Source organism: Dendropsophus ebraccatus, chromosome 4 (assembly GCF_027789765.1).
Source record: "Dendropsophus ebraccatus isolate aDenEbr1 chromosome 4, aDenEbr1.pat, whole genome shotgun sequence".
Classification (NCBI taxonomy): domain Eukaryota; kingdom Metazoa; phylum Chordata; class Amphibia; order Anura; family Hylidae; genus Dendropsophus; species Dendropsophus ebraccatus.
Genome location: NC_091457.1, coordinates 34,585,513 through 34,708,280, shown reverse-complemented (window position 1 = coordinate 34,708,280; position 122,768 = coordinate 34,585,513). Strand labels below are relative to the sequence as shown.

At 42.7% G+C, this 122,768-nt stretch overlaps 1 long non-coding RNA gene across 1 annotated transcript; it reads left to right on the top strand.

The window, feature by feature from the left end:
* The first annotated feature begins 7,455 nt into the window (after positions 1-7,455).
* Positions 7,456-79,165, top strand: LOC138788044 (uncharacterized). The gene is made up of 3 exons (XR_011362548.1): positions 7,456-7,519; positions 11,805-11,898; positions 78,348-79,165. It is a non-coding gene; the product is annotated as an uncharacterized lncRNA (long non-coding RNA).
* The last annotated feature ends 43,603 nt before the right edge of the window (positions 79,166-122,768 follow it).

Below are 122,768 nucleotides of genomic sequence, written 5' to 3'. Positions count from 1 at the left end.
CAGGTGTATTGTAAACCTTTAACCTGAACAAACTTTAATGGAGTAGGTTAACAGGCACTTTAATGTATACTGTGCCCAACTACCTTGAAGTAACATTAGAATACTAATTTTTTTTTTTTTTTTTACCAGTCAGTAGGTGCATTCGCAGTGGGAAGATGGTTTTCTAGCACCTATGCGAGTAGTACTTCACTTGCCAGGCTCCTCTTCTTTCAGGGTTCTGCTTGACCCAATTATTGCAGGTGTTGATCTGTGCATTCTTAGGTCCCCATTTTCTAAGGCGTAATGTGTAACACTGATGTCTATCCACATCAGACAGGACCTAATACATGAAAATGTAACTGCACAAAAACCTTTGTGGTCAGGTTTTCTGTGTCACCATCAGGACAATCATTAGAAGTAGTGCAGACACTATTGTAGGAAATTGTCTAGCTCAGGGATGTGGAACCTTCGACCCTCCAGCTGTTGCAAAACTACAATTCCCATCATGCCTGGACAGCCAAAGCTAAAGCTTCTACTGTCCAAATATGATGGGAATTGTAGTTTTGCAAAGGCTGAAGGATCCCCATCCCTGGTCTAGCTATATAAAATTGTTAAAGGGTAACTATCAGCAGGTTAGACTAATTAGAAGGTGTGCTCTGGTCAGGGGCAGACTGGCGCTCTGGGGGCTGGGAAGTGCTCCAAAGCCTTATTGGACAAAGCATTTCATGGGAACTGTGCCAAGTATGAAGGTAAGAGACACTTTCAACTCCCTCTGCACAATAGGGAGCTAACTTAGTTTATGTTGAGCACAAAAAAAAACCTCAAGTTAACGGACTCTCTCTAAGGGTGCGTTCACACCTACAGGATCCGCAGCGGATTTTCTGCTGCGGATCCGCAGCAGATTTCATTTAAATAACTGAACACAGCATCAAATCTGCACCATCAAATCTGCTGCGGATCCTGTAGGTGTGAACGCACCCTAAGCAAGGTTTACCCATCCCATCTGAGTATGGCTTTGAAGCTTGACTTTCCTACAAAGACATGCACTCCTAACTGTATTACCTTATGTTATGGTGATTTATCAGTTGAAATGGATGCAAAATGAAGTGCTGCCTCTTCATGGGTGAAAGCTGCACCAGGATTCTCGAGTATAAATGCCAAATGTTCTGAAACTTGGGAAATATACAAACAGTATGCATCTTGTGATGTTTAGAACTTTCTTTTGGCAGGCAGTTGTGTTCCTATGAGGGCTGAATACAATGGGCTGATACATAACTTAGAGGGCTTTTAAAGTTGGGGTTGATCACAATTGCCCCAAATTATTTTTTGCCACTCATAGTTCATAGTGTATACCAGATACAAGTAGCAGCAAGACTGTGGGTCCAATGACCTAAACTAAAAGCAACTATGCCCATCCCTTATGCTGCTGCCAGTTCATGACAGTAACCGCACTGGCATATTTCTGCTTATCTGAAACTTATCTGATCCCAACATGCAATAGCATTTATTTAAATATAGTATGGATATATTTCTCACCCATTCATATACATCAAGAAAGAATTTAATGGTCAGCCCTCCCATTTACAAAGAAAACTTAATTTTGCATAAATTCTATGGCAAAACTATCTAATATACACATTACCCATAACCCAGTTTATTCCAACTTCTATAGGGGCCACAGCACGTCAAATCCTCCTGCACTATATGGTACTATAATGCCAACCAAGATGAAGCACAAGAGCATACCTTTCCAGTGCTGCTAACACATAATAGCAAGATGCCCAGACATCATACCATTTGGTGATGACCAATCTTACTTGTAAAAGTTCCTGATAAGCCAGGACAGGAAACTTGGCTATGTCTCTGAACACCATTTCCGAGCATGGAGAGACCACAAAAAGACAAGAAATTGCATGATTATGGTAAACTGTTAAGTTGGTTGTTATGTATAAAGTAATTATCAATATGGTGTAGCTTGTGCTGAACAGAAACTAAAATTATAGAAACCTGAAAAATTAAGGTGGCAGTGGCAAGCATACGGGGATGATTTCCAACATTAAAAAAAACTTTTTTTTTTTTTTTTTTTTTTAAAACATAGCACCTGTCCTCATACATATGTAACGGCGCTGCAATACTGAGGACTTGTCCTGCCATTGGCAAAAATTCTAAATAGAAAAATATTCTTGCTGCCAGTTACAATAAAAAGCTAAACATGAAGCTGGAGATCATGATATGTTCCTTTTTTAGCTTTAGAAAAAATAAGGGCCGACTGTGGCAATGTATGGTAACACTACATGCACAGTAGTTGGCAAAAAAATATTGATGTGTGTAAATCATGCAAGTTTGTCAACCTTTTAATAGACTTATCTGCTAAAGATGCTGCTGACTTTAGTAGTGTCACTTGACATCTCCTTCACTGACGGAATGTATCCTGATCAGTAACCTGTCTGAGGAAACGAAACCAAAGAAATCTTTCAGAGAGCTAAGAGTCTCATTAATGGACATTCAACCTTGGAACATAAACTACTGAGAAATGTTAATCCAAGACCTGCATGTTTTGGTCATATTACCAAATGTAACCAACATGTAGTGGACTTGGCATCCCCAGGAAGGTAGGACCAGGATTGCTTGGAACCAATATGACCTACACCATGTTCACTTCACTCCTGTCTGAAAAATATCATTTTCACCAAACCTTTAAAGAAAGAGACATTGATACAATACATTCATTTATTTTTATATTTAATATATCACTTGTCAAGTGTTCATGACACAACATACATTAAATTTACAACATTTATACCATGGAAACACCTTACTTGAATACACAGGATTATGAAAGTGTTTTCTTAAGGTCAGTCAACAGTAACATCAAAAAAGACACCCTAGGAGGAAGTGTAAAAAATACATCCACATAGGTTAATTATAACTCTAAGCATTGATACTAAATCAGTGGTTAGTCAGTCTGTACTAATTTAATGGCAACTTAATATACTTGATATTTAATTTAGATGGTCATGTGTCTAGTTTGACAAAAGGGAGAATGGACTATAGGCATCAAAATGGGGCATTAGGATATGGTTTAGAAAATGGATTGATTCCACATTAGCTAGTGGGTAGAGATTGTTGAAGAGTCAAGTAAATGTGAAGCTGCTCACAGCAACCAGCTAAATACATTTAGAAACAAGAGGCATTGCCTCTATCCTACTACAGGTCACATTGTTGGGACAGGGAGGGGGAAGGACAATACTTCATACCAACGTATGCTTACCAGGTAGAAGATGCTTGATTATCTCGACAGCCTAAAACTTTGGATGGATCTCCTGCTTACCCATTATCTATGACAGGCCACATATGGGTGAAGTATCTTCCCAGATGTGAATTCATGTTAGAGAAGCTACATACTGGTTAAAAGTAAAGGGGAAAAAAAATCTGTTCGGGTTTGCCTGTACAGGTGTCTGAAGCTTAGAGGCGCTAGTAGGCAAGGATCACGATAACAGGGCTCTGACAGCATCCTAAAGAACAAAAATTTAATTAACAAGAGTAACACAAATTTGAGTTGTGGTATCAGGCTTCATTCACAACTGCTTCATAGTTTCCAGATATAATACAAAACCCAGCACTATTTTATCAGGTAAATTATAATGACATTATGGAAATGGTACAGACACTATCAAAGTCCATCAGTGTCACTAAGTTATTTGAGGCCACCTTTACTTTTTTCAGCTTCAGACCAGATACAAGCACAGATGTGAATGAAACCTAAATCAACATAATTATTAAACTAGAAACGGCAAAAGCAAATACACATTAGGTTAACAAATAAACTTCCATTACATAATGAAACTTGAAAATTTAAATGCTTTGCTTAAATGTAACCTTCTCATGGTGTTACAGATTCCCGGACATGACACCACATGTCTTAACATTTATCCAATCAGTCCCAAATGGAAAAACGTGTTGGGTGTTTAATGTGATACTTAGCCCGCTAACATGGTAGCTGGGGTTGAGAGGCCATGTGGGGTAGGGGAGTCTGGTACAAACGAGTCTCTGGATGCTCATAATTGAAGTCGGCCACTTCAAGTGCCACCATACCAACACTGGCACAGTGCAGTCTTATCGTCCTTTCACGTTACAGATGAACTCAAAACAAAGTCTTTATATGCTGATGATCTTTTCCATCGATGCTTCTCTGTAGTATGCTGTAAGAAGTCTTCAGTGCAAATAAATGTGATACATTTTCATTTCTCAGCTATAAAAAGTGCTTCAGCCTCCCAAAGGTCAAATTTGACAAATGTTTTTGAACTTCTAAAATACCATTTTACCATGAATTTGATTAAAAACAAAACACTTTGTATAAATGTTACAAAGTTGGAATGCTCTAAAGAAATCCAGGTGTTAGGCTTTGTTCCCACAGAGCAAAACTAGCGGAATTCTGCGGCGGAATGCAGTTAGCCTCCCTCTCATAATGGGAGTCTATGGGAGGCATGTGCTCCTGCTCTGTCTGGGCTGAAGAACGAACATGTTCATTCTTCAGCGCGGACAGAGCAGGAGCGCACGCCTCCCATAGACTCCCATTATGAGAGGGAGGCTAATGGCATTCCGCGGTGGACAATTCAGCTAGTTTTGCTCAGTGGGAACGAAGCCTTAAGCTGATAAGGAAAAGAAGTGTAACTTTGTTTAGTGTATTCTGCATTTCCATTCCTGCTTACAAGTCAGACAGACTGCACAGCAAGATGCCTTCTTCCCCTGCTGCACAACTGATATGCTTGGCTCCAGGCTGGCAGCAGAGCAGAGGGGGCAGGACAGTGCAGCTTGGCCTGCCTCTCCAACCATTTAGCTGACACAAAAGTGTGGCGGGATGCAAGTATAGAAATGCTTAATGCAGTAAAAGGTACAATCCTGATAATTTTGTGTCCTAACTGCTGAACATTGCAGCTTTGTTTAATATACTGAGCAAACAGCCTCCCTCTAATAGTTTTTTTTTTTTTACAAGTTAAAATGTAAAGTGAATGAAGAGAAAGGGAAATCTGAATGTCAAGATTAGGGCTCCACTGGGACTGGATCATTATTTCTACGACTCCTCCTCCTTTAACCGCACACCCCCATTTCTGTGTTTGTGTGCATAGTTGAGTTGCTTGGCCTTTTTCCCACGCTGAGGACATGGTTTTCTTCCCTCAATACTCCCATGAAGACCACTCCTGGCCAGACTTCTCCTAACAGTAGATGGGTGTACCTGGGTGCCACTGGTTTCTGCCAGTTCTGTGCTGATGGCCCTGCTGGACATCTTAGGGTTTTGAAGGGAAGTAAGCATGATGTGTATCTGATCTGCTGCACTAAGTTTCCTTGGCCGACCACTGCGCCTAAGGTCCTCAACGTTTCCCATTTCTTTGTGTTTCTTTAAAAGAGCCTGAACAGCACATCTTGAAACCCCAGTCTGCTTTGATATCTTTGTCTGGGAGAGACCTTGCTGATGCAGAATAACTATCTTGTCTCTCGTTTCTATGCTCAGTCTTGCCATGTTGTGTGACCTGTGACATAAAACCTCACCTTGGCAGCAGTTTGGCAGTTCCTCAATCTGTTTTAAGCCTCTTAAAGCTGTTTCTGTTAATGACTTTCAACCTACATATGAAAATGATATCATCACCTGTTATAATCAGTAACTTTAACACCTGACTATAAGCCCTGGCTGTGTAAGTAACTAGAATTGCTGTTTTGAAGGTTGGTCACACTAAATATGTTAAGAATTCTCTTCTGTTCATTCACCTTGCATTGTTAATAAATTAACGCTACTATTTTTTTTAAGGTAATCTTAAAGTAAATGTACCATCAGGCTCAGACAGAATCCCTGGAGGCGAGCCAACCCACCCCTAAAGGGAGAAAAACCCTGCCCCTCTATGACGCAGCTCCATTAGAATCAAGAGCTGCATCATAGAGGGAGTTTCCTGCCACTGGGGGTGGGTCGGCCCACCTTCAGTGCTTCAGCCTAGGCCTGATGGTACAATCATTTTAACCTTTTGAAAAAAAATGTACACCAACTACTCACCTCTTGTTCTGTGTTTACATCAACTGTTCCCCCTTGCCCATTCTTGCCTACCATACCCCACTATCCCTTCAGTGAAGATCTGACCAAAAGAGTAAAGAGGAATGAACACATTCTGACACTAGGGGCAGAGCTCAGCTTATAAACAGAGATAAAAGGGTGCTCCAGCAGGGGGCAGTAGAGAACCATTAAGGGGAAGAAAAGCTACAGCTCTTTCATATTCATAGTAAAAACTACTCACCCAATTGGGGTGGGGGCATGACAAACCCCAGAAATAGATGTTAGCAGCCCGTAACATACGGCATAAATAACTGCGTCACAACCGTTAGCCCCGCCACTACTAGACAGACGGTCAGCGGCCATAACCATATATGGATAGCTCAAACAGCTGCGCCACTGATATAAGCCCCGCCCACCGAAACTAAGTCTGCTGCCTACGTCACACCACGCCCACGACCAGGAGGTCGGCGGCCATCTTTTACTAGCAAAACAGCTTACCCGTCCTATGACTACGAGAACGGCGGCCATGTTAATGACTAGGCAACCTCTTTATTTTGCCGCTTTTCCCAACCATACACTGGCCGTAACCGAGCGAACAGTTACAGCTTACACAATAAGGGCCAAAACCATCGACAATCCCGTCAAGGCAAAATACAATAAAATTACTGACTATAACCTCCCCCGGGACCCCTGCACACTGAGCACCTTAAACTAACTTAATATCCCTACATAACTTACGTGTCCCACTAAACGCTATAAGTACAGAGTATAAACCTGACCCCGCCTCATAGTATGGTAAAATGGTATCTTACAATTTATTAATGTCAAAGGGAACAAATACCTTACGCAGATTAAACGGAAGCCTTTAAAATAGCTGAGAAGTGCACATAAATAAAACAAAGGGTGTAAAGTAGAAGAACGCCGTCTGCTCTCCGCGCCGTCTCTTCCTCACGTCGTCCAGCGAAGCACTGAGCAGCGCGAGTAGGGGGCGGATACTTATAAACTCTTGATGTGACGTCATGAAAACTGTGACCTATCCAGTATCCCTCCGCCGTAAAGTTCCGCGGGGAAGGTTATCTAGTCCCTCGTTTACGGCACTATGTACTTTAGAGGGGGCTCGTATTAGGAAAGTTAATGTAATTTTATGAAAATAAACATTTTCTGTTAAAAGCCTGGCTATTATTTGTGACGTGAAACTACACCGCGGTCTAGATATACATAAACCGAGGGTGAAATATACTTTCTCTATATACAGTCTCTTTATCGACAGCATCGGTCATATTTAAGTGAGATACTAAAAAAACAAGAAAGGGTTATTTGCAAGCGAGACAAGCGCCATTTACAGATGACTCAGGCAACTTAAAATGGCGCTTGGCCTCAGCGCAGTGATACACATACTCATGAGAGAAGCACGTCTGTATGTAGTCCCGTCTTACAGCCAGTTCAGACCGGTTGGAAACTGGTGAATACCTGACTCAATTATAAACTGCGCATGAAGTGAGGAGGACTAAGTAACCATGGGGATGCTGACACGTACATAGAGGAAACAGTGGCTGCTATCCCTATAGACTGTATGGTTATGTCATATTTGGTCAGGGTTTTTAGTCAAAATTAGGAGTGGGTCTAAAACACAAAAATGGTGGAAACCTTCCCATTGTTATTTGATTCAGTGTTGGTTCCACTCCGGATTTTGGCAAAAAATACTGACCAAACCACCACATGTGAACACCATCCTCTGCTTTGTCACCACAACAGTTTGGGTTTTTAGTCCAAATGGCCACACAGAAAAAAAAACGGGAAACATAGCCTGCCTGCGGGTACGTTCAAATGTACGGGATCCGCAGTAGAGCTGATACTTCAGATATCAATGTAACTAAATAACAGCACAGCATCAAATCTGCTGCATGTGTGAATGCACCTCTAGGCAGGTTCAATCTATATTGTTTATACTAATGAAAGGAGTGAAAACACATACATTGAACTGCATGGTAAAGATGGAGGCTGGTGTACGCCACACAGCAGAATCCATTTCCCATTGATTTACGCTGACAGCTAGAGATGAGCAAATGTACAGTAGGAACAAAGCAAAGCGCTTTGTTCCTATCTACATTCGGCTCACCAGGCTGAGGGCTTTGAGGTCTGGTCTGCTCCGCTCCTCCCCAGGTGCTGGGAAAAGATGGATCCAGTCCTGGGAAAACATCCCAGGACCGGATCCATCTTTTCCCAGGACCCATGGAGGAGTAGCACAGAGCAGACCTCAAACCCCCCGCAGCCTGGTGAACCGAATGTAGATAGGAACAAAGCGCTTTGCTTCGTTCCTACTGTACATTTGCTCATCTCTACTTACAGCTACACTTTTATAAACAGAAAAATAATATAATGAAATGGAAACAGTTAAACAGAAACTGCAGTGTGAACCCAGGGGTACTTCCATTTCATGAAGATAAACAAACGATCTTTTCCAGCTCGCTAAAATTCAATCCTTTATTTGTATCATTTTTAAAAGGTAGACAGTAATAGTTATCACTGTGGAATGAAAAGTGATTGTTTCCCACCCTATGATAGGTGACGGCCTGTGAGTCTCAAATGACCCAACAAAACAGAGCCATGATTAAAGTGACTGTACCACCAGGCCCAGGCAGAAGCACTGAGGGCGGGCCACCCTTAGTGGGAGGAAACTCCAGCCCCTCTATGATAGGGTTCCATTGATTCTAATGGAGTCACATCATGGAGGGGCTGGGTTTTCTTCCCACTAAGGGTGGGTCAGCCCGCCTCCAGTGCTTCTGCCTGTGCCTGGTGGTACAGTCACTTTAAAGGGAACCTGTCACCCCCCGTGCCGGGGTGACAGGCTCCCGACCCCGTTAGAGCCCCCTATACTCACCTAATCCCACCGGGTCCCGCTTCTGGAGGTGGTCGGGTGAAGAAGATCTCAGCCGCTGCAGCCCGGCGCGCGCGCTGAGAGATGAGTCCAACACCCATAGAGAATGACAGGAGAGTCCAGCGCTCCGTCACCCGACCACCTCCAGAAGCGGGACCCGAGGGGATTAGGTAAGTATAGGGGGCTCTAACGGGGGGTCGGGAGCCTGTCACTCCGGCACGGGGGGTGACAGGTTCCCTTTAAGGGCGAGTGAGCCCAGAACGCGTCGGAATTTTTAGCGAGCTGGAGAGAATCGTTTGTTTATCTTCACTACTGGTTGCCCTTGGGTCCAGGGACTACTGTAACGCGCTGCCAAGAGTGGCATACAGCCAGAAAAACACTACACCTTATTCAAAAGGGATCTAAGCTGAGTGCTGACCACCTTCTGCTTCTTGGTCGTACTTCCATTTCAGCCTGTTATCCCCTCTTTATGCTGAATGTCAAGATTAGGGCTTCATTGGGGTCAGATAATTACTTCTATGACGCCTTCTTTATTAGTGCACCCCAGTTTGTGTGTTTATGTGCATAGTTGAGTTGCTTGGCCTTCCATGAAGACCACTCCTGGCCAGACTTCTAACAGTAGATGGGTGTACCTTAGTAAAACTGGTTTCTTCTGCCAGTTCTAAGGTCCTCAACGTTTTACATTTCTTTGTGCTTCTTTAAAAGAGCCTGAACAGCACATATCGAAACCCCAGTCTGCTTTGATGTCTGGGAGAGACCTTGCTGATGAATAAACTATCTTGTCTCTTGTTTCTATGCTCAGTCTTGCCATGTTGTATGACAAAAAAAGAAATATTTTGTTCACACCTGAAGTTACGCTGGTTTCACACATCAGTTTTCTGTTTTTTTAACCCCTTTAGGACCGGGCAAATTTTGGGTTTAAGGGGTTAATGACACGCGGCAGCGCGATCGTTGCAGCGTGTCATTACCAGTGAGGTCCCGGCTGCTCACTGCAGCCGGCCCCCACCTCCTATGAAGCGCGCTCCGCTCCGGAGCACGCTTCATAGCCGGAGAAACACCCAGGACGTAGAGTTACGTCATGGGTCGTCTGGGGACAGACTTCCATGACGTAACCCTACGTCCAGGGTCGTCTAGGGGTTAAAGGGGTTATCCAGTGCTACAAAAACATGGCCACTTTTCCCCCTACTGTTGGGGGGGGGATGTTACACCGTTTGCCCTATGGTAAAACTGACGTTATCGCTGTTCCTTAAGGCCCCATTCACACGTCCGTGTCAGTTTTTACTGTCAGGAAATCCTGATCAGGAGGCCTTAAATGTCATCAGGAAAGTATCAGGATTTCCTGACAGTAATCCGTTTTTACCTTCAGGAAACCATCAGGAAAAACCTTCAGGATTTCCTGATGAGAAGAAAAATAGAACATGTATTTCTGCAAACTGGATGGTCACAGCTTGCAGAATTACAACTCCCATCATGCTTGGCTGACAGGTCTTGATGGAAGTTGTACTTCTGCAGTCTGTGGTCACCCAGGTTGCAGTACATGATGGGAGTTGTACTTCTGCAACCTGGATGGCCACAGGCTGCAGAGGTACAACTCCCATCATGGCCTGTCAGCAAGGCATGGTGGGAGTTGTACTTCTGCAACCTGGATGGCCACAGGCTGCAGAAGTACAACTCCCATCATGACCTGTCAGCAAGGCATGGTGGGAGTTGTACTTCTGCACCCTGGATGGCCACAGGCTGCAGAACTACAACTCCCACCATGGCCTGTCAGCAAGGCATGGGGGGAGTTGTACTTCTGCAACCTGGATGGCCACAGGCTGCAGAACTACAACTCCCATCATGGCCTGTCAGCAAGGCATGGTGGGAGTTGTACTTCTGCAACCTGGATGGCCACAGGCTGCAGAACTACAACTCCCATCATGGCCTGTCAGCAAGGCATGGTGGGAGTTGTACTTCTGCAACCTGGATGGCCACAGGCTGCAGAAGTACAACTTCCATCATGACTTGTCAGCAGGGGCATAGTGGGAGTTGTACTTCTGCAACCTGGATGGCCACAGGCTGCAGAGGTACAACTCCCATCATGGCCTGTTTTAATCTCACCTGTCCTGGTCTCCTGGCCGCCGGGGGTGGGGGGGTGGGGGTGCCGCGAGTGGCCGTGGGAAGGGGGCGGGGGGAGGGTTCGGGGGTGCCGCGAGTGGCCGTGGGGGCGCGGGGGTACCGCGAGTGGCCGCGGGGGGGGGGGGGGGTGCGGGGGTGCTGCGAGTGGCGGCGGGGGAGGGGGGGTGCGACGGTGCTGCGAGTGGCCGTGGGGGGGGGGCCGCGAGTGGCCGCGGGGGTGCCGCGAGGGGGTGCGTGAGTGACGCGAGTGGCCGCCGGGGGTACCTGCAGAAAAGGATGCGGACGAAGAGGCAGCAGGAGGCCGGGGCAGAGGCGGAAGGTGAGTGGAACTCCGGACGCTTTCCTGATGTGCATCAGAAAAGCGTCCGGGGCCCGGGCGCTCCCATAGACTCCTATGGGGGCGTCCGGGCTGGATTTCCGGACGAAAATAGGACCGGTTCTAAAAAATCCGGTCCTATTTTCCGGAACGGACACCCTTCCGGAAAATTCCGGAAGGGTGTCCGTGTCCAATGAAAGTCTATGCGTCCGGAAATCCGGGTGGTTTTTCCGGACGTGTGAAGGGGGCCTAAGTCGTTTTGATTACAGTTGCAACATGTAAAACTTTTATTTTATTTGATGGTTTTTAAAAAGTAAAACTTTTTTAAAATTGCTCTATTACCATTGTTATAATGCTTGTTATAATTGTTATAATGTAATAATTGATGTAATGTGATAATTGTTATAATGACTTGTTGGTCTATGGGGCCTGAGGGACTTCTAACACAACTACACTAATCTATCATATAGATCATAATCGCGGCAGTTCAGAGCGGGGTCGTCGTGGCAGCGGCTTCAGACAGCGGAGCACACAGCAACAGGACACCGGGGGGAGCACGAAGAGGTAAGCTCTTTATAATATTCTCCAACAGGGCAGCATTATATATAAAATTTCCTTTATGCTGGATAACCCCTTTAAGGGTGGGTTCATACTGAGGAATTCTCGCAGATAATGTCCGCGGAATTCCACAGTATGTCCGGGCGCCTTTCCGTTGGCTCCATAGACACCATTCTATGGGCCAGCGTATTCTGCTATCCGCCGAAACAAGTGACATGTCACTTCTTTCGGCGGATAGCGGAATACGCCGTCCCATAGAATGGTGTTTATGGAGCCGGCGGAAAGGTGTGCGGCCAGCCAACGGAATTCCGCAGAGTTTATCCGCAAGAATTCCTCAGTATGAACCCATCCTAACAATTTACATAGACAATCTAATGTTATCAGTTTAACCCCTACACGACCCTGGACGTAGGGTTACGTCATGGAAGTCTGTCCCCAGACGACCCTGGACGTAACCCTACGTCCTGGGTGTTTCTCCGGCTATGAAGCACGCTCCGCTCCGCTCATAGGAGGTGGGGGCCGGCTGCAGTCAGCAGCCGGGACCTCACCGGTAATGACACGCTGTAGCGATCGCGCTGCCGCGTGTCATTAGCCCCTTAAACGCCGGCGCGACCACAGCGTTTAAGGGTAAGTGACAGGGGGAGTCCCCTGTCACTTACCGATCGGGACCCCCGCAGTGTGACTGCGGGGGTCCCGATCGTTGAAACGGACCACCGGAGGTCTCTCACCTGCCTCCGTGCGGTCCGATCGGCGATCTGCTACACTAAGCCTGCACAGTCAGGCTCACTTAACAGATCGCCGATAACACTGATCAATGCTATGCCTATGGCATAGCAATGGTCAGTGTAAAAATCAAAGTACTGTATGTAAAAGTCCCCCAAAGGGACTTCAAATGTGTAAAAAAAAAGTTCAAAACACAATTACACTACCCCAAAACCCCTCCCCCAATAAAAGTTGAAATCACCCCCCTGTCCCATTATATAAATAAAACATATAAAAATAAATAAACATATAATATACCGTAGCGTGCGTAATTGTCCGATCTATTAAAATATAACAAGCGTCATTGCGAACGGCGTACACGAAAAGAGGGGAAAAAGTGTGCAGATTACCGATTTTATGTTACATTATATATAAAAAAAAAATCAATAAAAAGTGATCAAAACGTCCGATCTTCACAAATATGGTATTAATAAAAACTAGAGATCATGGCGGAAAAAATTACACCCCATACAGCCCCGTAGGTGAAAAAAAACCAAACGTTATAAGTGTCACAATAGGCCCATTTTATTAATATTTAATTGCCAAAAAAAAAAGGATTTCATAAAAAAAATACATATATAACATTAGAGAATCTGTGTAACCTGCATATGGTTGTGTTCGGACTGACCTATAGAGTAATGGTATCATGTCGCTGTTACCATATAGTGCATTACGTAGACACAGGAACCCCCCAAACGTTACCATATTGCATTCTTTTTTACGATTTCACCTATTTATATCTTCATAAATAATATATTTGGAATTCCATCATACATGTTATGGTAAAATGAAAGACGCCATTACAAAGTACAACTATTCCTGTAACAAACAAGCACTTACATGGCTTGTAGATAGAAAACTGAGAGTGCTAGAGCTCTAAGAAGGGGAGGAGGGAAAAACGAAAACACTAAGATCAAAATTTGCGCGGTCCACTGGGTCATTTTGGGCCTGGTCCTCAAAGGGTTAATGTTTTCTCAGCAGTTTTCTGGGATCTCCCACTGGGGAACCAAGGATCTAACATGTTTAATTTCTACCTGATGAATGCTATTGCAGTTGAATTAAACAGAAACCTAAATCATACCACCATCTTTACCATAAGGTGGCACACAGAGGCACATGAAGTGGCTACAACACTGTAGTACACAGCCACAGTAAGTGCTTGTGTCTATATACAAGGTCAGTACACATGGCTATGACATGTGCAGAATTCCTTAAAATGTAAAAATGAAGAACACACAACTGAGTCAGACATGTTATTACCATAAAAAACATAATGTACACATAATACTATTGTTCTTATTGTTTAATCAACAATGGCATGACAGGAATTACATTTTTCATGTCCTAAACCTTTGTGTCACATCCTATTACTCACTATTATACTGTTGTAAACTACTACCTATAGCAATCAAGCACAGCTCAACTTTAATTTCACCAGAGCTGAAAGCTGAGCTGTGATTGGTTGCTATGGGAAGCTTACACCAGTCTCTATTATAAATACTTTGATAAATCTGAGGATTAAAAAAAAAAAAAAAAAAACTTTTTTAATTCTTTCAGTAAACATGCAACCCAAATATCAGTGGTGTAGCTATAGGGGTTTGAAAGGGATGCAGCTACGGCAGAGCACATAAATCAAGGGGGCCTGGAGACCCCCTCACCTCTTTAACAAAGACCTGCGCCCATTTTTAGGTGAATAATTGGATTTTTTTGGTCCTATTTATGTACCGCCCAGCCCAGTACGCCCCCTCCCCTCCCGTCCAGCCCACTCTGCATATTCATATATGCCTAGTAGTGGGTCTTGTAACAGTGTGTGTAGATCTGGTGTCCTTACAAGCATTCTATCCCCAACCCAGCGTGCCCGTCATCTGCCATCTCACCTCCAAGGATCTGTGCTGCCACAGAGGGGTCTGATGAGGCGTGTAATTCCAACCGAACACGGAAGAATCTTATTCAAGTGTTCGGTCGGGATTACAGGCCTCATCAGACCCCTCTGCGGCAGAAAAGATCCGGGAGGTAAGGTGGCATATGACAGGGACTCTGGGCTGGGGATCGAATGCCTGTAAGGACACCCGATCCACATGCGCCGTTACAAGACCCACTACTATGCATATATGAGTATGTATAGTGGGCGGAGCAGGCTGGGAGGGAGGGGGTGCAGGGGGCAGACTGGGCAGGAGGGAGTGGTGCTGCTGGACCCAGGCGACGCCCCAAATGCTCTCAAAGGGGTAGTGCGGCGCTAAACATTTATCCACAAAATGTTATGCTCAGCCAATCGCGGCTGAGCAGCTGATGATGCAGCAGAGGGGAGCCGGCATGAGGGACGGCTGAAGTGGTTCAGCCAGCCTCCCGAAGATTTCGTCATTGTCACAAGATGGTGGCCGGGGTCGACACGAATGCGGTGAGTATAATGCACCACAGTTCCGGGGTGGGGGGACACGGGGAAGGGGGCCATTCACATACATACCATACATTGCAAAGTTGTATAACTTTGTAATGTGTGTTATTTTGTGAATAAATGTTTAGCGCCGCACTACCCCTTTAAGCCCCAAATTTGCAGAAGAAGAATGCAGAGGCGCGTTTCTAACATCAATCAACTCCTAAGGTAAAGGACTTCTGTGGCATATTAGCAGGTTCTCTTGGCAGAACCTGCTGATAGTGCCGCTTTAAGTCCTTGGGCTGCCATAAAAATGTTGTTATTGTTAATTTTGAGATTGGCTTCCCTTGTCACATTGCAGGGTAGTAAATACAACCCCTGAACCACTAATGATGCAGCTTTAACTTTTTAAGTTTGGACAGCTAAACAGTTGATATCAGAGATTGCTCTAAGTTGGTTATTATTGGAGACTGTCATGGCAGCTGCATACATCCTTCAACACTGTCAGGACAATGCATATATGTCCTTTTGCTTGAAGGGATTAAAGAGGCAGCAAACTCAGCCGAAATGCAAAAAAAAGGCTTGAAAAGCAGCTGACATTTTCTGATGGTTTTAGCCTGGAAAAAAAATGAAAATAAAATTTGAGGTTGAACCTTAAAATCTGTGTAGGAACATATTCTGTACTTTAGGGACTTGATTATGAGAATCACCAAACATTTTTATAGCATTGTTTTGCTAATCTTAGCCTAAGACATACATTAATAAAGCTTTGTAATGAATGACACTGCAAGTTTATTTCAAAGATCTGCTCTCATGGATCCATGCATTATAAATGTAATTTCTTTGTTGCAAGCTTAAGCCAAGTGAAAGCAACAAGGATAAAAATCTGTTCATCAGAATTGTAATTGTTGGGTGTGCATGCAGACAGCTGGATTTGGCACAGTTTATCCCTGCAATGCAGAATTCTCTGTTAACTGGAAATTTCCAGAGGCACGATGAACATGTTTCTGCAGCAGAAAGAAACCACACCTTCTAATATAGTGGACTGTTTTTTTCTTTTATTTTTTAATGTAGACAAAATTTTCAATCTTACTGTTTAGATATTATATGTTAAGGCCAGGCCTGTATTTAGAGTTCATGCTGCCCTAGGCACCTTGCTTGCTGAGGCGCCCCCCCCCCCCCCCCCGGCACTGGCTGGTTACATGCATGGTATATACCCTGGCACTTGGGTGTCGCTCTGCTTGATGCCCGCTATTCTCATCAAACAGACGTGATGGAGGAAGGAAGGAGGCCGGGGACGTCTTAGTTCGGGGGCCGCTTCTGTCCAGTGTCGGACTGGGGCACCTGGGGCCCACCAATATAGAACCAGTGAGACACGACATGCTGACCCGCTCCTTTCCTGAATTCATCTGTATTTGTGACAAATCCCTACATTTATACAGCTCTCCGGCTATGCTGGGAGTTGTAGTCTCTGAGAGGACAACCCTGTAATAAATCACTGTGTGCAGAGGCTCCTGGTGGCTGCAATCTGTGGGTGACAACCATCAGCCCTGAAGATCCAGCAATACATCTGTCTACGCTGTACTACAACTCCCAGCATACTCTGAGGGCTGCAGACTGTCAGTACATGCTGGGAGTTGTAGTTCCTGTAGCTGTTGTAGTTGGGTCCTATACACTGGAAGCTTTGTGGGAGATCAGAATACATAGATCTGTGGAGGCTCAGTGCAGGGAAGTGACCCCAGAACATCACTAAGATATAGGGGGAGATGTTTTTGTTCTATCCCCTATTAGTGATGTTCTGGGGTCACTTCCCTGCACTGAACCCCCACAGATCTATGTATTCTTATATGCCACAAAGCATCCAGTGTATGATGCACCTAGGACCCAACTACAACAGCTGCAGGCACTACAACTCCCAGCATACTCTGAGGGCTGCAGACTGTCGGTACATGCTGGGAGTTGTAGTGCCTGCAGCTGTTGTAGTTGGGTCCTAGGTGCATTATACACTGGATGCTGTGTGGCATATAATAATACAGAGATCTGTGGGGGCTCAGTGCAGGGAAGTGACCCCAGAATATCACTAATATGGTAGGGGGAGATGTTTTTGTTCTATCCCCAATTAGTGATGTTCTGGGGTCACTTCCCTGCACTGAGCCCCCACTGATCTATATATTCTTATATGCCACATAGGGCCCAACTACAACAGCTGCAGGCACTACAACTCCCAGCATGTACTGACAGTCTGCAGCCCTCAGCATATGCTGGGATTTGTAGTGTCTGCAGCTGTTGTAGTTTGATTCTAGTTTAAAAGTTTGCGCTAGTGTACTGTAGTGTACGCGGGGCTGTGTCAGTACACTACCGCAAACCATACACTGACCCATTTAGACCCCAATGGTACACAGGCTCTGCACACTATAGAAGTGATTACAGTGCAGTTACTTATGACTCACAGGTGACGTCTTCTCCCATTGCCGTTGCTCACTTTTTGCTTTCTTCTCCATCTGGCAGCCATCATGAAGACTTCTCTGACTACAACTCGTCTGCAGGCGGGCAGCTGGGGGTGACTGGGGAAGGGAGGCAGCTGGGGGGGGCTGAGGAAGGGAGGCAGCTGGGGGGTGGGGCTGAGGAAGGGAGGCAGCTGGGGGGGGCTGAGGAAGGGAGGCAGCTGGGGGTGACTGGGGAAGGGAGGCAGATGGGGGTGACTGGGGAAGGGAGGCAGCTGGGGGTGACTGGGGAAGGGAGGCAGCTGGGGGTGACTGGGGAAGGGAGGCAGATGGGGGTGACTGGGGAAGGGAGGCAGCTGGGGGTGACTGGGGAAGGGAGGCAGATGGGGGTGACTGGGGAAGGGAGGCAGCTGGGGGGGCTGAGGAAGGGAGGCAGCTGGGGGTGACTGGGGAAGGGAGGCAGATGGGGGTGACTGAGGAAGGGAGGCAGCTGGGGGGGCTGAGGAAGGGAGGCAGCTGGGGGTGACTGAGGAAGGGAGGCAGCTGGGGGTGACTGGGGAAGGGAGGCAGCTGGGGGTGACTGGGGAAGGGAGGCAGCTGGGGGTGACTGGGGAAGGGAGGCAGCTGGGGGTGACTGGGGAAGGGAGGCAGCTGGGGGTGACTGGGGAAGGGAGGCAGCTGGGGGTGACTGGGGAAGGGAGGCAGCTGGGGGTGACTGGGGAAGGGAGGCAGATGGGGGTGACTGGGGAAGGGAGGCAGCTGGGGGTGACTGGGGAAGGGAGGCAGATGGGGGTGACTGGGGAAGGGAGGCAGCTGGGGGAGCCAGGGAGAGCAGCTGGGGGGGGACTGGGGAAGGGAGGCAGCTGGGGGGGGCTGGGGAAGGGAGGCAGCTGGGGGTGACTGGGGAAGGGAGGCAGCTGGGGTGACTGGGGAAGGGAGGCAGCTGGGGGGGGCTGGGGAAGGGAGGCAGCTGGGGGTGACTGGGGAAGGGAGGCAGCTGGGGTGACTGGGGAAGGGAGGCAGCTGGGGGTGACAGGGGAAGGGAGGCAGCTGGGGGGGGGCTGAGGAAGGGAGGCAGCTGGGGGGGGACTGGGGAAGGGAGGCAGATGGGGGGGACTGGGGAAGGGAGGCAGCTGGGGGAGACAGGGGGGAAAAGCTGGGGTGACAGGGGGGGAGCAGCTGGGGTGACGGAAAGGGGAGCAGCTGGGGGTGGCAGGGGCAGGGCGAGAATCTGGGGAGGCAGGGGGAGCCGCTGGGGTGGCAGGGAGAGGATGGGGGCAGCTGGGGTGGCAGGGGAGAAGCTGGGGGGACAAGGGGAGAAGAGGGAGCAACTGGGAAGCAGAGGAGCAGCTGGGGGCACAGGCAGGGGGAGCAGATGGGGGCAGGGGGAGCAGATGGGGGGCACAGGCAGGGGGAGCAGATGGGGGCAGGGGGAGCAGATGGGGGGCACAGGCAGGGGGAGCAGATTGGGGCAGGGGGAGCAGATGGGGGGCACAGGCAGGGGGAGCAGATGGGGGCAGGGGGAGCAGATGGGGGGCACAGGCAGGGGGAGCAGATGGGGGGCACAGGCAGGGGGAGCAGATGGGGGCAGGGGGAGGAAGAGGGAACAGCCGGGGGCAGAGGCAGACCGGTCAGGTCCCCCCAAAGCAGCTTCGTGGCGTCCGGGGTGAGCTCCTTCCGGCACACGCTGCTTCTATCTCAGGCCGGCAGCTCACCCCTGCAGCCCCGCAGTGCCCGAACTTCTTCCTGCTGCAGCGCTCGTGACGTCATCGCACCGAGCAGGAAGAAGTTCGGGCACTGCGGGGCTGCACGGGTGAGCTGCCGGCCTGAAATAGAAGCAGCGTGTGCCGGAAGGAGCTCACCCCGGATGCCCCGGGGCTGCTCAACGGTGGCGGCGGCAGCGGCGGTGTGCCCCCCCGGCCGCGGACAAGGCACCCGCGGTCCGGTACCTAGGGCGGCGGGGGTTAAAAATATTTTTTTTATAAAAAAAAATATATTTTGATCCCTGTAGGTGCCGCCCCCTGCAGGGCGCCGCCCTAGGCACCGGACCACGGGTGCCTAGTGGCAAATACGGCCCTGGTTAAGGCTGAGGGCCAACAACTGAGACTCCACCCTTCCTGAGAGTGAAGCAGTTGCAGCACTTAGGAAGCCAAAGCCAGGAATGGATTTGAAAAGAGGTGAAATCTCAGTCTTTCCTTTATTGTTTATAGTCTGTTCCTTTATGACTTGTTTATAGTCTGTTCCTTTATGACTTGTTTATAGTCTGTTCCTGGCTTTTGGCTAGCACAATTACTTACCCCTTTACCAATTTTGCACAGCTGTGTTCCCAGCCACCTGGATGTTCAGGGAGCCTCATTCTTTCAAACAGAGCTGTACTGCAATTCTCTGCACAGCTACTGGTCGGGGGCATAGCCATGCAGCAAAAAACAGTAAAGACCTGTTCACACTGAGCAAAAGTGATAGAATTTCAAGTGAAGCCCGCGCCGCAGATGCCACTTGAGATTCTGTCTGTCCCATTAATTAAAAAAAAAGTCTTCTGCTCTCTGCCCAAAGAATTCACATGTAAATTCTTTAGGCAGAGAATGGAGGCGCATGAGAAATCCCATTGAAACAATGGGACATGTGGAATTCCAAGTGCCATCCGTGGCGTGGGCTCCACTTGAAATTCCAACAACTTTAACAGGCTCTAAGGCTGGGGTTACACAGCGATTCCTGGTCATATGACCAGAAGCCTCCATGTCATGCAATCCCTTTACTCATGAACAGATGGATTTTTTAGCTACTGCTAGTGAACAGTGCAACCAGGAATCACCATGTGGCCCCTGCCTAAAGGGGACACAGCTCTAGATTAATGCCATGGCTCCTTCATTTAACGGAAACTGCAGATATTGGAGAAACCGCTGACCCTGACAGTTAACCCCTTCACTGGTAGAATAAAACATGACTACAGTATTGTACAAGGGAGAGAATAGTGGTGAGGTACGGGTTGCCTCCCCAGTCTGCTCGAGTAACTTCCCCTCACTTTAAAGGAGTTATTCACCAAAGAGCTAAAAATAAAATGCTAGCTGATCTTACTCACCAAGCCCCCCCCCCCACCCCCACCCCCTGCGAGAATGCCGTAGTCTGAACCCACCCAAAGGGAGAAGGAAAGAGGGAGCAGCACGTTGTCAGAGTGGACATTAGAGAAAATGAATTTAGACATCCAGAGCGGGTAAATATGAGGGGAAAAAACAAAACAAAACAGGGAAAGGGTGCAGGATTAGGGTGGTTATTGGGAAGAATATTGTTTTTTATTACCCGGATAACCCATTTAAGGCTGGAAACACACACTGTAGATGGATGCCTGGCTTTGGTAATCCCTTGTCAAGTCGCAATACTCGCAACTGGGTTAGACTTTGATGCAGAAGGGGTCACCCTGGTATTTACCCATTTGTGTCCCAATACTCGTAACTTAGAGGGACTTAGGGGCTATGTTTCAGGGTGGTTTGGTGATCCCCCCCACTGGGAGGCACCCCTGGGCAACAGGTTTCCTTCCCTTGAGGTATTTATATTCCTGTATTTTGAGGCTCGCAACTGAGGCTCCACAGACCCCTTTTATGCATATGGAAACACACACTGCAACTTTTTGCAAAACTCCCACTGCAGTTTTTGTGCCAAAACCAGAAGTGGATTCAAATTAGGGCTGGGCGGTATACCGTCAAAATACCGATACCGTCTCTGGCGTCGGTTAACCGACCTCAACTTTGCCAGGACGGTATCTGCGGTATTTTTACTATTTTCCTACCTGAGCCCTAAGCGCTGCACAGGCCGGAGGAAGCCTCCTATGTGCAGTCTGTGCAGGGATGCACATAGGAGACCAGCACCGTGTGTCAGAGCGCCCCTGCCATCCTCCCCCGTCCGGCATATCACAGCGGTCTTCCCGGCACAGCAGAGCGGCCCCCACCCGCCCGACACGGCAGAGCAGCCGCCCGCCCGGCATATCGGTCATCCACTTGCCCGACACAGGTATCAGCCCTCCGCCCACCGGTCATCCACTCACCCCACATGGCAGAGCAGCCCCCGGCCGGCCGGCACAGCGGGTTCCCACTCACCCCACATGGCAGAGCAGCCCCCGGCCGGCCGGCACAGCGGGTCCCCACTCACCCCACATGGCAGAGCAGCCCCCGGCTGGCACAGTTGACCCCAACTCGCCCGCCACAGCAGAGCAGACCCCAGTCGTCCGCTGTGGCCCTTCATGTCCCGTGGATACCACACGGAGCGCTGCGCGACTCAGCCCGGTCCCATAGTCCACACCGCACACGTGTTCTGCCCTCCCTACATGATCAGATCCTTGTCTGTTCCTAGCTTGTTTAGTGCCAGTAGAGCCATCCTGCCCCAGTCTAGCTCACAGAGCATTGTCTACACTGGATACAAACAGCCTGGACACCAGACTGATACATTGTTCATAGCTAGTCCTGCTCTCAGCTGTATCCAGTGTAGACAATGCTCTGTGAGCTCTACAGACTGATACATTGTACATAGCTAGTCTTGCTCTGTATCCAGTGTAGACAATGCTCTGTGAGCTCCAGACTGATACATTGTACATGGCTAGTCCTGCTCTCAGCTGTATCCAGTGTAGACAATGCTCTGTGAGCTCCAGACTGATACATTGTACGTAGCTAGTCCTGCTCCCAGCTGTATGCAGTGTAGACAATGCTCTGTGAGCTCCAGACTGATACATTGTACATAGCTAGTCCTGCTCTGTATCCAGTGTAGACAATGCTCTGTGAGCCCCAGACTGATACATTGTACATAGCTAGTCCTGCTCTCAGCTGTATCCAGTGTAGACAATGCTCTGTGAGCTCCAGACTGATACATTGTACATAGCTAGTCCTGCGCTCAGCTGTATCCAGTGTAGACAATGCTGTGTGAGCTCCAGACTGATACATTGTACACAGCTAGTCCTGCTCTGTATCCAGTGTAGACAATGCTCTGTGAGCCCCAGACTGATACATTGTACATAGCTAGTCCTGCTCCCAGCTGTATACAGTGTAGACAATGCTCTGCGAGCTCCAGCCTGATACATTGTACATAGCTAGTCCTGCTCTCAGCTGTATCCAGTGTAGACAATGCTCTGTGAGCTCCAGACTGATACATTGTACATAGCTAGTCCTGCTCCCAGCTGTATCCAGTGTAGACAATGCTCTGTGAGCTCCAGACTGATACATTGTACATAGCTAGTCCTGCTCCCAGCTGTATACAGTGTAGACAATGCTCTGTGAGCTCCAGACTGATACATTGTACATAGCTAGTCCTGCTCCCAGCTGTATACAGTGTAGACAATGCTCTGTGAGCTCCAGACTGATACATTGTACATAGCTAGTCCTGCTCCCAGCTGTATCCAGTGTAGACAATGCTCTGTGAGCTCCAGACTGATACATTGTACACAGCTAGTCCTGCTCTCAGCTGTATTCAGTGTAGACAATGCTCTGTGAGCTCCAGACTGATACATTGTACATGGCTAGTCCTGCGCTCAGCTGTATCCAGTGTAGACAATGCTCTGTATACCTGTGTATACACGTCCTGTATTGTGTACATAGCTATATACGTCTGTGTACACATTCTGTAGTGGCTGTATACCTGTATATACACATCCTGTAGTGGCTGTATACCTGTCTATACATGTTCTGTAGTGTGTACATAGCCTTGGTTGCTGCTCAGTTAATTTTTATTATTTTTTTTTACGTTATTGAAACTAAATATTGCGTTTGGCACAACCAAGTGGGTGTGGCTTGTAAAAGGGGCGTGTCATAATTATCGCTCAATTATCGTTACCGCAGTTATATGTACGATAAACCGCGATATAGATTTAGGCCATTATCGCCCAGCCCTAATTCAAATGGGATGAAAAATACAACCCGGGGCCCGGAGAGAGGCTGAGTCTCGAGGAGGGGTGAGTTTTCGGGGGAGATTTATGAAGGGGTGTAAATATACACCTGGTGTAAATTGCCCATAGCTACCAATCACAGCTCTTCTTATATTTTACCAGAGCTGAAAGCTGAGCTGTGATTGGTTGCTGGGGGCAGTTTACACCAGGTGTATATTTACACCCTTTCATAAATCTCCCCCTTCATGTTTGTTCAACCCCCGCCTGCCTGCTGATTTTAGTCTTTGTGGGACTTCTTCTTTAAAATCTTTGAAAAATGCCAGCGGACAGATGTTAGCTGAAAGTCAATGAAAGTTTGTGATAAGCCTTACACACTTGGCATCTTTTCAAATCCATTCCTGGCTTTGGCTGAAATAATCTGTCAGATAATCTGTCAGACATCTTTTAGTGTAATAGGGCCTTTAGGATAGATTTATACATACAGTATTGCAGTAGATTTCACACTGCGAGTTTCCCCAGCGATACGCTGTACTGTTATGGCATATGGTTCTGCATGGTTCTTTCATCCCACTGCCTATTTAACCCATCAGTTGCTGGGCTTTAAACAAGCTAATACTTTACCTGCCCACACTCCCGTCTGCTTCTCCAGCTCCCACTTCACTGACATGCTGCTCAGCCAATCAATGGCTGCGAATGGGACAGTGCACTGATCCGCTGATTTCAGGATTTTTGTGAGTTTTGCAGCGAAATCCACTGCTATACTCTGTGCTGTTGTGGCCTATGGCTCTGCATTCTCACAGCAGATTTTCATTCCACTGCAAAAATGCTGGGCCATAGGCCACAACAGTACAGAGTGTCGAACCGGATTTCACTGCAAAATTTGCTGCGATACTGTATATGTAAATCTACCTTTAGGGTGTGTTCACACGTACAGGATCTGCAGCAGATTTGAAGTAAGGGCCCTATTCCACCGGCCGATTATCGTTCAGATTATCGTTAAATCGTTCGAATCTAAACGATAATCGTTCGGTTGAAATGCAGTAACGATTAACGACCGAACGAGAAATCGTTGATCGCTTTATAAGACCTGGACCTATTTTTATCGTTGCTCGTTTGCAAAACGTTCGCAAATCGTTCGCATTGAATAAGGGCCCTATTCCACCGGACGATTATCGTTCAGATTATCGTTAAATCGTTCGAATCTAAACGATAATCGTTCGGTTGAAATGCAGTAACGATTAACGACCGAACGAGAAATCGTTGATCGCTTTATAAGACCTGGACCTATTTTTATCGTTGCTCGTTCGCAAAACGTTCGCATTGAATAAGACATCGTTCGGTCGTTCGCAATAGATACGAACGCAATAGCGAAGAAATACGGAAGAAGAAACGATCGCAATTACGATCATAAGTAACGATTATCGTTCCATGGAAATGAGTGAACGTTTTCAGGTCTTTCGCAATAGCGGTCGTTTGAGATCGTTAACGATTATGCTAACGATAATCGTCCGGTGGAATAGGGCCCTAAGACATCGTTCGGTCGTTCCCAATAGATACGAACGCAATAGCGAAGAAATACGGAAGAAGAAACGATCGCAATTACGATCATAAGTAACGATTATCGTTCCATGGAAATGAGTGAACGTTTTCAGGTCTTTCGCAATAGCGGTAGTTTGAGATCGTTAATCGTTAACGATTATGCTAACGATAATCGTCCGGTGGAATAGGGCCCTAACTCTGGGCCATCAAATCTGCTGCAGATCCTGTACGTGTGAACGCACCCTTAGAGCATATCCAAAGGATATATTAAAAAGGTTGTAGAGAGGTATACCTTCTTAAGGGTGCCTTCACACACAGTATTCACAGCGGAATTATTGCTGCAAATTTGCAGCTAAATCCCCTGCAGATACTTGCCCATGGATTTCATTCCTGCTGTTAAATGCAGCGCCGTTAACCCCCGTGGCTCCGGAGTATACATCACCTGCTCCAGGCTCCTGCTTCCCTCAGGGCCTCCTGGCGGTCAGCCAATCAGTGCACTGCCCTGCCGCAGCACACTGTTTGATTGACCAGGAGGCCCCAGAGCAAGCAGGAGCCTGGAGCAGGTGATGACTGCTGCGTGGGTTAATGGTGCTGCGTTTAACATGATGACAATCCCACTTCGAGTATGTCAGTCCATTGAAATGCATGGGCAAGTATCCACAGCGGATTTCGCAGTGAGAAATCCACTGCGGATACGCTGTGTGTATGCTGATACTCTGTGTGTTCTAGATACTTCCTCTCTAGAAGTATAGAGGGGAAAAATGCTAATTATTTCACAAAGCTTTAAATGCACGGAAAAACGCCATAGCAAAAAGGAATATATTGCATTTCAATTTTCCCTGTTAAAAATGCAAATATTGGCATATGCCAATTTTGGAGATAAAGTGGTGGCGTTTTTTTCTTCAGGAAATTGCCTAATGTAAGTCCAGTCTCAAGGTACCGTCACACAGTGCAGTTTTTGAGCCAAAGCTAAAAGTATAATATTTCCTTTAAAGTTCCCATTCTTTTTTGATCCACTCTTGGTTTTGGCTCAAAAATGGCAGTGCCAGTGTTCTAAAAAACTGCTGTATGTGATGGCAGACTTAAGGCCTCCATACACAACAGCCGCTAACAGCAGATTTGGACATCAATCTAACATGTATGGGGCTGTCCTGAACTACCACCTACAGATATCGGTGGTGATAGGAGTTGGCTGTGATGTAAAATCACGGCCGACCCCTTGTTTAGAAAGAGATGAGAGAGCTCTCACTGCTGTGACGAATGCTCCTGTGTATGGGGAGGATGGGCAGTGGACAGAGATTTAAAGTGAATCTGTCACTAGGTTTATAGTGTCTTAAATGAAGGCAGCATAAACTAGTGACAAAAATGCTGAATAGATCAATGTATTACTTACATCATTCTGTAGAATAGAGAAGAAATCAGGCGATACCTTTTGGAGGCTAACTGAGTATATTTGAGTGTAAGCTTTCGAGAGTCTAGCTCCCTTCGTCAGACAAGATGTTATACAGAACTGAAAAAAATCACAGACTTATATACACACTAAACAGAACTCATCAAAGGATTTTAGGAAACTTTGGAATTAACAAAATGTAATATATACACAGGGTCTGCTATTTACAACAGGTCCATAAACTATAGCTCATGAGGCGTGACAAGAGGATGGTGATCTCTTGTTGCTATCTGATTGTTGTCAGATTAATGGCCTAATAGTAATTAATGGTCTTTATAGCCAGAACAGGTCACACATAGGCCGACATGAAGCTGGCATGGATATTGAGACCATGTTGCAAAGTTTTAAATTTGAGCATTAGTTTATATTCCCATTCCCTTCTTTCTCTTTGTGTCTTAAAATGTCCCATTAATACTGTAACCCGCAGGTCTTCTACTGTGTGTCCCTCTCCAGAGAAATGTGCAGCCACAGGGAGATCTGTCCGGCCGTTGTTAATAGTAAATCGGTGTGAGTTCATACGTTGACTCAGTCTCTGCCCTGCTTCCCCCACATAGAGGCCTGTAGTGGGACATCGCACACACATGATCAGATACACCACATTGGAAGATCTGCACGAAAATGTTCCCTTGATTGTGTGTACCTCCTGTGACTGTGGGACTGGTACACTGTCAGAGATATGGATATGTGTGCAGGTTTTGCACCGGTTTTGTAGGCAGGGTGAGGTGCCATTATCCGTTGGGGCCTTCAGAGCACTGCGGATAATGATTTGTCGCAGGTTTGGTGGTTGCCGAAATGAAAACAGTGGGGGGACTGGGAATATTTCTTTTAGTCTGCTGTCCTTGTGTAGCACAGATTGGAGTTCCCTAGAAATCTTTCGTAGGATCTCCAGCTGTGGGTTGTAGGTGACAACTAGGGGCACTCGGGGTTCATCTTGGGCCTCCTTGTATGTGAATCTGTGCTACACAAGGACAGCAGACTAAAAGAAATATTCCCAGTCCCCCCACTGCTTTCATTTCGGCAACCACCAAACCTGCGACAAATCATTATCCGCAGTGCTCTGAAGGCCCCAACGGATAATGGCATCAAACTTGCACGAAAGTAGCTGCGTTTTTTGTGGTGTTGAACTCGCCTGAGAAAATCATGTGAAAATCAAAACTCGCATGTAAAAATCGCACCAAACACGCAGTGAGAATACACATACATTGACTTGATAGCAATCAGTATCACTGTGGATTTATGTGCGAGAAACTAGCAGCGATAAATACGCAGCGAGTCTGTACGTGTGAACAGACCCTTACAGTGACTATTTTGAACTTGAACAAGTTTGCTCATGTCTAAAAAAAAAATAAAAAAATTGAAATCGAAGGATCCATCCAGTGGTATCCTTTAAATAAATGTATCTGTCAGATGGATACCATATTAGCCTATAGGGATGGCATCCATCACATCTATCTGTTTAGCGGACACTACAGTGATAGCATCCGTAACTGGACAGTGACATCACTGAAGCTTCGCAAGGCAGACAGTCTTTCCTCTCCTCCTCCTGCAAACAGCCACACAACTCATTTTGCATTAAAGTGTAAATTTTAAAAAACATTTGACATGTTGTAGAGACCTGTCAATTTACCTGAAGATTTGCAGACACTTATGTTGCAAAAACATGTTTTTGTTGAAAATTTGTGATAAATCCACATGAAAAAAATTCAAACACTTGTGGAAATACCCTAATCAGGTGCATTTAGTCCAAGTGCCTAGTAGTAAACCAGCTGTAAATACAGCCCTGGAAACAGTGTACATTCACTAGACTAATGTAGGTGTATACCTCCATCAAAAGACTTTAGTACATCGTAAACGTAGCAATATTATGACAATTCTGTTGTCTGTAGTCTGCTTTGGACTATGATAAAAGCCAAAGCTTCAGAGCAGTATAAGATAAGTACAGCAGTCTACCATTAGACAATTCCAGCATATTTATATACACTGTACAACAGAAGAACTTTGTATTATACTTACCATTAAATTCTATTCAGGTCTTGTGCCTTTGCCTTCCATTCCTGTTGGCCCAAGGTTGTGTGTGCAGTGACTTTTTATGCTCTGTAATGTAATGCCATTTGACTGGGTCATCCATATCCTGCCACTGGATGTTATGCAACTGTGGACGAGACATTACTGCAGCATGTAGTAACGTGATGTTATGTCAACCTGTGCCACCATCACCCAGGCCTAATGTGTACATCTGTCCTTTGTGGCAAGGAACAGCATGGCTCAGGAACACAGTGTAGATAGTAAATATGGGACTTTGGCTTTTGTGCATGTGGGGCACTGCCTGTATGCCTATGTGGGGAACATAGAAATCTATGGTAGCGCAAATTTCTGCTATAGTTCATGCTTGTGAACTCTAGTAAATCTGCCAAGCTGTGGAGGCCTTTACAAAGTAGCATGGGCAACATGAACCCCACAGGAAGGCATTTTCTTTATGCCAAACAGGATGATAAATCCCCACCCGGGTTTTCCAGTTACTTTAACACATCTTTTTGAAACAATGTCAGTAGTGAATTCTGAATGAATAGGAATTGTAAAGGAAAGACTCCTTTTGCATGTAAAACTCCCCTTAAGGGTACGTTCACACTTACCGGATCCGCAGCTGATTTCATTTAAATAACTGAACACAGCATCAAATCTGCTGCAGATCCTGTAGGTGTGAACGCACCCTAAAAGTGTTTTTTCCAAGACTTTCCAAGGAACCTTTCATCAGTTTCCTTCGAAATAACCATGAGTCATCAGGTAGTACCCGGTGGTTCCTGCATGCCCTGGCAGTCTTAAAGAGATACTCTTACCCCTGTTTTCCTATGTTCTAGGTCCATTCGCAGCACTATCAGTTACAGCCTCTACACAATACCTTTGGAGATGTTTTTCCACATAGAAACACTTTTCATCATCGATGGACAGCATTACAGAGGTTTAAAGAGATGATGAGCTTTCAAAAAACACATCCTGCGGACATGTCCAAAGTTTTAACTGCCCACAAGTGTTCAGACCTCAACCATACGTTAAAACAAGCAAGGAGTCTGTTATCTCCTGGCTCTGTGCCATGTGACAGACTCTTTTAGCGATTGGTTAAAGAGGCTGTACCATCAGGTACACTCTCTTTAAAATTACACGTGAATTGAACAGCACCGGCACGAGGAAGCCAGTGCCACGGCCCTTTTTTTTGAACTACGGCCCGATTCCCGCGTACGGCGCTGTTCTATTCATGGTTACCTCCCACTGGCGGTTTCCTTCCAGTGGGAGGAAACCCCCGCCCCTCCATATGACGCGGCTCCATTAGAATCAATGGAGCTGCGTCATGGAGGGGCAGGGGTTTACTCCCACTGGGGGGCGGGCAGACACCTGAACTCCAACACCCTAGGACATTAAACTGCGGCCCTCCAGCTGTTGCTATACTACATTTCCCATCATGCTTGGACAGCCAAATCCAAAACTTTAGCTGTCCGGGCATGATGGAAATTGTGGTTTTGCTACAGCTGAAGGGCTGCAGTTTGGAAACCCATACTCCGGCAGGGATTCCATAGTAATTAAAGCGATCGGACGCTGTCATTAAATTGCATCTGTTGTTGCAAACCTGAGTTGCCCAACCATAGGACAGGGAATGTAAGTATATTTGGGGGGGGGGGGGGGTTCTCCCAGTGCTGTGTCTCAGTCTGCAAATAAAAAGGTACCAAAAGTCTCTCTGATCTAACAGCTTTATACTAGTGTCAGCCGTTTGGAATGTGAATTGCAGCTGACAGATTCCCTTTAAAGCGACTCTGTACCCACAATCTGTCCCCCCCCAAACCACTTGTACCTTCGGATAGCTGTTTTTAATCCAAGATCTGTCCTGTGGTCCGTTCGGCTGGTGATGCAGTTATTGTCCTAAAAAAACTACTTTTGAACTGGCAGCCCGTGCCAAACAGGAGTATCTGTGCCCTAACTTTGCACCACCGCTCCGCCTCCTCATCATTAGGAATGCTCCAGGCAGATTGCCTCCTATTCCACACCTGTTTAGCCCAGCACATGGGCTGGATCGTTAAGGCAGCTGGGCAATGTTAAAATGACTGTACCACCAGGCCCAGGCTGAAGCACTGGAGGCGGGCCGACCCACCCCAGCCCCTCCATGTTGTGACTCCATTAGAATCAATGGAACCCTATCATAGAGGGGCGGGGGTTTCCTCCCACTAAGGGTGGGTCGGCCTGCCTCCAGTGCTTCAGCCTGGGCCTGGTGGTACATTCCCTTTCAGCATGGAGATACTCCCGTTTGGCACAGGGATGCCAGTTTAAGGGTAAATTCACACGGGCGGATCCGCCGGGAGTCTCACGCACGAAATCCGCAACTAATCCGCAATACACGTATTAATAATAATAAGAATAATACGTGTATTGCGGATTAGCTGCGGATTTCATGCGTGAGACTCCCGGCGGATCCGCCCGTGTGAATTTACCCTAGGACATTATTTTTAGGACAATAACTGCATCACCTGCCGAACAGACCACAGGACAGATCTTGGATTAAAAGCGGCTATCCGAAGGTACAAGTGGTTTAGCGGGGTCAGATTGTGGGTACAGAGTCGCTTTAAGTAACTGGCCAACATCAGCGGGGGCTCAGAGAGAATGAATTAACACATGTAACGCCTACCCAATTCCGGCAGGAGACTTTGGGCCCTTTTACACAGGCAAATTATCGGCAAACAGCATTCCTAGAAATGCCAATTTGGTATGTGTAAAAGTGTCAGCAATCAGCCAACAGGGGGGAAACGCCCACTTGTCAGCTGATCGCATCTTTCTTGCAGCGCTAAAATTTATTGTTATCGGATGCATATCTTTCTGTAAACAGGCGACATGCGGCTGATAAATGTTAATGGGCACACGAACAATGCAGCGATCATTCGTGCACCCCAGTCGCACGATTGACAATGCTTTTAAAGTGACTGTACCACCAGGCCCAGGCTGAAGCACTGAGGGCGGGCCAACCCAGCTTTAGTGGGAGGAAAACCCCTCCCCTCTATGATAGGGTTCCATTGATTCTAATGGAGTCACGTCATGGAGGGGCTGGAGTTTCTTCCCACTAAGGGTGGGTTTGCCCGCCTCCAGTGCTTCAGCCTGGGCCTGGTGGTACAGTCACTTTAAGGGTACAAACCCACACACCGTATACACAGCAGATACGCAACAAATACGCAGCAGATTTGATGCGGTGTTCAGTTATTTAGATCTAATCTGCTGCGTATCGCAGCAGTAAATACGCTGCGTATACAGTGTGTGGGTTTATACCCTAAACAACCACTGATCGGCTCTTGTTTGTGGCGGCTAAAGATTTGGTAATGTAAAAGGACTCTTACTTGGGATCTTAGGAAGTCCAAACATGCATTCCCCCCCCCCCTTTCTGACAACACCTTTAAAGTGACTGTACCACTAGGCCCAGGCAGAAGCACTGGAGGCGGATCGACCCACCCTGAGTGAGAGGAAACCCTAGCCCCTCTATGGTAGGGTTCCATTGATTCTAATGAAGTCACGTCATGGAAGGGCTGGAGCTTCCTCCCACTAAGGGTGGGTCGGCCTGCCTCCAGTGCTTCAGCCTAGGCCTGGTGGTACAGTCACTTTAAAGTGAATGTACCATCAGGCCTGGGATGAATCACTGGAGGCAGGCCAACCCATCCCTAGTGGGATTCTAATGGAGCCACGTCAAAGAGGGGCAGGGATTTCCTCACACTGGGGGGGGTGGGTCGTCCAGCCTCCAGTGCTTTAGCCCGGGTCTGATGGTACATTAATTTTAAAGCCTAAAATTTCAACATTTGGTCCCAGTCACACAGGTATGACTACCCATGTCTTACTAATAAATATGATTATGGGGCTTGGAGAATGTAAAGTTATGTAAATACCACTGCCAAACTCCATGACACATATCTAACAGACAGGGTGATGACAATGTATATGGCTGACTCAAGCACTGGCCTGCAAAATGCGAGTCATGGAAATAAGTCACATGATGTGATACTGAAAACAAAGTTATAGCAAATAACAAAGTGCATAGACATTATAACACTAAAGTGAGGAACGCACAACAATATGACACGTTAAACAATGTAATGTTTTGCTTGTAGATTTCCTTCAGACACTTGAGGGTAGTCTTCAGTTTGTAACTCTTGAGGTTGAGCTGCTGTGATACAAAAAAAACAATAGTCAGTGACCAATGCTCCACAAGACAAACAGTAGCCCAAGACTAACTTCATGGACCAGGGAACCTTCAGTTCTCCAGCTGTTGCAAAACTACAATTCCCATCATGACTGAACAACCAAAGCTTTAGCTTGGCTGTCCAGGCATGATGGGAATTGTAGTTTTGCAACAGCTGGAGGGCCGAAGGTTCCCTATCCCTGGTATAAACCAATGTAACTCTCCAGCTGTTCCAAAACTACATCTCCCAGCATGCAATGGTCTAGACATGCTAGAAGATGTAGTTTTCAGATGAATAGAGAGCCACAGGTTGGAGAACAGTGCCATAAACCACAAAGGATCCATAGAGGTTCCCTCAGTATGTGGGACTATTCTTCCCCTCCGACTCCCTAGTGTGAACACTGCCTTAGATGGTCACTGCTCCCCATATTCATTTTACCCAAAGTCCACGAGCTACCAACTCACCAAGTCTGTGAGAGTCTACGTGTAAACAACGCACGCACGCCCTCTCCCCCACCAGCCGCATTCCACAGCCAGAACATTCACGAACGTCCCAGAGTGCGCGCATGCGCACAACCACTCTGCAGTAACAATATTTGCTGCGCCACAAGGACTGCCATGTCTAATCCGCTATATCCCTCCGCCGGCGGAGTGACGGATCTACAAGCACAAGGTCGTTTTTACATACGCTTATTATTGAACAACCTGTAAAATCGTATAGATTAGCCTGTGTATATGATGTATTGAACACCTTCTCTGAGCAGCTTAATACCCATGTATGTAGGGCACGTAGGTTTTTGTTTATAAGCTCCGTTCTGACGGCACTATTTTACTTATGAAATCACTTTTTTTTTTTAACCACACAGCGTGCTGTGATTGGGCGGAGGAATACCGCAATACAGCGCACTCTGTCACTATATAAGCAGTCTCCGAGGCGGCCATTAGCAGACTGACGGAAGAGCACGACAGGCGTAGGGGGCGTTGCTGGAACGGTTTGCTTTGGGCGTGTTTGTTTGGCTTTTGAGTAGTATTTTACTGTTTGAGGGGGGGTCAGCTGGTTGTGTAGACTTGTTTTACTGGTATGTTGGGTGGCTGTAGATTACAGGGTGTTGGTAATACTGATATGTAAGGGGTTTGTTATTGTGTGTATGGAGGATTGTTTATTTGTGCTTACACTAACTGTAGCACAGCCTGTATCTAGACTGTCACTTCTATGTGGCTGCCATAGCCTTAATGAGTTGTGTTCCTGTGTTATGTCTCCATAAAAGGCTTGTTGCTTTCAATAGCAGACAGACAGGCATAGAGCATGTTGGCAAAGAAGATATAGGAATGAAGATTTGTAGTCAGACTATGAAGTCATTGATGAAAACTGAAGGTCAGAAGACTAGAACAGTGAAGCAGACTTTTCTGAAGAATAGAATATAATGAAGGCTCACAAGTGGAGAGGAAAACTCAGGAAGGTAGCAAGGGTTAAACCTAGAGGGAAGATATACAAGATTGGAATAGGCAAGCTAGAACTTTGCTTAATCAAGATTGAAAAACACAGTATTCTGAAAACTAAGAAGGCTAGAGAAAAGAATACCCAATAATCTGAAGGCTAGAGAAGAGAAAATTCTAAATATTCTGAAAACTATAAAGGCTAGAGCAGATGACACTTAATGGGGGAAAAAAACCTATGAAAACTAACGGCTAGAGAAAAAAACACTACAGTTTCAGAAAACTAAAGGCTAGAGAAAAAGAAACTAAATATTCAGAAAACTAAGAAGGCTAGAGAAGAAAAACTAAATTTTCAGAAAACTAAGAAGGCTAGAGAAAAGAAACACTCCAGAAAACTAAGAAGGCTAGAGAAAAGAAAAACCCTAAATATTCAGAAAACAAAGAAGGCTAGAGCAGATGACACTTAATGGAAAAAAATATATTCTGAAAACTAAGAAGGCTAGTATATACACAGAGAAGACAACAGAATGGAAGATAACTCCAGAAGGTTAGAGAAGCTCATTGACAAGCAACTCCACCAGCACCAAGTAAAAAAATGGCTGGTTGGAAAAAAAATCTAGAAGAAAAAAGTTAAAGAAGATAAGAATTATTAGAATTTTTTTAAAGTAATGTTATGAAGAATTGGGTCAGATAACCATCTTATGTTTAATTCTCTTAAAGTGGGTCAGGTAAAGTATTTAAGACAGATCAAGAATTCAAGCAAAATAGTTATGAAGCAGAAGTACTCAAATTAGGCAATCATGGGAGGTAAGCACAGATTTTCTTCTTAGGTTGGAGACTTAGAAGACCATGAAGTAAGAAGCAGGATCACAGGCTCTTTAAGGACAAAACTACCAAGGACTAACTTCACAGACTAGAAATGCTGCTAGGCAAGATTGGCAGTGAACTCAGGACTCAAGTTGTATGTCTTTGATATCTTTGGCTTAAAGCTTATGCAGGAGGAATACTGGACTGGCAAGTGTATGATCTTCGTAACCAAAAGTTCTTGTTAAAATACTAGAGGTTTGTGGTTGTGCCGATTGGCGAATGAGCTGTCAGTCACTGGATTGGTCAAGAATGAATGGCTTAAGGTCCTTAAATACGTATGGGGAAAGTCACATGGTGGAATCTTCTAGTCTTTGACGGGCCTCGTAAAATAGAAACACGGCTTCTTTAAAGTAGTCCTTTCTACATGGTGCCGACAGCTAGAATTTGGCTTGTAAGTAAGGGCCTTGGGTGGTATGGGAAAACTCTTGGCTTTTGTTTTTCAGGAATTTTTTTTCTCTAGTGCTTCCTGTTGCTTTCCAAGCGTATTTCCAGTCGAATCAGTAACCATGTAAGTGGATTTGAAATGAGAGCCGTAACATTCCTTACAATGTAGATAGCTTTTATGAGGTTATGGGAAAAGTGGATCAGCAGCCTCTAGAGAAATTTGGTAAGATTCTAATTCTTCATGGGTTTAAAGGGGATGTACCATCGGGCCTCTGCTGAAGCACTGGAGGCGGGCTGACCCACCCCCAGTGGGAGGAAACCCCTGTTAATCTATGATACAGCTCCATTGATTCTAATGGAGCAGTGTCATAGAGGGGTGGATGTTTTCTCCCACTGGGAATGGGTCAGCCCGCCTCCAGTGCTTCAGCAGAGGCCTGATGGTACATTCCCTTTAAGTGGGAGGTTTTAGTATGTACCTTACATTACAGCTGTTGGTGGGCATAATATCCTTGGACAACCTCCTTAACTTTGTGTAGGGTGGGGGGGAGGGGGGCATAAAACTTTCTTCTAGATTTTTGCAGATATTCATAGTGTTATGAGGAAGGCAGATCTACGTTGCTTTCAGACACCGGACTGAAACATTGATCAGGTATCTCAACCAACTTTCTTTACAATAGACAGTGGGTGTAGGATCTACAGCAGGTATGGGGAGTCTTCGGCCCTCTAGCTGTTGGGAATTGTAGTTTTGCATCATGCTGGGACAGCCAAAGCTTTAGCTGTCCAGGCATGATGGGAATTGTAGTTTTGCAGCAGCTGGAGGGCCGAAGGTTCCCCATGCCTGATCTAAAGGATAAGAAGCCTTAGGTTTCGGTCTTTTTTTTCTAGTGTGGCACTTAGTGTGCAGTAATCTTGAGCTTTAGCATACTCCTATATACAATTTTATTTATTTTTTTTTCCCCCTTTTACGATAGCCCCAAACTATGCCATGTATGTACTTACTAAGTCTTTTTGTGTTGGAACTGCATTTATGTAATGTATGCTGTAGGCCAGAATAAAGTTTTACTCTTGGACACTTTGTTGTTAAAAGTAATGACTTTTTAGTTTGTAGAGAACGCTATAGTTTGTAGAACCTGCATTGCTTCAGGCATATTCTTATGATACATCACATCTATCTTTTAATGGTATCAGTTGTATTGATGTAGTGAAGTTAAGGAAAAATATTAATAAAATAATTTTATGAGATTTTAGTTAATCGTGTTTCTGGTCAAAGGGGTTGGGGGTTGTGGGGCAATATCTTTTGTCTAGACTCTTTCAGATTCATCTTTGAGACAAATCGGTTATTGAGAATGGTATTTGGAGTGCTAACATTAAGGTATTTCTGACGATTGGATGAGTGTGAACAGAATAGTGGTCTTTGAGAGCTAAACAATCTGAGGATGCGGCCACCAGGAAATATGTTTGGGAGAACGGCTCAGGCCATATGTCTTATGCAGACCATAAATCTTCTGAAGAATTTGGCAGTTTTGATGATAGTCTCTTCAACATCCCCCACTCCCCCTGAAATGAAGCTATAAATCTTAAAATAAATAAAACCTGTGACTGCAGGATTTAAAGGGGTTAATGCCTTTTATGAAAAGACTCCTACTTTCCCATTTAAGTGTAATGATATGAAGATTGAAATATGCAGGAAAAAAGAAGTATAAGATATCAACAAAATATCCAAAGAATAAGTATTTGACACATTGAGGAGCATCTCTAAAAAAAAAAAAATCTACACAAGGAGGTAAAATGGAACCCAGTCTAGTGAGGAAGTTGATGATGATGATACAACGTCAGGCTGAATGGGTGTGTGTGATTTGCTCATCCAAGGCAGGCATGCAAGGCTAAATACTAGTTCTTCACCTATCTTGGAAATTGGAAACTACATCTCTTAACAGATAAGTGCTGATACTTGTTACCCTCTGCATGCTAATGGAGCTCACATTAACTGCAATTGGCCACCAGCCATTATTAACGTAAATGTTTTCATTCGGTTCTGTTCTCTGCTCATTTTCTTCACCCCCGTTTAATTCTTTAATTTTTCCTATACTGAATGACTTAACATATTACAGTTTGTAGCTTATTTTTACAATAAATCTCCAAAAATCTGTAATGCTGCAAGATTAAGATTTAATATTCTTGGCAGGTGGGAGACATAGCCTCGGTGTTTGTTTTTGTTCTCTTTGCTTCTCTTTGCTTCTCTTTAAATAGCTATTAGATTGAAGGATAAAACATGCCCGTGATGGAGCTGAAAATATAACCTGGCAAGTTAATAATTCTCCCCCTTCTAACTTTTGCCTAATGGTTTTTAGACTCTTAGATTCAAGATTGGCCCCTAAAGATTAATGTGACATGTTCCTGCTTGATTAACTGGAAATGCTTATTGTATTGGAGATTTAACTGGGATTAAATAAAACTTAACAGACTCTCTAAAATTTGGCTGGTGTAGAATCACCTTGCTTTATTTTACCACTGTCCACACTTTAAGGCTGCTGGGCTATTTCATGCTTTTATAGATTGGGGAAAGGGCAACTTTGTCTCAGATTTTCTTTTCAGAAACATCATGGTGTAAAGTCAAAGCAGAACTTTCTTTCCTGGGAACTTGGCATCTGAGGGAAAAAGCTTGCAAAGCTTGGCTCTGTCTCCTGGTTTTCCATGCAGTTTGGCATGTAGCATTTTGTGAGGTGAAGTTCTAAGAATATCTCTTGGCAAAACGGCACATTGGGATGGGGCATGGGGGTCTCCACAACTTGTCCAGCTTGTTTTTTGCAGACTACATAGAGCAAAGTGCTTGGAGTCTGTAGCAGGTAATGTGCAATGTGTGCATGAATCCTCATCCCTGTAGATCCTGTCTATACTGTATGGAATGTCTTCACATTTCCCTTACATATGGGCACTTGACAGTATGTGAGCAACTGCTTCATGTTTTGTTACCATACCCTGAGTATGAAAGTGTTTGTTACAAACTACTCTCGGGTTGGGTGGGATTTGTTTTCTGCTTTCTTCCAGAAACCCCTGCAAAGTCTTGAATGGTACTTGAAGTGAATAACACAGAAAATAGTGGCAAGTGAACCTGTTGGTAATTTTCTTGGCAATAGTGAATATGCATACAATCTACAGTCCAATCTTTTCAGCAAAACCATAAACATACTTGGTGTTGAAACTAGTTTTGTGAAGCCATTTGGAAAGGAAGAGAGGATTTCTCTAGTCTTATCTCCTACAGATGTACACCTGGAATTGAAGATATATTGGGGAACAGTTTTCAGTCATCCACCATGTTAATATATATTGAAAATCCACTGTCTGCAGTGAGGTTGGTCTTCTGTCTTTACCTTTGGTAGGGTTATCATCTCTTCACATTTCAGATTCCTTTTCATAGAAGCGCCCATAATGTGTTTAAGAGACAACTCTAACGTTAACACCACTTGTGGTCCCAACACAGTAGCTTTCTTCATCTTTAAGGTACTTACTGGCCATTATGAATAATAACCCACCTTTTTGTTATAGCATTTCTAACATTTAGCTCTTGCTGTTGGGGAGGGTGGGGGCTAACCGTACAGCTTGTCTCCCAATTCTTTTACAGGTTGCTATCAGGCTCCAGTCAAGGCTTTAAGACTAGTGTTTCTATTTCATAAAATGCTTCAGGGCGGGTTCCTAGTTTTGACTTGTGTGTTATACTAAAGGAAGTACAGTCTCCATCTTAACAAAGTTGCAGAGCTCTCTTGTTGGCATAGGAACAATAACACGGTATGTATTTTGCGATGCAGAATCGGGGATGCACTGACACTTTAACTATTCAGATGCACATAAGCTACAGTAAGAAACTTTATACTCCCTTCTACTCAGCTCTTTCTTAAATACCTGGTTGCTTATGCCTTGAGCTGTCCTTACTACTTTCGTAACTTTTATGCTGTATTGTGCACTGAACTAGCAGAGCATGGCATTAAAGCTATGCATAACCTATACACGATGTAGTAACATCTGTGTTTATGTATACAAACTCTTTTAACATGGGTCCCCATTACTTACATGGTAGCAAGGTTGTGTAGTGGCTGGATGGGTTGGGGGGGGGGGGGGGTTGTTTTTAATTTGCACTGTGTAACATCCTCTAGGAAAAAGGAAATCAGTTTGTCCTATACAAAAGGTACAGTCAATTTCTACCTTACATCCTGAAAAGTTGAAAGCCATTCTGAGAGTAACTTGGGCCAATGTATGTAAAGGTAACTCAGTTGCGTCCTTCTGTGCGATTGACAGTTGAATTGAGTGGTATGTGGCATATGTACGGGGTGGGGGTGGGGTTGTAAGCAGTCTCTTTTTAACTCTTTACAGATCACAAGTAAATCAAGTGAATATTAACATCTAAAGAAGACTAGATAACAAGATGTAGAAAAGACAATCTGCTCTTCCGATAGTCTCACAAGGTTTTCTTTTCCTGGGAGAACAAGCTTGTTGTTCCAGGTTTTGCTTTTTACCTGTTCTTATAAAGCCCAAACCCAAAAAAGCAAAAGATACCGGTGGTGGGCACTCCTGGTATACAGGACGGGGTTCAAATCCCTGCGGTGTCTTTTTGCTGAGACCACATTATCATGCTTTTGTTTTTAGTTCACAGTACTGGGAGGGAAACACATAACTGTAGGTCCTCTTCTAGTTCCTACTAATGGATATGATCCTTTATTTACATGCCATCTGGAGTCTTTGATGCAAACATAGTAGTGAAAATGCTTAAAGGGTGTCAGTAATTGAATGTTAGAGCGGAACTTGAGTTTTAGCCTATATGCAGCATTACATTGACCATTGGAACACTTCTCACCTGTCAGGTCCTTGAGGGGGAGGTGGCTCCAGCGAGTCCCCAACCTTAGGATGCCGTTAGATTAGAGATGAGCGAATCTCATCTAAGCAAAGCGCTTCATTTGATCTGCACTCCGCTCGTTAAGCCACCGGCATTTCAGTGCTTCTCTGCTCTCTGCCACTCCTCCCAGAATGCCTGGAAAAGCTGGATCCAATCCTGGGAAACTTCTCCCAGTTTCCCAGGATTAAATCCAGCTTTTCCTCAGCACCTGGGGTGGAGCGACAGAGTGGAGTAGTGCTGAAAAGCTGGCAGCTTGATCAGTGGAGCACATAACAAACAAATTGCTTTGTTTAGATGAACGATTCGCTCATTTCTAGTTGCCATTAAAGAAAATGAACCTCATGCATTAACACTGTTTGTTTTATTTCCCATAAGGACGAGAGAACCGAAAACTGGATTGAAGTAGCACAATTCCCTACAAGGCAGATGTATACTGGCTCCTAACTTTCAAATTCCTGGACACTGATCAATTTCCAATGAACACTACTAGCAGGCCTGTGGCCTGTTTGATGCCTAGCCAGTGTAAGGGTCCTTTTTAGGTTATGTTCACACTAAGCAAACACGGGGAATTCCGCGGCGGGTCTCTCTGCCGCGGAATCCCACCGTGCTCAGTGTCCCGATGTGAGTGAATGAGGGCGCGCGCTCCTCCGCTGCCGCCGCTTTCCGCTCTGAAAATGAAAGGTCACAGCAGCGGTGGCTGAAGAGAAGTGCGCGCTCTCCTATAGACGGGCTATGGCACACTGAGACAGTCGGAATCAGGATTCGGCCTGTGTTGCTCAGTGTGAACATAACGTAAAGGTACTATTCCACTGCCCAACAGAGGAGCAAACAATAGCGCTCGTTTGTTCCTCATTCCCAGCTTGCTGCCGCTGCTATTCCACGGAGCAACTGCAGCAGATCGCTGCTATATTAGTTGTTTCACTTTCAACGTGTTTGAAAGACAAACGACGCAACAATCAGCCGACATGAACGATGTCTGCTGATCGTTACCTTCTATTCCACAGGACGATCATCGGTAATTGTTCCATGAAATAGGGCCTTTAGATGGCACGATCTCTGGCTGTCCGTGGCTGCAAACAAATGCCAACCAGCGTTTACACAGTGAGATGTACGATGGGTAAACAATTTATAGGGCTGTTCAAAAGATGCCGTCAGCTGAAGATCCGGTTCTTCCTGTTTCTCATCTGGTCGCTGGCACTTTTACACAGGTCACTTATCAGCCAAATGAGTGTTTCTAGCAATGCTAGATGCTAATAATCGGCCTGTGTAAAAAAGATCTTGTTTGTAGCACTGGGGAGGATTAATTTGAACAGTGATAACTGTGCAGAGTGGTGGACTACGTTGGTGCTGTTTAAGCCACATAAACTGAAGTCCTGCGAGCCCATGATATTGTACTGGAAAATGCACTGCAGGGTTTAGACCTGTAAATTGAAGCACTTTTGAAATGGGTGTACACAGTGTGTGTGAGCTGTAATAGCTCATCAATATCAGTGACTGGGTGCCAATCAGCTGTTTGCTATGGAGAGCAGTTGAGATCGGGCCACTCAGGGCCCATTTAAGCAAATGGCAGCTGAGCTGCTGTACACAGCAGAACCACTACTGAGTATAAAGCTGTCTGACTGTTTAATTTGGCTTTTCATCAGTGTAACTGTGGCCATATATCTTCTTTCAGCCTTCAGGTTATTGATCGGTCAGCAGTCAGTTAATTCTCCCACTCCTCCCCATACACAGGAATGTTCGCCACAGCCGAGCGTTGCTATGTTTTCTATGGGTAGAGGAGGGGTAAGCTGCAGTGCAATCGCAAAAAGGCGACTGCAACACCCCTATCACCACAGACATCTGATAGTGGTTGTTCAGGACGGCCTCATACACCTTAGACATCTTATAAACAACCTTTATATTGGTGACCTTTATATTGGTGACCTATCGTGAAGATGCGTGATAAATAATTCAAATGTTAGGTAAAGGTTAAAGCATAACTGGAATTAGAGAAATCTTTTGACATGTCTGAAATGTGTCAAGAGTTTTTGATCAGTCGGGATCTAAAGGTACTATTACACGGAACAATATTCAGCAGATTATCGCTCTGTGTAATAAATACAACAATCAGCCGGCTGATCGTTGATATAGCTTAGAACTAGAGATGAGCGAATCAGGGTTCGGGTTCGAATCCATCCGAACCCGATTGTTTGGCATTTGCTTAGCGGGGCTGCTGAGCTTGGATAAAGCTCTAAGGTTGTCTGGAAAACATGGATACAGACAATGACTATATCCTTGTTTTCCACATAGCCTTAGGGCTTTATCTAACTTCAGCAGCCACCGCTAATCAAGTGCCGAAAGTTCAGGTTCGGATGGACTCGAGCATGCTCGAGGTTCGATGATCTCTAGTTAGAACCTATATTTGTCGGGCACCAACCGCGCACCGCTACTTGCAATAGCGGTGCGCGGCCGGCGACTGACGATATACATTACCTATCCACGCTCCAGGGCTCCTCCTGCAGTCCGCTTTTGCCTGGGTCCCGCGCGCTCTAGCTTCAGAGCGGCCTGTCAGCTGACAGGCCGCTCAGCCAATCACAGGCCGCGGCGGTCCCGGCCTGTCATTGGCTGAGTGGCCTGTCCGCTTACAGGCCCCTCTGAAGCTAGAGCGTGGTGGACCGCAGGAGGAGCCCTGGAGTGTGGATAGGTAAAGTATATAGTTTAACCTCTTAAGGATGCATGACGTACCCGTACGTCATGCGCCCGTAAGAGGTGTTTTGAGCGGGGCCGCACGGTGACCCCGCTCTGAACCGCCGTGGTTCCGGGTGCCCCTTGTAGCCCGGGACCGCGGGTATTAGTGGGCACGGTCCGATCGCCGGGACCGCTAATACAGTAATCAGATGCAGCTTTCAAACATGACAGCTGCATCCGATTACTGGATGCAGCATTTCCCTGGTGTCTAGTGGGGGAGATTGCTCCTCCGGGACGTTGTCCCGAAGGAGCGATCTCAGTTACTGCTGCCCGCCGGGGACCGCTCCAAGATGGCACTGTCCCTGGCTCGGCACTCGTTTGTTTTCGGCTGCAGCAGCTGAAAGCAAACGAGTGCCGATCTCATTGATCTTTGCTGTATAACTATACAGCAAAGATCTCAATGAGAGATCAGTGCACTTATACTTGAAGTCCCCCAGGGGGGCTTCTAGTATATGTGTAAAAAAAAAAAAAAAGTATTATGTAAAAAGCCCCCTCCCCTAATAAAAGTCTGAATCACCCCCCTTTTCTCTTCTCACCTTCACGACGGCACCATAGGAGGATGGGTTGTACCCTAGGGACAGGAAAAAGCACGAGAGGTTAAAAGCCCCTCCCCTTCCTCCCAGCACCAGTGCTTTTTCCTGTCCTGCTAGGGCAGACACGAGAGGGGGGGGATCCGAGTGAAGGTGAGAAGAGATCCCCCAAGAAGATGGTTACAAAGGCAAGGGTCGATCGGGGCTTAGGTCTCCTTCCTCCCTCATCCCCTTACCAAACGGATCCGTCGTCTCTCGAGGCCTCGCTCCGGGATCGGGACTCGCGCGGGTAACCGTGGGCTAATGGAGTCCGGCAACACGAGGTAACCTGGCGGGTTGCGCTCCTGCTGCAATGTGGTCAGACGTCTCCGGGGAGCGTAATCCCTCGGGATTCCCGGAAGTACGTCATTACATGGCATCTTTACGCCGGACCACTCAGGTGACGCACACACGCCGGAAGTTGCGGCACAGCACCTCCGGTTGGGCGCCATCATTCAAAAGGATGGCGCGAGCGGTTCGGATCGTCTTCTATGGAGATGGATTCCTCCGCTTCAGAAGAGACTGCCTCGGCGGTAACCGTAAGTAAACCCCCCTCAGTCATGCTTCCGTGTGCCGATCTCTGCATTTCAGTACGCTTCCAATGCCAGCTCTGCATCGGGACCTACTTGTTGTTTCACTGTCTGGTTCACCCTATGGCTTATATACAGGGGTCACCAAGGGTGATAAGTACACTTCTAATATGTACTGGTATAGGGGGTGCATTTATACTGATGGATTCTTGACTCTCATACTTAGGAGACTAAAGAATCTACAGCAGCATCCTCCTCTGCAGGCAAAAAAGGGACGCAAGCAAAGAGATGTGTGTCATGCAACAGCAAAATTCCTTCAAATTATAAAAAGAATATATGCGCAGGATGTATAGGGGATATTATTAAGAAAGATAGATCTTCCTTTCTTAAAGACATCAGAAAGATGATGAGGGATGAAATCTCAGCATCCATAGCCAAAACCCCGGCAGCCACTCCCCCTCCGGCTATTCCCCCTCCAGCTATCCTGCCTCAAGACATACCTCCAGCGTCCCTTCCTACGCCTCCTGCTGCCCCTATGGGGAACAACACACCACCTATAATACCAGAAATCATAGACCCTGTACCCCTGGCGTCGGGCTCTATAGATTCAGGATCAGTTATATCTATATCTTCCTCTAAGCGTAAAAGACATTCATCAGCATCCTCATGTGAATCTGGCCAGATTTCCGAATCTCTAGATCTAACGGCCGATGAAACTGAATACAAGGAGGAAACCAAAAAATATTTATTTTCCTCTGACCATACACTCCCACTTCTTAGGGCAGTAAGGAGTGCTTTGGGATTTGAGGAGATTCAAGAAGAAGTCACAGTGAAAGACCAGATGTTTCAGGGTCTTAAACCTAGGAAAAAGCTGGTCTTTCCGGTGCACGAGACACTTCAGTCCCTTATCTCAGATGAATGGGCGGACCCTGAACATAAATTACAGGTTCCAGGTGAAATCAAAAGACGCCTCCCATTTAGCGAAGAAGATTCCGCTAACTGGAGAGAGATTCCGCTAATCGATGCCCAGGTTGCCAAGGTAACTAAAAAGACCCTCTTGGCATTCGAGGACTCGTCACAATTAAAGGACGCTATGGACCGAAAGGCAGAAAGCCTACTCAAGAGGTCCTGGGAGACAGCATCATACTCAATCAAAAATAACATAGCATCCACTTGTGTGGCAAGAGCACTGCACCTGTGGATAGGCCAGTTAGAAGAACACCTGAATAGCGACTGTTCTAGAGAAAGAGAATTTATAATTCTTTCTCTTCTAAAAGATGCAACGGCTTTTCTATCTGATGCCACGGCAGAGTCTGTGAGGTTTGCCGCGAAAGATGGGGCACTAACAAACGCAGCACGTAGGGCTCTCTGGTTAAAAAACTGGACTGGAGATCCCACGTCAAAAGCGAAACTGTGTGGTATTCCCTTTAAGGGAAAATATGTATCCGGATCTGCCCTTGACACAATTATTGAGAAGAGCGCAGATAAGAAGAAAGCAATCCCTGAGAACAAAACTCCCCAAAAGAAAGAGCAATTCAAGAAGCCTAGATACCAAGAACCGTATCATGGCAAAGGGAAAGGGGGCCGTTGGAGCTACCCAAAGGGAGGCAGGGGGAAAAATATTTTTTTCAGTCCCCGGCCCTCCCAAGATAAGCAATGACCTCTGTTCAGTAGGGGGGAGACTGTCGGAATTCTCAAAGGCCTGGAACACCATCACGGAAAACAACTGGGTGTTAAACATCATCAGGGACGGCTACCAAATAGAGCTTACTCACCCCCCTTCAAAAAGATTTGTCATATCCCGACAGTCTCCAGGTCCCCTACAATCAGAGATGGTGGCAAGTGTGCTAAAGCTCCACCAAATGAAGGTCATTTCGCCTGTCCCTCGAGAAGAGAGAGGGTCAGGACATTATTCAAGTCTCTTCCTTGTCAAGAAGCCGAACGGATCATACCGTCTAATAATAAATCTAAAACCACTAAACAAATACGTAAGGTATTTGAAGTTCAAGATGGAGTCAATAAAATCCACCACTCCATTGATAGCCAAGAACGCCTGGATGATCTCACTAGATCTCCAGGATGCATACTATCATGTGCCAATTCATGCCCAGTCCCAAAAATACCTAAGATTTGCCATAATGATAAACAAAAAATTATGCCATTTCCAATTCAGGGCCCTCCCATTTGGGATATCATCAGCGCCCAGGATATTCAGCAATATTATGTCAGAAGTAATATCCTTTCTCCACTTACAGGGCATAAACGCAGTGGCATACTTAGACGATCTACTGATAGCAGCGGAGTCCCAGGAGAAAATAAAACTGGATCTAGAAAACACTCGCAATCTGCTCCAGTCTTTGGGGTGGATTATAAACGACAAGAAGTCGAATCTAGTCCCATCTTCCAGAAAGATCTTTCTAGGGATCCTCCTGGATTCAGATCGCCAGATGTCTTTTCTCCCAGAAGGGAAAATAAAGGATCTAAGGGAGAAAATTCGGAAATTCAAGGGGAAATCACAAACTTCAATCCGAGAAGCAATGTCCGTTTTAGGGTCGATGACAGCCTGTATTCCGGCGGTACCTTGGAGTCAGGCTCACTCCAGGACCTTACAATCTCAAATATTGAAGGTATGGAACAAAAGACCCACGGGCCTCGAAAACAAATTTTGCCTTACTCCTCAGGTCAAATCCTCTCTCCGCTGGTGGCTTTCCCAACAAAATCTGGAGAAAGGGACACCTTGGAATCCTCAACCAAAACGCATTATGAGAACAGACGCAAGTCAATACGGTTGGGGAGCCCAAGTAGGAACACAATTTTTTCAGGGTACCTGGAACCAAGAAACCCTGAAACAATCCTCAAACCTGAGAGAACTCAAGGCAGTACAGGTATCCTTAATTTCAGCTGTAAATATCTTGCAGGGTACCCACGTACACATCCTATCAGACAATATGACAACTGTGGCACACCTGAGACATCAGGGAAGCGCCAAGGAAAATCGTCTATGGAAAATTTCACAACAAATATTTTCCTGGGCAGAAGTCAATCTATTGTCCCTTTCAGCAACACGCCTAAAGGGAACGGAAAATACCCAGGCAGACTTCCTCAGCAGGAACGAAGTTCACCCGGGCGAATGGTGCCTGAAAAACCACATATTCCAACAACTAGTGGAACACTGGGGCCAGCCCCAAATAGATCTATTTGCCAACAGACAGAACCGAAAGGTAAAAAAAATTTTCTCTCTAAACCCAGCAGATCACCCTACAGGAGTGGATGCCTTAACTCAGAGATGGCATTTCAGGATGGCATATGGTTTTCCTCCGATCCCCTGAATCCCAAGAGTTCTCCAAAAGATCCGGGAAGAGAACCTGAAAATAATCCTTATCGTCCCGTACTGGCCCAGAAGGGGGTGGTTCGGGCTTCTCAAATATCTAGCGATAGAGGACCCAATTCTTCTTCCACAGATTCCAGATCTATTAATGCAGGGCCCAATAACACACCCGGATCCACAGAAATTTCATCTGTCCGCTTGGATCCTGAAGAGTCCATGCTAAGAAGTAAGGGACTATCAGAACCAGTGATCTCTACCCTCATGAAAAGTAGGAAGAAAGTTACTGCTTCTATATACCTCAAAGTATGGAAAGTCTTTAACTCATGGTGCCAGACTCCTCCTCATTTCCCTGCAGAACCAAATATAGCCCAGATCTTGGACTTCCTACAAGCAGGGCTATCTAAGGGCCTCAAGCCTGCTACGTTAAAAGTCCAGGTTTCGGCACTATCAGCAGTTTATGATACGGATCTGGCCAATCACCGGTGGATCAAAAGATTCATTCGGGCAGCTACAAGAGTAAATCCCACAGTTAAAAACACACATCCACCTTGGGATTTGAATGTGGTTTTGGAAGGACTAACAATGTCTCCCTTCGAACCTATCGAGGAAGCAAATCTAAAGGCCCTCTCCTACAAGACAGTCTTCTTAGTAGCTATCTGCTCAGCCAGAAGAATAGGAGAGATTCAGGCCTTAACAATAAGGAAACCTTACTGTACAATCTCAGATGACCGTATAGTTTTAAAGACCGACCCCTCCTTCTTACCTAAGGTGGTCTCCAGCTTCCACAGGTCCCAAGATGTCATACTTCCCTCCTTTTGCCAAACCCTAAAAATCATTTAGAGAATAAATTCCATACTCTAGACGTCCGTAGAACGGTCCTACAATATATCGAGTCAACCGCACCTTGGCGGATAGATGAAAACCTCTTCTTACAATTCCAAGGGAAGAATAAGGGGAAAAAGGCATCTAAGAGTACTATTGCCAGATGGATCAGGAATGCCATCACACAGACCTACCAGTCTCAAAATCTTTCTTCTCCAATTAAAATACGAGCCCACTCCACGAGATCGGTCTCAACCTCTTGGGCTGAAAGAGCATCTGCCTCTATAGAGCAAATCTGCAAAGCAGCAACATGGTCGTCTCCTCATACATTTATGCGACACTACCGGCTGCAACTACAAAGCGACGAAGACTTGTCATTTGGATGCAAAGTTCTTCAAGCTGTAGTCCCTCCCTAAGGTAAATCGTTTGTATTACTCCTATGGTGCCGTCGTGAAGGTGAGAAGAGAAAATAGGATTAGTCCTTACCGGTAAGCCGGTTTCTTTGAACCTTCACGACGGCACCAGTAACCCTCCCTGTATTGTATACGTTATGATACTCACGTGGTGCTAGAATTACTGTTACAAAGGCACTGGTGCTGGGAGGAAGGGGAGGGGCTTTTAACCTCTCGTGCTTTTTCCTGTCCCTAGGGTACAACCCATCCTCCTATGGTGCCGTCGTGAAGGTTCAAAGAAACCGGCTTACCGGTAAGGACTAATCCTATTTTCCCAGGTTTTAAATAAAAGTAAATAAATAAACATGTTTGCTATCGCCACATGCGTAATCCCCTAGGGAGTCTTAAAGGAGAAGTCTGGCCAAAATTAATTTTTGATATGTTACTTATGAAAAGTTATACAAATTTCTAATGTACATTAATTATGGGAAATGCACATATAGGGCTATTTCCCTTAATTTAGTAGATCAGGAAGTGTTAGAATTCTCTCAGATCCAGTGACGTCACAACGAAAGGTGTAATTCCTATGGAGTGTCCAGCAGGGGGCGCTCTCTATATAGAAGTCTATGGGACTTTATTGTTTCTATGGATTTCTATGTAATGTAGTGTAGTGTACAGTGCTTAATTGAATGAATACATCTATGGAATACTTTGGGGAGCAAGTGTCTCTGCTCCCCAAAGTATTGCATAAATGTATTCATTCAATACATTAGGATATCACAGTAAGCCCGCCGATCCGCCGCATATACACTGAACTACAGCTCCCATCATCTGCTTATAGTATGAACAGGTGATGGGAGCTGTAGCTGGGTTATGGATATCACTTGCCTGCGATGCCACTGCTTATGCCGCCGGGCACAGAGGGGAGCCGCTCAGTACACAGGAGCGCCCCTCCCTCCTCCTCCCGGCTTACCTTCCCTGCCTATACCACTGCTGACTCCCCGCCTGGCCGTACCGGCTCCCGATGCATCCTGGTGTCCCCACTGAAGCATCGGGAGCCGGTATATGAGAGCGGAGAGCGGTGGCCAGGCCAGGGTATAGGGGAAGGTTTCCGGAAGGAGGAGGGTGGAGCACTCCTGTGTACTGAGCGGCTCCCCTCTGCCCCCGGCGGCATAAGCAGTGGCATCGCAGGCAAGTGATATCCATTACCCAGCTACAGCTCCCATCACCTGTTCATACTATAAGCAGATGATGGGAGCTGTAGTTCGGTGTATATGCGGCGGATCGGCGGGAATGCGGCGGATCGGCGGGCTTATTGTGATATCCTAATATATTGAATAAATACATTTATGCAATACTTTGGGGAGCAGAGACACTTGCTCCCCAAAGTGTCCCATAGATGTATTCATTCAATAAAGCACTGTACACTACACTACATTACATCGAAATCCATAGAAAGAATAAAGTCCCATAGACTTCTATATAGAGAGCGCCCCCTGCTGGACACTCCATAGGAATTACACTTTTCGTCGTGACTTCACTGGATCTGAGAGAATTCTAAGACTTCCTGATCTACTAAATTAAGGGAAATAGCCCTATATGTGCATTTCCCATAATTAATGTACATTAGAAATTTGTATAACTTTTCATAAGTAACAACATATCAAAAATTAATTTTGGCCGGACTTCTCCTTTAAAATGGCAGAGCGGCCTAATTAAAGGGTACTCCGGGCTGGGGGGCTTTTTTGCCTATGGCCAGGGAGGAGGTGGATGAGGGCAATGACGTCCCCTTACCTCCCCGGTTCCAGCGTCGTGTCCCGGATCCTGCCGCTCCGGTCCGCACTACTTCCTGGTCTCTGATGCGGGTTTGAGACGTGACGTTTTAACTCCGCTCAGCCAGTCAGTGTGCTCAGCCAGTCAGTGGCAGAGGCAGTTACGTATGTAGTAGACTGAGCATAAGCTAGACAATATACAGTGAATACTGATTAAACATGACAACCTACCACAGCTAGGCTCATAATCCAATGTTAGAGCTGGAGTAACTCATTTCAGCACAGTAGTACATTTGAGCTGTTATATATAGTGATTTTTAGGTACCCGTATATATAATCCATACTGCTACATCCAGTCCCTAAGTTTTAATGTTTTATTTACACCTGCACCTTATTCTAGAGGTATAATAATAAAAGTTATATTTTGATTATATTTATTGGTCTTGATAAATTATTGGTCACAGTTGTTATATTCTATAAGTCTATAGGACATATCCTTTTTGTTGTTGGTTAGCCCTCTTAAATCCCCCCCCATCCCCGCTGGCCAGTACATACATTACTGCTCCACGCTCCAGCTTGCTTCGGTAGGTTGCCAGCTGGATGTCCCGCTCAGCCAATCAGTGTGCTGCCCTGCCACAGCCACTGATTGGCTGAGCAGGATGTATAGACACTGGGAGTGGGACATCCAGACACCATTACACTGCATGTGCTGGGATGTGATATCGTTGGCTACAGCTGATCACTTGCAGGCCATAGGCCTAAGGGCCCTTTTACACAGAAAGATTATCTGCCAAAGATTTGAAGCCAAAGCCAGGACTGGATTTGAAAAGAGAAGAAATCTCAGTCTTTCCTTTATGACCTGGTCTCTGGTTATAGTCTGTTCCTGGTTTTGGCTTCAAATCTTTGGCAGATAATCTGTCAGATAATCTTTCTGTGTAAAAGGGCGAGGCGCATATGCATACAGTTCCCCCCTCCCAGCATCTTATCACATTTGTTACATTTTATAGTTTGAACAGTTATGCATGCAATGATGCCAAATATGTTTCTTTTTACTTAGTGATTATTATAATTTTTATTATGCATTTTTAAATTTTAAAACACTTTTTTTTTAAACACTATTTAATTCCCCTCTACCTCCCAGCATAACTCCTTGTGCACAAGAAGGTATGCTGGGAGTTGTTGTGCACAAGAAGGTATGCTGGGAGTTGTGTTAGTGTCAGGAGGCTGCTGCTGCACAACTACAACTTCCAGAATACCTTCTTGTGCACAACAACTCCCAGCATACCTCCTTGTACACAACTCCCCGCATACCTCCTCGTGCACAACGACTCCCAGCATACCTTCTCGTGCACAACGACTCCCAGCATTCCTCCTTGTACACAACAGCTCCCAGCATACCTCCTTGTACCATCCCCTGTGTACAAAAAGCCCTGACATAATAATGCAAATAATTGTAATGAAAAAACATTGCACTGGGGAGACATAATAATGGTAACATGTTAATCATTGAACTGGGTCTTATTTGCCCATATCAGAGGGTTATTTGCTGATAGTTTCCCTAAAATATGGATTAATGGACATGCTATGGCCATGCTTAGTGTTATTTCTTACTATGTACTGGAAAAAAAAATCTCTTCTGATAATGTTACAGCACCCAACCAAAGGCCATATCTAGACGTTGCTTGTCGCCCCCTATAGGTTACCCAGTTGCAGTGCTATCATTACCTTATGTAAGGGTCCTATTCCACGGGCCGAGTATGGCCCGATCAACGATGTAAACGAATGCCGATCTGCTAGATCGGCGCTCGTCTACTGGGCCTATTCCACAGATCGTTAAACGAGGGCTGCAGGGACATCTTTACCGATGTCCTTGCAGCCCTTGCACCATACATTACCTGTCCGGGCTGCAGGTCTTTTCCTTCTCCCTGGGTCCCCCGCACAGCAACTTTGGAGCGGGGCTGTCTGAACTGACAGACCGCTCAGCCAATCACTGGCCGCTGCGGTCCCGGCCAGTGATTGGCTGAGCAGTCTGTCAGTTCAGACAGCCCCGATTTGAAACTGCTGCGTGCGGGACCCCAGGAAAAGAAACATTACCTGTCCGGGCTGCAGGTCTTCATGATGCTGCTGAAATCGTCGGTCGCTGCCGGGCACCGCTATTCCACCGTAGCAATGCGCTGGTGGCGAAAGATGATTTTAGGTCTGAACCTAAATGAACGATCAGCCGATGACACGATCATTGGCTGATTGTTCTCTCTATTCCACGGAGAGATAATCGGCCGAATTGGTTGGTTGACAACAAAATGGTGGCAGCCGTACATAATACAAATGAATATACAAAGTGGATAGAAATAGCCCAGATGGAATTAATTACAACCAGCAGATGGCGACATAACCAGGCACCTTAAAACATGTATACAATCTTATTTCACTTAACCCACATAGTAGCCTGATATTCTGTAATGCCATGTTCACACATAGTATTTCCATCAGTCTTTGGGTCAGTCTTTTTTCAACCAAAATCAGGAGTGGAACTGACAGGGCAAAATTACAAAAAAAAGACAGATTTGCACAGTTTTTGTTTTTTGACCCACTCCTGGTTTTGGTTGTAAAAAGACTGACCAAAAGACAGACACAAATATTATGTGTTAACATAGCCTAATAGTAATTATATCATTACTGTTGAAATACATAAAGGGGACCAAGCAAGTATTGATATAAAGTGACAAACAATAAATGATACAATGGTCTGACAATAGTGAAAAAATTATATATATATATATATATATATATATATATATATATATATATATATATACACACATACACATACACATACACACACACACACACACACACGGGCTGGGCCGGGGGGCAGAGAGGCATTTGCCCCCCCCCCCCGGGCCGGTCTTTCCCAAGTACATTATAGTAGTGTTCACACTGCAGATATTTAGTATCAGTTGGTATGTGAGTGCATTTGTGCTGATCCGTGTGTACACTGCAAATATTTAGTATTAGTTGGTATGTGAGTACATTTGTGTTTGATCCGTGTTCACACTGCAGATATGCTGAACCTTACCAATGTTCCATCCAACACTACTTCATTAACCTCAGTGTTTAATTTGTTTAATCTGTGTGTTGTTCCCCCCCCCCCCCCCCCCCGTGTGATGTAGGTGGGTGGGGTTTATTTTTCAGATGTCATTATCTAAAGCAGTGCTTCTCAATTCCAGTCCTCAGGCCTCACCAACAGGTCATGTTTTGAGGATTTCCCATACAAAGAGCAGCTGTGATAAGACCTGATGCACTGAGTATAATTATATCACCTGCTAAATACTAAGGAAATCCTCAAAACATGACCTGTTGGTGAGGCCTGAGGACTGGAATTGAGAAGCACTGATCTAAAGCATATAAAAAAGTTGTTCATTTTGTTGTTACATTGCCATGAATATGGAGCTTGACCCTGAAACCCGTCGGTGTGTTGATTTTAACCTGTGTGTTTTTTAAATATGCTTCGGAAATAAAAAATTTTTGATATTTTTTCTATTTTTGCTGGCGCTGCGATTCTTTTCTCATTTTGCAGCCCTATAATGTACCTGGGAAAGACCAGCCCGACACTAGATTAACTAGCAGCGCCGCGGCTGCGCTGCTACTCGGAGGCTGAGGGCCACTACCGGACCGAGTTTCTGGCAGCTCCCTCAGTCCGGCGGCGGTCCTCAGGTTCTGATTAGCAGCGCAGCCGCGGCGCTGCAATCTAATCCTTAGGAAGGGGAGGGACGCAACTCACCTATCCTGCTCCCCAGCAGCTCCTCTCATCCAGCGCAGGCAGCAGGGTACAGGGACGCTGCCTGCACCGGATGTGACCTGCAACCTCTATATAGGGAAGATGAGAGGGGGGGAACTCGCATTGGAGAGGGGCCAGTGACAGGTGAGAAATTGTGGGGGGACTGGCCGCTATATGGGGGGGGAATTGGCTGCTATATGGGGGGGGGAATTGGCTGCTATATGGGGGGGGGGAATTGGCTGCTATATGGGGGGGAAATTGGCTGCTATATGGGGGGGGGAATTGGCTGCTATATGGAGGGGGGAGGATTGGCTGCTATATGGAGGGGGGAGGATTGGCTGCTATATGGGGGGGGGAATCGGCTGCTATATGGGGGGGGGGGGAGGAATCGGCTGCTATATGGGGGGGATTGGCTGCTATATGGAGGGGGGAGAATTGGCTAATGGAGGGGGGGAGGAATCGGCTCCTATATGGGGGGAATAGGCTGCTATATGGAGGGGGGGGAATTGGCTGCTATATGGGGGGAGGAATCGGCTGCTATATGAAGGGGAAGGAATCGGCTGCTATATGGGGGGGATTGGCTGCTATATGGAGGGGGGAGGAATCGGCTGCTATATGGGGGGGGGAATTGGCTAATATATGGAGGGGGGGGGGAATTGGCTGCTATATGGAGAGGGGGAGAAATATGCTGCTATATTGAGGGGGGAGAATTGGCTGCTATATGGGGGGGATTGGCTGCCATATGGGGGAAGAGGGGGAATCTGCTGCTATATGCGGGGGAGAATTGGCTGCTATATGTGGGAGGGGATTGGCTGCTATATGTGGGGGGGAGGAATCGGCTGCTATATGGGGGGGATTGGCTGCTATATGGAGGGGGGAGAGGAATCGGCTGCTATATGGGGGGGGGGAATTGGCTAATATATGGAGAGGGGGGAATTGGCTGCTATATGAAGAGGGGGAGGAATCGGCTGCTATATGGGGGGGAAATTGGCTAATATATGGAGGGGGGAATCGGCTGCTATATGGGGGGATAGGCTGCTATATCGAGGGGGGAGGAATCTGCTGCTATATTGAGGGGAAGAATTGGCTGCTATATGGGGGGGATTGGCTGCTATATGGGGGGGGGAGAATTGGCTGCTATATGGGGGGGGATTGGCTGCTATATGGAGGGGGGAAGGGGGATTGGCTGCTATATGGAAGGGGGAAGGGGAATTGGCTGCTATATGGAGGGGGGAAGGGGAATTGGCTGCTATATGGGGGGGGATTGGCTGCTATATGGAGGGGGGGGATTGGCTGCTATATGGAGGGGGGAATTGGCTGCTATATGGGGGGGATTGGCTGCTATATGGAGGGGGGGAATTGGCTGCTATATGGGGGAGAAGGAATCTGCTGCTATATGCGGGGAGTATTGGTTGCTATAGGGGGGGGTTGGCTGCTATATGGAGGGAATCGGCTGCTATATGGAAGGGATTGGCTGCTATATGGGGGGATTGGCTGCTATATGGAGGGGGGAAGGGGAATTGGCTGCTATATGGGGGGGATTGGCTGCTATATGGAGGGGGGGATTGGCTGCTATATGGAGGGGGGGATTGGCTGCTATATGGAGGGGGGAATTGGCTGCTATATGGGGGGGAGGAATCTGCTGCTATATACGGGGAGAACTGGCTGCTATATGGGGGGGTTGGCTGCTATATGGAGGGGGGAAGGGGAATTGGCTGCTATATGGGGGGGAGAATTGGCTGCTATATGGGGGGGGATTGGCTGCTATATGGAGGGGGGGAATTGGCTGCTATATGGGGGAGAAGGAATCTGCTGCTATATGCGGGGAGAATTGGCTGCTATAGGGGGGGTTGGCTGCTATATGGAGGGAATCGGCTGCTATATGGGGGGATTGGCTACTATATGGAGGGGGGAGGAATCGGCTGCTATATGGAGGGGGGAGGAATCGGCTGCGATATGGAGGGGGGAGGAAACGGCTTCTATATGGAGGGGGGAGGAAACGGCTGCTATATGGAGGAGGGGAGGAATCGTTTGCTATATGGGTGGGGATTGGCTGCTATATGGAGGGGGGAGGAGTCAGCTGCTATATGGAGGGGGGAGAATTGGCTGCTATATGGAGGGGGGAGAATTGGCTGCTATATGGAGGGGGGAGGAATCGGCTGCTATATGGGGGGGATTGGCTGCTATATGGAGGGGGGAGAATTGGCTAATGGAGGGGGGGAGGAATCGGCTCCTATATGGGGGGAATAGGCTGCTATATGGAGGGGGGGGGAATTGGCTGCTATATATGGGGGGAGGAATCGGCTGCTATATGAAGGGGAAGGAATCGGCTGCTATATGGGGGGGATTGGCTGCTATATGGAGGGGGGAGGAATCGGCTGCTATATGGGGGGGGGAATTGGCTGCTATATGGAGAGGGGGAGAAATATGCTGCTATATTGAGGGGGGAGAATTGACTGCTATATGGGGGGGATTGGCTGCCATATGGGGGAAGAGGGGAATCTGCTGCTATATGCGGGGGAGAATTGGCTGCTATATGTGGGAGGGGATTGGCTGCTATATGTGGGGGGGAGGAATCGGCTGCTATATGGGGGGGATTGGCTGCTATATGGAGGGGGGAGAGGAATCGGCTGCTATATGGGGGGGGAATTGGCTAATATATGGAGAGGGGGGAATTGGCTGCTATATGAAGAGGGGGAGGAATCGGCTGCTATATGAGGGGGAAATTGGCTAATAAATGGAGGGGGGAATCGGCTGCTATATGGGGGGATAGGCTGCTATATCGAGGGGGGAGGAATCTGCTGCTATATTGAGGGGGAGAATTGGCTGCTATATGGGGGGGATTGGCTGCTATATGGGGGGGGGGGGGAATTGGCTGCTATATGGGGGGGGATTGGCTGCTATATGGAGGGGGGAAGGGGGATTGGCTGCTATATGGAGGGGGGAAGGGGAATTGGCTGCTATATGGAGGGGGGAAGGGGAATTGGCTGCTATATGGGGGGGGGATTGGCTGCTATATGGAGGGGGGGATTGGCTGCTATATGGAGGGGGGAATTGGCTGCTATATGGGGGGGAGGAATCTGCTGCTATATGTGGGGAGAACTGGCTGCTATATGGGGGGGTTGGCTGCTATATGGAGGGGGGAAGGGGAATTGGCTGCTATATGGGGGGGAGAATTGGCTGCTATATGGGGGGGATTGGCTGCTATATGGGGGGATTGGCTGCTATATGGAGGGGGGGGGGAATTGGCTGCTATATGGGGGAGAAGGAATCTGCTGCTATATGTGGGGACAATTGGCTGCTATAGGGGGGGGTTGGCTGCTATATGGAGGGAATCGGCTGCTATATGGAAGGGATTGGCTGCTATATGGGGGGATTGGCTGCTATATGGAGGGGGGAAGGGGAATTGGCTGCTATATGGGGGGGGATTGGCTGCTATATGGAGGGGGGGATTGGCTGCTATATGGAGGGGGGAATTGGCTGCTATATGGGGGGAGGAATCTGCTGCTATATGCGGGGAGAACTGGCTGCTATATGGGGGGGTTGGCTGCTATATGGAGGGGGGAAGGGGAATTGGCTGCTATATGGGGGGGAGAATTGGCTGCTATATGGGGGGGATTGGCTGCTATATGGAGGGGGGGAATTGGCTGCTATATGGGGGAGAAGGAATCTGCTGCTATATGCGGGGAGAATTGGCTGCTATAGGGGGGGTTGGCTGCTATATGGAGGGAATCGGCTGCTATATGGAAGGGATTGGCTGCTATATGGGGGGATTGGCTACTATATGGAGGGGGGAGGAAACGGCTTCTATATGGAGGGGGGAGGAAACGGCTGCTATATGGAGGGGGGGAGGAATCGTTTGCTATATGGGTGGGGATTGGCTGCTATATGGAGGGGGGAGGAGTCAGCTGCTATATGGAGGGGGGAGAATTGGCTGCTATATGGAGGGGGGGGGATTGGCTGCTATATGGGGAGGAGGAATTGGCTGCTATATGAGGCACTATGGAGGGGAATTGGCTACTATATGGGGCACTATGGGGGGGGAATTGGCTACTATATTGGGCACTATGGGGGAGAATTGGCTACTATATGCAGCACTATAGAGGGGGGAATTGGCTACTATATGCAGCACTATAAAGGGGGGAATTGGCTACTATATGCAGCACTATAAAGGAGGGAATTGGGTAATATATGGGACACTATAGAGGGGGGAATTGGCTACTATATGGGGCACTATAGAGCAGGAAATTGGCTACTATATGGGGCACTATAGAGCAGGGAATTGGCTACTATATGGGGCATATAGAGGAGGGAATTGGCTACTATATGCGGCACTATAGAGGAGGGAATTGGCTACTATATGCGGTACTATAGAGGGGAGAATTGGCTACTATATGGGACACTATAGAGGAGGGAATTGGCTACTATATGGGGCACTGTAGAGGAGGGAATTGGATACTATATGGAGCAATATAGAGGAGGGAATTGGCTACTATATGTGGCACTATAGTGGGGGAAATTGGCAGCTATATGGGGCACTATAGAGGAGGGAATTGGCTACTATATGGGGCACTATAGAGGGGGGAATTGGCAGCTATATGGCGCACTATGGAGGGGGGGAATTGTCTACTATATAGATTACTATTGAGGGGGGGAATTGTCTACTATATAGAATACTATGAAGGGGGAATTGTCTACTATATAGAGTACTATGGCGGGGGGAATTGTCTACTATATTGGGCACTATGGGGGGGATTGGTCACTATGTGGGCATTATGGGGGGATTGGCTACTATATGGGGCACTATGGAGGGGAATTGGCTACTATATGGGGCACTATGGGGGAAATTGGCTGCTATATGGGAGGGGGAGGAATCGGCTGCTATATGGAGGGGGGAGGAATCGGCTGCTATATGGAGGAGGGGAGGAATCGGTTGCTATATGGAGGGGGTAGAAATCGGCTACTATATGGAGGGGGGAGAATTGGCTGCTATATGGGGGAGGAATTGGCTGCTATATGAGACACTATGGAGGGGAATTGGCTACTATATGGGGCACTATAGAGGGGAATTGGCTACTATATGGGGCACTATGGGGGGAATTGGCTACTATATGGGGCACTATAGTGGGAATTGGCTACTATGTTGGGCACTATGGGGGGAATTGGCTACTATGTTGGGCACTATGGGGGGGGGGAATTGGCTACTATATGGGGCACTATAGAGGAGGGAATTGGCTACTATATGCAGCACTATAGAGGGGGGGAATTTGCTACTATATGCAGCACTATAGAGGGGGGAATTAGCAGCTTTATGGGCACTATAGAGGGATTTGGCTGCTATATGGGGCACTATGGAGGGATTTGGCTACTATATGGGGCACTATGGGGGGAATTGGCTACTATATAGTGCACTATAAAGGAAGGAATTGGCTAATATATGGGACACTATAGAGCAGGAAATTGGCTACTATATGCGGCACTATAGAGGAGGGAATTTGCTACTATATGGGGCACTGTAGAGGAGGGAATTGGCTACTATATGGGGCACTATAGAGGGAATTGGCAGCTATATGGGGCACTATGGAGGTGGGGAATTGTCTACTATATAGAATACTATGAAGGGGGGAATTGTCTACTATATAGAGTACTATGGCGGGGGGATTTGTCTACTATATTGGGCACTATGGGGGGGGGATTGCCCATTATTGGCTACTGTATGGGGCACTATGAAATGAGGGAGTTGGCTACTATATGAGGCACTATGGGGGATTGGCTACTTTATAGGGCTCTATGGGGGAATGGGCTACTATATGAGGCACTATTGGAGGGATTGGCTACTATATGGGGCACTATGGAGGGATTTGGCTAATAGATGGGGCACTATGAGGGGGAATTGGCTACTATGTGGGGCACTGGCTACTATATAGGTGCTGGCAGTAGCCCAAGCACTAAACCTCTAGCAACCCCTGACCTCGCTCAGCCAGCTAGCCCCCTCTTCCTCACTGCTCTGTGCCACCACTCCCGCCTGCTGCATTATTACTATGTGTGCACAGTAGGAGACATTATTACTATAGGGGCACAGCACAGGGAGCATTATTACTATGGAGGCACAGCAGGGGCCATTATTACTATGGGGGCACAGCACAGGGAGCATTATTACTATGGAGGCACAGCAGGGGCCATTATTACTATGGGGCACAAAACAGGGTGCATTATTACTATGGGGACAAAGCACAGGGGCGTTTTTACTACATGGGGCACAGCAGAAGACATTATTACTAAATGGGGACACAGCACTGGGGGCATTATTACTATGGGGACACAGCACGGATGCCATAATTACTATATGGAGGCCAAAGCATGATGGCTGGGCAAGATGGAGAAGAAAGCGAAAAGTGAGCGACTGTGATCAGAGAAGACGTCACCTGAAGACGTCTACCTCTAAATGGGTCAGTGTATGGGATTGATCCTGGTATTTTTACAGTGGATGTTATTTAGTAATGGTAATGGTGGTGGTCCCAGTGAGGTGATGTTATATGTTTCTTATATACTGTTATTATTGGTCTTGGTATACTGGATTTCAGTTATGGTATGGTGGTATTAGTTACTATCTGGTGGTAATGGTTGTGAGGTGATAATATATGTTTCTTATATGAAGGTATTATTGGTAATATTGTGTACTGGATTTGGTCAGTAACAGTGTGATGGTGATCTGTACAGTATGTGGTGATCTGTACAGTATGGTGATAATAAGGTCATGTTATATATTTGTTCTATCCCTTATTAGTGCTGTTCTGGGGTCACTCCCACACAATGACCCCCTAAAGATCTATGTAGTCTGATCTTCCTTAAAGCATCCAGTGTACAATACACCTAGGATCCTCCAACTATACCAGCTGCAGACACTACAACTCTCAGCATTTACTGACAGCCCTTAGGATATGCTGGGAGTTGTAGTACATACAAACAGAAAATCCTCTAACAGCTGACGCTGTAGAGATTTGGTGCTGGACCTTTGGCGCTGATGGTTGTACCCAGGATAAGAGGGGCGATATGGAACCATAAGGCTGCCTGTACAGATTTATCTGACAGATTTTTGAAGCCAAAGCCAGGAATGGATTTGAAAAGAGGAGAAATCTCAGTCTATCCTTTATGACCTCTGCTACTCTGTTCATAGTCTGTTCCTGGCTTTGGCTTCAAAAATCTGTCAGATTAATCTGTCTGTGGAAAGGCACCCTTATGGTACCATGCTGCGCACCTGGAGCTGGGTTCCCTTTAATCCAATAGATATATATCTTGGGATAGCTCTCATTACAGACTATATAGCATGTGAGAGGGCTCTAAGTTTAAAGAAGTACTTAGGGGAGACATATCGTCTGGAGGTGAGCCGTGGCCGTCTTGGTGTGATTCCATGACCCAGAATAGCTCTGATGGAGGGTTGGGGGTGCCCAGTGGAACTCACACGTCTTGATTAGAGTATTGGGGCTGGCCTTCACAGCCAATCACAATGGCTGTTCATGGCTGGGAGCACTGGCCCCAATACTATATAATTCTGTGGCATGTGTGGCATCTAATTTCCCCACACTTATTTGGGGAGGGTAATAGTAGGTAAGGGCCAGAGTAGTCCTTGAAGGATGGGTGGCTAGCCGGCTACTCATGGGCCAGTGCTGTATGCTTGCTCCCCAGGCTACAATTTGCCAGCCAGCTGTATGTATATATATATATATATATATATATGTGTGTGTGTGTGTGTGTGTGTGTGTGTGTGTGTGTGTGTGTGTGTGTGTGTGTGTGTGTGTGTGTGTGTGTGTGTGTGTGTGTGAAAAATCATGAAACCAGAAGGCCCACTTAACATATATACTTAATATAAACATCATACTAAATAAAACGCGACAAATTGCTTTGGTGAAACAGGCCACGGTGTTTTATTATGGCTTACTTTATTAAAACCAACCATTAAATATTATTTATTAATAAATATTCATAAATATAATAACTTCAAGACCAAAATAAAACCCAGTCCACAGAGATTACTTCTGTGACCACATCCACTAATAAAACACAGTGACGATTTTTTTTTTTTTTTTTTTTATGGGGATAACTTGAGGGCCGGGGGGGCGGGGCGCTGTTACTGGTGAGGTAATTAACTGAGCCTCTTGTCACAGAGCGCTGATTTATATACAGGCTCCTTCCCGCTCAGTGCTGCGTCCAATCAGCGCTGCCCGGCTGTCACCATGGTGATCTAATCTGCCTGGATACAGCATTACTAAGACATAGTGGTGACGTCATCACTCCCGCAGCCAATAGACTCGGATCCTTACAACCATCACCTGCAAATAAAGGGAGACAGGGAAAGCAAACCTAGTCCAAAATAACATCACCTATTGGGGCCCCTGTTCTCATGTGTCCACCGTTCAATAGCACGGTGGCCTTCCATGAAACCAGAAGGCCCACTTAACATATATACTTAATATAAACATCATACTAAATAAAACGCGACAAATTGCTTTGGTGAAACAGGCCACGGTGTTTTATTATGGCTTACTTTATTAAAACCAACCATTAAATATTATTTATTAATAAATATTCATAAATATAATAACTTCAAGACCAAAATAAAACCCAGTCCACAGAGATTACTTCTGTGACCACATCCACCGCCATGCCTTAACGAGGCATGGACCCCCCAAAACACCGTAGCCATTTCTCCAGTATGTTCTGCAAGCCTGAATTAAATATGTCAACTCCGACATCTGATAAATGAGTCCCGTCAAATCTATATAGACCTTCTATAAAGCCTTCAAGATCTACATGCCTGTAACTGAAACCACCAATCACAGGCATGTACTTCTCAATTGATCTGTTGACCTTCCTACGAATTTTTTCAATAAAGAACATATTTTTGGTCGACCATCCTAAACGTGGGACTACTTCAGAAAAAACAAAAACTGTATTTGGGAATAAACATTTAAAAACTGCTAAGTCTTTCTTAATGTCCCAGATAAGGTCAAGAGTCTTCCTCTGTCCTAAGTCATTTCCTCCTACATGTAATATAATAATATTGGGCGAGGGCCACACCACTAACAGCTCTTTTAACTCTTTCATTACTCTTCTCCATCTGAGTCCACCGATACCCCACCAGAAGACTGATAACAAACTATCGTCAAATCCTAAGTTCTCACTGTAGCTTCGTCTTGCAGCCCTTTTCTGCGCCCAATAAATATAAGAATGGCCTAATATCCAGGCCACCCGTGGTTTATCTGAAAAGAAATTAAATTAATAAGTGAGGTCTGACATAAATTTGAAAACGGTTAGATTCCCAACGACCAATTTTTTTTATTGTGGCATCGTCCAAGCCCATACGAGCCGCTTCTGTGGCTGCCCCTACTCTAAATGAATGAGACGAGAAGTCACTAGGGTCTAATTGCAACTCTGCTAGAGCCCTCTTGAATATGACTGTGAATTGGTATCTTGTCAGCGGGGATCTATCAGCATGCATCAGAAAAGCACCAGTGGTTAATGGTCGGACACTCAACCAGTGAGCTACACTAGTGACCGGACATATGTGTGACCCTAATAATCTATGCAAGAAAACTGATCTACCCTTCCCTTTTTGGTCCGTCTTAGATATTTTAAAGTATATAACTACCAAACTTTCGTCTAACCTAACATCCTCCAATAATAACGGTGATAAAGATTTCTTATTAAGCGCTGTCAGTTCGCCAATTCTAAAAGCGCCAAAAAATGCTAACACAAATGCTACTCTAAACAATTCTATCTCAAAACTATCCCTACATACTTTAGGTAAAACTTGCCACAGCCTATGTAACAGATCTAATGACACCGGGCGCTTCTTATTACCAGGGGGGAGCATACGAGCTAAACCTCTTAAAAACTGCTTAACAGGGAATAAGTGCGTGAAAGGCTCTTTACCGTACAATTTTAAAAAGAAAGAAACACCTGCAACTTGCTTACAGACAGAGGAATGAGACAACCCTTTTTGAACTAAACTACTCAAATACAATAGAATAACACCAATCTCAGCAGCATATGGACTGACTGGTAGGGATTCACAAAACATGGTCCAATCTCGCCACGAAGCCGAGTAATTGGACCATGTCCTAGGGGCCAATGAATTAACTAAACATTTCTCAATTAGTTCCATATTATTTCCCAAAGATGAGCTGGGCAATGACTCATTTCTGCCTCCGCAGTCGGGGCCAACTTCCTGAAACGATCCATCTGGTGACGAGAGATTGCATCAGCCAACTCATTCTGTGAACCAGGGACATAACTAGCTTTCAACCATATATTACGCTGTAAACAGCACAAAACCAAGTGTCTCAAAAGTTTAATGGTGAAGCCGCATTTTGATGATAAAGTGTTTATAGCAAAAACTACTCCTTTATTATCTGTTTTCAATAATATCCTCCTGTTACTGAATAGCTCCCCCCATACTACTATGGCAACCAGTACAGGGAACAGTTCCAGAAGAACTATGTTCTTCGTTACCCCTTGTTCAATCCATCTCTGGGGCCACCAGCCAAAGCTCCATTTATCTTGGCAGAATGCCCCATAACCTGTACTGCCCGCCGCGTCTGTTTGCAGTAGCAATGCTGATGAATAGACAAACTCCTCCTGCCAGAATGCTTGACCATTAAACTTTGATAAAAATTCGAGCCATAGACCTAGATCCTCCTTCAATGAGGAAGTAAGCCTAATGTGTGCATGTGGTGAGATAAGTCCTCTAGTGGCTAAGAGAAGCCTTCTAGAAAATATCCTACCCATTGGTATGATGCGTGACGCAAACGCCAGCAAACCCAAGACGGATTGAAACTCCCTTAAGGTCGCCTTGCGCTTGGTCAGCAACAAAACCAATGTACTCCTTATTTTGTTCAACTTTTCTTCCGGTAATGCAAAAAACATTCCTATTGTATCTATTTGTATTCCCAAGAATTCTAAACAACAGCACGGAAAAATAGTTTTTTCCCATGCTATAGGAATACCGAACCTTTCACAAATACGTATGAAATAGTTTAATAACTGTAAACAAACTGCATTACCTGATGGACCTATAAACAAGAAGTCATCTAGGTAGTGCAGGACTCGTCCCTCCGGACAGGATTCCTGCACTACCCATTGTAAGAATGAGGCAAAGACCTCAAAATAAAAGCACGATAGGGAAAAACCCATCGGCAAACAACGGTCAAAGTAAAAGTTACCTTTAAATTGTATGCCGAGGGAATTAAACCCTTTTGGGTTCACTGGTAGAATCCGAAATGCCGACTTAATATCGGCTTTCGCAATCTGAGCCCCTTTACCAAACAATCTTAGCACCCCCAAGGCTTCATCGAAAGATGTATATTTAACTGAAGCAACAGATTTGTCTGTCTCATCATTCAATGAATCCTTGCTGGGGTGCGACAGATGATGAATTAATCTAAATGAGTTTAATTCTTTCTTTGGGACGATCCCTAAAGGTGACACCCTAAAATTTTTAAATGGTGGACTAGTAAATGGACCAGCGAATCTACCTGCTTCTACTTCTTTCTCTATTTTTTCCTTCACTACCGCTTCGTGAAGTGCTACTGAACGGAGGTTATCTGCCCACATCAGGCCAGGACCCTCAAATTCAGGTACTTCAAAACCTGACGTGAAACCATCTATAATTAACTTAGCTTTCTCCTTGTCGGGGTACCTGTCTAGGAACTGTAACATGGCGGGTAGGCTCACTGGAGTCGATGCTTTTAGCAATTTGCTCCCTAGTCGACACTCCCGATTGTGGCTGGTTCCCCCTTTTGAAACACTTATTCATTGGGTGGTTCCCGCCACAGAATGAGCATTCGTGGCGGTAACGACAGTTTGCCTGCCACTTACAGATACTCTCATTATATGCAAAACACACTCCTTTCCGGAGTGTGCCCTGCTGAACGTTAGTTTGAGATGGACGATTATACCGCTGCGGTAACATTAAATTTAACCAAAGTCCCACATCTTTGGTTCCCCACTTAAGGGATGGGTATACAGCCAGTTTTTGTCTAAAAAGCTCATCGTAAGAGAACCAGGCAGATCCGCCAAAGTTCTTATATGCCTCAAGCACTATGTCGACGTGCTGAAACAGTCCTGAGCATAATTCAGGCTGTCTCTCCCCTAACACTGCTGCATATACACAGAATGCTTGCAGCCACGTATTAAAATATCTAGGTACCGATTTTTTCTTATATTCTTCACTCTCTTTCTCTTCTTTTTTATCCGACTTCACCATTAACTCTTTTGCTGAAGGGAGTAGTGACTTAATATCTATATATTCGTGGCGCCAAATGCGCTCTTTTATCGCCACAGATAAGTGGAAACCCAAGGGGGAGACTTCACAGCACATTGGCTCCTTCATGGATATCTGAGATACCCCTGCTGCTCTATTAAGGATAGGAGGCACCACAGCAGGGACAGGGTTAACACTAGCTGCTGTAGATGTTACTGACTGAGCACTCACTGTGCTTGAGGGGGAGGCTGACCAGGCATTCATGTTAGTGAGCTGTGTGACAGGACTCTGGAATTCTGCTAATAACCTTGCCAGACTACTTAGAAGCCGTGATTCATTGCTGGGCTGACAGACAGACAAGGGGGTAGGAAATATCTCACCACCTGGTCCTCCACACTGTGCTGGCTCCGGCTCCCTCACGGCTCTCCTGGGCTCCGTCTGCTGCGGTGGGGATGCAGATCTGGCGCGCGGGGGGTTAACTGGTTCCGGACGTCAGGATGACCTGCTGCTCCGTCTTGTCACCGGAGTCTTCCCTCTGCGGGCTCTCTTGCGTCGCCGGTCCTCCCCTCCTGTTTCGAACTCCTCCTCCTCCTCTTCTTGGCCCACTTCCTCCTCCTCTCTCACTAGCTCTGGTGGGCTGTCTATTATCGGGCGGCTGGCACGCGCGTCATATTCACAGGACGCGGCGCTCGGTCCTGCAGCCTCCTGAAAAGCTGCTGACACAGACTCAGATAACACTGGGGGCTGCTGAAGACATCTTCTGAGCCACTCCTCTCCTCCCTGCAACTCCGCTCTGGCGACTATCTCCCTTAACAAGCTCTCCATCGTGTCAGCAGGTCAGCGCTGTTACTGGTGAGGTAATTAACTGAGCCTCTTGTCACAGAGCGCTGATTTATATACAGGCTCCTTCCCGCTCAGTGCTGCGTCCAATCAGCGCTGCCCGGCTGTCACCATGGTGATCTAATCTGCCTGGATACAGCATTACTAAGACATAGTGGTGACGTCATCACTCCCGCAGCCAATAGACTCGGATCCTTACAACCATCACCTGCAAATAAAGAGAGACAGGGAAAGCAAACCTAGTCCAAAATAACATCACCTATTGGGGCCCCTGTTCTCATGTGTCCACCGTTCAATAGCACGGTGGCCTTCCAATAAATAATGATAATAATACATATATTTTTATCAAATAAGTGAACTGTATAATAATCTAAAGGACATATAGTATAAAAATTCCACTCAGATATTACAGTATTAAACAAACCACATCTGGTGTACGACAAACGTGGAGTGTGAACCGACAAAAAAAAGTGCTTAACGTGAACAGTGCTTATGATATTATGTCCATAAGACGCAAATTCATCATATAACATACATGCGATAAAAAATAAAATATATAATAAATTAGGGGTCCCATTATTGAAGCTGTAAGAATGATCAATTTCAGACCATCAATATGTGGCGAGAATCCAAACAGGACAAACAAATGGGGTAAGTATCTTTATTTAGGATTGAACAATTGGAAGGGGAACATAAATATGTGCCATAACCACATTACACTGACATACAGGATGCTAGGAAAGCTGGGTTACCTCCATTACACTGACATACAGGATGCTGGAAAAGCTGTGTGACCTCCATTACACTCACATACAGGATGCTGGGAGAGCTGGTTGACAGCCATTAAACTGACATACAGGATGCTGGGTGACCTCTATTACACTGACATACACAATGCTGGGAAAGCTGTGTGACCTCCATTACACTGACATACAGGATGCTGAGAAAGCTGGGTGACCTCCATTACACTGACATACAGGATGCTGGGAAAGCTGAGTGAACTTCATTACACTGACATACAGGATGCTGGAAAAGCAGGGTGACCTCCATTACACTGACATACAGGATACTGTGAGAGCTGGGTGACCTCCATTACACTGACATACAGGATGCTGGGAAAGCTGTGGGACCTTCATTACACTGACATACAGAATGCTGGGAGAGCTGGGTGACCTCCATTATACTGACATACTGACATACAGGATGCTGGAAAATCTGTGTGACCTCCATTACACTGACATACAGGATGCTGGGAAAGCTGTGTGACCTTCATTACACTGACATACAGGATGCTGGAAAAGCTGAGTGACCTCAATTACACTAACATACAGGATGCTGAGAAACCTGTGTGACCTTCGCTACACTGACATACAGGATGCTGGGAAAGCTGTGTGACCTTCGCTACACTGACATACAGGATGCTGGGAAAGCTGGGTTACCTCCACTACCTTGACATACAGGATCCTGGGAAAGCTGTATGACCTCCATTACACTGACATACAGGATCCTGGGAAAACTGGGTGACCTCCGCTACACTGACATACAGGATGCTGGGAAAGCTGTGTGACCTCCATTATACTGACATACAGGATGCTGGGAAAGCTGTGTGATCTCCATTATACTGACATACAGGATGCTGGGAAAGCTGGGTTACCTCCGCTATACTGACATACAGAATGCTGGGAAAGCTGGGTGACCTCCGCTACACTGACATACAGGATGCTGGGAAAGCTGAGTGACCTCCATTACACTGACATACAGGATGCTGGGAAAGCTTTGTGACCTCCTTTACACTGACATGCAGCATGCTGGGAAAGCTGTGTGACTTCCATAATACACTGACATACAGGATGCTGGGAAAGCTGTGTGACCTCTACTACAATCACATACAGGATGCTGGGAAAGCTGTGTTACCTCCATTATACTGACATACAATATGCTGGGAGAGCTGTGTGACCTCCATTATACACTGAACTTACAGGATGCTGGGAAAGCTGTGTGACTTCCATTATACTGACATACAGGATGCTGGGAAAGCTCTGTGACCTCCATTACATTGACATACAGAATTCTGGGAAAGCTGGGTGACCTCCATTACACTGACATACAGGATGCTGGGAAAGATGTGTGACCTCCATTATACACTGACATACAGGGTGCTGGGAAAGCTGTGTGACCTCCATTATACTGACATACAGGATGCTGGGAAAATTGTGTGACCTCCACTACACTGACATACAGGATGGTGGAAAAGCTGCGTGACCTCCATTACACTAACATACAGGATGCTGTGAAAGCTGTGTGACCTCCATTACACTGACATACAAGATGCTGGGAAAGCTGTGTGACCTCCATTACACTGACATACAGGATGCTGTGAAAGATGCGTGACCTCCATTATACACTGACATACAGGATGCTGGGAAAGCTGTGTGACCTCCATTATACTGATATACAGGATACTGCGAGAGCTGGGTGACCTCCATTACACTGACATACAGGATGCTGGAAAAGCTGTGTGACCTCCGCTACACTGACATACAGGATGCTGTGAAAGCTGTGTGACCTCCATTACACTGACATACAGGATGCTGGGAAAGCTGTGTGACCTCCATTACACTGACATACAGGATGCTGGGAAAGATGTGTGATCTCTATTATACATTGACATACAGGATGCTGGGAAAGCTGTGTGACCTCCATTATACTGACATTCAGGATGCTGGGAAAACTGGGTGACCTCCATTACACTGACATACACGATGCTGGGAAAGCTGGGTGACCTGAACTTTGGTGCCGGAAGCAGGGCTTATCATCGTGGGGGCCGGGGCTTATAGCCCGGGCTGTTGGCTCTTTCTAGCTGTGCAGGATTCCCCCCACCAGCTACTCACCTCTCACCCTGCTCTCCACAGCTCCTCTTCTGGCTTCCGGTGCAGGCAGCCAGCCTTTTATACAGAGGCCGCCTGCACAGGAAGCACCTGTGTCTCTGCCCCGGCGTGCTGTTCCCTTTAGCTGTGCGTGCATCTTAAGGCTATGTTCACACTACGTATATTTGAGGCTGTATAGCAACCAAAACAAGGAGTGGATTGAAAACACAGAAAGGCTCTGTTCATCTAATGTTGTAATTGAGTGGATGGCCTTCATTTAATGGCAAATATGTGCTGTTATTTTAAAACAACGGCTGTTGTATTGAAATAATGGCAGTTATTTACCCTTATATGACGGCCATCCACTCAATTACAACATTATGTGAACAGAGCCTTTCTGTGTTTTCAATCCACTCCTGGTTTTGGTTGCTACGAGGACCTGACATGAGGACCAAATACAGCCTCAAATATACATAGTGTGAACCCAGCCTATAGGCGTATGCACAGCTAAAGGTTGCTCTGGCCGGGGGATCTGGAACTGGCGGGCTGGGTACTGTCAGGCGCCCCGTGCACTGGCCCGGCTTACTTGGTCCTAGAAACGGCCCTGGGCTTATGTCATGAGCCCTCCTCCTGATGACACTTCTGTGATAAGTTAAACTAGTTAAGGAACTGTGCAGCTCTAATTTTTATAAAGCATTCAGACACCAGCTTCTTATACTACAGTAGTCCGCAGCTAGTAAGTGGCCTGTTTAGTTATGTGAGACCACCATCTTATGTTTACATACTGGTGTTATTGAATGTATTTTTAATTTAGTCACTTTGTAAACACTCAGATTTTAAAGTAAAAATAATAAACATTACGATTTTCTAGTCAGTTGTGAGTGGGCCTTAGGCCCTACCTACATAGGGGATCCTTCTTACCTAAAGGGGGATACTACCTACTGGGGTGGGATTACCTATAATGAGCTACATGGGGGATACTACCTACTAGGGGGCTTACCTGCACAGAAAGACCTACTACTATATGGATGCACACTACGGGCCTAACTACTGTATGGGGGGCACAGAGGGACCTAACTACTATATGGGTGTACAAAGGGGACTGCACAAAATGGGTTAGACTACTATATGGGAGTACAGAGAGCCCCAGCTACTATATGAGGCATACAGATGCTTAGCTCCTATATGGGGTAGAGATGGGTCTTACTTCCATATGGGGGGAGCAGAAAAGTCTAACTGCTATATGGGACATAGAGAGGGCCTAAGTTGTATAGGGGAGAGAGATGAACCTTACAATGTGGGACCTTAAAGGTGTCTTAGCTATTATATGGTGGGCACAAAGGGGGGGCTATATCGACATACATAGGGAGCTTAGTTACTATATGAGGGCACATAGGGGCCTAAATGCTGTTTAACGGCATAAATGCTACATGGAGTCACAAAGTTGACACCTGTACCGTGTAAAGCAATACAGATTGGGAGTTTGAATAGAAGTGAGGATGGTGCTGGGGTGAGGGGCCCAAAAAGTTTCTCTAGCAGAGTCTGAGTCATGGTCATCACCATGATGGCGCAGTCCAGATAAAGAACAGGAAAGGTGAATGACTTCAATCAGAGAAAATGTCACCTGTGAGTCACTGGATGTAACTTTTATGGTGTGCAGTACCACTATTATCTACCTCTCAATGGGTCAAATAAACTTTATGGGGGAAATAAACTTTGTGTAGTGGATATTATTTAGTAATGGTATGGTGGTATTAGTCATTATGTGGTACTAATGGTTGTGGTCAAGGTTTGGAGATATTTATTGTTCTTTAAATACTGGATTTGGTCAGTAACAGCATGGCAGTATGGGAATATGTATTTATGGAGTCAATATGAATTGCGTTGTTATATACCCTGTTAGCGCTGTTCTGGACCTTCACAAAATTATGTATGCTGGTCTTCTATAAAGCATCCAGAGTACAGCTGCAGACCTTCAGTGCATGCTGGAAGTTGCAGCTGTGGACTACAACTCCCAGCAGTCTATGGCCCTCCGGATATGCTGGGCTTTGAAGTACAAATTAACAGACAATCGTTCCATAACTGCTGGCAATCTAGATAGACCTTCAGGGCTGATGGTTGTATATTTCCTAAAAGCTAATTAACAACAACTTGCAGCTATTAGGATCCTCTACAAAACCATCAGTGTAGCTTTTTATGTTATCACTATTCATTAAAGAGTTGTCCTCTCAGCAACTACGACTTCCAGCTTACCAAGAACTTCATGTTAGGGCGTTTTAACTAATTTTGACTAAAAGCTTGTTATTTAAGAGAATTGTGTACAGAGATACATTTGAATCCAGTATGGAGCCAGGTCAGCATGTCATTTCATTGGTTCTTGATTGATGGGCTCCCAGGAACAGTTCCATTGGTGGGCCCTGGGTACCCCATTTTAACACTTTGTTCACCCAACTCATTTGGGCTTGAGCATTGAACTAAAATTTTGTAAATTTGAAATTAAAATCTGTTAGTGGGAGAAAAAAGTGAGCTGCAAAAATACAGCTATGTTTTTCTAACTGTGGGTAACCCCTTTATTTTAAAGCATTATTACCTTCAAGGGCAATGTGTAGATGAGCTTTCATAGTGACATTCTGGTATAGAAGAAAACCATGACCACAAGGACTTACTATCTATAAAGAATGGCAATAAGGGAGGGTAAAAGTCTCTTTCATAGCTGTATGGTGGAAACTACAGTAGGCTATTGCAGGTTGTAAGCTACTCTGAAAAATATTATCTGAGCCAAATGTTTTTAGCAGTGGAGAGCAACAATTGAGAACAGCAAAGCAAAGACACCGTAGGGACTTGAACCCCATCCTGACTTGTCAGGAGTGCCAACCACCAGTGACTTTTGCTTTTTTCCCTCCCTAATTTATATAGACTTTGCAGGGTGAAAGCAAAACCTGAGGAAACTCTGGGATTAAAGGTAATAGCACATGCAAGTTTTGGTGCACTTTTTGAAGCCAAAATTAGGTGTGGATTACACAGTAATTTTTTTTCTACAAAACCTCCTTCCCCATCCACTTTTAGTATTGGCCTCAAAAACTGCATTACGACTTGCACGTATCATTTTACACAAAACAGGTTGTAAATTAATTATTTTTGTTTGGCCAAAAAGAGCCCAAAGTTCAACCCTCAGGAAAAGAAAACCTGCATTATAATACTTTCTACTAAATAAGAGATATTGCGGGTGAATGGAACTAATCAAATTCATCTTTCTGTTATGCATAATATAGTCTAGCATTTGTCTAGCCAAAATAATAGAAATATCCTTTATGCATTGTACTCCTAATACGTTTTAATGTTGTTTTAATGTGAATCTAAGCCATTAATTGATATAGAAGCCAAAGTAATAAAGATATACATATAAATCTGGAAGATTGTTCTCTGTCTGTCTCCGGTTATTATTGTTTCCTTGCAAGCATACTGGTATTTTTTTCAAATAATATTTAAATTAAAATCTGTGTAGATTTAAGATTTTAAATCTTCATATCCTTTGCAAATTAGTTGCATACATTTTACATATTTCAACAACTTGATATGGGAAAATATAGAGAAATCAAAGAAAGAGTGAGAGAAAAGAGAAGAGCAATCTACAACTTTCTGAGTTATAAAAGAGGGAAGAGTGAGAGGGGAGTGAGAAGTGAGAAAAGAGGGAAGAGGTAATAAAAGAGATAAGAGTGACAGGAGACAAGATAGGGAGAAGAGCGAGAGAGAGAAAAGGGAATGAGGCAGAGAAGATGGAGACAGGAAAGTAAAGTGTGAGAAAAAAGGATGAAAGAAAAGAGTGGAAGAAGAGAAGGAAGAGTTGGGCAAGAAAGGGAGAAGTAAGCGAAAGGAACAAAGGAGAAGAGCAATCTACAACTCTCAGTGAGAAAAGAGGCAAGAAGATATAAAAGAAGAGACAAGAGTGACGGGACAGAGGGAGAAGTGAGAGAAAAGAAAATGAGGCAGAGAGAAAAACGTATAAAAGAAAAGAATAGGAGGCGAGAACGAGAGTTGGGCAAGAAAGGTAGAGGTAAGCGAAAGAAACAGCGGGAAGAATGAGAGAAAGAGAAGAGTGAGAGGAAAGTGAAGAGCAAGGAAAGTAAGAAGAAAGTGATGTGTGAACAGATAGAAGGAAGAATAAAAGAAAACAAGAGGGAAGGGAAGAGTGAGAGAAAGAGAGGAATGAAAAGGGGAAGATAGAGATAGGAGAGTGAAGAGTGAAAAAAAATAGAAAAAAGGAAAGAGTGGAACAAGAAAGAGGAAAGAAAAGTGAAAGGACCAGAGAGAATGGTAAGAGATGGAACTCAACTGTGCATGCTTATTTATTGGCACAGGTCAACAGTCTGATAACTGAATTGTGTATAGAAGAACATAGGCTTGCGACTATCAGACATGTTGGAGAATCTCTGAACAGGAACCATCCTTTACCACTGAATTGTCTTTCGTCCATCTGTAGCATTACCCGGTTTATTACGAGAAAACACCCTAAAACCCTTATTCACTGCATAAAGATGCTGTTCAGCTTTACATTCTGTTCCCTTCAACTAAGGTCAAACAGAAAACTTCACAATCCTAATTGGTGATTCTAATATCCTGGCCATGTGAAAGCCCAAAGAGCACAGTTCACTGTAGTGTATCTGCTCTATTATACCATATTGCCATATTTCACTTTTCCCCTAAGCTTAGAACATTACAATAAGGCCAACATGTATCAGCCCCTATTGTTGTAGCCAGATAAAGACCAAGAGAGATCAAAGGTTCGCTAGTGTCCTCGCTGTACGAGACGCACTGAAGTATATTAATAGCCTTTAGTTTTATTTAGTAGCAATATATTTAGTAATTCTAGATGCAAAAAATGTAGTAAAACATTATTACGGTGTTAACCCTTTAAATTGGATATATACTTTTCAGAAAATTAAACACATTTTTAGACATTTTTTTTCTAAAGAACCACAGTAGACCTTCTATGAGACCATTGTAAACATATCCAAATAGCATATACAGTATATATGTTTTTGCAGATAAGATATCTTATAGACCACCATTACCAAAAAAGTAGTTTGAATACTGTAACTTAAGTTGCAGTTATGATCATTGAATATAATGATGTTATTTTGCAATTAGGAAGTTCTTCTATAACAAAGGGATCTTTTGGAGCTACTTTAGTTAGTTTGCTACCCTTATACCATCATAAGCTGTACTAGATTTTGAATGTCCAATAGAACAATGACCTAACGTGAGCGCAGTACTGGTAATGACATGGAAATAAAAAAAAATCTATGATAGTTCACCAAACTGTGAATTAACAAACACTGATTTTTAGTACTGGATCTAGTACAGTATAGCAGGTATATCCGCTGTATAATCTTGAAACAGAGGACATTTAACAAAATTAAGGACTGTTCAGATATGTTAATAAGTTTCAACAGGCTAAAATGTTTGTAACAGTTAATTTACACAGGAACAAAGCCTATTTAGCGGCCATACACCTTTTATAGCTGTCTATCTCTCCCAATCTCGCCATACACATGAACATTTGGTAAGACTCAACGTTTATGTGTTCTCAATGGAATGAGAAGAGGTAAGCTACTGACGGATAACTTAGGCAGGTAGCATATCTCTTTGAGAAGCATAGCATAGGCAGATGAAATCCAACATGCCTTATGTGTCTGTCCATTGTCAAATGGGAACATTTGAAGATTAAAAATTCAATCAAGTTTTATTCTAAACTTTTTTTTATGTTTGTTTCCAATGATACATTTCCATTACTGTCCAGTAGGTATAACCTCTGTGTGGAATCAAGTAGGCAAAAAGCTCATAGAACCCCTTACTACAGCTACACTATCTGTAACATGGAACATAATTCTTTTGAAGGGAAAGGGTTTAAAATTATCTTAGATCATTATATACCTATATATAGAACCTTTGTGTTGTTTTTTAGTGGGTTATGCTTTCCTAACTTAGCATGTCAGTAAAGCAAGTGGGTGAAGATGCAATTTGAAGTTATTTGTTATTTGTGCAGGGTGACCAGTCTGTGGTGGGGGGTACAGGGTGATCAGTCCGGGGTGATGGGAGGGACACTCTCTGCTCTGTCTCCATAGCACTCCAGCGATTCACCATAGAATGGCATAACATCATGCTGGAGGGGGATCAGGAAGCTCCACCTTTTATTTCACAGGTACAAACAGGTTTAAAATATAAAATGGCCTAAATTATTAATTTTTTCCTCCTCGCCTTCTAAGAGCTATGACACTTTTTTCCTTCATCTACAGGGCCATGTAAGGGCTTGTTTTTTTCGTGAATAAGTGTACTTTGTATTGGTGTCTTTCAAGCTACTTTAAAATGTATGATGGTGCCCAAAAACTAATATTTATGGAATGAAATTAGAAAAAATGCAATTTTGTAACTTTTGTGGGTTCCTGTGTCTACACTGTGCACTTAATGTTAAAAATCTTTATTCTATACGTCAGTCTGAATACAGACTTTTTTTTTTTTTGCAAAGAACTATGTTTAAAATGGCCCTTATAATGGTTTTATTTTTTCACCTATGGGGCTGTATGGGATGTAATTTTTTGTACCATGATCTCTAGTTTTTATTAGTATCATATTTGTGTAGATCAGGCATCACTTTATATATAAATTATATATTTTTATATATATTTCAATAAAAAAAAAAAAAAAATCAGCAATTCTGGTGTTTTTTACACTCTTTTGGTTTACACTGTTAGATAACAAAATTATGCATGCTACTATTTATAATATGTTTATTTAGTTATTTTAAATGTTTTATTCATATAATGGGAAAAGGGGTTGGTGATTTAAACTTTTACTGGGGTAGGGGCTTTGACTTATTGGCATACAGGTACAGCATAGGTGATGGTCACAGGTGCCCATGTTGTACTCTTTACGGCACGGATCATCAAGGAGTTAACTTAGGTGAAGAAATAGAAATATTTATATTAGGTGGGAATTATGATTCTCATGGTTTCTTAGGCTATGTTCACACAAATCAAATCAAAGTTATGCTGGAGATGTGGGAAGCAAAAGGAATCCCTAGTACACATTTTGGTAATGATCTCCAAGTAGTAACCTTTTGGAAATGATGTCAGTATGTCTATTAATTCCCCTTCACTAGCTCCAACCTGATCCCCCTCAATAGCACAAAAGCTTTCTAAAATTAACCAGATTTACCAGATAGAGGTGTATTTATTACATCATAACCTGTTACCAAGACCGTTGATATTAATAGGTAATATTCCATTTGTTACCAAGACACAGATACTTTTTTTTATTGGAATCTCACCCTAATCTGACTTAGTCACAATGCAAACCATATAATGTAATTACTCTAAATTTCTGAAACTTAACTCCAATTTTACTATCTATTACTTTTCTATGACTGCATATACTTGTACTTTGTTTAAAATAAAGGTTATATATGGAAAAGAGTTAGTTAATTTAACTTTGCAGTGACGCCTAATAAAAAAGAACTACATGATAAACATAAGCATACCTCAACGTAGCACTTACTTTGCAATGAAACAATGCCTAGAGCCAGAGGTTGGATTCAGCCGAAGAGAATCAGTTTTTAAAAAGCTAGTTTGCCAAATCAGGGAGAAGCAGTGTATTTATAGCAACGCCTCTGCCATGCTATGGCTGGACTATAGGGTTGGGTGGCACAGAGCCTACAAATAAAAACTGTGGGCACAATATACGCAGAGAAGATGGGGTCTGGAGGAGGGGGACAGGGAAGTCTAAAGGGCGAAAAAGGAGTCTGTAGGGAGGGGACAGAGGAGTCAGGAGAAGGATAGAGGAGGCTGGAGTTGGACAGTACCAGGATGGGATTCAGCTGAACCCTCCAAAAGAAAGTGTGTGGCAATATTATATTTAGAGGGTACAGTTTGTGGCAGAATTATACAGTATGTGTAGGAGGGTTTATTGGCACATTGAATAGCAGTATTATATTCAGGGGCACAGTGGGTGACTGGTTATATATGATGTTATATTCAGTCAATAAAATAATTTTTAATACACCCATTAACAACCTGTTAATAATTCAATGTATCTTTCATGCCCATGGTATAAAACATCCTAGTTTTTTCCATGTGTAAGGCTCGCTTTCTGTACATGGAGTACTTTATTACCTGCATCTGATATAATTTGCTTTGACTGCAAATACAGTTCTACCAAGAACTCGGCTTTAGTTTTGAATTAGGTTTTACATTTGCACATAGAGAACTTAATGATGGTCCTTTACAAAAGAATTATGATTTTAGTTATGGGGTAGAAATTTCAAGCTTAACAAAGAATTTTTTTAATATATTCTAGTTGATGTTGCATCAAAGACAGCAGAAAACGGAGAAATCTACCTAATGGTTTCTTATGGGAGATTGATGTGGGCATGCTCTGAGTTAAAGTCACTATGCACGGACAGTAAAGGTGGGAAGACTTGCTTTTTCAACTATGTCGATGGTGTTCTGTATTTTCTAACAGGGATTGCATTTTACTGCAGTCCTACCTTCTGATCATTTGATTAATGGCAATTTGATTTTTTTTTCTGGTGAATACAATGGTTAGTTTAACAGTATATGTAATAAAAGAACTGAGCACTATTAGTGATAAATTGCAAAAATGTAGTCTTATTTTCTCCCATTTGCTAGGTGCTAGCTGAGAATACCTTCTTGATCGTATTTGGAAAGCTTAAATACAAGTCTAACCAAGCAAGACCATTATATTATAAAGCTTACCACCCACAATACATAGACATAGCCCCCATTATTGAACACAAATGCCTTTTCAATGAGTTGCTAGATTAAACCTGTTCCTGAAAAAGGACTTAACTGTATGTACATTTTTGGCGAGTTGCCACAAATGGATATACAGTTAAGTAGGATGAAACCAGACACAGAAGCTGTGTCTGTGCCATCCTCTGCGGGTCCTGGTTATCAATCATAGCCAGGCACCCGCCATGCTATAAGGGTAACTGCAGCATCTAGCCATATCTATGGAAGCCAGTCAGACTGTCCCAGGGCAGAGTCTGATCTGCTATGTCTGTCGGTGTAACACTGACATGCATAATACATTGCAGTGCACTATATGTGTGATCAGACAATCACACAGTCAAGTCCCCTGGTGGGACAGTAAAATAAAGCGTAAAAATAAGAAATACAAAAAGTTCCCCAGTGCAAAAACCAATGTAGAAAGAAAATACACATAGCAACGCTGGCAATAAAATTACAAAATAGTTTAACCGGCACAGAGACCACAAAGAGTTAAAGCATTGCAGAGCTATAACCAAAGATCGCATCGTGAGACAAGTCTCTATGAGAATGATCAGATTTAAAAAAATGGGCCCTGCTCCTTAAGGCCATTTTGGCCTAGTCCTGAAAGGTAGTCCTGAAAGACACAGAAGCCTAACTAGTAAACCTAACATGTATGACTTGAATTCAACATTCCATGGTTTTAAGGTTTTTGCTGATCAATTGTCATTAAAAGATTAGAGTCCCCACCTTTAATAGACTTAGCCTTCCTACAAGGATTTACATTTATCTTAACAACCCATCGCTATTTTGATACCATGTGTCACACCAATAGTTTAGCCATTCTGTTTATGGAGACATTTGGCGGCAAGAAGAAGAGGCATTTGCTGCTACATTAAGTACTTAGTACTTAATCCATGAATTAGTACTTCATGGATTACAACACATTGCAGAGTCCCTTTACTTGGATCTTTTAGGCAAATTTTATTTGCACTATAGCATTGGTCCGACTCATTAAAGTGATTAAAATGAAATATTACATGTATCAGCATCTTTTCATTTCTTCCATATTAACCACCATTCGTATCAGCACTTATCAGTAGAAGGGCTTGTCTGTATACTCTTAGGAATCTGTTTCACAAAGTGCAAGTAATCATAGATGTAGTTTAAGGTTGAATGAAAACCCCCTTTACAGACATACTTTTACATGTGTCAACTTCAGCTTGTGTGCCAAGCAATATACGTTGTTTTATATATGCAAATGAGCAGCAGGTGACTGGTAAGTTGTCCATTCTATGTATCTCTGCTATGACAAGGAAAATATTATGTGAGGTGCTCCAGCATCATCAGCTTATTTGTGGATTAAAAATATTAATTATTAAAAACATTTAAAAAGAAAAGAGATAACTGACGGGCAAACAACAAGGGTCAAGGTAGAGCTAGACAGACCAAGTTTAAAGACATTTGTGTATTCTGGTTGATGTTGCACTAAAGATACCAGAAAACGCCAAAACCTGCCTATGGATCCTTCTGGGAGATTGTTGTGGGCATGCTCTGTGTTGCAGTCTCTATGCAAGGGAAATAGGGATTGAAAGAGCTGCTTTTTCACCTATATCCATTAGTGTGATCCTCTGTTATCCACCTCTACTGTTTTAGCAGGGATTACAATTCACTGTAGTCATTCCTTCTGATATTACTGCTTATTTGAAACCTTAAAGAGATTTGTAAGACTTCTTTTTTTTTCAGGGGGGCACACAAGAAAGAAAAAAAAAAACATGTCTTTTTTTGTAACACTACCACACTGGTATATGACATGCCAATTATCACAGCTCACCACCATTCGTGTGTATAGGAAGACTTTTCTCAGAGAACATATTTAGGGACTAGGGTATATACTGCCACACCTCCTGGAAAAAGCTCAGCGCGAAACGTGCGTTGGAGGGGGACGTGCACACTTCCATACCGCAGGTAATACCAGCTTCTTTTCACCTCCAGTTTGGCCACATTCAAGGACTTGGGCATTATGCAATTAATATTGGCACTTTATAGGCTTTGGGGTGTTGAAATGTGTCTTTTGGAAAATAGTCCACTGGGTATCATTTAACTTAGACCCATTGTTTACATTTAAATCATATTGTTTTTTCATCTATAGATTTACTTGTCCTGTGGGTTGGTTGTTCTTTGTGTGTACAGCCATTGGCTCGTTTTAACCAGTTCATCTATAATATGTATTTTATGAATTTCTGAATAATAAAGATGTTTATATGAATTAATGTATAGTTTTGTCCGTTTTTGTAGGATTTGTATATACTGCCTTGGTATAGAGCCATTGAACATGTAAGCCTGCTAACTTTACCTGGCATATATGTTACTCTAGGGATTATATTAATTACATTAGATAATCAGATTTGTTGTGTGTATATATCAGTACAGAATTTGACAACATTAGGGACCTTTTACACAGACAGATTATCCACATTCTTTTTGAAGCCAAAGCCAGGAATGTATTTCAAAAGAGGAGAAATCTCAATGACCCGTTCTATGATTATAGTCTATTCCTGGCCTTGGCTTCAAAAATCTGTCAGATATGTGTGTGTAAAATGATCCTTGGCCTACAGATTACTCTAAAAGGGAGATTTTATTATCTTGATTTTTTTTTTTTTTTACTATTTTTCTACTTTTTTCACTTTTTATTGTGGACCTCTGTTATCTATATACTGGTGTCACTTTTCACTGTGCTGATAACAAGGACAGTGCTGGAAAATGTACAGAACATAAAGTCTCAGCTTAGCTGTAGGCCTAGTGTCCAGAATGGAAACTGCAGTATTTTAGATTTACTTTCAAATATAGATAGTAAAAAAACCACCAAAAACACCAATTTCTTTAAAAATATGTTTAACCTAAAAACTTGATTTGACGGATCTGATCACACACTCATTAACATCTCAGGATGAGATTTGATAAAATCTGTTGTTATAGTATGACAAACACTTCAGATCAAGATCCAATTATTATTATTTTTTAATTAAAAAAATGTATTAATGAAATAGAGAAACCTTGCCTACACAGTGCAGCTTTCTAAATCTAATACAATATCGTTTATAAAACATAATTTATAACCTTGTGTTATAACCTAGTGATTATATACAGATATGCTGAGAGTATAGATCATTTTATTTTCCCTAGATCATAGCTGGATCTGCTGTGATGATATTAAAACATTTAGACCGGCTCTTTATACAATCTAGATCATCAATATCCCCAGTTAATTTTAGTACCCCCTCTTTTTGGTCTCATCAACTATTCTACTATTCTATTCAACAGTTCTCCATAATAGGCTCAATAATATAACATACACTGCATATTGGATGACAAGCTACTGTATATGACTTAATTGTGATGCTGTTTCCCTAGGTCACCCTGTAAGGATAAGGATCCCTCTAAGAATAAAGTTAACCAAATATTTAGAACTCTTAGAGTCATAGGGTTTGTTTTTGTAATAAGGTCCATAAGGAAACAACACACAGAAATCGCAGACAAAATAAAATAGTTTGCCATGGAAAATTATGTTTGCAGTTTCTCACAGATTACCATTGGTCAGAATCCACAGTTTAGTACCACACAGTGGCATAGTTACAGCAATCGCAATGGTGACCAGCCTGCTAGCCTAGGGGCCCCAGCCTGTTCACTGACTCGACTCACTGACTTCTTTATTCCAGCTGCTTGCTGTGTGACCCATGAATAATTAGCGGGTGCTGGTGTGTGTGTTTTTTTGTTGGGGGGGGTCCTTAAAGGGCATGTGTCACCTATATTTTCTTTTACTGATTAGAGTCAGATACCAAATGTTGTTCTTTTTTTCTAATCTGTTTGTATTTTCTGACTTCATTTTTTATTAAAATTTTTGTACATTGTTATGGGAGCTGCCATATTGTCTGGGCTGTTCTTAACAGCATTTACTGACATGCATTACAGCAAGACTCATGGAAATAGACGACAACTCACGCACTCTGTCCCTTTGAGATAAATGTAAAACATCACTGAACATGCTCTGTGACCTTTCAGAAGGTCACCTCTATCTACTAGTGGCACATGTTGCTGCAAAGCTGTACAGATCACTTTATATCAGTCTCCTCTAATCCCCACAGACACAACAGGAAGTCTCAGCTTAGTTTTACCCCCAGTGGTGACAATAAAAACTACAAAACTACAGGATCAGGATTATTTTATAATATAGAAAGAAAAATAGAAAATTTGAAAAAACGCTGCAAAAAAAAATCAAAGATATTTAACACAAAAACATTATTTAAACATTAAATCATTTTCTCATGTCACATTCCCATTAAAGCCATTTTTTCCCAATTCTGGAAGGGTTAAAGACACCGAAAGGAGCCAGACTATGACTAGTACTCCTAACATGTATGACTTTAATCCAATTTTCCATGCAATTTAGGTTTATGCTCATCATTCATCATTAAAAGATTAGAGTCTCCACCTTTAATAGACTTAGCCTTCCTACAAGGATGCACATTTATCAACCCATCGCTATTTTGATGTATCATGGATCATAACACATTGCAGGTAAATAAAGGCTAGGCTCACACCACACATGGCATCCTGTTGAAAACAGAACTCTTAACTTTTAAAATTAATTTGAAATGAAATCCTTCCTCACCAATTCCACCAGTTCCAGACCCTGATCATACTGTAGATTAAAGCTAGCAAACTGCCTGCGATGGCTCTCATCGGCATCAGCAACGCCTGACATTACACAGTGATTGTAGTTTTCCAACAGCTGGAGGGCCAAGGTTAGCTGTCACTGGTCTAGATGATTTATAAATGGATAATCTCAATACCAAACTACAGGAATCTTTCATGTAAAGTACACTTCAGTAATTTTTACCCATTGAAAAAAATCTATGGTTATATATGAGAATTTTGTATAACAAAAATCAATAAATATGTACAAAAAATGTATCTCATAGTCTAAAGCATAATTGTTACATTTATCAGCATCTTTTCATTTCTATCCTATTAACCACCATTCGTATCTGCACTTATCAGTAAAAGGGCTTGTCTGTTATACCATTACTTGTATACCCTTAAAAGCAATCTGTTTCACACAGTGTCAGTAATTTTAGCTGTGGTTTAAGGCTATGTTCACACAGCGTAAAAGTACGGCCGTACTTTGTACGGTGTGGAACACTGCCTATTCTTCTATGGGATCCTGGCCGGATCGTATACACATATGCTCCTAACGGGATCCCTTGTGGCGCTGCAAACAACTGACATGTCAGTTTTCTGCGACCACAATTCAGTGAATTGCAGCCACAGATAAACCTGTCAGTTCGCACAATGAAGCGAGCGGCTCTGGCTGCTTGCTTCATTGTGTGCTATGAGAGTTCTGATGCGGGCGCGCGCTGATGTGCCCGCTTCAGAACACTGCGGCTGGAAAGATCATCCGGCTGGTACTGCAGTACCAGCCGGGATGATCTTTTCAGAAACCGTCCGTTTCATGACCCGGGCCGAGTCATGGAACGGCTGGTCTCATATGCCGTGTGAACATAGCCTAAGGTTGAAAAACCCCTTTACAGACATTTACTTTTAGATGTGTCAACTTCAGCTTGTGTGCTAAGCAATACACGTTGTTCTATGCAAATGGACAGCAGACGGCTGCAGGTGACTGGTAGATTGTCCAGTCTATGTATCTCTGCTATGTCCATCCAAGTAAAATATTACATGATGTGCTCCAGCAGCAGCTTATTTGTGGATGAAAAATATTGATTATTAAAATTTTTTACAGAAAGCCCATAAGACAAAAAGTAACTGATGGGCAAATAACAAGGGTCAAGGTACAGCTAGACAGACCAAGTTTAAAGACACCTATGTATTCTAGTTGATGGTACACTAAAAACTCAGAGACGTGTGTACGCATTAGTATGGGAGATTGTTGTGGGCATGCTCTGTGTTTCAGTCATTATGTAAGGGCAATAGGGATTGGAGGAGCTGCTTTTCACCTATATCCATAGTGTGATTCTGTATTATCCACCTCTACTGGTTTAGCAGGAATTACAATTCACTATAGTCATGCCTCCTAATAATATGACTGATTATGTGAAACTTCCACTACAGGCCTTCTATGTCCCTGTTGTCCATGAAAGACATGGGAATAAGGCCTTAGGTTACAGCTTACTCTTAAAGGGGCTCTATATTGTTGATTTTTAGTACTTTTTTTTTCTCATTTCACTTTGTGTACAGTATTATGGGAGACTGCTATCTTACAATTTAGAGATATGCCTTACAGCAATACACAATACACAGGATCTGTTCCACTCACATAAATGAAAAAGTCCTATGGGCACGTACTTCTTTCTATATTGATAATTTAACTTTTAAAAAACAAACAAATACAGATACTTAGATGCATAACAGATCACAAGGGCTGCATTGCAAAAGTAACATTACAAGTACCTGCAGATTATTGGGGCAGTTTGGCAGACACATTTAGGTATGTTCAGTTTCTCAGTAATTTATTTATTTATTTTAAATCATTTGTATTCTACTCTCATTTATTTCTAATCGAACATACACAGCACTCTATGTGCATTGGAAAGAAGAAGCAGAATACATATACTACAGCACAGGTTTAAGGTTTAAGTTTTTTTTAACCCTTTAGGTGTTTCGCAGAAATTTAAGCAAGTTGGAGGGGAAATTTAAAATTTTCATTATTTTGGCAGATATTCCATTTTAATAAATGTTTTCCTCTTACACAGCAAATACTAACAGAGAATTGGAACTCACTATTTATTCCCCTTATTCCAGTGTTTCTATAAATCCCCCATATGTGGCCGCAGTGCGTCACCTGACTCAACCACAGGCAGCAGACGTGACAGAGACCTGGGGAATTTTAGGGCCTTTTTTTATTTCAGGGTTTTTTTTAGCCATTATACCATGTCACAGAGGCCTTGGGGTGCCAAAATATTTGTGTAAGATGAGTTGGTGTTTCCATCGGTACCATTCTGGGGGACATGTGACAACCTCATAATTTTTAATAACATTTTTTATGAGGTGGTATGAATAAAAAACACAATTTAGCAGCAGTTTTTCACCATTTTTCTTTACGCCATTTACTATACGTTATATATGACATGGTATCGTTATTCAGGTCGGTATGATTACGGCGATATCTATTTTGTATAGCTTTTGTTATAGTTTATGGCATTTATACTATAAAAACTGTTTGTGTCTTGCATATTGTAAGAGCAGCAATATTTTTATTTTTTCGCCAATGAAGTTATGTGGGGGCTTTTTACTTGCGGCATAAGCTGACGCTTTTAGTGGTACACCTTTTGGGTACATGTGATGTTTTAATAGCTTTTATCTATATTTTTAGGGGGTGGGATTAACAAAGAATTGTCATTTTGATTAGTTTTTTATAAAAAATTTTTGCGGCGTTAATTGGGCGGGATAAATAATGCAACGGGTTAATAGACGGGCCATTACGGACGCGGCGATAACAGATATATGTATCTTATTTCCAGGGGATCATTTATAAAGGGTGATGGGGAATGTGTATATTTATTTATATTTATTTTATTTATTTGTGTAATTATTTATTTATTTGTGTATGTATGTATGTGTGTGTGTTTTACTTTCACTTTACAGGTGCCTCTACAATACATTACAGCACATGATCAGTGCTGTAATGTATTATAGAGAATCAATGAGCTGTCAGAAGCTGACAGCTTGATTGGTCTCATCCATAGCAGCCCAGACGCATTGGGCAGCGTCTGGGTTGCTATGGTAAACGCCCCCCCGAGTGGCACGAACACTTGCGCGGCTCCGGGGGGTGAAGGGGGGCCGGAGGATGTCCCTCCGGCTGCTCCATAGGCACAGCGGTGTTTATGGGGTTAACTGCCCGGGGGGAGTGTGGCTCCACTCCGGGCAAAGACTGCGGGAGGAGGTTGTGTGACTGCCCGATCGCCGCTGGGAACGTCATTTTGCGGGAAGTACCCGCATCCCATGACGTTCTCAGAACATCATATTGCGGCAAGGGGTTAAAAGAAACCAATCAGCACAATTGTGCCAATATGGTTCCCAGCTGCACAGAAGAGATCTACTGTATAGCTCTCTGAGCATACAGCTGCAACTAGTCATCTGGGTGGAGAGCCGCCCATGACTAGTCACGGCTCTCTGCCTGTCAGTGCACAATGCAGGAATGATTGACAGGCAGAGATTAACATTACCACTGTAGTCGCATCTGCTGTGCTCGGGGAGCCGTGTCAGTACTATCATACTGATTGGTTCCCTTTAAAGTAAAGATATCTTCTATCTCAACACAGACTACAAGACATAATGACCATTTACATATACAAATTTATAGATCTATGGCTATTCCATAGGGTTTGTGGTACTTCCAATGGTCAAATAATGATGATCTGCTGTGCTATTTTATCCATAAGTGATAACGGATCAGATCAAGACCCAATTTGTTTATTTTTATAAAAATGTATCAATGAAATAGAGAAATCTTACCCACACAGTGTAATTAATCTAATACTGGTTTTAACGTTTTTAAGGTTATCAACATTCAACCAATATCATTTATAAAATATAATTTATAACCTGAATTATTTATTGTAGTGATTATATACAGATTTACTGAAAATATGGATCGTTTTCATTTCCCCTGGATCACAGCTAAATCTACCTCCAAAAAAAATGAAACATTAAAACATTTAGAGCGGCTCTTTGGACAATATAGATCAATGTCCCCAGTTAATGTCCCCTCTTTTTGGTCTCCTTATCTATATTTTTTTTTAAAGAATTTGTACCCAGTTCTCAAAACAGTGTCAAATGTTTTCTTCTTGAAGCTATATACCTGCTATTACACAGCAACATTTTCTCCAACATTCTCCATAATAGGCTCAATAATATAACATATACTGCATATTGGATAAAAAGATATACGTTGTGATGCTGTTTCTCTAGGTCACCCTGTAGGGATAAGCATCCCTGTAAGGATAAAGCTAACCACATATTTATACCAGCTGCAACTAGTCAATCGAGCTAATTGGTTTCCTTTACAGTAAAGATTTATATCGCGATACAGACTAGATTTTATGGTACTTCCAATAGTTAGTCAAAAAATGATGTTCTGCTGTGCTATTTTATCCATAACTGATACCGGATCTGATCCAACACACTCATTAGAATCTCAGGGTTGGATTTTACAGAATCTGTGATAGTATGAACCCCACTTCAGATCAAGATCCAATAATTTATTTATTTATATAAAAAATGTATCAATGAAATAGAGAAATCTAACCCACACAGTGTAATGAATCTCTAATACTGGTTTTAACAAAAAGGTAAGTAACATTCAGCCAATGCCATTTATAAAATATAATTTATAACCTGTATTATTTATTGCAGCGATTATATACAAATATACTGAGAATATGGATTGCATTTGCGACTAGGCCCGCTAGCCAGGGAGCGCCAGGCTGTTCACTAACTCGACTCATGACTTGTTTGTCCCAGTTGAGTCTAAAATAACGGACGTTAAAAATTATAACGTAAAAAATTATTTTGACGTCCGCGGCAAAAACGTCTGTTTTTCAATGCATTGTGTGCATAGGACATCCGCCTTCTCATTGACTTCAATGCAATTACATTGAAGTCAGTTAAATTGCTGCAAAAACGGACATTTTTATAAATAGCTAAATCGGACGTTTTTTCTCCATTTTTGACGTTGTGTGAACATAGCCTTAGGGGGGCTGCCATATTGCCTGGGCTGTTCTCAACAGCATTTATTGACATGCTTTACAGCAAGACAACAACTGACAGACTCTAAGATGAATTACTGAGATGAATGTAAAACCTCTATCTACTAGTGTCACATGTTGCTGCAATGCTGTACAGATCACTTTACAGCAGTCTCCTCTTATCACCACAGACACAACAAGTCTCAGCTTAATTTTACCCCTAGCGGTGAGAATAAAAACTACAGGATCTCAGGATTATTTTATATAATATAGATAGAAAAATGGAAAATTAAAAAAAAAATGCCTCAAAAAATTCTTTAAAAATATTTAACAAAAAAACATTATTTAAACACTAAGTCATTTTCTGATGCCAAATTCCCCTTAAGGCCATTTTTTGCCCAATCTCGGAAGGGTTAAAGAGACAGAAAGGAGCCAGACTATGACTAGTACACCTAACATGTATGACTTGAATCCAATTTCCATGCAATTTATGTCTTTGCTTATCAATTATCATTAAAAGATTAGAGACTCCACCTTTAATAGCCTTCCTACAAGGATTTACATTTATCTTAACAACCTATCGCTATATTGATACAATGTGTTAAACCAATAGTTTAGCCATTCTGTTTATAGATACATTTGTCAGTAAGAGGAAGAGGCATTTGCTGCTACATTAACAAAGTACTTCATGGATTACAACACATTGCAGGTAAAGAAAGGCTAGGCTCACACCATATTCTGCATCCTGTATATCTTTTAAATACATGTTCACCATTAAACATTAAGGAACAGAACTGTTAACTTTTATGAAATTAAATCCTTCCTCGCCAGTTCTTCAACCTTTGCATTAGCATCATGAGACCCAGATCATTCTGTCGAGTTAACCTAGTACATTGCCTGTAATGGCTCTCATAGGCATCAGCAGCGCCTGACGTTATACGGTCTAGTTCAGTACAGCTGGAGGGCCAAGGTTTGCTATCACTGGTCTAGCTGATTTATAAATGGATAATCTCAATTCTGAACTACAGGAATCTTTAATGTAAAGTACACTTCAGTAATTTTTACACATTAAGAAGAAAATCTATAAATATGTACAAAAAATGTATCTCATAGTCTAAAGCATAATTGTTACACGTATCTTTTACACGTATCAGCATCTTTTCATTTCTACTCTATTAAACATCATTCGTATCCACATCAGTAAAAGGGCTTGTCTATTATACTATTACTTGTAAACCCTTAAAATGAATCTGTCTTTTACAAAGTGTAAGTAATCATAGCTGTGGTTTAACTTTAAAAACCCCTTTAGAGACATACTTTTACATGTGTCAACGTCAGCTTGTGTGCCAAGCAATATACACTGTTTTATAAATGCAAATGAGCAGCAGGTGACTGATAAGTTGTCCATTCTATGTATCTCTGCTTTGTCCATCCAAGTAAAATATTACATGATGTGCTCCAGCATCATTTACCACTAGGCACCCGTGGTCCGGTGCCTAGGGCAGCACCTTGCAGGGGGGCAGCACCAGGGAGCAGGGGGAAAAAACTACTTTTTTTTTTATTTTTTTAGTCTCCCACCTCCTGGTCAGACTTGCCAGTAAATCTGGTGACTATTTGAGGGGGGTGGGGATGGGGGAGGTATGTTCAGGCCTGCTATGGCTGTGAAGCCTGGAGCTATTACCAACCAATCTACCAATCCTGTGGTGAGAATTCTATCAGACAACAAGCAGACGGCTCTAATCATTGATTCAATGTGGAAATGTATCTTATAAACAGTTAAAAACCATGAAAATGTGATTCAATGTTTCTACAAGTAAAGAAATGCATGTGGCCAAAACCACGCTCCCCCACACTGGGGCGTCTTCTGGCTTTGTGCCTAGGGCAGCAGCAGCTGTTAATACGGCCCTGCAAACAACAAAGGTCAAGGTAGAGCTAGATAGACCAAGTTTAAAGACATCTGTGTATTCTAGTAGATGTTGCACTAAAGATACCAGAAAACTTCACAACCTGCCTACGGATTTTTATGAGAGATTGTTGTGGGCATGCTCTGTGTTGCAGTCACTATGCAAGTGGGAATAGGGACAGGAGGAGCTGCTTTTTCACCTATGTCCATAGTGTGATTCTCTATTATCTATCTCCACTAAGGGATTACAGGAATTACAATTTACTGTAGTCATGCCTTCCTTTAAAAGTCTCAATTTAGCTTTAGGCCTAGTGGCCAGAATGGAAACTGCAGCATTTCAGATTTACTTTCAAATATAGATGGTGTTTTTTTTGTTTTGTTTTTTCAAATTTTCTCACTTCTTTAAAAATATGTTTAACCTAAAAACTTGATTTGATCAAAAGGTTATAATCACATATTCCCTTTAATGGTTGTGAGATCACCTTGATAAAAAAAACACATAAATAAATAAATAAATAAATACAGGGCTCATTGAAAAAGTAACTTTCAGATTATTGGGGCAGTTTCACAGAAACATTTTGGTATTTTCAGTTTCTCTCTCTTTTTTTTTTTTTTTTTTTACTTTTACCATTTTTATTCTACCCTCCTGTCTATGGATTCTTATGGGAGATTGTTGTGGGCATGCTCTATATCAAGCATGCTATATCTATAGTGTGATTCTGTATTATCCACCTCTACTGCTTTAACAGGAATTACAATTCACTATAGTCATGCCTTCTGATAATATGACTGGTCATGTGAAACTTCCACTACAGGCCTTCTATGTCCCTGTCGTCCATGAAAGACATGGGAATAAGGCCTTAGGTTACAGCTTACTCTTAAGGGGCTGTATTATGTTTATTTTTTTTAAGTATTTTTTCTCATTTTACTTTGTGTACAGTATTATGGGAGACTGCTATCTTACAATTTAGAGATATACCTCACAGCAATAGACTCATAGACCATAGGACACAATTCACAGGACCTCTTCAATTCACATTAATGAGAAAGCCTTTTGGGCATGAACCTCTGCCTGTGTTGATATTTTAACTTTAAAAAAAAATTAATAAATAAAATACAGATACTTTTATCTATTTAGATGCATAACATATAATAAGGGCTGCATTGGAAAAGTAACATTACAAGTACCTGCAGATTATTGTGACAGTTTGGCAGACACATTTGGGTATTTTCCATTTCTCTCTTTTTAAAAATAAAAAAAACATTTGTATTCTACTCTCCTGTATTTCTAATTGTACATACACAGCACTCTATGTTCATTGGAAAGAAGAAGCAGAATACACATACTACAGCACAGGTTTAAAGACCAGGACCATACAACACACATGTACCTTGCTAAATATTTAAGGCTCAGTGACATGTTTTTTTCTTTCTTCGCAACAAAAAAAACCTTAAGAGTTCATAACAATAGATCATACCAATATATAAGACATAACAATAGATCATACCAATATATTAGACATAACAATAGATCATGCCAATATAGGGGACATAACAATAGACAATACCAATATAGGGGACATTTAGTTACTTTACCAATTTCTCAAACTGTGAACTAGGGCAATGTGCGTCAGTGTTAATAAGTTTAGTATTACCTACTCCAATACACGATGTCTCCGTACCTGACCAGGCTATGATCAATCAAGTGCCACCTAGCACTTACCACTGGTTGGACAGGAAACCAACCAGCACGATTGTGCCAATATGGTTCCCAGCTGCACAGTATAGATCTACTGCATAGCTCCCTGAGCATACCAGCCGTGTTTGCAGTGGTAACTTTACAAAGGGGGAAAAAGGTGTTTTATTGTGTTACTGGCCGGGAGAGGTGCAGCAACTAGTCATCTGGGTAGAGAGCCACCCATGGTTCCCTTTAAAGTAAAGGTTTTAATAAGTAAACTGTTAATAATACGTCTTCATATAACACAGACATTAGCTAAGACATTACAACATAATGACCATTTTAAGGGTGACAAACATATAAAAACTTTATAGATCTATGGCTATGTTCACATTGATGTTCTATTCCCTATTCCATAGGGTTTGTGGTACTTTCAATAGTCAAATAATGATATTCTGCTGTGCTATTTTATAGGTGATACTGGATCTGATCCAACACACTTATTAGCATCTCAGGGTCAGACTTTACAGATTCTGTGATAGTATGAACCCCAATTCAGATCAAGACCCTATAATTTATTTTCTTTTATCTACAATTATATAAATGAAATGGAGAAATCTTGAGCACAGAGTGTAATGAATCTAATACTGGTTTTCACAAAAAGGTTAGTAACATTCAGCCAATGCCATTTATAAAATATAATTTATAACCTTAATTATTCATTGTAGTGATTATGTACAGATATACTGAGAATATGGATAATTCTCCATTTTCCCTGGATCACAGCTGGATCTGCCTCCAAAAACATGAAACAATAAAACATTTAGAGCGGATCTTTATACAATCTAGATCATCAATGCCCCCAGGTAATTTTGGGGCCCCCTCTTTTTGGTCTCCTCATCTATTATATCATTTTTTAAAGAATTTGCGCTTAATTCTCAAAACAGTTCTCCATAATAGACTCAGTAATATAACATATACTGTAGATTGGATAAATAGCTAGGTCACCCTGTAGGGATAAGGATCCATGTAAGAATAAAGCTAACCACATATTTACAATGCTTATAGAGTCATAGGGTTTGTTTTTGTAATAAGGTCCATTAGGAAATAGAAATCAGTATCACAAACAAAATAAAATAGTTTGCCATGGAAAAAGGAATCTGTCTGTTTCACAAAGTGTCAGTAATCATAGCTGTGGTTCAAGGTTAAAACCCCCTTTACAGACATACTTTTACATGTGTCAAATTCAGCTTGTGCGCCAAGCAATATACGTTGTTTTATATATGCAAATGAGCAGCAGATGGCTGCAGGTGACTGGTAGGTTGTCCATTCTATGTATGGCTATGTTCCCACAACGTCAAAAATATTAAAAAGGCGGCCGATTTTCATATTTAAAATAACGTCCGTTTTTGCCGAGATTTAACTGACTGCAATGCCATTGCATTGGAGTCAATAGGAAGACGGACATTCAATGCACACAATGCATTGAAAAACTGACGTTTTTGCCGCGGACGTCAAAATAATGAACATGAACATTATTTTCGGACGTCTTTTGCAAACAGCGGACGTTTTTTATTTGTAGTTCACACACAGTTTTCCTTTTGTCACTGTTTTTGCTATTAAATTCAATGGACTTTTCAATTAAGCCCCATCCAAATGCCGATTAGTAACTAAACTAGAATAATGTGCAAACACCTGCACTAAGAAGAGGTCAGGCAGCTAAATAACATCCGTTATTTTAGACTCAAAATGCGAACGTCATTTTAAACGGAGATGAAAAAACGTTGTGTGAACATAGACTGTCTCTGTTATGTAGATCCAAGGAAAATATTACATGATGTTCTCTAGCATCATCAGCTTATTTGTAGATTAAAAATATTGATTATTAACCCTTTCAGGACCTGACTATTTTTTTTTGTGCTTTTGTTTTTTCCTCCTCGTGTTTAAAAGGCCATAGCGTTCGCATTTTTTTCACCTACAGACCCACATGAGCCCTTATTTTTTGCGCCACTAATTGTTTTTTGCAGTGTCAGGCTTAACTTTTGCATAAAGTACACTTCAAAGCCACAAAAAAAATTTAATGTGAGATAAAATTTGAAAAAAACGCATTTTTTTATATTTGGGGAGTATTTGTATTAACGCCGTTTGCCCTAGGGTAAAACTGACTTGTTAAGCATGTTCCTCAAGTTGTTACGGTTACAACGATATGTAACTTGTGTAACATTTATTTTATTTGATGGCTTTTAAAAAATTTAAACCTTTTTAATAAATTAATGTTCCTTTAAAATTGCTCTATTCCCAGGCTTATAGCGCTTTTATCCTTTGGTCTATGGGGCTGTGTGAGGTGTAATTTTTTGCGCCATGATGTGTTCTTTCTATCGGTATCTTGATTGCGCATAAGTGACTTTTTTTTTTTTTGTAAATCAGATTTTATTTTCAGTTTTTTGAAGAAGAATAACAAAGGAAAGTAGTAAGATAAGCAATAAGTGACTTTTTGATCCCTTTTTATTACAATTTTTCTGGATTTGATGCGACCAAAAATTCGCAATTTTGCACTTTGGATTTTTTTTACGCTTACGCCGTTTACCGTGAGAAATCAGGAATGTGATCATATATAATGTGAGTATAGTAATACTGCATAAATCCATGAGATAGGCACTCTATTGCTTTCGGCTGCAGCAGCCGAAAACAATAAAATGCAGAGCCTGGATCAGCGCCATTATGGCACAAACCCGGCCGATAATAGATGCGGGGATCGCTCCTCCGCGACCACTTCGCGGGAGTGTGATCCTCCCCACTAGGCACCAGGGCAGCTGCAAAGGAGCATTTTAAATGCAGCTGTCAGTTTTGACAGCTGCATTTAAAAGGCTAATTAGTGGGCACTGTGATTGGACTGTGCCTGCTAATTGCCGCGGTCCCTGGCTACAGATAGCACCCGGGACCGCGGCGGTTCAGAGCGGGGTCGCCATGCGACCCCCCTCTGAACTCCCCCACCTGCATGAGGACGTACAGTTACACCCTCATGTGGAAAGGGGTTAAAAACATTTTAAGAGAGCACATAAAACAAGAAATAACTGATGGGCAAATAAGTGTCATGGTAGAGACCAAGTTTAAAGACATCTGTGTATTCTAGTTGATGTTGCACTAAGGACACCAAAGAACTTAAAAACCTGCCTACGGATTTTTATGAGAGATTGTTGTGGGCATGCTCTGTGATGCCGTCATTATGTAAGGGGAATAGGGATTGGAAGAGCTGCTTTTTCACCTATATCTACCCACCTATATCTATTCACCCACCTCTACTGTTTGAGCAGGAATTACAATTCACTATAGTCATGCCTTCTGATAATATGACTGCTTATGTGAAACTTCCACTACAGGCCTCAGTCATCGGTAAAACACATGGGAATATGGCCTTAGGTTACAGCTTACTCTTAATGGGGATGTATTATGTTGATTTTTTTAAAGTATTTTTTTCTTATTTCACTTTGTGTACAGTATTATGGGAGGCAGCTATCTTGTAATTTAGAGATATGCCTTACAGCAATAGACCCTTAGACTATAGGACACAATACACAAACGCTGCGTAACATATAACAAGGGCTGCATTGGAAAAGTAACATTACAAGTACCTGCAGAGTATAGGGACAGTTTGGCAGACACATTTAGGTATTTTCAGTTTCTCAGTAATTTTTTTTAAACCATTTGTATTCTCTCCTGTATTTCTAATTGTACATACACAGCACTCTATGTGCATTGGAAAGAAGAAGCATAATACATATACTACAGCACAGGTTTAAAGACAGGGACCATACAACATACATGTACCTTGCTAAATATTTAAGGCTCAGTGACAATTTTTCTTCTTTCTTTGCAACCAAAAAAAAAGAACCCAAAAGTTCATACCAATAAATCATACCAATATATGGGACATAATATATAATACCAATATAGGGGACATTTAGTTACTTTACCAATTTCTCAAACTGTGAACTAGAGCAATGTGTGTCAGTGTTAATTAGTTTAGTATTACCTATATTACCTACTCCAATACAGGATGTCTCCGTACCTGACCAGGCTATGATCAATCAAGTGCCACCTAGCACCTACCACTGGTTGGACTCAATTATTTATTTATTTTATAAAATTGTATTAATAAAATAGAGAAATCTTACCCACACCGTGTAATGAATCTCTCAATACTGGTTTCAACAAAAAGGTTAGTAATATTCAGCCAATCATTTATAAAATATAATTTATGACCTTAATTATTCATTGTGTTAATTATATACAGATATACTGAGAATATGGATAACTTTAATTTTCCCTAAATCACAGCTGGATCTGAAAGACCTAAATGAATAAAATGCCTTTGGACAGCCCCTTGGACAATGTAGATGGTCAATATCCCCAGCTAATTTTGAGGCTGCTTCTTTTTGGCCTCCCCATCTATAATTTTTCAAGGAATTTGTTCCTAGTTCTCAAAACTGTGTCAAAATGTTTCCTTCTTGAAGCTATATACCTGCTATTATACAGCAACATTTCCCCGCCAACATTCTCCATAACAGGTTCAATATTATAACATATACTGCATATTGGATAACAAGCTATATGACTTAGCTACTATTACGATGCTGTTTCTCTAGGTCACCCTGTAGGATCCCTGTAAGGATTAAGCTAACCACATATTTACAATGCCTATAGAGTCAAAGGGTTTTTGTCCATAAGGAAATAACACATAAAAATCAGTATCACAGACAAAATAAAATAGTTTGCTATGGAAAATTATGTTTGCAGTTTCTAACAGATTACCATTGGTCAGAACCCACAGTTTAGTACCACACAGCAGTCGCAATCGTGACTGGCCCTCCTTGCCACTTAACGCTTTGCCCGGTCTCTGCCAACAGTATGTACAACTGCTCAGTAAGTGCTCACTTCTCTGCTATGCACAACATCTGACTGCCCTGTCCATTGCCTCCTGACTCCTGAGGAAAAATCACAGGAGAAGAGCCAGGCACAAGGTACATGTGCAAATGCTTCCTGCCCCCTCCTACTCTTGTTAGTGTGCTGTTGCCGTGCCCTCCTGTACCTGCCCACTAGCTGCCAGCCAAGTATAATTTATAAAGTGTTCAGGGGAGAGGGTGCATCCCAGCGATGCTAAGGAGGAGGGGAGAGGGGAGTCTGTGCAGGGACAGGGAACACTGTGGAGAGTGTGTATACTAAGGAGGGGGGAGCAGGGACTGGGAACACTGTGGAGAATGTGTATACTGAGGAGGAGGGGGGAGCAGGGACTAGGAACACTGTGGAGAGTGTGTATACTGAGGAGGGGGGAGCAGGGACTAGGAACACTGAGGAGAGTGTGTAAACTAAGGAGGAGGAGGGAACAGGGACTGGGAACACTGTGGAGAATGTGTATACTGAGGAGGAGGGAGCAGGGACTGGGAATACTGTGGAGAATGTGTATACTGAGGAGGAGGGAGCAGGGACTAGGAACACTGTGGAGAGTGTGTATACTAAGGAGGAGGAGGGAGCAGGGACTGGGAACACTGTGGAGAATGTGTATACTGAGGAGGAGGGGGGGGCAGGGACAGGGAACACTGTGGAGAATGTGTATACTGAGGAGGGAGCAGGGACTGGTAACACTCTGGAGAATGTGTATACTGAGGAGGAGGGGGAGGAGCAGGGACTGGGAACACTCTGGAGAATGTGTATACTGAGGAGGAGGGGGAGGAGCAGGGACTGGGAACACTGGAGAATGTGTATACTGAGGAGGAGGAGGAGCAGGGACTGGGAACACTGTGGAGAATGTGTATACTGAGGAGGGGCGAGCAGGGACTGGGAACACTGTGGAGAATGTGTATACTGAGGAGGAGGAGAGAGCAGGGACTGGGAACACTGTGGAGAATGTGTATACTGAGGAGGATGGGGAGCAGGAACAGGGAAAATTCTGGAGAATATGTATACTGAGAAGGAGAGAGCAGGGACAGGGAACACTGGAGAATGTGTATACTGCGGAGGAGGGAGCAGGGACTGGGAACACTGTGGAGAATGTGTATACTGAGGAGGGGGGCAGTGACTGGGAACACTGTGGAGAATGTGTATACTGAGGAGGAGGGAGCAGGGACTGGGAACACTGTGGAGAGTGTGTATACTGAGGAGGAGGGGGAGCAGGAACAGGGAACACTGTGGAGAATGTATATACTGAGGAGGAGGAGGGACTGGGAACACTGTGGAGAATGTGTATACTGAGGAGGAGGAGGGAGCAGGGACTGGGAACACTGTGGAGAATGTGTATACTGAGGAGGAGGAGGGAGCAGGGACTGGGAACACTATGGAGAATGTGTATACTGAGGAGGAGGGAGCAGGGACTGGGAATACTGTGGAGAATGTGTATACTGAGGAGGAGGAGGGAGCAGGGACTGGGAACACTGTGGAAAGTATGTATACTGAGGAGGAGGGGGGAGCAGGGACTGGGAACACTGTGGAGAATGTGTATACTGAGGAGGAGGAGGGAGCAGGAACAGGGAACACTGTGGAAAGTATGTATACTGAGGAGGAGGGTGCAGGGACTAGGAACACTGTGGAGAATGTGTATACTGAGGAGGAGGAAGCAGGGACTGGGAACACTGTGAAGAGTATGTATACTGAGGAGGGAGCAGGGACTGGGAACACTGTGGAGAGTATGTATAATGAGGAAGAGGAGGAGGGAGCAGGGACTGGGAACACTGTGGTGAATGTGTATACTGGGGAGAAGGGAGCAGGGACTGGGAACACTGTGGAGAGTATGTATACTGAGCAGGAGGAGGGAGCAGGGACTAGGAACACTGTGGAGGATGTGTATACTGAGGAGGAGGGGGGGCAGGGACTGGGAACACTGGAGAATGTGTATACTGAAGAGGAGGGAGCAGGGACTGGGAGCACTGTGGAGAATATGTATACTGAGGAGGAGGGAGCAGGGACTGGGAACACTGGAGAGTGTGTATACTGAGGAGGAGGGGGAGCAGGAACAGGGAACACTGTGGAGAATGTGTATACTGAGGAGGAGGAGGGACTGGGAACACTGGAGAATGTGTATACTGAGGAGGGGGGCAGGGACTGGGAACACTGTGGAGAATGTGTATACTGAGGAGGAGGGAGCAGGGACTGGGAACACTGTGGAGAGTGTGTATACTGAGGAGGAGGGGTAGCAGGAACAGGGAACACTGTAGAGAATGTATATACTGAGGAGGAGAAGGAGGGACTGGGAACACTGTGGAGAATGTGTATACTGAGGAGGAGAAGGGAGCAGGGACTGGGAACACTGTGGAGAATTTGTATACTGAGGAGGAGAGAGCAGGGACTGGGAACACTGGAGAATGTGTATACTGAGAAAGAGGAGGGACTGGGAACACTGTGGAGAATGTGTATACTGAGGAGGAGGAGGGAGCAGGGACTGGGAACACTGTGGAGAATTTGTATACTGAGGAGGAGAGAGCAGGGACTGGGAACACTGTAGAATGTGTATACTGCGGAGGAGGAGGGAGCAGGGACTGGGAACACTGGAGAATGTGTATACTGAGAAAGAGGAGGGACTGGGAACACTGTGGAGAATGTGTATACTGAGGAGGGGCGAGCAGGGACTGGGAACACTGTGGAGAGTGTGTATACTGAGGAGGAGGAGGGAGCAGGGACTGGGAACACTGTGGTGAATGTGTATACTGAGGAGGAGGGAGCAGGGACAGGGAACACTGGAGAATGTGTATACTGCGGAGGAGGGAGCAGGGACTGGGAACACTGTGGTGAATGTGTATACTGAGGGCAAAGGGGACTGGGGGAGCACTGTGGGAGGGGCCATACCAAGGAGGAGCGGGCAGTCCACTGTGGAAGGGGGATATTAAAGAGAAGGGGGAGCACTGTGGGTGAAGGAAAACTATTGAGGAGGAGGAGCATTGTGTATGGGGAAGATATTAAGAAGGAGCACTGTGGATGGACCACAGTGGGAGTGCTCAATAGTAGGGACACAGGTGTCTGGGTTGGTGGGTGGTTGGGGTCATTAGCTATGTCCATAGTACCACAGATGTAATATAGTTAGATTAAAGAACAAGCTTTAAGTGTATGAGCTTGAGACATTCTGCATAAGAATGGGTTAGAGTTGGATTTAATTTATAATCCCTAGAAGCAACTGAGTGGTTTACAGTTCATGTGTTAGACAAGTGTTACACCCCAATATAGAACAACTGTTAGACTCATATAATGAATGCACAATAAATAAGTTGAGGCAGCATACCTCAGACTTCATTCCCAGTGAGTTATATGTTAAATAATATACTATTGTGGGACTGGACAGGATTCATGAAGGCTGTTTAGGGCCGCAGTGATAGGTTTCTTAGCTTTCAGGAGAACTGACACGCTTAAAGAAGTCTTTCAAAAATACAATAAAGAATGTAAAGCATAAACATGTTTTTTACTGGACAACAAATCACAAGTCTGCTGCAATGACCACGACATCCTGCAACTGGCGTACAAGCACAGCAAAAAGATTCTGCCAAGACCTAACCCTAAATTGCCTTTGCAAACAACTATGTTTTTAGGTAGTGGCTATAATGCTTTTACTCCACACTATATACATCAAAAGGTAGTTACTAATGCTGGTCATTTAACCACCTAGATTGTCTGCATTATTCTTCTTAGGAAGGTCTGATCATTAGCAGTGTCCACTTGGCACCTTCACAATCCAATCTCAGGTTATTCATCAGTTGTCATTGCATTAAAGTGAAGGCCTCTGTGGCTGCCATGATAGGCAACCAATGACCGTTCACTGCCATATATTTAGATTTAGAATGAGTAACTGAACCACATAAAAATCCTTCATTCACCTGACTGGGACACTATACCATATATTAATATAGCTATATTCTGATCTAAATATAAGTTAGTCTTTATAGATATTTGAACACAGTGGTAATTTAACCTGCTATAATATGTAATATATGGATTAAGCAATACTAGTGACAATTTGCACAACTTTAGTCTTTACCTTCTTCTATTTGCGAAGCACTAGATGACAATACATTTTTGGTCTTTTTTGGGGGGGGAATCTTAAAAACTCGTGTACTAACAAAACAGAAGGATTACCATGCTGTTTACATTAATGCGGAAAAAAAAAAAATCCTATAACTCTACCAAGATGTCCTATTAAGAGATCACCTCCTATAATGTATAGACACAAAACCTATTAAACTAAGAAACGTCACCTTGTGTCACTTAATATTCCACACAACTGAAAGATAGAGACAGGTAACCTTAATAGATTTCATTTCTTAACTAATATCCTACTGTCTTGGCACCATGTGATATACCTCTAGTTACTGTTTTTGGGTAAGGTAATGTTGTCATTAAAAAGCAGAGGAACCATCTACTATAGTAACCTCGCACTTGGTTCATTTGAGCAAATTTTATGTATGAGACAGAGGAACTTCTTTTGAAGGTAAAAATGAAACATTTGAAATAAATTCTCTCTCACCAGTTCTTCAGTCGTTGACAATTCACATTATAGAACACCCAAACTGTTCTCTAGACTGAAGCTCTTTTAGCTCTCATCAGCTTTGGCTACTTGTGCCTTTACACAGTCTAGTTGATTTACAGATAGATAATCTTAACACAAAACTGAATTCATCTTGAAGGTATGTCTTTTTTTATGGCCATATTTATCAAAAATTGGCCATATTTAAACCCAAAAAAGGTTATATGAACAAGGTTGTATGAGCCTTAATGTAAATGGCACTTTTACAGAAATGGTTGGTTTCTCATAGAGTAAATAATTACATCTGCATGTCGGGTTAAAAACACCTTCGTAGTCATAACACCTTCTGAGACAAGTATTGTGTTTTTTTCATATAGACAAATGAACAGCAAATGTCTGCAGGTTATTGATAACTTGTCATTTCGATGCAGCTCTGAATGTTGATGTAACTGTTCTGTAACTGTAAGATTAGTCATTAGAATTCTGATACTTAAAGGAATTTTTTTTACCCATTTATACCATCCAATAAGAACTCGATTTTCAACTCAATATTCAATATCAGAAATCAATAAAGGCAGCATATACTATGTACAATATGTATCTAACAATTCAAAGCATTACTTTAAGATGCCTGACCTAACCAATATGAGAATCTTTTCATTTCTTTTCATTTTAACTTCAATCATTGGACCCAATAAGATAGATACTCAGATGTTGAGGCACAACTAGAATCAAGCACTGATCCACTTTCCCAGGTTGGAATCACATACTAAATTAAATTCTGAACATAAATTATCATAGAAACTGTTGAACTCTTAAAACTATGAAAATTTAGCCACTGTTTGCATTACTTTTAATACACAACTGAGGTGTTTTCTAACAGACAAGAAACCCAAAGGAAGCTGCATATCCTAAATTAAATATTCCTAAAATGCAGAACAGGTTGAATGTATAGACACACATTATAGGTTGCAGTTCTTTTGAGCACTCTTTACCATTTTTACTTTAAATTAGGCAACAATACAGAATAGTTAGCGTTACTAAACAGTTTACATTTACCAGCTTCCAATGTAAGGGAAATATTGTGCTGCTCACAAAAGAGTTGTGATGTACCCAACTTACATTATACATGACATTTCCAGGCAGATATTTAGTTTCTGCTCTTATTTTGGTCAGAATTTTATCCAAACCTGAAAGCAGGTGAAACACAGTCCTGGATTTGGCTAAAAATCCTACCAAGATTGGACAAATTCCTTCTGACTATTTTTCATGTACTGGCAACATTTTGGCAACTGAACACTAAACATATAGACCTCATTTCGTTAATTTTTAGCTTATTAATAACCTAGGGAAGAATACTTTATAAGCTTCTATTAATCCATTTAAGATCTCACCAATATTTATTTTAGCATTTTTATTTTTTCCCGCTAGCCCTCTAATTTCCAACACAGCCATGAGAGCTTTTATTCGTAGAACCAATTGTCTCCATAAAACCATTACATTTTACCACAAAACCATAAAACCCACATGTTATCTTTATTAATAAAATCACTATAATTACATCCCGTTTTATATATAGTACCCAATTTATATAGTCCTTGATACTTTTAACAAAATATAACCTTTTAAAAAATGCCATATTCTGATCCATTTACCTTTACTTTTCTGTATACAGAGCAGTGGGAGGGGATCTGTAATATTCATTGGTATCAGTAATTCTGTTTTTTTTTTTTACATCACATGGAATCAATAATATTTTACTTTCATGCAGTAACAAACTTATTTTTTAGATTATTTCGATTTTTTTGTCTATTTTCCCTGATTTAAATGAACCACTTTTTGGAATTTTATTACAACTTTTGGAGTTTTCAGTGGAACAGTGCATTGTCTTGGCTTAAACAGACCTAAACATTGTGGTAGAGTCCCTTAACCAGGCACCTAATAATACAGCTCCAGAATCTGAAGAAACTCCTTATGATTCTACACAACCAATAGAACTGAGGTTGAAAATATCCACTGCTAAACAGATCTTAGAGCTGTCTATGTCTAGATAGGACCAATCATGACCAGGAACAATAGTTATGTAAAGATATTTTTCATTTAATTCATTTATAAAAAGTGCATTGCTGCTTTGGTATGCGCAGCACTGATCTATCACATATTAGATTAGATTAAAGAGACCAAAGTAGAGAGCTAAAGTATTGCACTGTACACTTTATGCTGCCAACTTATATATACATGACAACTGATAATAATGTAAAAATATGAAATATTACTTTGCTACCAAAATAAAATTTTGCAGTCAATAAATTTGAACTAAAGATAAAGACTAAAAACTTAAATGAGACTCCAGAATCCAACAATATTTAAAGGGGTTATCCAATGTTAAAACAACATGGCTACTTTCTTCCAGAGACAGCACCGCTCTTCTCTCCAGTTCAGGTGTGGTTTGCAATTAAGCTCCATTCACTTCAATGGAACAGAGCTGCAAAAACTGCACTCAAACTGGAGAGGAGACAAAAGCAGTGCTGTCTCTGCAGAAAGTGACCATATTTTAATTAATTTTTTTCCCGTCTTTGTAATTCCTCCTGGAAATGTGGTATTCTTGCCCTTGTCACAGAAGCCTATTCGTACACAATAGGACACTAAGCTGTCAGAGTTGTCGATACATTGTCATACTTTCTAACATAGCGGTTATTCCCCCACTATAGATCTATGAAGTATTGCTGTAATATTGCTTTATAGGAATTGCAGCTAATAATTAAAGTCCTGGCAGTAGAGCCGTAAATTGTTATTGACATGTTTTTTAGACTTTGTCAACCATTTCAACCATTCTTTAGTATTTGAAGAAAATGATACATTTTAACTACAAAAAAAAACAGAATGTTAATTTTGGCAAACGTTTTGGTGCAAGACATTCAATACACCACAAGTGCTTATGGTACACAAAGATTCAATACACAAAGAAAGTTTTTTTGGGTGAATAGACGTCACTGTTTTTGTAAAATCTATTGGAGTGCTGCGGTTGCCTAATTTTGATATATGAGCAGTAGAATACTGAAGAAATCAGGCGATACCTTTCAGAGGATGAGTATATTTGATTGTAAGCTTTTGGGTGTCTAGCTTCCTTTGTCAGACATGATGTTATACAAAACTGAAAAAAATCACACACTTATATACACACTAGACAGAGATCATCAAAGGATTTTAGAAACTTTAGGAATAACACAATACAAGAGAAGGGTCTGCAATTTACAACAGGTCGATAAACTAAAGCTTGTGAGGCGTGACAAGAGGATGCTGAGCTCTGGCTGTTATCTGTTTGTTATCAAATAGTAAGTAATGGCCTTCATAGCCAGAACAGATCACACATTGGCCGACATGAAGCTGGCATAAATATTGAGACCATGTTGAAAAGTTTAAAATTTTAGCCTTAGTTTATATTCCCATTCCTTTCTTTCTTTTTGTGTCTTATATATAATATACATTAGCAGTGATACTTATAAAGAACTCCAATTACTATAACTATACTATAGTTGAATATTTTCAGGACAAGAATCAATTTGAAATATTTGTTATTTTATTAAATATTGGTTTAGGGCATATCTTAGACTAATCATAGACGTTTTGCTTCCTTTTCCTGGATGATGAGCCTCTTTTTAAACAATTTCTTAAATAAAATAAAAAAAATTAATTTTTTTCAGTGTATTGTTACCTCATTATAAAGCCTAATTGTTCTGTGTCCATCTCAATGATGTTACTGTTAAAATGCTGGGTTATGGGGGAACGTCTGGGTCTGTCACATAAGTAAAAGAAGCAGCAGCACAGGTATAAAGCTGAAGACATGTGTGTTGCTCAGCCCATATAAGGTTACATTTTAAAGGGGTTATCCAGCGCTACAAAAACATGGCCACTTTCCCCCTACTGTTGTCTCCAGTTTGGGTGGGGTTTTAAAACTTGAAGTAAATGGAGCTTAATTGCAAACCGCATCTGAACTGGAGACAATAGTAGGCAGAAAAGTGGCCATTTTTTTGTAGCGCTGGATAATCCCTTTAAGGCTATGTTCACACTACGTATGAGACCACGGATCACGGCGCGGCACGGGATCCTGGCTGGAGCGTATACAATGTGTATACGCTCAGGCCGGGATCCCATTGAAGCAGAGGCAGTGTTCCAGAAAGCACAGCCGTACTTTTACGTAGTGTGAACACAGCCTAAGCAGGTAAAAAAGTTGAAAATGGTTAAAAAAAATGAAAATAAGATATTATTACATGAAAAGCCATTAGTAACAGATTTTTCATGGAGCAGGAGCACACAGTGAAGCAACACTGGATGCAGAAGCTGTACCAGCCGTCAGTGAGCAGTATTACAGAAGGTTTTAGAAAATAGGTGCTAATACAGCATATTGCCACCGGGACTTTTAGTATCAGTATTTTGCAGAAAAATACAAATGTTACTCCATTGATTTGCAGGAAGACGTACGCAACCTATTAATATTTTTATTATTTGATATGGGGAAATACTTCGATACATCATTATATGCTGTAGGCAACAGACTGAGGCTTAAACCATTTTCTTAAGTTGAATTCCCATTACCTCTTAAAATGACTTAACCAAGCTTAGAAGACAAAAAAAAACCCTGTTCTCTTCTTCAGTTAATAAAATGAATATGTCCATTTGCAGCATACTAAAGCCCCTATTACACGGGGCATCTGTGAGGAGCAAACAAGCGCTGTCAGCACTTGTTTGCTCCTCGTTCCCCACTCGCTGCTGCCACTATTACATGTGATGGCAGTGAGCGGGTGAGTCTGGGGGAAGTGGCGGGGAGCTGCGGAAGGGCTGCCCGGGTGATCGCTAGACCGTCCGGGCAGCCCATAGCATGTAGCATGGCGACGGCAGCATATGACTTTTAAATGAGTCATTTGTCTTTCAACAGCCGACATTGTTTATGTCGGCTGATCATTGCGTTCTATTACATAGGACGATTATTGGCCGAACACGGCCGATAATCGTTCTGTGTAACAGGGCCTTTAGTTTTAAACCAAACAATGGCAATCTAATCTCATACCACAATAGGCAGGTCAGACTAATGTTTTTCCCACTTAATTTGATATATGGCTTTACATTAACCCTTACAATCCAGATTAATGCCCTTGCTAACTTAATTCAGTACTTTGTTACATGGCTTTATGAATTCTGTACAATTCTGTTCTCTAGTCTTGGACACATTTACATGATGCATTTTAAAATATTTGTAGAAAAAGAAAATTTATACAGAGCTAGGTACTAGTTAGATTTTGTGTACACTTAAAGTTTGTAGTATTCATCCTTCTGAAACCAGTTCTGAACATGTATAAAAGTACTGTTAGAATTGATCATCTGTCTCTTATTTGATAGCGAAAGCTTGCAGTGAGTCACTAAAAGCAATAACTCTGGCCAACTAAAGTTTTTGATTTTATACATTAACCAGATGGCTGGGCATCTCAAAAGAAGTAACCCTTTCCCTACCAAGGATGTATGTAATATGTTATCGCTTAAGATGTACGATATACATTTTTCTTGTTAATGGCTCTTTCAGGCTGGGTTGCAACTATATAATATTGGGTTTAACACAAGACCCTGTCCTTGGGTTACCACAAGATCCCACCTGAGAATGATGAATGAAGTCCCCTAATTCACAGGATTTAGCTTTTTTGCCCATTTGGTTGACTGTCTGTACTTTCCCTTAAATAGTCAGATGGGTGGGAAGTTTATAGTAAAATAGGGTGTTATTACTAAGCTAAGCGGGTGTCATTAGAAACCCAGGTTTTTCATCAAGTGTCAACATATGACACAAAGAATGTACATAGAATTATATAAGAGTATGTGAAGCAGTTAGTTCTACATAGAAATGTGAGCCACTGTACATGTAATTATACTGCGGGTGTTGTGTATACCAGACAGCTCTACATATAATTATACTGGGGTGTATAAGGTCTTTCTAGATGTAATTATATAGGTGAGTTAAGTGGCTCTACATGTAATTATCTAAGGCTGTGGTATGTATATGGGGCAGCTCTACAAGATACATGATGAAAATGATACATTTATGTGCAAATATTATACAGGCAGAGAGGTGGCTTTACATTATTATTTATATTATAATTATACATACTGGTGGTTGTATGAGGGGGTTGCTTTACATTTTATTATACAGGGTATCTATAAGGCAATTCTACAGTAATTATACTGGGCAGGGGTGGGGAGGGGGGGGTGTTGTTGGTGACATGACACCACCTCCAATTGTACTGGTGTGTGAGGCAGTCCTATATGTAATTATACTGGGAATTGTGTGTCTACAAGACCCTGCTACTCTGTATATAGTGTCAGGCGCTGTATGGACAATTTTCTCTAATCTCCTGATGAACCCCTGTACATGCAAGAAGGATGCACATTTTTTATTTATTTTTTGGCCTCATGTTTGGGAAAGGGTCCTGAAGAGATTAACTGGTTGTCATAATGAAGATTTTTGAGTCAGGACTACTATAAGAAAAAAAATAAAATAAAATTATTACTTATTATGTATATAGTCCCCGATTTATGATTGTACTGTCATCTGTACCTGTACTGTTCATATAGCAATTACCTATTCATGCTTATTAAAAAAAAAAGTAGTAGAACGGCCGTTGTCTGTACAGAATGTGAACCCAGCCTAAACCATTTTTTGTTTTTTTCTTTCTAAATTGTCATGTCCCTACTTATTAAAAAAAAAATGAAATAAGCATTTAAGGGAAGTTAAGACGTGTTTACATTGCACAGGCATAACCATTAATGTGTAATGGTAACAGCTCAAATCCTGCCCTCCTTACACAATGGCATCTGCACAGGTCACAGAGCATGCCTAGAAAACTCCTATAGTCAGTGTGTCAGCTGAGCTCCATGCAGCTGCTGTAAGTTATACTTCTAAATGCTGGGCAATAAACATTTAAGGCAAATATAAAATCATTGTTTATTATATATAGTCCCTAATTTAGGATTGTACTGCCATCTGCACTTGTACTGTTCACACAGCAATAACACATTAAGACTGTTGTACTTTTCCATGTGGTGTGTGTTTGAGGTAACTCTGCATGTGAATATACAAGGGGTCTATGAGGTGAGTTTACATACAATTATACTGGGGAGCAGCACTACATCTTTTTATACATGGGTAGTTGGGTAAAGTGGATCTACATGTAATTAATGTGTGTGAGATGGCTGCACGTGTAACTGTATGTGTGTGTGTGTGTGTGTGTGTGTGGTGGAGGGGGGCATGGCTTTACATGTTATTATACTGTAAATTTATAAGTATATATTTGATGTATTATATATATGACTTAACCAGGCAATGATAGGTCAACATATTCATTATAAGGAATGTTGTCATTGTAGTAGTCTATATTAAGTTATACACTTGCCTTCAATAAGAATAAAACCAAGTCCATTCCCTTGTCACTAAAAGAACAGACAGATATCCACAAGAGGGAGCAGCAACACAGCTTTCTTTATCTAAGGCTAAGGGATAAGTAGGAAGATACTGATACTGGGATACTAATGGGGAGCCAGAGGATATTGGGGGTCTGCCTGACATATATAAACCCGTTAACCTGCCCCCATGCCTTCATCAACTTCAAGTTCACCTTCTAACAGATGGATTCTTCAGAATTACCAGAGGTAAGACACCATGTAAGACACCATCCTCCATACTAAGAGAACCTCATACATACTGCAACATGAGGAGGTAATGCAGGATGGACAAGGCCTAGAACAGATGCCGTCCACTGACTTCAAGATAATGCTTTCTAAACATGTACAAGGAAGACTGGTCTAAGCAGCTGTATACCCTTTTCACATAATTGCAACAATCCTTTAAGAATGCAATTAATCTACATTGATTTACTTTTTAAAATAAAGACACAGTTTTTAAGTAGTTCCAAGGCTTTATACATTTGAAGCATAAAAGGTTTTTACAGGGGGCGTATAAAATGGGTCTACATATATTTATGTAGAATGTGTATGTGAGGTGCATCTATATGTAGTGACACAAACGTTATATCTTATACTATGTGATTTTATAAGGTTCTCCCTGTGGATTTACAATTGCAAACCCTTCTAAGGCTAGGTTTTCCACTTTGTTTTTCCTGTCCGTTTATAATTTCTTTCAAATGATGTCTGTTATTTTGCGGTTTGGCAGCCCGTCAGTGCAATAATGGCTGTTGGTACATTATTCTAGTTCAGGTGGACTGATTCTCCTTTGGGTGTCTTTAACTGAAAAGCCCATTGAATTTAATAGTAAAGATGGTGAAAAAAAGTTACAACGTGTGAACAACAACAAAAATTTTTTGCATCCGAAATTTTTTTTTCATGATCAATATTTGACACCCGTCTCAAAAAGATATCCATTTTTCAATACAGTGTATGCAAATGACTTTCAGTATTTCAAAACCTGTAATGCTTTTCATTAAGGTTTTTCTGACACCTTTTTTTTTTATTTTTTTTACTTAATGTGAACATAGCCTGAGGATGCCCAATAAACAGCCAAGGTACTAATATTTAAAAACTTACTATCCATTAATCAAAAACGGTTCAAAGATAAAGCTACAGAATAATACCGGGGGGCTGGCGCTATGGGAACAGTCATAAAAAAATTTATTGTTTAAATTATGTTTTTATGTTAAAAACAACGGCTGTTCTGCCATGAACAGCTGTTGTTTAATGCTACCTTTGTCTGGAATTAACGATAATGATCACAGCAGAACGGCTGTTGTTTGTACAGTGTGTGAACATAGCCTAATCCATTATTTTTTTTTAATTGACATGTCCCCATAAAAAAAAAATGAAAAGGATTTAATGAAAGTTTAAACTTGTATACATTGCACAAATCCTCCCCTCCCTACACAATCACATCTGCACAGATCACGAAGCATGCCTTGAATACTTTCCTAGTAATAACTGAGTTACTAGTTAATAAAGAATTGCCCTTAACCACCCCTTTATCAGTTAAAATCCATAAAGCAAGAGCAACTTGTCAGCTTGTCATTTCTATATTTTCTTTCTTTCTATTGACCACTAAGTTTTGTAGCTAACATATTCACATCCTCATTTCAGCATATTTTGCAGATTGGCCTTTTTGGATTTTATTTTTGAAATTAAAGATTAATTGATATTCCTCCAACATTATACACAATGGTATGGTGTATGGTTATGATAAGGCTTAAGCAAATTTACAGTACTAGCGAAGCCCTTACCTAGCCTCAGCCATCGGCTTGTCAGCTGGCTGCCTTTGAACTTCTACCAGTTTCCCAGGACTGGATCCAGCTTTACAAGGGACCCGTAGAGGAGCAGAAACTAATCAAAAGACAGCCGGCTGACAAGCCAATGACTGAGCCTTATGATCTCATTTTCAAAGTTCTCCCTGTGGGTTTAATAACCCTTATAAGGATGCTTAAAAAAAAATAAGGTACAAATATATGAAAAGTTATTATCCGTTAATCAAAACAGGTTCAAAGATAAAGCTACAGAATTGTAAGTTTACCATATATAGATGAGAAATTTAGTTCATCATGTAAAACTGTATGAGTAAGGAAATTATACCCAAAATGCTGTACTGGAAGGTAAGTCTTGAAAAATTTACTTGCTTTACAGTTAGTAAGCAGAAGCATAGACAGAGGGATGGTATTAAGGGAAAAAGTACCCAAATCAAGAAACTTTTTATTAACCATAACCTTAGGTATTTAAATAAATAAACAAAAAAAATCCCCCTGTAATCAGAATTTTTGTAAACTGTAACATGTATAGATAGCACCGAATCCACCATAAATAGGTGATTTGACCCCATACAATGACCTCTGCACAGGTCACAGGGCATGCCTAGAAAACTTTTACAGAAGTGAGTGAGTCAGCTATAGTCTAGTCCAGGGGTGTCTAACTCAAATACACAGTGGGCCAAAGTTAAAAAATTTAACAAAGTCGCGGGCCAACCTTGATAATTATTAAAGCGCGAATGCCGCAGTGCTGGCACTGTCAGAGCAGCATGCTGTGTTCCTGGCACTGTCAGTGGTGTGTGTCTCCCAGCGCTGTGCACTATGATAAATGATATGACATGATTAAACCCCAACCCACATAATAGCCAATTCCCCAAAAATTGCCCAACATATTAGCCATCCCTCCCAATAGTGCCCAAATAGTAGCCAGCCCCCCAAGTTTCCCAAATAGTAGCCAGCCCTCCCCCATAGTCTCATATAGTAGCCAGCCCTCCCCAATAGTCTCATATAGTAGCCAGCCCTCCCCAATAGTCTCTTATAGTAGCCAGCCCTCCCCCATAGTCTCATATAGTGGCCAGGCCTCCCACATAGTCTCATATAGTAGCCAGACCTCCCACATAGTCTCATATAGTAGCCAGTCCTCCCCAATAGCCTCTTTTATAGTAGCTAGTGCTCCCCCATAGTCTCTTATATGGTAGCCAGCCCTCCCCATAATCTCATATTTTAGCCAGGCCTCCCCCATAGTCTCATAGTAGCCATGGCGGGCCAGATGTAATTAAAACTCTGAATTGCCTGGCGAGCCAAAAATAATGGCACCACGGGCCAGATTTGGCCCGCGGGCCGAAGTTTGACATGATTGGTCTAGTCTATAGTTACCTATGGTCCATGTGGCTGCTGTAAAACATATCTCTAAAATCTATTTAAAGCAGGTCAGGCAAGATGAAAGCTCTATAATGAAGTACGGAAAATAGATAAATCTAAAAAACGAAAACAAAATTCTTCTGTAAGGATTCCATTGGCCTACATTGTTACTTTTGTAGTAATCCTAAACAGCTCATATGTAGCAGCCATTTTCTGTGCTATGTCTTTTTTCTCCATTGTGGTTTGTGGATACAGAGGATTTAAGTTGAGTGAACTTGTATTTTTAGTTTGACCACAGTACTGCTATAAGTCACCATATCGTCAGTATTTTTTAGGGTTAGAGCGTCTACAGGGATTTTTACCTCCTATAACAAAACCCCAACATGTGCCGTGGCGAGGGCATTGATCTATTTTACAGAGAGGATAGAGGGAGCGTAAAGTACACATACCAGCATACCTACAGTGATAGGTTTTGCCCCTTAACAAAGCACATTAAAAGGGTTTTTCCCACAAATGACATTTATCACCTACTAACACAATATTACTCTGTACTGTTCCCAGCTGTTTATGGTAGCCCCATAAATTCCTATAGATGCACTCCGGTCTTACACTCCTGGTGGTCCATTATTCTAGCGACTGGTAGATGTCAAGCAAAGGATTCGTATATATCATATTTCCAATATGTCCAATATATTGTCCATATTGTCCAATATACTTATTTATTTATTTTTAAAGCACTTTTGATTCTAGAACATTGTATATATGATAAGGGGTTACAGAATGTAACATAAAATTAAGAAAATAACATGAATAAAGTAAATGATTGGAACATAGGCGAAAGGACCTATTGATTAAACATTTATACTTCTAGACCCTGTCATGTACATTACGTATGATAAAACTGTATGTTCCAATTTACAATATGTTCCAGAACACATGTGAGAAATGGGGTTGATACAATGAAGGCTTTTGTAGAATAGAGTTTTATTGGGGAAGTCAATTTCATTTAAGGGGAAAATTCATTACAAGTGTGAAAGTATAAATGGCTGCTACACATTATACATCTCCTGTTTGGCTGCTGACAGCTTTGTGGCCATAGGAGCTTGGAACAGGGACCTGTATCAATTTGCTTAGCTACACCGCTCTTATATAAAGGAAGTCATCTATGATAAGACACCAGTTTGATGTTGGAAGAGACATATAAGGTTGTTATATGTAGATGGTATACTCCTGGATTTTAGATTTATCTTAGGGCCCTATTCCACCGGACGATTATCGTTTGCATAATCGTTAACGATTAACGATCTCAAACGACCGCTATTGCGAAAGACCTTAAAACATTCACTCATTTCCATGGAACGATAACCGTTACTTATGATCGTAATTGCGATAGTTTTTTCTTAGCTATTTATTCGCTATTGCGTTCGTATCTATTGCGAACAACCGAACAATGTCTTATTCAATGCGAACGTTTTGCGAACGAACAACGATAAAAATAGGTCCAGGTCTTATAAAGTGATCAACGATTTCTCGTTCGGTCGTTTATCGTTAACTGCATTTCAACCGAACGATTATCGTTTAGATTCGAACTATTTAACGATAATCTGAACGATAATTGTCCGGTGGAATAGGGCCCTAAGGAATGTCACGTACATGCATGAAGAATCAAGGAAAATCTCAGATGTAGTACAACTAGTCTATTTTTAATCCAGAAAGGGATGTGGATTTGGGGTCTATAATTTGTCTGAGTAAGAGATCTGTTTAATAACTTGGGGCCAAGCTTATAATTTGGAAGCAAACTGCTTTTGCAACAATTGATATCTTTTTTTAAGTAATTAATGTGAGCTCTTTTGTCTTCTGCTACACGTGGTGGGTTGGTTTGTTTTTGTACCAATTTTTAAAATGTCTTCTATGCTTCACCTCATATACTCTGATTGACAGGTAGTACACACCTGAAAACACAGCACTTTTAAGTCAGGATCAAAGAGATGTCACAATTTATGGTCAACTATAATGGATTGTGGGAGGATAAATATTTAATTTTATTTAGGTCTGAATGTTTAACATTTATTTTGGGGTAGAATATTTGAGGATGCTATACTGGTGTATCCTAATAAAAACTTTATCTCATAGTACCAGCATGGGGTTTATGAGGGATTGGTCCTGTCAGACTAATCTAATCAGCTTATATGAGGAGGTGGGTTATAGACTGGGCCTGGGGGAGGCTGTGGATATTTTATATCTGGACTTTGGCATTTGATACTGTGCTGCATGAGAGGTTGGTCTATAAAATGAGGAGGCTGGGACTGAGTGGAGACTGAATGAGGAAATGGGTAAGTAATTGGCTGAGGGATGGAAAACAGGATGGTCATTGATGGAGCATATTCTGATTGGGTTACAGTTACTATTGGGGTACCACAGGGGTGAGTAATGGATCCAATTCTTTTTCATATATTTAATGACCTTATAGAGGGGCTACAGAGTAGAATTTTAATATTTGCAAATGACACAACTGAGAAGGATAATATAATATTGCAGAGGGATTTGGGGAAGCTGAAGGCTTGGGCAGAAAAATGGAAAATTAAGTTTATATTGCAAAAATGTAAGGTTATGCACTCAGGCAGCAGCTGCCAAAGCTAATAAAATTACTGGATACAACTAAAGTTCATGACAACACCAGAGGAGGGCAACCAAGATATGGGGTAAAAAAAAGAATGTCTTAGGGGAAAAGAAATACAATGTATAGATATATGAATAAACAGTACAGAGATCATTCTAGTGATCTTTTTATACCTGGACCTGTAGCCATGACAAGAGGGTATCCTGTAAATCTAGAGGAAAGAATGTTTCACCATCATCACAGATGGGGTGTCAGTTTACTGTAAGAGAAGTCATACTATGGAACAATGATATTGTGATGGCTGAATCATTACATTACAAGTTTAATAGAGCCTGATTGCTTTTCCTGATATGTATAACATTCTGGTAATAGGACACTGAACTAGAGATCTGTTCTGATGAGCTGATGAGAATATATCCATGCTACAGTAACTTTTTTTTTTTTTTATAAGAAACCATGGGAAAACCACTGTTTGAACTTTGATCTGGGGGGCATGAATAAACCCTAATACATGAACAAGCATTCTGTAGCCAAACATCCTTTAGGAGTTGTACACTGTTGGTTTTGACTTGAGTTTACAGACTGAATACATGACAAAGGTATTTTCATTACAGACATTTAAGACATAGGCTTTTTCTTGTAACTTATTTTGTAACCCTATGGAACTAAAATGCAAAGTACAGTCACTCCTCAATGTTAGTGAGTATAGTACTTGATCAAGAATCGGGGTGCTGGACCATGCTCGGGTTATTGAGAGACACATTACAACTCTAGCAGTATGCCGTCAACTGATGGCATACCACAGGAGTTCTGATGTGTCTTGCAGTAACATATTGCATTTTTGGTTATAATTTTTGTAGATTTCGGCCTTTGAAGGGATGTGTAAACAAAATATACAAAAATCAGGACAAAAACATGCAATATGTCACTGCAAGACACTCCGGCAGTAAGCTGTCAACGCCGTTTGCCATTACATGCTCGAGTCTCCCATTGATTTCCATGGGGTTCGTTACTCAAGTCAAGCATGCGAGTATTTAAAAAATGCTTAACGCGTGCATTGCAGGGCTCACTCAGCACTAATCAACATACAATGGCCTCAGTTTACTACATTTTCAACATGTGAGGACTTCCTTTATATTTATACTTTATATTAGTTATCTGCTTGTTTTTCATTAATCTTTTTTTTTTCTTATTTTAGGCATTTTGGGGGCTTCAGAACCCAATATTAGTTTTGCATACAGGTTTGGTCTCAAGATACATTGGTCATCCTAAAATGAATTAATATTGTAACCTTGGGGAATACTATATTCTACAATAATTTTAATTACTACTCTCAAAAGCGTGTACCCTATGTAATGAATCCTGGAATGGGTTTACATATTATGATGGAGTTGAGAACCAGAACATTCAGAACCACAAAAATAATTCAAGCAATAAACATAGTTTGGTAATAAAGAGGAATCATATTACAGAGGAGTCTGCAAGGCTTAATAGAGGGTTACATGTTTTTAATATTTTGTTTTTTGTAATATTGATAAGGAGGAAGAACTGGCATATTAAACGGATACTACACTAAATTAGTGCCAAGAAGTTAAAGACAGTTTGATGTATGAGATGGGCATAAATGCTCATTATAAAACCATTTTTATCTTTTCTATCTTTGCATAGTTTTGAGTAACTAAAGGAATTGGTGTATTCCAGTACCATGATAAATACAAATAATTATGTAAGAAATATGGACCTTAGAAAATTAATATGTTTTAGTATGTTATGGTCTCTATAAGGGAAATCATTCGTAGAAAATAGAGTCTTTTGTATAGCTGCATGCCTGCATTCCATGCATTTATTAGGGTGCATAAATTCCCACTGTTCACACTGATTCTAATATTTCTTACAGGTGTAAAACAGGATTGTGATACCAAGTAGTTGTCTGTGCCATGGGTAGCATGATGATAAAAAGGTGAGACAGCCCCGATGAGGATCAATGAGCAATATTTTAACGGTGTGAATGCTACCTTTAATTCATTGATATGGGGTTGCAAGAGACTAATAAAGTATGAATCTATGTCTATATGTAGAGGGAATAGAGGACTTGCTCTCCTGGATATTAAAAGGTATTTTTTTGGCATCACAGCTTTATTAGCTGGTTTACTGGAAGCTATTTTTTATAGTGATACTTTTTATAGTTTTTTTCCACAAAAGCAATAGTTTACAAACAGAGTGGGTTAACATTCCACTTCAAATGTCAATAGGATGAGCGCATTATACACGACACAACTATGTGGAGCACCAATGAGCGCTTATACAGAACCTTCTCAACATCCTCAACAGTAGGTTACAGAGGCACCGAGCCAGAACAAATAAATGAAGTAACCCTGGTAGGGTTACCCAGTGTGCCCACGGTCCATTCAGACTTCCCCACCTATTACCAGGCCCTAACAGCATATATGACAGGAATACAGAAATTTACAGTTTCAACAGTTCCTGCTACATCCTGGGACAAATACTATTTTATATCCTTGAAAGGGAAGACCACCTGTCTTATTACTACTTGAGAAAGAAAATTGCAAATAAAGTTTTTCCACTTTTTGAAGAACCTTAGCATGGACTTTTCTTTGGCCAACACCACCTCTAACTAGACATAAAACATGTACTGCTTAAACTGAATTACCACATCATCTGTTGTAGGCATATGTAGTACCAGCCAATTAGCAAGTAGGCACCTCTTGACGAAGCAAAATAATTTTTTTGAGTTTCATATAAAAAAAAATTCAGGGGAGGTGGTAATGGATCTTTTAAAATTGTTAGAATCTGGGGTCTTGACATAAGATGGATGGGAAAAGTACGAGTTTGGTTTGTTGGAAAATGAATGGTTTGATTTTCATAAATTGAGACACGCACTTTTTGCCTTTGTTAAATTGTAATATTAGGATAACAAAGCCAGGAAGTCTAATAGAAAAGCTTAGAGAGCAAAGAATTAATAAGAAAGCACTCTCAGTTATATATGCACATTTGATGGCAAAAAAAGATTTAGGTGATATAAGTAAATTTCAATGGAATAGTATTCATAGGAATATTAAGGAATCCACATAATTGGGTAACTTTTAGATTGTACAGTATAATATAGTGCATAGACTGTACTATACCCCTAGTTTTCTATATAGAATCCAAAATTGCAGATATGATCTGTCCTTGATATGGAGAGGGGAAGGCAAGGTTTATACACGACATGAGCTTGTATATTACCGGGAATTACAGGTATTTTGGCCCCAGGTATTGGAAAAGATATTTAAAAGGACTGTATTAAAACTTGTATAGTATGTCTCCTGTCTGGGAGATAAAATGGTAATCACAAGAATGCTGTTTTATGTAAGGTTATTAACAAAGAAATAGATGGCCTCTGTAACTCTTAACATTAATAAGTGGGAGAAATGAGTTTTTTTCTATTCATCGCATATTCAGCAGATGGAAGGGCTGGGGAGGGAATTGTATTTATTTTACAATTATATTGTAATTTATTGTAAAGAATTGAGAATGTATTCATGCAAATGAAAAAACTTTTGGAGATTTTTTTTTAATAAACTTTAGAAATAAAAATATTGGAAAAAAATAAAGGTGAAACTGGACATGGTTTTAGCTGGGGAGGCCAGAGAATATGGGGTATAAAGAGACACAAGTATGGTTGTCTGGGAATCTTGGGGAGGGCCTTCAATGGTGACTTGGATTGAGACTTGAGGGGAGGTTGTTCGAAGATCTGGAGGACTGGTACGGGAAATGGATTTGAACATAATTTATGTTTGTATCTGTAATATGTTACTTATTAGTCCTGTCTCCATTGGTTAATGTTATTGTATTTTGTTGGCTAGTGGTTATTATGGTTTATATTGTATTTTTGGTGATTATTAGCATTTCTGCCTAGTTTTTTCATCTCTCCATATACGCCTTGTATGTTTTGGACCTCTCTTTTTACTTTCACTATGTTCTGAATGTTGCTGTGGCACATATGTTCGGTCACAAAATGTTTTCGAGTCATAAAATATTTTCTACTCATCTGTTGGAGTCACAAGGAAGGACTGATACAGATGGAAATAAAGTTTGTATATTGATAACCTCATGTAGGATTGGTTTTGCCCATATGCAATCGTAATACAGTACCACCCTAAGTCATAGCCCAGCTACTCCAAGCAAGGTATAAAGGAATTGAGCAGAGACAAGAGAATTAAAGGTGAGTGCAAGCGGAAGGCTGCTTTCCTGATAACCCTGTACAACTAATTTGCTATCTCTTGTCGTACTTTTGCACCTTTGGCACTTTCTTTTTGCTATTTGTGAGGTCACTTGTGTCCTGTCTCAAACTTTTTATATTGTGCTATACAGACCCAGGCAACTGGTATTTGTATATGCATTTTTAACTAACTTCATTTTTTATATATCAATAGATAATATGTATTTTCCTCTATAACGCTATTGTTTGTCTTTGCTTTATGTATTGTTGTGCGTTCGGATACTTTATGCACCTGGGGATTTTTTTTTTGCAAATTTTTTTAAAGAGATAAAAAATATAATTACTTAAGTGCTTTACATCTTACAGGGCAATTGAGATGGGTCTTTGTCCAATTTAATAAAACGTGAATAGCACAGAATATTGCTGTTCATTTGTTACTATGTCAGTTTTCTACGGTGCTGCTAGGGATCCCGGGCGGAGTATTTACCATGTTTCCTCAGCCTGCAGCACAATGTAAGTACTGCACTAAGTACCGGAAAACTTTTTTCAGATTTACAAAGAGCACTAAGGATCCCTCTCAGATTTATATTTAAATATGAAACATTCTTTCCCAAATACTAAATAAAAATAGGTTTAAAAATGATAACTTCGTATGATAATCTATATAAGCATGAAAGCATGAAAATTTCGAAAACGCAATATCCCCCTTTTCTCTGCCATCTCTTCTGTGGATAAGGCCCTCCTCGTGTACAGGAATGCAACCGTACTCTCTACCTATGATCTCCCGCACCGTCCTATTGACGTTTCGCTATGCGAAATCCGGGAACTCTCTATGCGAAGCCAACGGCCCCCTCACTCCCATAACACATAACATAGATTTCCCAGCAGGACATGATGACCCCTCCTTTTTGAACTTCCCCAAAACCCATCACCTCAGCTTCAGGGAGGTCTGTGCTTCTACGTCTCTATCCTCCTTTGAGTCTCTTATCCCTGAGCCAAATAGGACACCCAGACTTAGTTGGCAATACATGCAGTTAGCACACTTCTAGCGGTCCCTGGCTTCTAGCGCTAATCTCCACAGACAGCTTACAGCGTTTGAGGAACTATATGTTCAAACTGAGCCCCCCAGAAATACTGTATGCCTTATATATTCCTTATTAAATACACCTGGGGATTCATTTAAACCGGTCTTCCAAGTGGGTTGGGAAACAGAACTGAATTGCACTTTCTCCAAGGGGGAATGGGATAAGGCGTTGTTCCTTTGTCATAAGTCCTCGGTCTCTAGCAGGGAGCAGGAGACATGTTATAAAGTCTTGTCACGATGGTACAGTCGAGTCCCGACCTTGCTCCATAGGTTGTACCCATCTGTCCCTGACACCTGTTGGAGATGCGGGTTAGCTAGAGGAACAATGTCCCACATATGGTGGGGTTGTAACCGCTTACGGGGGTTCTGGACAGAAGTGATCACCATAATACGAGAGATTACAGGGATGACGCTGGTAAATGACCCTGCCACGCTTTTGTTACTGATCTTGCCTGGCTACACAGCTAAACTCAAGAAGGGTCTTGTCAAATTCCTTCTGTTGGCTGCTAAGATGGTGATACCACGAAGGTGGAAGTCGGAGACCCCCCCCCCCCCCCCCCTACAATAACTGACTGGTTTGAGAAGATATTGCGTTTGCAGAGAATGGAGGAACTCAAAGCTGAGTTCCATAATAAACCCCAACCCACGGCCAAGTTGTGGTTCCCGTGGATGAGCTTTATGGATTTGCCTTCCTTTAAAAATCGAGCTGTTACACACTGTGATCGGGCTCAGGTTGCGGGTCTTACCTCTTAATAAGACCTTTCCTCTGCTGTCTAGACCATGCTACTAGACTGTCTAGACCCTACTCTCCCTCTTTCCTTTTTCTCTCCCCTCTTACATTTGACCTTCCTTGAAGTTCTCTTGGTTCTTGTTTTTTTTCTGAAGGAAAGTACTATTGCAGTGACCTGTACGACTAGAATTTCCTATGCTTGACCTTTTTACTGTTTGCTCTATATGATGATACTCTTTGTTATGGTATGTGGTTCCACAGTTGAGCGGACTGCCCGCTCCTAATGTCTAAACATTTTTACTGCATATTTTATAATAAAAGCATTGAGAAAGAAAAAAGAAATATATTAGTATCGTTAAGTATACACAAAAGAATAAAATGAGTAATAAATGTGAAATAAATGGGTCTACCTGTCATACAGAGAGGGCTCACCATGTGAGCCTTCTGCACTGCACCACTCCTGGCTGCTAGCTGGTAGTTAGCATAGTGTGATTGTCCATGCCTGCTATTTAGCCATTTTAATATTGCTGTCAGAACTGACAGCGACATTGGTCTTCACAAACATGCATTGGTGGTCCAGTGGCTGATCGGACAGCGAGATTGTGGGGACCCTATCCAATATCAATGCAGTCTAAGGCCTCTCTGAGGCCTCCCAGCTGCCTGACGTCTGGGGGTGCTTTAGCCTGTCTTCGGCAGGTTGAAGCAATTGAGCCGTGATATACTGGATCAAGGTAGTACCTATGTACTGCATTGATCCCTGTGTGCAATCAATATATTGCTCATAGAAGTCCCCTAGAGGAACTACTAAGTGTAAAAAATGGGTAAAGTCAACCCCCTTATACTATTTTTTTTAATAACAAAAAAATATATATAAATAAAAAAAACATACATATTTGGTATCGCCACATATGGAATCCTGATTTTTTTGTAAATATTTGGTGTCGCCGCATACGGAATCCTGATTTTTTTGTTACATCACATGCAAAATTTTGTTTTATAAAAAGTGATCAAAAAGTACCCAAATGAGGAAGCGATAAAAAGAAATATATTAGTATCGTGAAGTATACACAAAAGAATAAAATGAGTAATAAATGTGAAATAAATGGGTGTACCTGTCATACAGAGAGGGCTCACCATGTGAGCCTTCTGCACTGCACCACTCCTGGCTGCTAGCTGGTAGTTAGCATAATGTGATCGTCCATGCCTGCTATTTAACCATTTTAATATTGCTGTCAGAACTGACAGAGACATTGGTCTTCACAAACATGCATTGGTGGTCCAGTGGCTGATCGGACAACGAGATTGTGGGGACCCTATCCAATATCAATGCAGTCTAAGGCCTCTCTGAGGCCTCCCAGCTGCCTGACGTCTGGGGGTGCTTTTAGCCTGTCTTCGGCAGGTTAAAGCAATTGAGCCGTGATATACTGGATCAAGGTAGTACCTATGTACTGCATTGATCCCTGTGTGCAATCAATGTATTGCTCATAGAAGTCCCCTAGAGGAACTACAAAGTGTAAAAAATGGGTAAAGTCAACCCCCTTTTACTATTTTTTTTAATAACAAAAAAAATATATAAATAAAAAAAAACATACACATTTGGTATCGCCACATATGGAATCCTGATTTTTTTTTGTACATATTTGGTGTTGCCGCATACGGAATCCTGATTTTTTTGTTACATCACATGCAGAATTTTGTTTTATAAAAAGTGATCAAAAAGTACCCAAATGAGCAAGCAATAAATAGTAAAGATTATGGCGCAAAATGAGCCCTCAAAGTCCCATACACCAAAAAAAAAAAGTTATAGGAATCAGACTAGAGCAACTTTAAGATATTAGGAAGAG